Source organism: Lacerta agilis, chromosome 12 (assembly GCF_009819535.1).
Source record: "Lacerta agilis isolate rLacAgi1 chromosome 12, rLacAgi1.pri, whole genome shotgun sequence".
Lineage (NCBI taxonomy): Eukaryota > Metazoa > Chordata > Lepidosauria > Squamata > Lacertidae > Lacerta > Lacerta agilis.
This window is the reverse complement of record NC_046323.1, coordinates 30408943-30553121: the sequence shown is the minus strand read 5'-3', so window position 1 is coordinate 30553121 and position 144179 is coordinate 30408943. Positions and strand designations below refer to the sequence as shown.

Here is a 144179-nt window from a genome sequence, read left to right as displayed (position 1 = left end):
TGCTGTAATTTAAATAGTATCAAAATATGTCTCACTGTAGTGAGAAAGACTGGGACTAAGTGGCCACTGTGTCTGCTTAGTCTCCTGCTGAGGTGTTCAAGGTCCTTATTCTGCCTTCTTAGGGTCACGAAGAGTCGGACACGACTGAACGACTGAACAACAACAAAGGGTGTTTGTGTGTTTGTTTGTTTGTTTGTTCGTTTGTTTGTTTAAATGGGAATTGTACCAGACAGCCCTCCAAACAGAGGAGGCCTTCAAATAAAAAATGTCTTTTGTATACTACATGTCACGAACTGGTAGGACAATGGAGAGGAGGAAGAGGATCCCAGCTAGGGGTGTAGCCAGGACTGGGACACACTGGGGATGGGGAACGAAGTACTTACAGGGTGATGGAGGATGGAGATGGGATGGAGGTCCGTGCACAGGAATCAGAGCAGCAGGACCCATCACCAGAGCAGCCCGTCTCCACGAACACAGTGTGCTTGAGGCATAGGGAGCAGTGGGAGAAATGCTCCAGGAGGCCAAAGCAGGCAAGGGCTCACAGCCCAGCTCCCTTGCTGGCCAGGTGGGGCTCGCAAGCTCTGGGAGGAGGTGTGTGATTCCTCAGCTGGAGTAGGCTCAGAAGAGGTGAGGGTCATATGCCTAGTCAAGCCCAGATGCTGCAATCAGCAGGAGAAGTGATTGACAGCTGGGCAGCCCCAAACTTCTGTCACATGGGGTAGGGAAGATAAGGGCCAAATCCATTGGCCAAATTCAGTTTCCCTTATTCACAGGACACAAAGTTGTGTGCCTTTTCTTAAACAACTTTCCTATGTGTGGTCCTCTAGGCCTACCTGATTCCATATATGAAGCATTACCAGTGCAGCATGCGAACTAATCACATAGCACAGGTGCATGAACCCGGTCAGAGCAGAACTGGTTGCTGTCTCTAGAAGTCCCCAGTAGCAGTCACACACAGTTCCTAAAACAGCTTGTGGTGTGGTTGAAAAAAAGAAAAGTTGTCTCCTGAGGTACTATATCTATTTGGTCTCTCCTCAGGTGTTGTCAAGTTGTTGTTAATTGCTATTTACAGATAAGAGGTGAATTCTAATGAGCTGCGTGTTAAAGGCAGCCAGTTTGACACTGATAACAGACAGCTTCACATCACAGCCAGGAAGTGAAACCTAGAGCAGGACAGGTTCTCTTCAGTTACTAGGCAACCAGACCACAAAGCTTTCATTGAACTGCAAAGGTGGTTTCTGAAAACATCATAAATCAATGTTGTGCTTCCCAGATAGCTTACCACAAGGGACTCCTAGAACCTAATGTTATGTCTGCTACGTGGTGGTACATGTTATTTCTGCTACATTGTTCCCGGCACAAATGCCTCTCTGTGGTTGTGCACCCAAGCACAGGTGCTGCAGATAAAGTATCAGCTTCGTAAGTTCCCAAACGATGTGGCTACCGGTCCTACCAATGGCCAAGACCCCTGTGAAGCTGCTATGCTCATGTGGGAGTGGGATATTGGGTGACCCATTTGATCAGTGCTTTAGACATTATAAAATGGGATATTGGGTGACCCATTTGATCAGTGCTTTAGACATTATAAAATGGGTGCAGGATCCTGACTATAAGGAGTTCTCTTTGTGGTGGTGAACCTATTATGCTATAGACAAGGCATGAGGAAATAGTGATTCTCCAGGTGGTGTTGATCTACAGCTCCCATCATCCCTAACAATTGGGCATACTGGCTGGGGTTGGGGTTCAACAACATCCAGAGGGCCACAGCTTCTCCATCACTGCTATTGAGCAATAAAATACAGCCCCCAAGCCTCTCAGACTCTAAAAGGCCCATTTTAAATGAGACCACCTTGGCTGTGAGCCCTGGAAGACCTACACCCTGCCTTACTGGCCCTTTCCCATCTGGCCTGGGAGAATGAATGCTGACTGACTCCAGCTACAAAAGCTGAGGCTGTTGAACAGATTCTCGGGCTGGAGTATTGTTTATGGGGGGGGTGAGAGAGCTGTTGCTTTTATTGATATTATTGTTGTATCTTTCGTTTTAGATCTTATGATTTATGTGGAAATTGTTTCCATTAGGTTGTGTACTTTTTGATGTGTTTTATTTATTGTTTATGACTTTTGTTATGTTGGTAATTATGTAGATCTTGCCATGTTGTAAGCCGCCTTGAGCATAGTTTCAGCTATGGAAAGGCGGCATGCAAATAAAATGATGATGGTGATGATTTGCATCCTGTTACATACGGTGGGTGTGGGGATAGGTAGCCGGTACCACACGCGGAGAGTCGCTGCAGAGTCGCCTCACACGGGGTACTGGTTGTTGGGGATATAAGCAGTCTGAAGACGGGACGGCCGGTAATTCCAGAGCCAGCTCACACCGCACCATGGACGAAGAGAACCTCTGGCTGCAACCTGAAGGGTTTGAGTTCTGTGAGTTTGTTAAAGAGTGCCTCGTAGATGGTTGCGAGCGTCTGTCAGGTTACAAAACTCTGAAGAGGAAAATAAAGCTAAAGGTGGCCAAAACTGAATGGCCAAATGAAAGGTTTTAGAACAAAAATGAAAATAAACACTAAGACTGCAGTCTGGAGGGTAACGGCTTTAGCTGCCCTGCGTGGATGGTTTCGCTTTTGCTTTTGCCTAGGCTTGCCACGCTATGTTCTTCTCACTGGGCTTTTCCGCGCGTTCTCCACCGTTTTTCCACACACCCACACAGGGAGCGGCAGCTTTTATTGAATGAACAACCAACGTCATCATATAAACATGAACCAATCAGAACACTGTTGTTGCCCTAAAAAGAGCGGGAAGCAGACTAACTGACCGTTGATTACTTTAAAGTTTGGAGCCATAAAGTCCTGCGGATTGATCCAGGCAGCAAAATGCCTGCTGGCTCTTACTTTCACTTTCCCTTCCCGGCGGAAGGATACAACAAACATAATTATAAATAATCTTAAATAAAACATAATCCCAAACATATTCCCACAGGTGGGCTCTTGCACTCGGAAGCATTGCTGCAGCTGCCAAGAAACACCATCCAACCTACTAGTTACCTTTTATAAAATATAATATAGAGGGGAGGGATTGCCTGTTTTCCTCTGCTGTTGGCTTCAGTTCATGGTCGCAGAACTGATCACAGCGTCCCTGGAAATGATGGCTAGAACGGTGCAGCGAGTCTGCCCTAAAGGAAAGACCCCACGGCCTTTTGATGCTTATGAGCTTCATGCTGTCAAGGAGGCATTTGAAATGCCTCTTTGGAGAATGCAGTGCTACATCGGCTCAGAGCAAAGAAAACGTCTTGCCAAACTGGAATTTAAAGAGGATGCGAACTCTCTAGATCCCAAGCCGCAAGCTGCAAATATGATGAGTCAGACGAGATCTCAGGCAAGAAAGTCTCAAAGGATGACAAATACATCACTGATTTGCATGAGAGTCTTCCCACAAAATGCAACAGTTCTGAAAACCCTTATAATGAGATAATGCTTAAAAACTTTGTTTCTAGGTCTGCACATACAGAATACACAGGAGCTGGATAACCAAGGTTTCATTCTAGCTGTTTTCCTGACATTGCCAATTCTTACTAGGCACATAACAGGAAACACCCCCTTCACGTTTTATTTGCAATTCTAGACCTCATGATTACAGACAGACAGAGACACACGCACGTGCAGATAGCTGGAAATGTGTCCTTGACCATCACCAGAAAATATTATTTGGAATCTTTATGCCAAATGCACGTGTGGTTATTTTGACAATTGCATTGCTTGTTCATTGTCATACACCTTCAGTTAGCCAGGGAAACTGGTTTCATTTCTCCTTTGGCTTCTAATTCTTAAACTATTTGTCATTTGATGTTAATTGCATTTCAATGTTACCTATGACTATTTTAGCCTTGTGAGCCATTCAGATAACAGTGTACTGAGCAGCCTACGTAAGTTTCAAAAACAAAACAAAAGCTGAAGATTTAGAGGTGATGTGGTCTGGTATAAGATTTGTTGTTTTAGCTAGGCAGTAGGGTTATGATCCAAACCTATGTGCCATGAAAATCCAGCACCAAGGGCCAAGCTATGTGTTGTGCTAAATGTGTAACCTGCAGCAATGCCTTGTGTTTTCATATTAATTAAGTACAGGTGTGGGTGACAGTTTTTATTAGGACAGCAATGTAAGGGGCTGGTGAGAGCTTTATAATATTTATTCCTTCCCCAGTTGTAACTGGGGTGAATCCCCCCCCCCCCACTGCACCTCTTTGACCTTAAAATAATAGTTCCCATTACAACCACCGGAATTATTTTCTAAGTATCATAGACACAAAGCATGAAGGGAATAAATTTTTATCCCAGTAATGGCTCAGGAGGAGAGGTACAAACTCTCTCTACCTAAGTGCTGTGGTCCTAATAACCGTCCCGTGCCCTGCATCTGCAGTTAATTAAAATAAAAGTATTTAAAGTGTCTAGTATGGCCTTCAAATACAGGACACGTATTAAAAAAATATATTTTTATTCACTGAACCTTAAGAACACCATGTCAGTTTATTTGCTTAGCTCCGGAGACATAACAGTGTGAGGAATTTGCAGTCAGGCTTTCCATTTCCATTTCATAAATGAAAAATAGTGTGACACAGGAGCTTATTTTGACTCTGTCTATAAAAACAACAGTTACTGTTAAGAGGTGGCATTCATAAAACCCAGTGGTGCTTTTGGATTGACAAATTTATGTGCATTGTTTAAGTGATTTAATGCAGCATTTATTAGATCTCAGCCATTCTCTCTCTCTCTCTCTCTCTCTCTCTTTCTCTCTTTCTCTCTCTCTCTCTTTTCGAGATCTGAAAAGAGGCATTGAGACAATTTCATTATAAACAAAAGGGCTTGGGAAAGGTATTTATTAGTATGCAATGCAGCCCCTGGGGATCCTGTCAACACTGAAAAGGAATCCCCCCCCCCCAAAGTAAAACTGGAACAAAACACAACATGGCCCTGCTTTAAAAGAACACGCTTCCTTACAGCCAAACTAGATACAAACCCATACACCCTTACACATGCTCTACTTGCGACTGTTTAAAAGCATGGCACCGGGGGGGGGGGAATACATAATTTAATTCATATCTGGAAACGGTGGGAGAGAGCTGGCAAGTCCTCATGGTTCATGAGGAGAACCTCCCTGGAATCTGAAGAGTATGTCACTGAGGGCAGAGGGAGCCCCGAAGAGAAGGGAAGCTCAGGAGGTCTTTGTTTAGGCCAGAGCTGTCAACTTTCCCTTTTTTTGCAATGGGAAACGGCGCTGGAATAAGGGAATTTCCCGCAAAAGTGGGAAAGTTGATAGCTATGGTTTAGGCTGCTCAGCCTCCCCGCCTAACAGCTGGCGCACAGGGTAGCACAGCCTCTGCCGCTGCTCTCCCGTGCATCCTCCAGCTTTCAGGCAGCCCCAGAGCATCAACTCTAGATATTTTGGCCTGGATTGGAGAGAGAGAGAGAGAGAGAGAGAGCGCAGGAGAGAGAGATCTGAAGAGCAGGAGAAAAATGGGCATTTGGAGGCTTTTAAGAAGTTGTTTAGAGGGCACTATCCATTTTGCACAATTTCACTTATGCGTGGGGTCCGCGTAAGTGGAGGGATGCCTTATAATCAAAGAACAATGATCAACTGTTATTTCCTTAAATACGTTATTTAAGTGGAGACAATGGACCTGCCAATCATGATTGGGACCACAGTATTGATGTTGCCGGTGTTGCTCTTGTGGTATTTTCCTGATGTAAGTTGCTCTGTCTCAATCCTTGCACCTATTACTTTTCCCGAGCAGCTTCCAAAGGATGGGTCAGTTTATGTTAGGAAAATTGTCCAGTATAACCCTTTCCACAATGCTGCCCCTCTGAACCAGTTGTCCCCATCAGCCAGATCTTGTGCGGAAGTGAATGGTGATTTCGCCTGAGGACGCGGAGAGTGAATGATGAAACGATAACTCGATTGATTTGAAGTTCAACTCAAAAAGCATCCTTAACTACATTATTCCACAAAATGAAGGTCATGATAGCATCTCCAATCACTGCTAAATGTTTTATACACAGATGTGGTTTGTTGCGTTGGGCAGAGCTGCTCTGCTAGCGACTAGCATCCCTGTATCACTGTTGCTGACTGGGACCCTCCAGATTTTGGGACTCCAGCTCCCATCATCACTGATCATTGGCCATATTGTTGGGGTTGCTGGGAGTTGGAGTCCAACAACATCCAGGGGACTCCAGGTTTGCCATCCCAAGGCAGCAGGAAGAGTCTTCTGAAGCAGACTCTCTTCACCATGGACAGCTCTGAGGCACCACACAGTAAACTGAGTTGCAGGGATCAGTTAAAGGTCAAGATATATGCAGCAGTCTATAACCAGCTCCTGGTTAATTCATTTCTACAAAAATGCAGCCACAGAAGCAGCAAATTAACATAAAAAACCAGCGTGAGCAAAGGGGTTTCATCACTTTTTTTCCTTTCTGCCATTTATCTATAAAAAGTCTTCCCAACATCCTTTCTGTCCCACAAGTTGAAATATGCAGGTACCTCAGAAGCTGGGACAGGATTATTTTTACAGCATGAGGAGGGAAGGATTTTGTAAAATGGGGGCAGCTAACATTTTTCAAGCCAAGGATAGCATTGGCCCAGTGCCAACCAGGGGGGTCACATGTCAAAGTGGGTTTGGCTGAAACGTAAAAGTGGGTCTAGCCAATTTTGATTATTATTTTTTAAATGATTTTTGAGGGAGGGCTAAAAACCTTTTGGCATCACAGAATCACAGCAGGGAATCCATGAGAGTGATAGCAAACACAATTACTTTAAAACTTTTTTAAAAATTGAGGGCCCCCCCCCTCAAATGACACTATCACAGTGGGATATGAATGGAAGTAGTCAGTGGCCAAAAAACCTTTTGGCATTGTGGCATCACAGTGCGGGAGCTGGGGGAGCAGTTAAAAAAAAACTGCTTAAATTTAATTTTAAAATTTAAGGTCTTAGCTGGAGATCTTTTGTATCACCTGCCTGAGCCATTTTATCTGGTGATACCGGGAATTGAACTTGGAGCCTCCTGCATGCAAACCATATGCTTTACCCCCTGAGCTATGTCCCCTTTCTACCTCCAAGGTGCCCAGCCTCACATAAGTAGCCTTCCATTATTCTCTCAACCACAATCTACATTTTTCTTTCAGATCCTGCCTGCCCCACCATCTTCACATTAGTTGCCATCATTTTTACAAACTGATTAAAGGTTAGACCGAGGCAAGGAATGTGATGCTTGGCATAACCTGCTAGAGTTTCGAGTGGATGTGTGATCTTTGCTGTTAAGAATTACAAGTGGAAGTGTGTGAAGTGCTCTGCACATTCAAAATCAATATATACATGCTAGATATTGGCATTATTAAAAACAGCAGGGAGGCGGATTGCAAAATCCAATTTAAGGCCTTTTACTAAGACTCTTGGTGCAAGAAGACTTTGGATCTTATACGGCTAGCATGCTGCAGTTTCTTTCCTCGCAGTGCACACATTTCTTTCAAGTTTCTCCCCCAGATTCTCACTTCAGCTATCTTATTTTTCGTGATCTGATTAAAGGTAACTAGTGCAGATTGGAGAGGGGGAAGTGATGCTTTCTTAGCCTGTTGTTGTTGTTCTTTGAAGCTATACCATTGTCTGATGGATATGGGTAATGGGATGGATTTTCAATAGAGAAACAAGAAAAATAGCCACTTCAAAAAGAGAGGTCCTAAAAGTCATAGGAAAGGGGGGTGGGGCGGGAATAGGGACCTGGGAGAAAGATTATTTGAGAAGAGAGCTGGCCGGGTAGCTGCAGGTGAGACCCAAAAGTAGTGAGAACACACTGGTTTAATCAGAAGATTCCAAGTTTGCTAGCGGTGAAGGCTGAGGGATTAATCACAGCCTCCACCTGGATCTGTTTAATGGTGTCTCAGCTGAGCTTCCACTCAAGGGAGGCTTGTAAGACATGCAAAGGTTTGTCTCGAAACACCATTGTAATTTTAGGTCATCACATGGGAACCTTTACGTTGTCTTTGCCGCTTGCAAATGTTATATATATGCTCCTGCTGGCATTTTATTGGCTGCAATTCCTCTTTTAGGCTGCAATCCTATGTACATTTACATGGGAATAACACTGATTGAGGGAACCAGGTAGCGCTGTGGGTTAAACCACAGAGCCTAGGGCTTGCTGATCAGAAGTTCAGCAGTTCGAATCCCTGCCAGGGGGTGAGCTCCTGTTGCTCAATCCCTGCTCCTGCCCACCTAGCAGTTCGAAAGCACGTCAAAGTGCAAGTAGATAAATAGGTACTGCTCTAGCGGGAAGGTAAACGGCGTTTCCGCACGCTGCTCTGGTTCGCCAGAAGCGGCTTTGTCATGCTGGCCACATGACCTGGAAGCTGTCTGTGGACAAACGCCGGCTCCCTCGGCCTATAGAGCGAGATGAGAGCTGCAACCCCAGAGTCGGACACGACTGGACCTGACTGGACCTTTACCTTTACCTTTTTAACACTGATTGAATTCATAGTGACTTACCTTTGAATACACAGGTGCAACTTTTCCTATCAGCAAACTCCTGATTGTTGAACTATGGCTCTTGGGTGCAAACTAGTGGGGTTCACGTGTGTAGGGCAAATCATGGTTACAACATGTAGTATGTTTAAATCATGAGCCTGGATCCGGTTGACATACTAAGCCAAACCATGGTTCAGTTCAGGCTGCATCCTGATCAAAAGTGACTTTGTGTGGAAGGGCCATATGTCACTGGCAGGTTATCTGCTTTGTAGGGAGAAGGTCCCAGGTTCAAACCATGGCCTCTCCAGGTAAGGCTGGGAGAGATTCCTGCCTGAAATCCTGGAGAACCACTGCCACTTGGTGTAGACAATGCCAAGCTGGATAGAACAATGGTCTGACTCAGCTTCCTATGTTCCTCACATGGCTTGGTCCATTTTGTTCAAGAATGTGTAAGAATTGCAAATTTTGGCATTAAATCTGGATCATGATGAGCAAAGCCAAAATTCCTTTTTCTAGCTTTATATCAGCAAATAGAGAGAAGTGCTTTGCTATTTTCTTATATGTAGTTGTTATGAAAACATCTTTCCTCTTGCCCATGTAACTATTTCTAAAATAAGATCCCCCCCCCAGAGAGTAAGAAGAAAGGTGTGAGTGATTATCTATTAATCATATGAATCAGGAATGTGATTCACAGCCAAATGACAGCTTTGTTGACCATTGTATGAAATATATCAAAGCTATTCCTGAATACGTAACCTATTACTCATAATTACTCTGTAGAAATTAAATCTACATTCAAACTGAAAGCTAAGTGTGATGGCCTTTGCAGGAGGCTATGATCTGGATAATAATAGCAACGCATTCTACTTGCAACTTGGCACATGAAAACAGCAAAACACTTTCATAAATGAAACTTTCCCCTCCTAGGTTTACCACCCATTTTGGCAATTCTAGAAAAATGAAATGAAGGCCAATTTTTAGATTTCTGTTTCTTCCACACAGTGGGATGCAAGGATCTATAAGGATAAAAAAAAATACTGCTTGGACTCTAGGTGCAGAGCCGTTCTCTAGTGCAGGATAACTTGCCATTTCGGGGACAAAAGGTGGTCCAACAGGTGGCCTGGGGAGCTTGGGGTGAGCTGTGGGGGGATAGGCTAGGGGGTTGGCCAGATGTAGGGGAAGGGCAAGTGCTAGGTGGGGCTGGACAGTACTAGAGAGTCAATGCTAAAAATTAATTACTGGTGGTACTGCATGCCAGTCAAACAAAGTCAAATTTATAAGCATTTGCCTAACACCTGGTAGTCGGGGCATTTTGGCAGAGATTATTCCAAGAAAACTTGTCATTAGTTCATCAGTTAATTCTGATGGACCTGGGTTTTGGTTTATTATTGATACACCCTGCGACTATGGGCCATGTTATATACGAAAGCTTAATAGCTCTGCTGCTGGCAGCGAATGGGCTGCAAATAGCCAAGCTGTGTTGCCAAAACTCCATTTTCTGTACAAGGCTGGTGGGCAAACATAAAGGACAGAGCTTTGGCAGAAAAACTAGCAGAGGTGAACAGAGGGCATAAGGGAGCTAAGGACTTGTTTGTGGGTACATGGTATCCTCTCAACACCTTTGTTTGTCAGTGATGTGGATTTGCTGAAGCGCCGGAGTTAAATAAATCATTCTGGTCTGACTTCTTCCCCAGACCACTTATGGTCCTAACTGTGATCTCAATGATCTCTAGACATTTTACTGACAGCAAACGTGCATCTTTTTCCTGTGCTTGTCTTGACCCCTGATAGATGTGCAGCGCAGTTCCACAGAAGTTTTTGTTTTATGTCTTTTTTATTATTTTATTGTTGTGGTCTCTTCTGGAATCTTGCAGATATGTCAGCAATTCTACAAGCTGTGGAACACCTTTGAAAACCCAATAAAAATGTTTTTTAAAACAACAACAACAACAACAACAACAACAACAACAACATTGTAGCAAAGGGTTTTCAATTCCCTGTACCAAAAGCATAATTATTTCCACCTATTTTATATATCCCAGAGCTGGAACAGTAGAAATACTTTACAAGTCAAATGTCCCGAGAACACACACAAAAAGAGGAAACATCTCACAGATGAAGGTTGAGAGCTATGAAAGAAACAATAGCTTTCCAAAGGCCCAAAATGTCTTTCAGAAGAAGCTTGTGCATAATTTAAACCTTCCTCCTCCTTAGAAATTTTCGGAATGAGCAAATAGTTTCCTTTCTAAGTGTGTCTAAGATAGGGTTGGCCCAAACATTATGCTGCCTGTTACAAAGGGCAGGATGCGCCTCCTCATTCTGTATACCAAAGACAACCAGAAAGGCATTTGGACCATATCCTACACCACACCTGAGAGCAGCAGGCTGCCTTAGGGGGTGCAGGCCAGGCAATGTGGCACACAATGGTCTGTCCACCCACACCTTTCTGCTGCTCTGCCTACTGCCCACCTCCAGCATCCATCACCCGAGACAGACAGCTGTCTCTGTCTAACGGTAGGGTTGGGTCTGAGAAATCATATGTGAGCAGCCTTCCGGTGGGTGAGCAAGGAATGCCTTACTCCAATATATGGAGCACCCCCCCTTCACCATGTTCAACCCCATTGCCAAGTGAGTCATCCTGAGGGCTAGCAGGAATCAGTGAGGGATCAACATAGTGTCAACACAATTGAAGGGGATTGATGTGGATGGACAACTTGTCCCAATAAATCAGAACTTTGATCTTTTTTTAAAAAAAGCAAACCTGTGTGGACTTTCTCCTTCCCAAGCAGCTATTAAAAGGCACCAGGGATCTATCTTTGAGGTAGTTGTTGGCATAAGTGATGAATTCCTTTCGTTATAAATTGTAACTGAAGTTCTGTAATGTTTCATGTCTTTATCCCCTAGTTAATGAATCAAGCTTCGGTGACAGTTTAGGTAAATTACGTCTTCGTAACCGCTTTGGGGAAATGAGATCTTCTGTTCAAAAGTATGATGCCTTGTATAAATATTGCTAGACTTCATATACTTTGCTTTAGCTGTAACTATTTAACTTGTCTCGTTTGTCATAGTTACCTATTTTTAGACAATGAATTCTTGTGGTACTGGAGAAAATGAGAATGGGGTAGATTGTTTTGAGGAGTCAAGTTCCAACCCCCAAGTCTCTCCGGGGAACTCCAAATCTGCTTGCTCTCAAGTCTCCGGAGTAAGTAAAAGAGCAGTGGTGTTTAGAAATTGTGTAGTGAATTGATCTTTGTTTAATTTTGTTTTATTATCTTTAGTGTTTGTGACTTCGTTCTGTATAACATACAGTATGACCAGCAAATGTACAGTATAGATTACTAGTGAAGTGGCCATCAAATGGCATGGCTCAGCTTCTGGTTAGAGCTTGGAGTTTTCTACTGTACCATTGGGGGTGAGGCAGAGAACAAAGCAGGATTGGTCTATTGACAGTTCCTAACTCTGAGATAAAAGGGACGCGGGTGGCGCTGTGGGTTAAACCACAGAGCCTAGGGCTTACTGATCAGAAGGTTGGCGGTTCGAATCCCACGACGGGGTGAGCTCCCGTTGCTCGGTCCCTGCTCCTGCCAACCTAGCAGTTCGAAAGCACGTCGAAGTCCAAGTAGATAAATAGGGACCGCTCCGGCGGGAAGGTGAACGGCGTTTCCGTGCGCTGCCCTGGTTCACCAGAAGTGGCTTAGTCATGCTGGCCACATGACCCGGAAGCTCTACGCTGGCTCCCTCGGCCAGTAACGCGAGATGAGCGCCGCAACCCCAGAGTCAGACACGACTGGACCTAATGGTCAGGGGTCCCTTTACCTTTACCTTTAACTCTGAGATAAAGCTACTGAGGTATGGCTGGCAGGTGGATACATGAGATGCAGACTTCTGGTCACAGTGCCACACCTCTGGAATTCTTTGTCATAAGAGAAGTCTCCCTGCCTTGCCTTTGGGTGGGCCGTAAAAATCTAGTTATGCCAGAGGGCATTACAAAAAAAAAAAATGCAAGCTGGCTAGTTTATACTGCTGGGTGTTTGCTTGTTCCTTGCTGCTCACCTTCCCCTACCCCAGCCTGGCAGGGCTTTCCAGTGTGTTGGGGACACTGCTGCATCTACAGCCATGCCATGCACAGTGGCTGGAGCAGAAGCCTGGAGGGCGGGCAGGCAGATTGCTGTGCCAGCCTGGAGCTGAAGCAACAGTCAGATCCAGATCTGGCCTGATGTTGTCACAGATGGTGCCGTCACCAGCTCTGGATCGAACATGTTCCAGATGAACTCAGATCTACCCCTCACACCAGAAAGCCTTGTTTTTCAGCTTTCCTCTGGCTGGCCGCCAGCAGTGAGAATCCTACTAGGGGCATTTCCAAGAAGTGGGACTTCTACTCCTGCAGAGTGTTGCTGGTGCAACTTCTCAGGTGACAGCTGGCAGAAGACTGGTGGAAGAGGGCTGGGCAGGGGGGCGTCTCTGCTAGCTAAAGGCAGGCTGAGGTTGATGGGGCCAGCATCTGCTCCTGGAGGAAACCACATTGGCTATCCCTGACATGCTGTATTGAAGTGGCAGTGACCCTTGACAACTAAAGCTCCCCACTCCTGCCAAGGGGCTGCCAAAACACCCGCCACGTGAAAGGGGAAGCTAACTGTACAGCTGCCAACGTGCAAAACCTTATCTGGGTGAATGAACGCTTGTGGCCCTCCGGTGATATTTATTTGAGATGATAATTCAGAGGAAGTTCAGAGACAGTGGTGAAAGTTATGGGCTTGATGAAGGAGCCCACTAACTGCAGCCCATTGTGACAGCTGCTTGACAAATCGAGGCTAACCTTCAGTCCTTCGTCATGCATTGTTTAAAAAACAGTGGCTTTCCCTTCTGAAAAGGGAGCACTTTGTTGTTGTTGTTGTTGTCCGGATAAATTCAACATTTGCCTGCAATCCAAATCCCACTTTCCTGAGGGTAAGCGTAGTTGAATTCAGTAGAAGTTACTTCTAAATACAACTGTTGGTGCTTCCAGAGGGTCGGTATCTTCGAACGGGATTGAGTCACGTACCAACAAATTCAAGCTCTGCAATTTTAGTTTGTTAGGAGCTGTTGCACAACATATGCCATTTCCCCAAAGACTGGACTTATTACAGTAATGAAAATGAAGGGGAAATGTATGGGATTATAAAGTGGTACCTCGGGTTAAGAACTTAATTTGTTCTGGAGGTCCATTCTTAACCTGAAACTGTTCTTAACCTGAGGTATCACTTTAGCGAATGGGGCCTCCTGCTGCTGCCGCGCCGCCACCACGCGATTCCTGAAGTAAAGTTCTTAACCCAAGGTACTATTTCTGGGTTAGTGGAGTCTGTAACCTGAAGCGTCTGTAACCTAAAGCATCTGTAACCCGAGGTACCACTGTACTTACTTTGATGCAACACCACCTAACTCCCCTACAGACAAATAAAAATAAACACTACTCTAGTTGACGTGTTAATTCAACTTTTGTCCCTGATTTGCTTGCACAAAGCTGACTCAAAGGTTAGTCTATGCCCAGCCTTTATTGGGCATTTGTTTCATTCTGATTTTATATGCCTTTCTATTAATCATTCATTCATCCTGCACATTTCTGTGTTTTTCCCTTTTGCTTTCCCAACTGCAAGTAGTCTCTCAGGTTTTGAGATTACACGTGACACCTTGGCAGAGATCAGTTGGATAGTTTGGGAGCAACTGCAAAACAGATAAGCACTTGCTGCTTATGAATAGATTACTTTATATCAATGCCAAATTGAATAGTTTATAGTCAGATTGGTGATCTATGTTGCTAAGTGCAACTAAATATGTATTTTGGTTGTTTAAAGCAGGGTAAGGAAACCTGTGGCCTTCTGTATTTTGCTGGGCTATAAATCCCATCACCCCTGACCATAGGCCATGCTGGCTGGGGACTGATAGGAGTCAAAGTCCAACAACATCTGGAGGGCTACAGGTTCTCCACCTTTGATGTAAAGTTATGTCCTACCTTTCCACACATTAGTGGCCATGGCAGCTAACAGCAAACAAAATACAGTGCAGTTGGAAACAATTGTATAAAACGTTTTTGAAAACTCTATATAAAACCAGCCGGTTCAAAAAAGGACAGCAACAAGAACAGGAGCACACCAACCAGATCAACTTGACCTGCAGATTGGATTCCACAAGGGATGTTTGCTGGGTCTATGTCTATGATTGCACATTTGACGTCTGAGGGACTAACTCCACAGCACAAAAGAGTAGGTACCATTACTGAGTAATTGTTATGGCCAAGCTATTGAACCAGCCATCTTTGCCTAGCTAAAATGTCACGCTTCTATCATTCTGCCTCCTGACCCCAACGCCCTAGGCAAACAAGGAAATCCTGGATTGTGGGTAGACCTGGCAAGGAAGTAACTTATTAGAACGCTAAATGCTGTGATGATTTTATAATGAAATATTGATTTTTCCCTTACCTTTGGTCAAGTCATTTTTGTCAGCAGCATGCTGTGATCTAAAAAAAAAAAAGTGATCCGGAATCTAAATAAAGGATGTCTGCGTGTTAGGTGGGCAGCAGCATGTTCCAAGAATTGTTCCTGAGCCCTTTTGTACATTCAGGGCGCAAACGGTTGTCCTGATCAAATGCAGTGCAATGACAATCTGTCTGAATTTCTGTAGACTGTTATTTTATTTTATTTTTTTGTCAGCAGTTCCAACAAGCAAAGACATTTGTGTGCCTGAGTTCTGAGGAAATGGCATTTTCTGATCATTTGTATAGAAAAGCTGTTATCTTAACAGTTTTGACATCTCCTATGACTGGCTTGTCATTTTGTCACGGCTCCGTAACATTCATCGCAAGGAAGACTTCACAGATGGGAAAAAAACAGCAACACAGCTCCTGCAAATGTATCTTCTCTTGTTCATTTAGCTGCCTGTCCTTTCCGGCTGACTGGAATCCGGTTTGTTTCTCTTCCTGGTAGCTTTGAGAGCTTGAATCAAAGCTAAGCAGGCTGTTTTCTGGAGTTCTGGCCTAGGCACGTTTACCTAGAATTCTTAGCCCTAGGACACTGATGTGAAATTTCATTATTACTGTGAAGCCTTCATCTTACACTGTAATCAATTCCCACCCCCACCCCCTCTTATGATAGCTAAATGTTTATATTTCATCATGGTTAACTACAGCTTGCGTGGGTTTATCAACAGGAAGGAAGTCATCTACTCTTCCGCATTCACTTTTATAGGTTCTTTTCTTGTTTCTCAAAGTCTGTCTGCTTCTCTACTTTTGAAAGCAGCCATGGTTTCCTTTACCTCATCCAATAACTCATTATCTCTCAAGTTGTGCACCTCCTCGCTCGGGTCACTAATTTTCCTGGCCTTTCCCCTCTCAGAGGCTAGCAGTTCTTATAATAATCCCCTTAACCTTTAAAAGTAGCATTTAATATTAAAGGGCACAGCTGAGTCTTCTTCATCCTTTGGTAATTTTTCATTCCTTCCCGTTTCTTTCTTTTTCTTCCGTGTTTTGTTAGGAACTTAAAACATTTATCTCAGTCTAAGAAATTAAAGTCGAGTGACAGTCTGTCAGGTGGGTGGGAGGAGAAATCACACATCTGAACTAGCAACAGCCCAAGAAATTTCAATCCCTTAGACTACTGATGGCCAAACTTGGCCCTCCAGCTGTTTTGGGACTACAATTCCCATCATCCCTGACCACTGGTCCGGTTAGCTAGGGATGATGGGAGTTGTAGTCTCCAAACAGCTGGAGGGCCAAGTTTGGCCATCACTGCCTTAGACAGAAATAAGGTCTGAGGTTGCCACCCTATCCTTACCAAGGCCCTATTTGCACTATACATTCAAAGTAATAGGATAACACTTTAAACAGCCATAGCTTCCCCCCGAAGAATCCTGGGAACTGGGGTTTGTTAAGGGTACTGAGACTCCCTATTCCTCTCACAGAGCTACAGAGTGGTTCAACAATCAATCCCGCTTCCCAGGGAATTCTGGGAATTGTAGCTCTTCCCCCCCCCATAATTTTTATTGAGTTTTTCCACACAAATACAACTTTTACAAAACATAAAATATTGTCATCCACTTCTTTATATACATGAGATCTCAAAAACAAACATACTAACAAACAAACCCACACCAACATCCCCCCTCACTTCCCCCCTTCTTCTGTTTTGTTTACACTTCTTTATTGTCTTTGTCATATGCCATATGTTGTTACCCTGATCACAACTATAGTCACTTATTTTCGATTTGTTCTGATTTAAATTACTTTACATTTTTGTAACTTTACTTTCATATATTGAATTACTAAGTGTAGTAATTTTATTGCATTTGTATCTTTACCTCCTTAATATTGTTAATTTACTTCCTTTTGTCTCTCACCTCAGTATATTATTATTTTTCCATTTTGTATTTCCAATAAAGAGTTCTATATTTAACTATGAGTTTAAGTTTTCTTTCATATTCCGTACATCTTGTTCAAATACCGGTATGTCATAAAAATTTTCCATTCCTTTTCAAATTTTTCACAACCTTGTTGCTGAATTCTTGATGTTAATTTTGCTATTTCCATGTACTCTACCATTTTCTGACGCCACTCCTCCATAGTGGAAGTCTGTTGCTGTTTCCAAACTTGAGCTAATAGGATTCTCGCTCCTGTAGTCGCATAGAGAAATATTTTAATGTCATTTTTCTCAATGTCCTCCCCCACCATTCCCAGTAAAAAAGCCTCCGGCAGTTTTTTGAATGAATACCTATAAATCTTTTTAAATTCATTATAGATGTTTTCCCAGTATTGTTTGACTTTGTCACAGTGCCACCACATGTGTATAAAATTTCCTTCTTTCACTCCATATTTCCAACACTTCTTGTCTCCTGATTTATACATTTTAAACAGTTTGGTTGGTGTAAGGTACCACCTGTACATCATCTTGCATATGTTTTCTTTTAGCTGTACACATGCCGTAAACTTGACTGTCAAATTCCATAGTTTATACCACTTTTCATATTTGATGTTATGTCCTAAATCAATTTCCCATTTGATCATTACGCTCTTTATTTCTTCATCTTTGGTGTTCCATTCTAGTAGAAAATCATATATTTTAGATAGATTTTTAGAATTATTACCAATCACAGATTTTTCTAACATTGTTTTTGTTTGTTCAAAGCCTCCTTCTTTTTTGTCTTTCGTAAATAAACTATGAATCTGGCGATATTCCAACCACCCTTGTAGTCTGTCTTTAATTTCTTCATATGGTCTCATTATAAATTCCTTTTTTTTTCTACTAGTATATCCCTGTGGGTAAGCCATTGTTCTTTTGTATTTGATATTTTGACAGAAAGTGCTTCTTGGGGGGACAGCCAACCCGGAGTTCTTCTTTAAAACCATTCTTTATATTTCGACCAAACTAAATATAGGGAATTGTAGCTCTTGTGAGGGAAATTGGAAGTCTCCTAATATAACACTCAGCACACTCAGATTTTTCGGAGGAATCCTTTAAAAAAATTATTACAAATTATTTCACATATTCCTTTTTCTTTCTTTCTTTCAAACTGAGGACAGTACCTGTTTTCTGATCTCCCGCTAAATCATTGTCCCTGCTTTTTTTCTTCTGGAGCGCCAAACTTTGTTGGTGTGAGTTAGTAGATTTCTTCAGACCAATACGCCCAGGTCTATGTAAGTTAAATCTCTACAGTGGGACAGTAGTAAGCCAAGCTATTTTGCTGCCTGAAGCAGAGCCAGCCAAATATGAATGAAATTTAAACAAATCCTATCTGTAAATATAATGCATAGCTAGATAGCAGCATAATGCACAGCTTAAGCAAGTATGGGCCTAAGTAGTTAACAAATTCAGATACATTACCAGATTAAATGAGTGCAAATATAGCAGTCTTGGCAACTCACTAGGCTTCGCAGCTGTGCCAATTTTTCACACATTACATTAAATGTAATAGTTGAGCTGTACAGGTATGGCTGTACAGTCTGTGTTTAGGGGAGTTTTTTAATGTTTAATGCTGTATTGTGTTTTTAATATTTGATTGGGAGCCGCCCAGAGTGGCTGGGGAAACCCAGCCAGATGGGGCGGGGGGGTATAAATAATAAATTGTTGTTGTTGTTGTTGTTGTTTGTTGTTATATTACCTGTGTGCACAACAGCTGAGCTGTATAAATCATAAGTGAACATTAGTAAATCATAAGTAAACATTAGGAAGAACTTCCTGACAGTGAGAGCTGTTCGGCAGTGGAATTTGCTACCAAGGAGTGTGGTAGAGTCTCCTTCTTTGGAGGTCTTTAAGCAGAGGCTTGACAGCCATCTGGCAGGAATGCTTTGATGGTGTTTCCTGCTTGGCAGGGGGTTGGACTGGGTGGCCCTTGTGGTCTCTTCCAACTCTATGATTCTATAATGGTCTGGCTGAGGATAAGGCAGCTTGCTATGTTCCTATAGCAGTAGGGGCTGGTGTGGATAAGGCTTTAAATCAAGAAAGGAAGGGTGATAAATAATGCTGTATTTTTTTGAAAAACAACCCCTTCCATCCTGCTCATCCTTTCATAGTATGTAGAATTAAGGATATTGTTGCAAGTAAAAATAGCAATTTGTCTTTCAAGTTCTCCTTTCATGTGCATGTCAGAGAGATTTCAGATTGTACATCAAATCCCACTAAGAATACTATTGTTTCTTTTCTTTTTTAAAAAAACAAAACAAAACCAATTGCCATTATATAACTTTCTAAAAATCATGTTCTTATTGTCTAGCGGCTAGCCTCTTCGGTTGACATCCTTAGCTCTATGTACATTTGCCTCATTTCCATACGGCATAGCTGTCTGAGCGTGTTTTCTTGGTCTCTAAAAGAACAAACGGATGACTGATGAGGAGTGGGCCGGATATGTCAGTTCTCCCTCAACCCCCTCCAATCCCTCTCCTGAGATTATTAAAAAGAAGCAAATGTACTAATTTCCTTTTTCCCCACCCACCAGGGGGAAATATATCTGCCTCTAATTTCATTTAGCACTGTTGCTGCTGAAAAGCTGATTGTTACATTCAGATGGAAATGATTTCTGTTGCTGAAGACCTGGACTGAACTGGGAACCTAGACATTTGCATGCACACAATTTACTGACAATCCCCTTAACCATCTACTTTCTTATAAAACATACTTTTATAAGCTCACAGCACCAACCAGAATTCATGTTGTGAAGATTGGCCTTTGCCTCATAGTTCATCGTGGACTTTCTTGGTATACTATTTGTGCTCTGTTCAGCCTATTTTGGAATCTTTCCTTAAGGGGAAGGACCATATTTGAGTGGTAGAGCATCTGCTTTGCATCCAAAAGGTTCCAGGTTTGATCTCTGGCATCTCCAGGTAGAGCTGAGAGAGTCTCCCGTCTCAAATCCTGGAGAACTGCTAACAAGTCAATGCAGACAATGCTGAACTAGGCTGACCAAAGGGCTGACTCTGTAAGTTGGCTTGCACTTCTCCCACAACTTGGGCATGGTTGTTTCTCATGAAAGGTATAGCTATTTCTCTGACAGATGTTATTTACCCTTTCTATATTTTGTGCATTTCCTAGATCTTCATATGCAGTCAGACAGTAGGAACTCTTGGCTTGTGCCACACCAAAAGAATCTTTGCTTGCATTCAAATTGGATACAAGATTCTTATGTTGATATGCAAAGCCCTGAAGAACTTGGCTCCATGATACCTTAAAGGACAGCCTGAGCCCTTATATCCCTGCCTGATTGTGGAGATCACAGCTAGTTTCCACCCATGTTACAACTAGAAGTTGGGTATTTAATGTTGCTGGTTGCATGCAATGGAACCCTTCTCCAGCAGAGATGAGGCAGCATCATCACTATTGACTTTCAGGTGTCTCTTGAAGACATTTTATGCCTATGCAGTTTAATTGTTAGTTATTATTTTAGCCAGTCACTTTAATTATCTGTAGTGTTTTGAATGGTGTTTTATGCTTTAATATTGCATGCCACCCTTGTCTGTCTGTCTGTCTGTCTGTCTCTCTGTCTGTTGTGGAGCATGGTTTGTTTGTCTGTACTTCTGTCTGTCTGCCAATTCTCTGTAGGTTCAGCCACTTTTCAGGGTATCTTAGCCAAACTTAGTCCAAGGGTTCCAGAGGTGGGGTTAGCTGGCAGCAGCTATTCCACCAGGCTGCAGCAGGGGGAGAGATGGAAAGCAGGACCACTCCGTCAGCTCCGCTCAGAGACCCACTACTTTTGGTCCCTATCCCTGAAGTGCTTCCACTCCAGAACTACTACTGAACTTTAAGAGCTGATGCCAGAGTTTGCTTTCTCCCTCTTCCCTCTGCCCCTTTCCCCTTTTGTGTTCTGTAAGCCTATGGGTAGCCACTGTCTTGGTTTTTATCTTATATGTAAATGGCGCTGGGAACCCTTTAAGTTGAAGAATGGGGTAGAATATGCTTGCTTTAACTAACATTGGGTCATTTGTGTGCATGGCTTTCCAAAGTGACATAAGCCAAGAATAAAAATAAAAAACAGATCCATAACCTGAAGAGTTTGCAATTGCAGGGAACTTATCGTCTTTGGTCCCTTCCAGTTTGTTCATTTCTATATGCTCTCCCATTCAGCTAATGTGCTAAGCCTGCTCCAACCAAGGCTTTTAGCTCCTCTCTGCTAATGCGGGTTACTGCAAAATGCATTTTATTGGGACAACGAGTGGTGCCTATTTCTCTCAGAGCACAAGCTGAGTCTGTAGGGCTAACATAACAAACAAACAAACAAACAAACAAACACAGCTCTGTTGCTGGAAGGCAAAGCTGGTTTGAAATCTAAATTTGCAAGGCGTAAAGGAATGAAATGTTTTAAATTTGGGAAGGGGGTAATTATATTTTTCAAGTAACTATAAATCCTTGAGAACAGACTCAAGGCAAGATTGAATTGTGGTTGACACAGCCTATTAATCATGTGTGGCTTTGGTTCTGCGTAACTTTAATAATTATGTAACAGTATTTATAATTTGCAATGGGGGGTGGAAGGTTAGTTGGCATTCAGTAAATCTAAGTTAGTCACTAAAACCACCCCCTCTGTGCTGAACCTTTAAATCATCCTCAGTATACATAATGTAGAAATAGCTCTAATGCTGCTGGGATTTATGGCTTTGTCTTGAATATAAAATGACCATTACTTTACTTCCTTAGATGTTTGATGAAAATAAATTGACCATTAGCCTACTGCTGTTTACAGTTAGACCTTCTGGGGGATGATTATTATGAAAACTCAGACCTCAGGAGGCAAGGTCATTATTTGTATATGTTAGTCTGTTTCAATGCAAGCTTCACATTGCAGGCTCAGTAGCTATGTCTATTCCAACTGGCAGGAGTAGGACTGGATTTTTCAGTGTAATTGTTGTGCAACTTTGCACAGCAAATCCTAAATCAAATCCCAGATAATTGCCATAAGGGCATAAGGACAACCTGCTGGGTCAGGCTGGGGGGGGGGGGCATCCAGCACAGCAAACTGTTCTCACTGTGACCAACCACATGCCTACGGAAAGCCCACAAGCAAAGGCTTAAATGCAACAACTCTCTCCACTCCTGCAATTCTCAGCAACTGGTATTCGGAGTCATACTGTTTCTGACAGGAGAGGTAGAACATAGGCATCTTCCACGATTTTGTCTAATCTCCATTTAAAGCCATTCAAATTGTTTGTTTGGCAGTGGGTTATGCTGACTAGGGCCAAATTTCAATTGCAAGGGCAAAGAAACAGATGCCGGCTAAATTTCCGAATGGTAAGAGCTTTTAACACGGTTGAGCAGACTGCTTTGAGAAGTGGTGGGCACTACTTTGCTGGAGGTGTTTAAACAAAGGATGGATGTCTGCCTGAGTCAAATTTCAGTGGGAAGATGGCTGCCTGTCATGGCTGCTGCAGTTGATTTCTGCCTTGGGCTCTATGATCTTCAGATTCCTTGTAGCTCTGTGGATTGCATCCAACTAAGTTCCACTCAAAGTAGATCCGTTAAAATAAATGGACCCAAGTCACGGTCATTCATTTCATCTCACTGAGTATGATTAACAGTGGGCAATCCTGTGACGCTATGGAATCCTCTGTGTAACTGTCCTGCAAAGGAGTAGCAGGGTGACAATCTGAAGAAAATCTGATTGACATCATTGCTCCGATTCAGCAGTAAACAGCAGGTTTTCCCGGGGAAAGTGGTGGGACACAAACAAACACTTGGACCCGAGCCTACAAATCATGGACCTGCTAGAAATTGTGGCACAAATGGAAGTATGGATGAGACCTTGGTTGGGCAATATTTTAGATGGCTGGTTGCCCTGGTTACCTTAGATTCAGAAATAAATGGTTTCCATTGCAATAACCCTGAACCACATTTCACCTTGTCTGATTCAAGGTAAGGCAGTTTCAAACACTGATCCCTGCAGTGTTGGGTTACTAGCATTGCTAGACTTGAGAAGTACAGAACAAGAACATAATAACTGCATTCTCCAGCAACGACAAAAGTACCAGGATCTTCAATCGGAATCAGATCATCAGAAATCTAGGTGGTTACATCCAAACTTTGGAAAAGAATCTCATAAAAGCGCCGCAGTATCAAGGGTTTAAAGTTGCAGGCTTGCCCACATCAGTTGATACCGTGTTCCTTTGTCAGATGAGCTGTGGTCCACTTTGAAATGAAGTCTTAACTGAGCTGCACACATTAAAAAGGACAAATAACAAACATTGGATAGGTTGGGCTTCTTTGAAAAGAAAGGCATGATTGCACATGCAGAGTTTATATCCAAGGCTAACACTACTGTATCAGATAACACACATGATTTGCAGAATAAGTTAACAAAGGGAAAACTGAATAAAACTGAACATAATCCATAAACATAGGCATAAGTCTAGATCTTGTGGATAAAAGTGCAGTGAAAATATGTGTATGCCACATGTACACACATGGGTTGCAAAGGGAAAACAAGACCTATATAAATAATGTGTGAAGTGTAAGGTGGGGAAAAACCACTTTCTGTTGTTTTATTAACACATTTTCCCCACAAGTTCACAGTGAAAATAAGTTACACCTGCACTTAACAAGTTAGGGTGTGATTTTACCAGTTCTCATAAGGGCAAAGTAATAGTTGGTAGATGTACAAAAATACCCAGGAAAAGGGACAACATGAAGTAAAAGCAGATAACTGTTCCTCAGCTTCAAAACAGAAAACATGGTGAATACACATTTATAAAGGCCCCTCAAAATGGGTTTTGTGAAAGAAGATCATGAAGACAACTTCAAAGAAGAAGGAAATACCCCCAATATCTGTCAAGCATTCTCCACTGTTCAGCAGAAATAAATTCATGATGAAAAGTAATTCTATAACTTTTAAATTAGGCTGGTTGACACTGGATGATACAACTACCGGTGGAAACCCCACACCCTTAAACCATCATGCTACCAACTACTTTTGCCTACTTCTTTAGAGATTCCAAGAACCGATGCAGAGCAAGTGTTCTACCATGGAGCTGTCATCCTGCCCTATAAATCTGAGGATGAGAGAGGTCAGGGGAATCTCAATTTAGTGCCAATCTTGTATCCAATACTGGATACAAAGACATACATGGATACAGAAGATTTTGAAGATTGATTGAAACCAGAGCTCTTCCTGGAAGATTATTGGAATATATGATCACAGCGGCAATATTGTTATATGCACAAATATTGTGCGTTACCTCCTGTGAAATAATTATTACTGAAATTAATCAATGTGGCTGAGATTGCAAAGTTGGCTTGTTTAATTAGATCATTGGACAGTTATTAATGATTGGAAAACCCTTATGGAGTTTTTGCACAAAAAGGAAAATGAGCTTATAATATCTGGGTTTGAAGACTGAAAAAAGGTTGGATGGTGGAAAGTACCAGAGTTGGATGTTATTATGGAGCAAGAGCTTGGTTTAAGTTTTTTAATCTGATAGATGGAGAATTGGAAGTCTTTGATTTATCTTTTTTCTTTTCTTTCTCTTAGTTTTTAGGTTAAAAAAATGCTTGATATTTGATGCTGACTTCTGTATATTGCATTTTCTTAGTTTGTTTTCAAGCATTAATTAAAAAATAGTTTATTTTTTAAAAGTGCCAAATATATTCAGCAGCTGGTAGAGAAAGAGCCTGGTTGGTTCAACAGCCACTGCTAAACAAGGATCTTTCTCTACCAGCTCATAAGATCTCTGAATGAGGATCAACAGCAATGGAGAACCTCCCTGAACAGAAGACCCTAGTATGCGCATGGGGCCCAATCCATATATACAGCCAGCCCTCCCTACATCATAGTAACTTTGACGTGCTACATTAAAAAACCAGATCACATAGTAAAATTATTATAGATACACAGAATCAACTACAGTCAAACCTTGGCTCCCGAACACCTCTGTTTTGGAATGAAAACCCGGAAGTATCCGGTTTTTAAACATTTTTTTGGAAGCTGAATGTCTGATGCAGCTTCTGCTTGAGTGCAGGAAGCTCTTGCAGCCAATCGGAAGGTGCGCCTCGGTTGTCAAACATTTCGGAAGCTGAACGGGCTTCTGGAACAGATTATGTTCGACAGCCGAGATCTGACTGTAAAACCAAAACTCACCCATAAATTAAAGTTTCCAGTAAGTTAAAATAATTAGTCTAGTGTAGAGACCTTTTCATTGGAGATATGAAAGGAACATTTCGTACAAAGATTACCACAATTAAGGACAAAAGTGGAAAGGACCTAACAGAAGCAGAAGACATCAAGAAGAGGTGGCAAGAATACACAGAGGAATTATACCAGAAAGATATGGAGGTCTCGTACACCCCAGGTAATGTGGTTGCTGACCTTGAGCCAGACATCCTGGAGAGTGAAGTCAAATGGGCCTTAGAAAGCCTTGCTAACAACAAGGCCAGTGGAAGTGATGATATTCCATCTGAACTATTTAAAATTTTAAAAGAGGATGCTGTTAAGGTGCTACACTCAATATGCCAGCAAGTTTGGAAAACTCAGCAGTGGCCAGAGGATTGGAGAAGATCAGTCTACATCCCAATCCCAAAGAAGGGCAGTGCCAAAGAATGCTCCAACTACCGCACAATTGCACTCATTTCACACGCTAGCAAGGTTATGCTTAAAATTCTACAAGGCAGGCTTAAGCAGTATGTGGACCGAGAACTCCCAGAAGTGCAAGCTGGATTTCGAAGGGGCAGAGGAACCAGAGACCAAATTGCAAACATGCGCTGGATTATGAGGAAAGCCAGAGAGTTCCAGAAAAACATCTACTTCTGCTTCATTGACTATGCAAAAGCATTTGACTGTGTTGACCACAGCAAACTATGGCAAGTTCTTAAAGAAATGGGAGTGCCGGATCACCTCATTTGTCTCCTGAGAAATCTCTATGTGGGACAAGAAGCTACAGTTAGAACTGGATATGGAACAACTGATTGGTTCAAAATTGGGAAAGGAGTACGACAAGGCTGTATATTGTCTCCCTGCTTATTTAACTTATATGCAGAATTCATCATGCGAAAGGCTGGACTGAATGAATCCCCAACCGGAATTAAGATTGCCGGAAAAAATATCAACAACCTCAGATATGCTGATGATACTACCTTGATGGCAGAAAGTGAGGAAGAATTAAATAACCTTTTAATGAGGGTGAAAGAAGAGAGTGCAAAATATGGTCTGAAGCTCAACATCAAAAAAACTAAGATCATGGCCACTGGTCCCATCATCTCCTGGCAAATAGAAGGGGAAGAAATGGAGGCAGTGAGAGATTTCACTTTCTTGGGTTCCATTATCACTGCAGATGGTGACAGCAGTCACGAAATTAGAAGACGCCTGCTTCTTGGGAGAAAAGCAATGACAAACCTAGACAGCATCTTAAAAAGCAAAGACATCACCTTGCCGACAAAGGTCCGTATAGTTAAAGCTATGGTTTTCCCAGTAGTAATGTACGGAAGTGAGAGCTGGACCATAAAGAAGGCTGATCGCCGTAGAATTGATGCTTTTGAACTATGGTGCTGGAGGAGACTCTTGAGAGTCCCATGGACTGCAAGAAGATCAAACCTATCCATTCTCAAATAAATCAGCCCTGAGTACTCACTAGAAGGACAGATCCTGAAGTTGAGGCTCCAGTACTTTGGCCACCTCATGAGAAGAGAAGACTCCCTAGAAAAGACCCTGATGTTGGGAAAGATGGAGGGCACAAGGAGAAGGGGATGACAGAGGATGAGATGGTTGGACAGTGTTCTCGAAGCTACTAACATGAGTTTGGCCAAACTGCGAGAGGCAGTGAAGGATAGGCGTGCCTGGCGTGCTCTGGTCCATGGGGTCACGAAGAGTCGGACACGACTGAACGACTGAACAACAACAACAACAACAAGAGACCTTTTCAGATTTAAGAATGTATGTGGCACTTCTTTGATTGTTTTTTTAAAAGAAATTTTATTGATTTTTCACAATAAACAGCAAAAACACAACAAATACACTATACAGGCACACCTACATTGAAGAGGGAAAAAAGAAACAAACATTAAAAAGAAAAAAGAAAAACTTATACATACCTATCACCTAACACACCAACATTAAATCATAATATGCTTATTAAAATTCGAGTTTTGAATCTTATATGGGGACTTCCCCCATTCTCTTGACTGCGTTCAATACCAATTTACTTTAGTAACTTCATCCCTTCTTAAAACTGTTTCCAATATTTAACTTATCTTCTAGATCTTACTACATATCAAGCTTAAACAAAAACACAATTTATATCTTTTAACATTCAAATGTCAAAATATAACATCTTATTACCAATCTTAACTTCTTATATCATAAAGCTATTGCTTACTTTATACCGTTCTAAAATGTTGCTAAATTTAAAAAATAAGATAAAAAGAAAAAAATCAAGAAACTCAATCCAAATCTATTTCTTACTCTCTGACATCAGGGACCATGGTAGACCTGCCTGTTTTAACATCTATACTCTCTCACCCTACCCCCCTTCTTGCCACTTTCTGTTCCCCTTCCTTAAGCAACCACCAGGCCTCCCCCCAGTTTTTCCCAGCACCATTGTCCGGAATATCATCTTTCACTTGGTATCCAAACGCCAAAGCATTGTCCAAAAGTTCCTTTACCAAACTCTTCAAAAGAAAGAATACACTATCTCCAAACTTCTCCAGTTCAGTCATCAGATCAAATTGTGATTGTAACTCCCAACATTGAAATTCCTGGTATTCTGGGCTCTCACCCCACAAAACCGTTATAACGTCACCATATCCAGCCCTTGACCTCCCACGTCGACCAGGCTGTTCTTCTTCCTGAAGATGTTTCTTTTCCACATCAAATAAAATCTCAGGGGTCTGCTCTTTTGTTTTTTCTTCTTCCCACTCCTTGGCAATATTTTCCAGAAGCCTTCCGATCTCTAACATTTCAATCGCATTCTGTTTCACCAGTTCTAAATTTGAAAGGGTTCTTTCTAAAATCATTCCTGGGTCTTGAGGCATTTTTCAAAACGAAACCAGAGAAGGCAGAAGTAGGCAGGCAATAACACAGTTCAGTACTTTTCCATCATGAAGTGTCAAATTACATCCGCCATTTCCCACAGTCAGAGTGCAAAAAGGTTCTTCTTTATAATCCACAATCTTTAAACAGAGATATACCAAAATCTCAATTGCCCCTAAATAGGGACTTCTTCGCAAAAGATTAAACAAGAGTCTTCAGATACAATTGTATCGGCACAAGTAGCAACAGCCAGATACTGTGTTACTTTAGATCTTTAAACAGTCAAAGAGAACGGGCTTCCTTTTTTACGTTCTCTCTGCAAGACCAAATTTCCAAAATTTAAAGTCAATTGCAAATTGCTACTTACAGAGCTTCAAATTTATAATCCAATCAAGAAAGAGCCGGGCGCTCAAATCCGCCAGAATCGCTGCTTCGTACCTCGGGTGCACTGGTCTCTTCAGCTCCGTGCCGGAGCCCTGTTCACCCAATTTCCCCCCTTACGAGGGTCAATCGGGAACAGGGACAGCACGTCTTGGAGCCTGCAAGAGTAGCCATCCGCGGGACGCTCTTCCCGCGGCTTTAGGGGGCCCGTAGCGCGGGTACGGAAACCCCAAAACCCCGAGGGTACCGGAGCTCTTTAGCTCCCGCCTGGCTGGAATGGCGCCCAAACCGGAAGTCCGGCACTTCTTTGATTGTTTGGTTGTAAACTTCTCCTCCTTATATAGTTTCCGATCCTCTTAAAGATTCTTTTTTTTTTTAATGAAGAAAAGAATAGAAACTGAGGTAGCTTAAATCACTTTACTCACTTGTGGTGGAAGCAACAAGAGAGAGAAGAAAAAAGTATGTAGTGTTCCAGATTTGTAAAATCCCGGACACCAGATAACTGCAGTTTGTAATTTGGGTGTCATGAGCATTAAGTGGCCATCAAAAGTGAAGCAAAGATAGCCTTGCTCGTGAACTCGGCTGAAACCCTGCTGGTGCCACCTTCTCGCATAAGGCACATACACTTACCTTGGAGCAGGGCAGGAGACAAACAGTGGTGGGCACTCACCAGGCCTTGACACCAGAGGCCACAATCCTAGGGGATCAGAGGACACACTGCCAGGGTCTGGGGAGTACCCCCTACCTGAAATTCCTGAGTCTTGGGCAGGTAAAGGAGGAGGCAGGGACAGCAGAGGATGCTTTGCAAGTGCCCTCCAAGCTTTTTGCAGGAAATCACCTCAAGAAACACTTGCAAACCCACAAGTGACTAGTTCAAGTGCCTAATTTGAACATGTGCGCCTGCATGCTTTACTCTTTGTTCTGCCTCATAAATCTTTCCCCTGAAATCAAAGATTTCCAAAGATTTCATGTTTTAAGCAAATAAAACCTATTACCGTACATATAAGTATGCATAGTGTACTGGACATCTGACTAGTTCTGTCCATAGGGAGATTAATTAAAAGGATTTTATTTGCAAGTTATCCTGCTGAACAAGCAGGCCAGGATTTAATTGCCTTCTCGTTCTTCAGGATTGTGTTTTTTCCATAATTTTAAAGTTCATTTCTCTATTCATTGGTATCACCTAGAGCACCATTCATGGGCCATTTTGGAAGGATGGTTGACAAGACTCCCCCCTCATTCCCTCTCCTCTTCCTCAACCCCTGTGAAAAAGTATCTTCTCAAACCACTCACCACCTCCCTCCTAGGGAGCCAATGGGATCGTAGGAAGCTGCCTTGTACCACTGGTCCATCTGGCTCAGGATTATCACTGGACTGACTGGCAGCAGCTCTCCTGGATTTCAAGCAGGGGTCTGTTCCAGCCCAACCATGGACATGCCAGGGATTGAACCTGGGACCTTCTGCCTTCTGAAACCACAACCACCTAGATCAAAACAACCATCTGAGTTAAACAGTTTCTATTAAGAATCTACCCAACTCTCCAGGATTTTGAAATTTTAGAACAATGGCTCTTGATTTTCTAGCATGTTTCTTCAAAGCTCAAAAAGTTGTTGTCATTCCCCAAGCAGCCCCAAATTCCTGGCAGGTTTGGTTGGCTCTGTTGTAGTACCACCTCAGATGTAAAGCCTGGAAGGGTCCTTTAAGTGCTGGCTGTAGACAGATCTCTCTGTTGTCTGTTGTGGAGGCTCCAAGGCGGGGCACGCATTTCCCAGGAGGGCGGCCCAGGAGCAGGAGGGCAAGCCAAACCACGAGGGGGTGGATGGAGTGGCTCTCAGCCAACTGGTATGTTGTGACTGTGGGCTAAGGGGCTAGCTGGATGACCCAGCCCACCTCAGGGGAAAGGGGAGGTTGAGGGGGGCGCCTTGCTGGTCATCACTGTGATGGCGGCAAAAAGGCACGTGGGGAGACAAGGAGCAACTGATGGAGTGAGGGTGAGGGGTGAGCTGCCCCTGAGCAAGTGAGAGAGTCCCTGAAACGGCCAAAAAGTTGCGGTACATTAAACTTTCAAAGAATCCTCTGTTTGCATAACGTGGCCATGGCCCTAATGTTTCAGGGGTTTATGACCTTGCCTTGAAGACAAAATTACCATTCCTCTATTTCCTTGGATGTTTCACTAACAAAGGTTGCTCATTAATCTAGGGCTGGTTACAGGTACCGGTAGATATTGGGAAGGAATATTTTGCACTCAGGCGGGGGGGGGGGATTATTTGTATATATTAATCCTGTTCACTGCAATCTTCATTTTGTAGTCCCAGTCAAAAATGGCCAGGAGTTGAAATGACCTATGTGCCTTTGCATATTAAGGGGCATAGCTAAGTGGTAGAGCACATGCTTTGCATTGGGGAAATCCCAGAGACTGGCATCTCACTGATTTAATATCCTGACCACAGTAAAATACAGCTTCTTATATCCTGCCTTTCTTCATCGTGGAACCCAAAGCAATGGACAAGGTGTTCTCAAGTCACCTTTCCAGGTACTGACCAGATTCTGCCCTGCTTGGTTTCAGCAAGGTGATAAGTGTCATGGATCTTCAGACCAGGACTCACAGGAGGAAGGAAGTCCTTTCATCTTCTTTTGGCATTGTAGATGACATTGTAGGACCATAGGTAAGTGTTATTATTATTTAAATCCCACTATGGTGTATGGGGTGTGAGGGGAGGGGTAGTACCTTTGGTGAGGGACATGTCATACTTCTCCTGGGGTAGTTTGCCCATGTGACAGCATCCACATCGCAGGAAATGGCTTCAACTGCCCAACTAAACCAGGTGAGAGTAGCTGATGGGTCTCAAACCCTTGATGAGTTAAGGACTTCCCCTGCATGAGAAGACAGGATCTGCAGGATTGAGCGGACGAGACCAATAGCGAGTTCAATGGTCAAGAAGGCGGTTTCTGCATGTGCTGTAGAGGGAAGTGAGGGGCAGATGGGGCTCATCAACTTGGGAAGGTAGCCCATCCAAGAGAGTAAACACTTTGACCCCGAACCTCCACTGCCTTGCGGGATATCTTTGGGAGAAGAAAACCCTACACAAATCTGGAGCGGAGTCCTTAAGATGGTTGGATGGTGCCTCATACACCTCCTTCTGGCAACTTATATGTTAGGGCGCCAACAAGTTGGCGTGCTGAAGTGCAGCAGTCAGTCAGATAAACCAAGGTCGAACAGTCCGGGTCAGAAGCCAGCCGAAGTCAGGTATCAGTATGGGGTCAGGAGAAGCCGAAGTCAGAACAGTCCAAGTCAGGAACCAGCCAAGTCAGGGAAAAGCCAGGAACCAGGAACAAGCGAAGGGTCAGGAACAACCCAGGAGTCAGGAACAAGCCGAGGATCAGGAACAAGCCGAGGGTCAGGAACAAGCAGGAGTCAGGAACAAGCCAGGAGTCAGGAACAGAACGAGCAAGAGCAACCACGCACTCAGCATGTCAGTTGCAGGTGCTAGTGAAGGGAGCATTCAGCCTTTGTTAAGTAGCTGGTCTGCAACCACATCTCTTACGAGATGCAGCTGCCTCTAATTGTTCCCTGCGTCTCTCAGCTCTACGCTCTACAGCTGAGAAGGGAGGAGGGGAAGGGCTGTTTCTCTCCTCACAAGGGCCTGATTCTGGCTCGACTTCCTCCTCCTCCTGTTCTGGTCTTTCCCCCTCTCCATCTGACTCTTCCTCTTCCAAGGAGTGCCGCCACGTCTTCTCCAGGTATGAACTCCTCCACTTCCTCAGGTTCTTCCGTGGATGCAGCCTCACCGGGGGGGGGGGGGGGGCTTGCCACCTCTCCTCCTCATCTGGCTCAACCCTGACATTATATGGCCAAGCTGGTGTCAAATATATTGCTCCGCTTTCCTTTGGACCACATCAGCAAGGGTGATGTGTGTGTGTCTTTTCTAGGCAGCCCAGGACTTCCATATACATTGCCCAGGCTTGAGCCCTGGAAAGGGTCACTTTGGTGCTCTGCAAACACAATGGTTTGACCTCACTCCTGGAGGCGTACTCCATTTTCTCTTGAGACAGACATATGTCAACAATGTGGGATGTATTGCTAGAGCAGTCAAGTACAACATTTCATGTTGCCTAGAATGGACACACAGGGGAATGTGGCTCCAGACAGGGAGGACTTCCTGTCATCCCTGCTCTTGAGCCTCCTCCCCTTGTATGTGACCAGGTAGATAGGCATAACCCTAGCTGACCTTGTAAAAGGGCTGGCCACGCAGCCATCTTCCCTTTTCTCTTTTCAGACTTCTCTCTTGGACTTTCTCTTCTGGCTCTCAGCCAGCACATGGCTCATCCTTGCAGAAGATGGAAGCCACAAGTAGAAAGTCTGAGGCGTAGCTCAGACTTCTTTTCTCTACAAATGTAATTGTAACCACAGGATAAAGCCTGCCTTCTGATTACTGCTGTGAACTGAATGTGAGTAAAACTTCCATTGTTATTTTCAAAAAGACTGTGTTGTGTTATTGTTATTTTAAGAGGGAAATAAAGAGGAAATTTACCAGGAACGATCCAGACTGGACAAGCCAGACTGGATTGCATAATTAAAAGACTCTAATGAGTCATCAACTGCTTCACTACAAGCTGCAAGGGAATGTGCTCTGCTGTTTGCTCACTAGCGTGAGTGAGGAGGGATAATATCAAAATAACATATTCTCTCCCGCCTTCCTTTACATTCCCACAAACAACATTTCCCACCCTTCCTCCCGAAGAAGCCCAGGAGGCAGTGTTTTTATTTTGTATTTTTATGTTTTGAACCGCCCTGTAATCTTTGGATGAAGTGTGGTATACAAATTTAATAAATAATAATAATAATAATAATCAAGCAAGTATTCCTTTTCAATTCACTTGGGAGTTCCTGGCAAATACCTTCATAAAATTCCTGAAAAGTTCATAGTGGAAGAATTGATAGCAACAATACCAATTTATTCTTAGTGTTCTTTAAGAAAAATAAATAAAGCAAATAATATGCAGCAGGTGACAGAGAAAGATCCTTGTTCAGTAGTGAGTGTTGAGCCTATTCCTGCACATCAAGAATCTCTGAATGACGGTCAATAAACCACTGTTTATAAATAAATCACTGTGCTTTGAATATGGAGGCCAGTCCACAAGGCTGATCAGCCCTCATCAGATAACAGTAACGTTGACTTATTACATTTCCAGAACTGATCGTGTAGAAGAGCTGTTAAAATTGCTACATATAAACTAAAACAAAATCCACCCATAAATTAATGTTTTCAGTGTTAAAATAATGCTTCTGGTCTGGAGACCTTCAGGTGCAAGAATGTATGTGGCATTTGTTTGATTAGTAGACTTCTCCTCCTTATGAGATGGTATTTCCCAATATTGCAACCGTTGCTTACGTTCTTCCAACTAAGAAAAGAATAGAAACTGAATCACAATCGGAGGTAACTTAATCACTTCATTCACTTTTACTAGAAGAAAAAGAGAGAAGAAGAAAAAAGCATGCAACGTTCCAAGTCCGCAAAACCCAAGGCACCAGATAATTGCAGTTTCTAATATGCATGTCACAGGCATTCAAGCAGGGGCGAAAGTGAGCACTCCTCTCGAGTGCCCACAAGCAGGACTGAGTCAAGCACAGCCCAGTTCACAGAAAGCAGGACCTGTGCTCACCTTAAGCTCTGCAAGTGCCACCTTCTCATAAGGCCCTTGAACTCTCCTTGGGGAGGAACAGAAGGCAGCAGCGGACACTTACCTGGCCTTAACACATGAGATCATAGTTCTAGAGCGTGTGCAGATGGGAGACAGACTTCCAGGGAAAGGGAAGTGCCCCTTGCTTAAAATTCCTGGGCCTTGGGCAGGAAAAAAAAGGAGGGGCAGTGGAGGATGCTTTGTAAGCACACTTCAAACTTTTTGGAGGTGATTACCGGTACCTCAAAAAAAAAAAAAAAAAAAGACATTGCAAAACACTGGCTTTTCCAAGCGGCTGTGTGGAACCATGTAGAGCGTGCTTCACACTGTTGTCCCCCCTAATTTTATCCCCCTCTCCAAGCAAGGATTTCATGTTTTAAGGAAATAATGCGCAAGTGTGCATAATATACTGAACGTTTCAGTATGCCTGCCTTTATGGAAATAAATTGAAAAGGTTTTATTTGCAGGTCATCCTGCTTGGTAAGCAGGCCAGGATTTAACTACCTTCCAGTTCTTTAGGACCGAGTTCCTTATGCTTAGGCAGGCTCCCCCTCATCCCCTCTCTTCTTCTTCAAGCCCTGTGAAAACGTATCTGCTGACACCACTCGCCACTCCCTCCAGGATTGCAGAAAACTGACTTCATGCTGAGTGAGCATGCTGGTCCATCTAGCCCAGCATTTTCACTGACTTGGGTTTCAGGCCGAGGTCTCTCCCAGCCTTACCTGGAGATGCCAGGGATTGAACCTGAAGCCCCCTGCGTACAAGACAGGTGCTTTACCAATAGGCTATGGCCCTTCGCTTTTGTTTGATTGGTTGGGAGGAAGCAGGAGGGAGCCTCTCCAGAGGCCCCAGCTATATGTTGGGCAGCTGGTCCAGAGAGAAGCCATGCCTGGGTTTCTCACAAGCTGCTTTTATTGCTGAGTCTTGGCAATTCCCACCTTTTGCACTGCAGTCCCTTCAAAACAGCACAATTTACTCTGGAGCGTACAGCCATTCCCCATGCCTTGCCCACTTCCGGTCCCTCTCATTTCCTTTGGCAGTCCCACAACCACTCGGGGAAAGGGAGCAAACTGAATGGGTACTATAGTCTACCTGCGGCTGCGGCTGCTGCACTCTGCACCCACAGAAGGTGGTTTAATGCAGGGGTGGGAAACATTTGTCCTTCCATTTTTTTTATTGGACTCCCAACTCCCATCAGCCTCAGATGGTCAGGGATGATGAAAGATGAAAGGTCTTTAAGCAGAGGCTTGACAGCCATCTGTCAGGAATGCTTTGATGGTGTTTCCTGCTTGGCAGGGGGTTGGACTGGATGGCCCTTGTGGTCTCTTCCAACTCTATGATTCTATGGAGTCCAGCAGCATTTAGACGGACAGTTTCCTCACCCCTGATATAACGAAAAGCCACCCTACAAAATTCATGGGACCAAGACAGCATTAGCTCTGCATGCTACTTAAAACCATTTTTTTGATCTTCCCAGACTTACTAGCACAGGTCTTATTTGTGAACCTTCACAATCTGGCTAAAACACTGCTCAAGTCCCTGTAAATCTCTATCACAGCAAGAGAAGAGAAGCCTACCATGCTTGCAGGCGTTCATGCAGTCTTTCTGTGTGCGAAAGTTGTTATTATTCCCACCGCATCCTGTGTAGATGAATGCCTCACAAGTTCTGCTCGATATATTGTAGTAAAAGCGACGTACTGAAGCAAAACAACGTCCCACATCCTTGGGACTAGAGCAAAAGGAGGGACCCCCTTAAAAAAACAAAAACCAAAGGAGTTAATTAAGGGTGTGTGTGTTTTGAAGAGCAGAATATAGTGATGTTTAGAATTCAAAACCAATAATGCCCAGCTTTAAAAAAAAAAAAAAATCAGCAGAGTTTACAGTTTTATATAGATTCGATACAATATCACCTGGTTCACCAAGAACTGCTGTTGTAGAGCTCCTGTTCCCTTGGAGAGTAAGTTTAGGAAATACATGAGAACATTTCATCCCTCCCGCACCTATCAAGCTAAATAGGCCTATGGCTTGTATGAAAAAATAATTACTTTTCCCCAACTTGCAGGTGTCAATGCAGGATCTTTTACTGGAAAATATGTTAGGGTGTTGTGAATGTCTTTTAGGGAAAAATTCCTCGCATTTCGTTGTCTCGAGGTTGAAGAAATATTTCGGCTTCAGGGGGCTCCAGGTCCCTTGCGGAGGTTTCACTCGGCACATTACAGGCACTTCTGAAAATTAAACCACAACTGTTTAGATTAAAAAAAAACTGTCTAAAGGAAACCATTGCTTTTAAAAATCTCCCCCAATTCACTTCAGGATTTGAAATTTTAGAACAATGACTTACTCTTGATTTTCCCGCAAGTTTCTATACAAGCATCAAAGCTCAAAAAGTTGTTTTCGTTCCCCAAGCAGCCCCCATAAGTAAACCTCTGGCAGTCTTGGGCAGCTCGGTTGTAGTACCACCTGTCAAATGAACCTGGGCAGACTCCGGGCACCGGTGACTCTAGGCAGAGCTCTCTGTTGTCTGCATGAAAACAAAACCAGGGGAACGGAGGAAATGAAATGCTTTAAGTCCAAATGATGTAAGGGGGGGGGGAGCCTGGCTAGATCAGGCCAAAGATTCAGGCAGTCCAGCATCCGGTTATCTGTGGTCAATCAGATGGCCTGAACTCAACAGCACCCACCCCACATGCAATTCCCAGCAGCTGGCCTTCAGAGGCATACAACCTCCAACAGGGGAGTCAGAAAAGAGCCTCTGTGGCAAGTCACATTTGAATGCCTAATATCCTTTGTGAATTTGTACACTTTGTCCTCTTTCACGGCTGTTCAAGTTGGTGTCTGTCACTACCTCTTGTGGGAGCAAACGCCAAAGTTTAAATATACACTGTGGTAAGAAGTATTTCCAACATTTAGCTTCAGTGAACAGTATGTTTCCAAGCACAATTCAGGCCCAGTATACCTGAAGAAGTGTCTCCACCCCTATTGTTCAGCCCGGACACTGAGGTCCAGTTCCGAAGGCCTTCTGGCGGTTCCCTCCCTGCGAGAAGTGAGGTTACAGGGAACCAGGCAGAGGGCCTTCTGTGGAACGCCCTTCCATCAGATGTCAAGGAAATAAACAACCAGCTGACTTTTAGATGACATCTGAAGGCAGCCCTGTCTAGGGAAGCTTTTAATGTTTGATGTTTTATCGTGTTTTGGGAGCTGCCCAGAGTGGCTGGGGAAACCCAGCCAGATGGGCTAGGTATAAATAACAGTTGCCCCCAAAGCGGGAGAAATGCCACGCTGCCAAGCAAAAGGGACTGTGTCGTGATCTGCTTAAGACTTCTGCAGTCCATTTCACCCTGCTCCAAAAGATTCCTTCAAGCCCCATTGTTTTCAGTCAATCATTAGCTTTTAAGAGGGTCTATTGGCCACCTCATGAGAAGCGAAGACTCCCTAGAAAAGACCCTGATGTTGGGAAAGATGGAGGGCACAAGGAGAAGGGGACGACAGAGGATGAGATGGTTGGACAGTGTTCTCGAAGCTACTAACATGAGTTTGGCCAAACTGCGAGAGGCAGTGAAGGATAGGCGTGCCTGGCGTGCTCTGGTCCATGGGGTCACGAAGAGTCGGACACGACTGAACGACTGAACAACAACAAATTAAACGACTAAACAACAACAAAAATTCATCCGAACTGTGTGTGTGTTTAATGTGTGTTTTATCATTCCTTGTATTCCTTGTATTACCAATGTTCAGTGTCAAGTGCAGTATTTGAGCGGCTACAACAGCGCCCCCCAGCCCTGGAGGATTTAAAGGAAGGCACAAGTGCTTTAGTAAGCCAAATACTCAAAAACTCCTTCGCTCATATTATTTCTCATAATAAAAACGCTTTGTCGCCAGCGAGTTGGATTGGGGGGGGGGGGGCGGTACACCACGCGAGGCAACGTGGGGATGAACCGGGTAAAAACATTCCTCTTCTCGCAGACCTAATGAAGCAATCTATGGCCTTCTAAACTGTGGGCGGAAATTATTGTTCTCCTTTGTTGATAGGTCATGTATTTTTGTGGTTTTGTTAAAAATACATATATTGCAAACCGCCCTGTGATCTGTGCGAGGGAAGGGCGGCGTAGGAATTTAATTAAGAAAAACAACAAATAATAATAATAGGGTATGAGAACTGTGGTCGCGATCACTGAGAAGGTCAGAAGAAATCCGTTTTACAGCGTCTTGCAAGCGCGCAGCCAAGGAAGCTCCCAAAACAGACCCGCGCCCCACGTTACCTGGCGTCGGGATCTGGAGCCGGACGTGGTCTAGGAGCACCACGAAGGCGGCGGCTCGCAGAAAGGCGCGCGAGTTCCCCGCGGCCTGGCCCATCGCCCGCCGCGGGCGACTCGCTGCGAGGGCCGGGCTCGTCGACGAACGACGGAGACGTTGGGCTCGCGGAGCCGCCGAGGCCTCTTTAAGGAGGAACTGCGCGTCTTCCCAAGGCCTCCTCGTCGCGGCTCGAGGGCTGGGCGCGCGTCTCGCGGGCGCGTTGCAGAAGACATCCCCGGCGGGAGCAGAGTCCCTGGCATCCGCGAGCAGCATTGGAGGCGAGGGCACGGCGAGCGGGGTTGCCGCGGAGGCCTGGCGCGTCTCGGCTCCCCACCTCGACGGCGGCGGCGGCAAAAAGGCGCAGGGGATGAGCTGCCCTCGAGCAAAAAGTCCCCGGGCCCGAAACCATCAGCAACTCGCCGAGCCTTTGGGTTTTAAATAATCCCCAGTGCGCATAATGTGGCCACGCGGCTCTTGATGCTTCCGGGGTTGATGGATTTGTTTAGAACAGTGTGACCATTATTACTTGACTTCCTTTGAAGAACATAATTTGTCCATTAACCTACTGTTGGGGACATTTTGGAGGGTGGTGGTTTATGCGCTGGAGGGGGTGTAATCGGGAGAAATATTTGTATATTTTAGTCCTGTTCTTATCGAAGTGCCCAACTGCAAGGCCCAGTCCAATTTGTAGGATTGGACCTGGCTATTGCAGGGTAAGTCACACTCAGCTCCGAACAGTTAACTCTGTTACTACGTTGGGGGAATGTTGGTTTGTTTCAGTGCTTCAAAGCCCCTGGGTACGTCGGTTATATTGACTAGAGGCACATTTCAATGTCGATTGGAAAATGTTGGGTGGATGTTGCAGTTTATTCCTAGGATGTAGAGCTTGAGGTTTTTAATGTTTGATGTTTTATTGTGTTTTTAATATTCTGTTGGGAGCCACCCAGAGTGGCTGGGAAAACCAGCCAGATGGGCGGGTATAAATAAAAAATTCTTAACAAAAAAAAAAAAATCCTTCCAGTAGCACCTTAGAGACCAACTAGTTTGTTACTGGTATGAGCTTTCGTGTGCATGCACACAAAAGCTCATACCAATAATAGTCTTAGTTGGTCTCTATGGTGCTACTGGAAGGAATTTTTTTTATTTTGTTTCGACTATGGCAAACCAACACAGCTACCTACCTGTAATAAATTCTTGTTATTGATATTTTTATTATTATTATTATTATTATTATTAAGCTAAGTTGGCCCAGATGGCCTTCAAAGTTCCAAAGTAGTCCCATTAAAAAGTCACATCCATTTATTTCTAATCTTCACTGATTCCGCCTTACATAACATACATTCCCTTTATTCTCTGAAATGTGAAGGGATGCTGGTTTGCTGAAGGGAAACAAGATGCTATGTTTAATTTTCCCTTGTATTTTATTTTCGTACATTTTTAATACATGGGGGATGGGGAGTAGCACATGCGTTGCATTCCAAAGATCAGAGGCTTTATCAGTTGCATCTTCAGGCTAGGTTGTTCTGGTATGACACCCATTTAAGGCTGCTTTATACATAATCCCCTCCTTCATGGATCACTGCCTTGTCGTGGCGAAGGGGCTTGAATAACTCAGGGAAGCTATGAGCTATGGCATGCAGGGCCACCCAAGATGGACAGGTCATAGCTGAAAGTTTAGACTAAATGTGATCCACCTGGAGGAGGAACCGGCAAGCCACTCCAGTATCCCTGCCAATAAAACTCCATGGACAAAGACAACAGGCATATAAAAGTTATGTGCCTGGCGTGCTCTGGTCCATGGGGTCACGAAGAGTCGGACACAACTGAATGACTGAACAACAACATACTTAATCCCACCTGTCAATTATGAAACTGAAAATAATGTGACTGCAGTTCTCGAGAAGTCACCCATCCAGGTGCTGACCAGATTCTGCTGCCCTACTTACCTTCAGCAAGGTGATACCCTTCAGACCACAAGGAGTCACTGAACAGGGATTTGAGCATGAATCTCCCCACTACTAGTCCTGTCCATGACCCCTTCAGCTGCAGAAGAGGCAATTCTGCATGTGGACATCTGTCCTCTTCCTTGAAATGAATGGGACGGATATGCTTGGGAGCAGAGGCAGAGTCTAGATCTTAACTGGATAAAGTGGAATGAAAATGTAGCATGTGCGCATGCAGTGTGTACATACATGGGCTGCAAAATAAGTTAGCTAGGGGAAAACTAGACCTACATAAAATGATGTGTAACAAATTAGGAGAAACAAACACTTATGACAATTTATTTTTATTTTTAATTTACAGTGAAGGTCAGATACACTTGCACATAGCAAGATAGGATATAATTTTACCAATTCTCATATAGGCAAAGTAAGGTTTGGCACAGGTGCAAATATCCTTAGGGAAACAGACAGCATGAAGTGAAGGCAGATGACTCTTCCTCAGCTTCAGAACAGAAAACATGCCGAATGCACATTAATAAAGGCACCACAAAATGTGTTCTGTGTAAGAGATCAGGAGGAGGGAAATAACCTCAATATCTGTCTGGTGTTCTCCACTCTTAACTGTCCAGCAGGAATAATCTCATGATGAAAATTAATCCTGTAGCTTTAGAACTGGACCAGATGACAATGGAAGATGCAGCCATCAGTTCACCACATGTAGGTTATGGCTCACCTTTAAAAAAACAAGCAAACCCCACTGCTGGTCTCTTCCCGGTGCCAGCTTTTTAATTAGCAGCATTACAATTAATGTGTATTATGAAGAACAAATTATTTTATTTTTATTATCACCACTTCTATATCCCACCTATTCTCCAAGGTGGCAAACACACTTCTCCCCTCTGTATCCTCACAATGACCCTGTGAGATAGGTTAGGCTGGGAGACAGTGTGTGTACAAAAATCACCCAGACATGGCTGAGTGGTGATTTGAGCCCTAGTCTCCCAAGTCCTAGTCTAGCATTCTTAACCACTAGTCCACATTCATATTTCATAACCTCAAACAAGGGCTTTGAACCAAGGATAGAATTTTAGGGTGTCAGATTGGGTTTTGACTTATTTACATTCTCCTCCCTTCCAATTCACTTGGTAGTTTGTGGTAAGCCTGCCCCTTAAGGATGTTCTTGAAAAGTTCACAGCAAATGAATTGATACCAATTTATTCCAGAGAAAACCAAGAGTTTGGCTAATCTTCAATTAAGGGAACAATGCAAGAAATATCTGACAAAGATCCAATTTACAAAAAAATCAGCTATGGGCCATGTTTCTGGCTTCAACTATTCAACAACAGTTCAGCTCTTCCAATACAGCAGAACCATTTTCATAAACTATACAAAGGAGAAAGTTTAAATATTTATATTAACATTTTACAAAACTTGGGGGAAACTCCATATAAATAAGAGCTAAAGATCTGCAGTTATCCTGCAACGTCTCCTAGTTCTGCCACAAAACCTGTAATCGGCTATATCCTCTCTGCCAGACTTATTCACATATAAACACAGGAATCTCCCTTATTCCAAGCCAGAATATTTGTTCAGCCAGCTCAGTATTGTCTCCAATGTGTGGATGAAGCTTTCCAAGGTTTCAGGCCAAAGCCCTCCCCATTGCCCACTATCTAATTCCAGAAAGTGGTCAGTGAGACTTGCCTGATCTCCTGCCACTGGCATCACTGGCTTAACATGAGCAAGGCAGCATTGAGAGTGGTGTGCTGCAAATGCATTGGCAGAAGCTTTGGATTGGTTCTGCCCATGTGTTTCAACTGCGCCAACCACACCCCGACTGATCAGCCACTGTCATGCAGGTGATGGGAGGTCATGTAACATCAACACGGTAGATCGCTTTAACTAGAGATTCCAAGAACTAAACTTCAGACGTTCTGCATGCAAGGTAATCCCTCTACCACGCATCTGCCACCCCTCCTTATGAAGGTGAGGATAAGAAAGATCAGGAGGAGGTCTTAATTTAGTGTTCCATATAATGAAACCATCAGAAAGGGTCTATCATATTCAGCAGCCAGTAGAGAAGGATCGATGTTCAGAAGGGAGTGTTGAGCTGCCTCTTGTGCGTCCAAGTATCTGAATGAGGGTCAACAGCCCAGGATTTTATCCTTCCAACAGGGCACACTGGCATGTGCATGGGCCCCAATCCATAAGTGAGCTGTAACTAGATCAAAGTAACCTTGCTGTTCTACATTTCAAAACTGTTCATATAGTAAAACTGTTACATATCCACAAAAAACTGAACAAAACCAAAACCCACCCATAAGTTAAAAGTTTCTAGTGAGTGAAATCAGTGCATCTAGTCTGGAGACCTCTCCAGATTTAAGAAGGTATGTGGCGTTTGTTTGATTTGAATGTTGGCTGTAGGCTCCTCATCCTTATGAGACAACATATTTTGATCCCGTAGCAGGTGGTTTCTTTCTCCCTCCTAAGAAAAGAATAGAAACCGAAATATAATCGGAGGTAACTTAAATCACTTTATTCACATGTGGTGAAAGAAGATAAGAGAGAAGAAAAAGGGATGCAACATTCTAGGTCTGCTAATTCTCAACCACCAGGTAATTGCAGTTTCCACTATGGGTGTTTGGGCCATTAAAGCAGGGACAAAAGCGAGCCCCCATCTCAGCAGGACTGAAGCCAGCACAACCCTCCTTGTGGCAAGCAGGGCCTGTGCTCACCTTAATGCCTGCAGGTACTACCTCCTCACAAAAGCGAACGGGCCCTTGACCATGGTGGGTAGAAGATAGTCTGCCAGGGAAAGGTCGAACTCCATGCCTGAAATTCCTTGGCAGAGGATGCTTTCTCACAAGCTGCTTTTGCCACAACCTGGGGCCCATCCCACCTTTGCACTCCTTCACAGCAGCACAAATGACATGCCCACGCCTAGCCTTCATCCGGCAACTATTGCCGCTTTCTGGTCCCTCTCACCTCCTTCTACATCCTCACAAACTTTGGCCAAGGGAGTGAGCTGGAAATACGGGGGGACTGCAATCCACCTGTGGCTACTGCATTCTGCACCTATGGAAGGTGGTTTAATGCAGGAGTGGGACACCTGTGCCTCTCCAGTTGTTCTTGGACTCCATCTCCCATCAGCCTCAGCCAACACGTCACATGGTCAGGACGATGAGAGATATGTACTCCAGTGGCATTTGGACGGACACAGTTTTCTCACCCCGAAATAACGAAAAGCCTCCCTGTTTACTCTTGGAGAGCATCAGCTGTTTGTGCTGCTTAATGTTGTTCTCTTAAATCACTCCAGAATTACTAAAGGTAAAGGTACCCCTGACTGTTAGGTCCAGTCGCAGCGCTCATCTCACTCTATAGGCTGAGGGAGCCGGTGTTTGTCCGCAGACAGCTTCCAGGTCATGTGGCCAGCATGACTAAGCCGCTTCTGGTGAACCAGAGCAGCGCACAGAAATGCCGTTTACCTTCCCACCGGAGCGGTACCTATTTATCTATTTGCACTTTGAGGTCCTTTCGAACTGCTAGGTGGGCAGGAGCTGGGACCGAACAACAGGAGCTCACCCTGTAGCGGGGATTTGAACCACCGACCTTCTGATCGGCAAGCCCTAGGCTAACAGGGCTTATTTGTGAACCTTCACAATCTGGCTATAAGACTGCATACGTCCCTGTAACTCTCGATCTCAGCAAGGAGAGAGCATCCTACCTTTCTTGCAGGCCTTGAGACATGATTTCCGAGTGAGGAAGTTGTTAATATTTCCTCCACATCCTGTATAGGTGAATTCTTCACAATCTCCTGTGTCTATGTTGTAATAAAAGCGAGGAACTGAACTCGAACAAATTCCCACATCTTTGGGGTTAGAGCAAAAGGAGGGGATATCTTTAGAAAGAGAGAGAGAGAGAGAGAGAGTTAATAACACTACTTGTTTTTGTTTTTTGAAGTGTAGACTGCAGTGGTGTTAGGCATTCAACCAACAGTTCCCAGTCAGAAAGTGGACTGAGTTTCTGATCTTTGATTTAATATTTGTACACTGCCTTTCCAGCAAAAATGTTGAGCTCAGAGGGGTTCATAACTACAAAGCATTAAAAATTAGCAAACATTTCCATCTGTGCAATCAAATAGGGGGGGAAAACAACACACCACAATTGTGCATTGGTAAAGCAAAAACGAACAATGCCATAAATAATTGATGCAATTCAATGCAAACTTGTAATAATTCAAAATTAATTCATCAGAAATGGTTGGCGAGCACCAGTCCCATGAGACACAACAGAACGTTTCACCCTCCCCCACCCAAACGAGCTATTAATTAAAAATAACAATTACTTCTTTTCGGCAGGCAGAAGTTCATGCAGGAGTCTTTATCGTCAAATCGGTTCTGGTTTCCTAAACAGCCTCCATAATAAAAATTTTCACAGCTCATCGTCTCAAGGTTGAAATAATATTTTCGGATTAAACCTCTACAGATTCCTTCATCAGATTTCAGTCGGCATATTTTGGGCACCTCTAAAAACGAAAGAGCAACCAACTGGATAAAAACAACAATCTAAGCCAAACCATTGCTTTTATCAAACCAATCCTGTAATTCACTCCAGGATTTGAAATTTTAGAGCCATGACTTACTCTTGATTCTCCCGCAAGTTTTTGAACACTCTTCAAAACTCAAGAAGTTGTTGTCGTTTCCCACGCAGCCCCCGAAACTAAACTCCTGGCAGGTTTGGGTGGCTCTGTCGTAGTACCACCTGACATACAAACCCCGGCAGGGTCCTTTAAGTGGTGGCTGTAGACAGATCTCTCTGTTGTCTGCATGAAAACAGAAGTGGGGTGGGGAAAAGAGAAATGCTTTAGGTACAAATCCCAGAAATAAGAAGAGAAGCGAGTACGGAGGCAGGTAAGAAATTCATGTGTTGAAAGTTTGTCCCAGTGACCTCTCCTGCATCAGGCCCAAGGCCCAAGTAGTCCAGCATCCTTTTCTCACAGTAGTCAGCCAGTTGCCTATGAGTAGCCTGAAAGCAGGACCTGAGTTCAAGAGCACTCTTCCCACCTGTGATTCCCACAACTGGCCTTCAGAGGCATAAAAAAGGGAAAGGATCCCTGGACGGTTAAGTCCAGACAAAGGCGACTATGGGGTTGCAATGCTCATCTCGCTTTCAGGCTGAGGGAGCCGGCGTTTGTCCACAGACAGCTTTCCGGCTCATGTGGCCAGCATGACTAAACCGCTTCTGGCGCAATGGAACACCGTGATGGAAACCACAGCGCACAGAAATGCCATTTACCTTCCCGCCACAGCGGTACCTCTTTTATCTACTTGCACTGGCGTGCTTTCAAACTGCTAGGTTGGCAGGAGCTGGGACAGAGCAACGGGGGCTCACTCTGTTGTGGGGATTCGAACTGCGCATCTTGCAATCGGAAGAGGCTGAGTGGTTTAGACCACAGTGCCACCCGCGTCTCTGTTTCAGAGGCATACCTCCTTCTTGTGGAGGGCGATGGATAGGACTGTGGTGGGGCAGCTGAAATTATTCTAGGTGACATCAATCTGGGTTGAGAATGCTGTGGCAGGATTGCTGACAGGAGTTATATCCTGTCATCTTATAATACATGTTCTCAGAGAGCTGTACTGGTCGCCAATCTGCTACCAGGCCAGGATCAAGATGTTACTCTTAGTATGAAAAGGTCTTAACAGATTGGGGTCAGTTTACTTGCGAGATCCCCCCCCAATATGCCCGCTGAACTACTTTGATCTGTGACCGGTGTCATATAATACTCATTCCACATTTGTAAGAAATATTATAGTGTGGCAGCACTCACACTTTGGAACTCCCTGCCTAGGGAAACCAGGCAGGCAAATGCCATTCTACTCTTTTCCGCACCTGCTAAAAACATTTATCTTTAGGCAAGCCTACTTTGTAAACTGCTTTGAGGGTGGTTGTTTTTAACTATCAAGCAGTGTATAAATTGTATGAAATAAATTAATAATAATAATAATAATAATAATAATAATAATAATAATAATTTATTGAGTTTATATACTGTCCTATACCCGGAGGTCTCAGGGTGGTTCACAGACAAAATTACAACATATATAATCAGAATAAAAACAGCAACCCGATAAACCCCCCCCCCCACCGAAAAGAGTCACGTTTTAAAAGGGTATAGGATGCCAAACAGATCAACCAAAGGCCTGGTTAAAAAGGAACGTTTTTGCCTGGTGCCTAAACTATATAATGAAGGTGCCAGGCGAACTTCACTGGGGTGAGCATTCCACAGATGGAGAGAAAGCCCGTTCTCCAGACATGTAGAATGTTGGCATGTTTTCTAATTTGATTTTTAGCTTATCATTCACTTTAATTTTTTTTAATGTTTTAAATACTTTTTGTGATGGCTGCATTATTTTATTCTTTTCATAAACTGCTTTGAGGTTTTATTACAATGACATGGTATCTAAAACTTGTGAAATGGATTATTATTTTTTTTAAAAAAAACAGTCTCCAACAGCAGAGGTAGAAACATAGCCATTGTGGCTAGTAGTCGTCCACAACCTAATCTTTCATGAATCTGCCCAATCCTCTTTTGAACCCTGAAACCCAAAGAGCAAAGATACTGAGCTAAATGGACCAATGGTCTGATTCAGAATAAGGCAGCTTTCTGTGGTCACAGTACTAAATTGCTTGGAAAATGGCATTTTGCTGCAGATCTGGCTTGTATTTCTGAATCCTGACATTTGGGGGGAAATGTCAACATATCTTGCATTTCTGGACAACGCAAGATCCTTCTTTAATTTATCACATTTAAAGGGAATATAATCTCTACATTACAGCCACAAGCGCCAAACACACCGGCAAACACTCAATGACGTCATCACTATTACCTGACAGCACTGAGTGATAGTCTTTACTTGGACTTTTGTTATTTTAACCCCTGGGCAACCACACTCTTTCTACGTTCCTATTCTAGAGTTTCCTTCTTTGATCTTTAATTTTTCACCTGTTGTTATAATTGTTCTCTCTGTTTTGTAAACATTGTGCAATGAAGTTTTTAAAGAAAAACTTTGCCAAGAAAGAATAAAAACACCAGCACTCATCATATTTTGGCTACCAGCTAGGCAAGGAAAAGCAAAATAAAAATAAAATAAAAACGGTTTTGGCAGACGGGGACAGGTGCAGCATGTGGGGCGAAGCGAGGATTTTGGAAAGATAACATCGGTCGCCGTCCCTGGGAAGAGCAAAAACAACTGGCAATAAGAAAACAGCTGATAACATGCCACCGCTACCAGAAAAGGTCCCGATTACCTCCCGTCATCGACTGGGGCCAGACCTGCTCCAGAAGTGCCACGAACGAGACGACCAACAGAAAGGCCCGCGAGTTTCCAGAAGTCAGATCCATCGCTGCAAGTCGCTGCGTGCGTTTGGCTGGTCTACGACCGATGGAAACGTTGGCCACAGTGGCCCCTTTATAAACGATCCCGGCTTCTCCGCCGCCGCCTCCTGGCCCAAAGCCTGCTGCGGGCGTGTTTCCCAGACGAGGGAGGCCTCGGCGGGGGTGATTCATCCGTTTCTGGAAAGCGATGCAAACCGCGAGGGGGCGGGCGGACCGACGGAGCGGTCCCTTGCGTGGCTGGTGCGCCCCGCGCGTCATTGCGCATCTTCCGAAGAAGCAGCTCCGCGAGGTGGTCGCTGGCCGATCCCGACACGTATCCGGCACGGGACGGGTGGGGCGGGTCTGGCGCCTTGCTGCTCGCGACCCCGACGGCGGCGAAAAGGTGCGGGGGGAGATGGAAGCAGCAAATATTGGAGTAGGCTAAACCCCGCGTTGAGTGCACGGAACAACCAGCCAGACGCGAAAGAGTCCCCAGGCGTCTGTTGAGGACTCGGTCCGCACCAAGATGTTCTGCCCAATATACAGTAGCTAACTTCTGAAGTTAGAAAGCAAAGCTTACGGAGGTTGTGCCACACTGGCACGTTGCAGTTGTTTTGTCTATGTGCTTATCGGACGTAAATCCGAGCTTTCCACAGGAAGTAGCTTTCTACCTGGTTAGATTACTGTATTTATTCGTATAGCCCAGTTGTTATATTTACATCTTTTTATATTTATTTTTTTTAAAAATGATTTCCCCTTTCCTCCAAAAGCTCAAGGCAGCATGCATGCTTCTTCCTCGCCCTTCTCCGTATTCTCCTCACAACAACCCTGCAAGGTAGATAAGGTCACCCAGTGAAATTCATGACTGAGTAGGGATTTGAACTCCGGTCTCTCTGGGCTTAGTTGGTCACCCTGTCCAGGGATGAGGAACTGTTTTCAACCTGTGGGTGGCATTCATACAATAGGCTTAGTTCCAGACACAGGAAAAGGCAGAGGCACCTGCACTGATCTTCTCTCCATCCAGGCAGGCAAGAAGCATCACACATTCTAGCCTAACGAAAGTAATAAAGGGTTCACAGAGCATTAGTAAGGGAAAGAGCCCTGAAGGGGCACATTTGACCTCCAGGCCTGAGGTTTCCCACCCCTGCTGTAACCATTGCACTGCATTGCCTAATCCTGTTGGTAGGTTCTCAAGCCGAGGGAAGTCTTTCACAGCACTGCCTAGTTGGACTTCCTAAATGAAGATGATTAGCACAGCATGTCTCCAGCATTGAGGACGTCATGTCCCACATATTTTTAACTGGAGATGCCAAGGATTGACTCTACTGCTCGTTTCTGTGCTATTTGCTTCCAGAGAAAAACCCATTTCCAAATAACACAGAAATGAGCACTAACCTCGCACGATATTCCACAATATTTCTGGAAGTGGCTTTTATGTCGTGTGGAAGCTCAGACACCATGCAGAAATGAAGAGCTTTACTGAGAGCAGAGGAAATGCTTTTATATATATTAGGAATAGGAAACAAACTATTTGATCTAACCCAGTACTGCCTACTCAAATTAACAGGGATGTTGGAGAATTCAGCTGAAATGAGATATGTTACTGGAAACTGCATCAGTTTGTGTGCCTGTCTTCAAGCAGGACTGGAAATCAGGCCAAAAAAAATATGTGACTGGTATTCACAATCGTCATCCCCCCCCCCCAAGTATGTAATTTGCTTTTGTTATTTTTTCAGTAAGCAAACAATATACTATAGATAGGATTCCCCATGGAAATGAACAGTATGGAATCATAACAATATTGTAATCAATTATGTTATTAAATCTGAACAGCAAGCTGATTGATGTTGGTTATGAGGAACCTGAACTGCAGTGGAACGGAAACAGTGCCGCATATGTTGGATATGGGGCAGAATCCCTATAGGCAGGCAGAGAGGCATTTCCCCTCCTTTTAACAGGAAATGCCAGGAACTGAATGTGGAGCCATTCCAAAGCACGTTCTCTGTCCCTGAAGTATGTTCCTTCTTATGCTCTTTTACTTACTACTCATCAGCATGTAGCAGAACACCCTGAGAGATGCAGCTGTGTTTTCAGAGGTGCTTAATCCTCTCAGTGTAAAAAAAAAAGCAGAAAGTGAGCAACATGGGGGAGATTGATCAGCATCTTTTTTATGGTGCATTTCCAGTACAGTATCCAATTCTGGCCATTTTTTAAAGACAGGCAATGGAAACTAGATGGAGCATTCAGGTGGCCCAATGATAGTGCCTTCCGCTCTTCCAGAAAATCTGGAATTGGTTATTGTTAGCTTTCCAAGAAGAATTTAAAACGGGCATTGCTGTATTCTATGAAAGGAAACAACTACTATTCCCCACCCAGTGCTCCTCAACTTCAACTGAATTAATATGCCAGGCATCGATGATAATAGCAGCATGGAGGGAGGAATATGGACAAAAATGGAATGAGGCACCGACAAGCCTTAATTATAAATTGTTTAATAGCCCCAAGGGCCTAATTCCAGCATAAGCAAAGGGGGGGGGGGAGAGAATCAGGATGTGATAAAGTATGTCTGAGTTGCTGACATTAATTTCCCCAAGATCTGGTGGTGGTCCAAGTTAGAATCAGGGAACAGGAGATCATGCTCATCTTCCAAGCTAGTGAGGACAGATCTTTTATAGGAGGAAACTCTGCCCCATTCTATCTATCCTTTTCACCAAGACCCTGATTTAAGTCCTTCCTTCCTTGCATCTTGGTTATGCTGACAATCAAATGTCTTCAAGATCTCGATTTCTTCTTCGATGTTCATGATTGCTCATCTTGCCTTAAGATCACCTCTTCTGTCTTTCTCTTCATTGTTGTACAACAGCTTTACATGACCTGGTGCCTTCCACATGTTTTGGACTACAACTCCCATCAGCCCTAGCCACCTTGGCCAACAATCAGGGATGGTGGGAGTCATAGTCCCTCAATATCTGGAGGGCACCAGGTTAGGAAAGGTTCTCTGCTCTGTATTTTTATAGAAAAGTCTTCAGGCTTCTCATTACTTTGCTTCTCATTCCCCCCCCCCATTACACCCCAATTTTGCCCTCTATGTTTTGTGGCTTTGATCCAGAATCCATTTGATCCATTACTGCTTGCTTCACTTCCCCACTTTGTTGCTTAGTTTTAGGTTGTGGCTCTACAGGCGAAGAGTGATCTTTTAAAAAACTGTTGCCAAGCACCTGCGCCTAGTAATGCTAGGAAACTTATTATAATAGAAGCAAGAAAGTATATCTCTTTACCCCCCATTGCAGAGGAAGGTCTTGCTAGGGGGTGAAGAAATCTAGGACGTGTGTGGAAAACCCAAATCTCCTTAGCAAATCATTTTAGATTATGAGTTAACTTAGTTGGAATCTATTGATAACCGTTATTGGGGGGGGGGAATATGGGAAGGACATTCTTTTGTATTAGGCTTTTGGGCTTCTTGGAGTTTCTGCTTGGTCATTTTGGGAAAAGGGACCTGCTGGAACTTTGTTCATATCCAGCATGGTTCCTATGTTTATCTTTATGTATGTACAAATGGGACTGCAACGATGTGTTGCAGTATGCTCCTTTTTAGGGTGCTAGCCAGCCATGCTGTCATGCAGGAATCTCTCACCTCTCACCTCCTCCCACATAATACTTCAAAATTTTGTAGCTACTAAGTATGGCCAGTCTTCATTGGGCTGGCTTTGGGGGGGGAGGGGGGATCTCCATAGTTTAATCCATCCCATAATTCTACACAGTGCTTTTTTCTGGGGGGATGCATGGGTATGCATACCCCTAAACATTTTGTGAATCTTTGTACTTCTGTCCATTTACTGTATTTATTTTCTCCAATTTGAACTATAAAATGGTGGTTTTCTTGAGTTAAAATGAGAGTACCCCTAAACCTTAAAAAAAATAAATCAATCACTGATTCTACCAATGTGGATGTTTCCCCAAGCATGATGATACCACCCTCTTTTTTAAAATATATGTGTTTATTAGTTTTTGAGAATAAAGCTGTAAAAAGATGTACAAAACAATCAAATGATTTAAAAACAAAACAAAACCTGTAACTGTGGCAAAAGTTGCTTACGTTATCTTCACCTTCAATATTAAGAAATAAATATGGAGCAATGAGTCTAACCACTATTAAGGTGCTTCCAGATGACCTGTTTATGGGGTATTCATCCTGATTTGTTTACAGGGAAACATTGTGTCAACGTAACTGTTCTCCCACACTTTCCGGTATGTTTTCCCATTTGCTTTCCTTATCAGTAAAAGCCCAATCTTTTCAGAGAGAGGCAGGTTTGTTGTGCAAGAGCTCCCAATCAACTATAATAGTGCAACCTGAATTTGCTGCTATGTGATGGAATCGTACCCGAAAATAGTGACAGTCCAAAGCACACTTCTCATTGGTCCTACTTTGGCTCAGTTTCTATAAGCACTTGTCACCTGAGTTTGCAGTGGTACATACATTTCACTGTCCCTTTGAAAGCTTAGCAGAACTTATGAAGCTCCCATTATTCCTTCCAAGTTCAAATCCCCTTTGGCAGTTATGGTATACAATTGCACCATTTAATAGATTACAAGGCATTGCAGCTACCTACAATATTTTCTAATGATTTGTTATATACTACTGCAGAAGTATTTAAAAGACACCCAATCAGGACAAAAGCTCTTAAGAATCCATAGATATATATTGGAAAAAGATTATACTCCAAACATTACAGTTTCTTGTAAAACAACGAATAAAAATGGACGAGCAAATAAAGATTGAAGATCCCATATATAACAACATTCCACTGCTTTCTTATAGTATTTTTTCAGGTATTTACTGAAGATCAGTACTATTTTGAGGGATTGCCACAGGAGTTATACAGTACAGTGAAACTACATTGTAAACTAGAGTACAAATCTATGTGCTTTACCACTCAAAATGCAAAAAAATAAATAAATGGGGGGGGGGCAACTCTTTAGTTTAATCCACCCCATAATTCTGCAAATGTTGATGTTTCCCGAAGCATGCTGTAAGCTGCAACACGTTTCCATTTTTAATATAAATTTTATTAGCGTTTATAGAGAAAAATCCAAAACTTAATGTCAAATATCTTTTTTATCCAACATTAGTCTAAATAAGAGAAAAATATAGCAAAAAAGAAACAAAAGGGTGATAAGTAGAGATAGAAAAAAGCTTAAAAGAGAAAATTGAAAAGATAAAAGTTCAAAAACTAAAAAACTTTCATAGCCGAGTAAGATTGACTTCCATGAACACAGTTTTAGCAGTGATTCTGTAAGTGACTGTGGAGGCCAATTCTGGATCCACATGTCCTTCCACAGTAGGGACATTGGTTTCCAGGTGGGAGTTGATCACGGTGAGGGTTTGCCAAGCGTGCCTTCCTCTTAGCAAGTTTCTCTCTTTTGGCCTGAGTTTGAGCGTCTTCAAAGCCCACGACACCTTTGGTAAAGGCTGTTCTCCAATTGGAGCGCTCGCAGGCCAGGGTTTCCCGGTTGTCAGTGCTTATACGCCCCCCCCCCCTTTTTTAGATTTGCCTTGAGAGTCTTTAAACCTCTTTTGTTGACCACCAGCAGTAGCAATACTGTGCTTCAAAAGAAGTTTGTGACCTTTTGAAACAGATTAATCTGCAAAGCTAATGCTGGTGGTCACCATAATATATATGAACAGCAGAAAATAAGTCATTTTAAAATAAGAGAGACTTTAGGCCCAGGGAGAGGAGCTTGTGGCGCTCCAAAGGTTAATGGACTCCAGCTCCCATCAACCCCAGCTTGTTGATGTTCTTATAGTCAATTGCTTCAAGATACAATAAGATACACGTGGGTGGCGCTGTGGGTTAAACCACAGAGCCTAGGGCTTGCTGATCAGAAGGTTGGCAGTTCGAATCCCTGCGATGGGGTAAGCTCCCGTTGCTCAGTCCCTGCCCCTGCCCACCTAGCAGTTCAAAACCATGTCAAAGTGCAAGTAGATAAATAGGTACCACTCCGGAAGGTAAATGGCGTTTCCGTGCGCTGCTCTGGTTCAACAAAAGCGGCTTTGTCATGCTGGCCACATGACCCAGAAGCTGAACATCGGCTCCCTCGGCCATTAACACGAGATGAGCGCCGCAACCCCAGAGTCGGACATGACTGGACCTAATGGTCAGGGGTCCCTTTACCTTTACCTTACAATAAGGGAATGAAATAAAGAATACCCAGAAGTAATTACACCCCACTGCATATAGGTATGCACAGCCAAAATAGGTTTGCAGCCTAATATATGTAAACAAACAAGCTGTTGCAAGGGTGTTCCCCTGCTTCCCTTGGGTGGGGAGAAGGACAACTCTAATAGTGTTTCCCCCCTCTATAAGTTTGCCTTTTCTATTTTCCCATGCTGCTTTCCAAGTCACCCTATTGTTTCAGGCAGGCAGAAAGGGCCAGACATTTCCTTAGCAAACCTGTTTCCTCTGGAGCGCTCAGCATGGCTGGAGTTTTCCATTGTAGAGAAAGCCGAAGCACACATCCTGTCTCTCAGAGTTTCCCTCCTCCCATCCTCTTCTCTCCCCGCCCCCCCCCCAGCTCCGCAGTCTCTCTTCCTGCACACTTGAGAGCTTACAGCCTCCAGGTGTGTTAATAATCCCAAATAAAAAAATTGTCCAAGGGGATTTCTCTGAAATCCCCCGACCTCCATTTCCCCCCTCTCCTGGGGTCCGAGATTCTTTCTAGGTAGCGAGAGAGCTGGGTTTCCCCCCTCTTCTCTGCCTTGTGTGATGTTAGGGAAATGTTAGGGAAATTTGGGGATGGCCTGGAGACGGAGAAGCGAAGGATGGTTCCCCATGTATGTGTAATGCTTCTTTTTGGTTTGAAGCAGTGAAAACTAGAGAGAGAGAGAGACAGACAGACAGACAGAGAGAGAGGTCAAACGGCGCAGTTTAATCAGATTAGGACGGATTCTGCTGATGAATTAAAATCCTGAAAGTAGTTACTAGGAGCTCAAAGAGCCTGGCAAGAAAGTTGGCTGAACAGGAAGTTGCCGCTGCTGCTACAGAGAAACCAGGACAAACTCACAAAGAGGAGGTAAGGATTTTCTGGGGAGAAAAGGAGAGGGCAGTGACATAATTAGGTAACTTTAGACGCCGGACTTAATGATCTTGTGCCCCTGCTTTTTAATCCGCCCATTCCTGCTGTGTTTCGGGGCCCTCCTGCTCATTTTGGTGAGTGGGGCCATGGACCTCTGCCCTAAAGTCCAACCCCGGTGGCACCACCGGGGTGGGGAGGGCGTCTTACGCACTCAGCTGCACCTCTCAACCCCATTTAACTCTCTTTCTCCCTCTGCCTCTCTCCCTGCTTTAAGCCAGCGATGCCAGCAATCAATATAGAGGATCTGAGCGAGAAGGATAAACTGAAAATGGAAGTGGAACAGCTCCGGAAAGAAGTCAAGCTGGAACGGCAGCCGGTGAGTGCTGCGTGGTTTCTTTTTTTTATTATTATATCTGGGGAGCCTAGCTGTTGGTTGGAACAGCTCCTGTTTTCAGTGACAGGCGGATCAAAGCCCCGGCCTGTTTGTTTGGAAGAGGCCTTGTGTGCGTGTGTTTGCAGCTTGCTGGTTACAAAGCAGTTTGACAATTTGACTGCCTAGGATCATTAACGGGGCCTCGAAAGGAGGCCCAGATTGAAGGGAGGGGTGTGTGAAAGGGAGGAAGGGATTGACTGATTTTTCTAGACTCGGGTAAAATCAAAACTAAACAAAACACAACCATCTCTCCCCGATACATAAGGGACACAGGTAGGGATAAAAGATCTGAATTGCATTCCATTGTGTGGGGAAATTACTCTGGCCAGATTGCGCTCAAAAGGTACACATGTGAAATCCATATGAACATGGGAAGCTGGCTTATACAGAGTCAGAACAATGGATTATTTAGATCTGATATTCCTGCATTGCAGGGGTTTGGGTTAGATGAGCATTGGGGTCCCTTCCAACTCTGTAATTTCATGATTCTGTATGACTGGCAGAAGCCACCCAGGGTTTCAGATAAGTGCCTCTCTCTAGCCCCAACAGGGTATGCCAGGGATCCCCAGCAATTATTGCCAGGCAAGGGCGTGTGATCGAACCAAGTGATTAAAAATGTGATTGGATAACAGCAGGTCTCAGGGTGGGGGAGAAATTCAATACAGTTCACATGTGCAGGTGACCCCTACCTAATCCACACTTTACAAAACAGTAAGAGAACTGAAACAAACCATCCTTTTAAAGGTGCAGTTTGCTGAATTTTGCAATGCATCTCTCGCCAGAGATAGCTTCCTCATTTTGCCTAATGATAGGGCCGTATCTCCAGATTACACACAGGGGACTAGCATGTGAGGTAGAAAGCTAGTCTAGAACCTGTCCTATCATGCATTGCAGGGGATTGGGCTAGATGACCCTTGGGTTCCCTTTCAACTCTACAATTCTAATTATTCAGCCAAGTAACATACAAAAATGCATGCATTGAGGTAAAGTGTGCATATAAATGCACATACAAGTGAAAATAACGTACAAAAATCCACTATACTAAGGGAAAGCGCTCTGTAAAAACGTGCTGATTGCCTACAAACATGTGTATATTAGAAGTTGACACTAAAATGCTGGTGAATTTTCATGAGCACTTTTCTTAAGTCTAGATCAGAACTTCTTAGTACTTCTGCTTTTATTTCTGTTCTACCCCATTCCCGATTTAATCTATCATATGTACAGCTGTGAAAGGAGTATAGGAGTACGTGGATTTTCTGTCTCTCGGACACAAAATGTCTTGGGCTGCTTCTGCCTGGCCCAGCCCCCTCTTCCCCAAAACAACCACAATTTGGGATTCACTGACACACTAGGGAATGCCTATTGACATCAGCTGCAGAACTGATGACACAGCCTGAATTCAAGTGGAAGCTGCAATTACAAGGAAAGGGGAGAAGCGTGAAGAGGCTAATTATGGGGTAGGCAAGCAGAGGGCTAAATTTGGGGCTTTTTACTGCTTTAGTACAAGACTTCAGGCAGCTGAGGTGTGCGATATAGTAAGGAAGAAATGGCCAGATGACTTGGGGGGGGGGGAACAAATTGGGCATGAAGTATTTCCATGATTATTTCCAGAAATCTGGACAGATTTGCCTCTCCTGGCAAATATTGTAGCGAAGTGGAGATACTCAAAAGAATTGCAAGAAACTATGTTTTCACAAAGTTCATCCAGTGGCAGGGTAGGTGGTAGGAGGTACTGTTATTTTTCACTAATATCCATCCATAGCCCAGTGGATGAGGGATGGGGAACCTGTGCCCTCCCGGAGGATACTATTTTCTTATTTTTATTTATAATATACTCAATTCATATCCTGTCCTTCCTCTCCAGGCGGGTGGGAGGTTTGTTTTTTTTTAACATAGCAAATATAAAACAAATTGATGGTACAGAATACAGGCAATCCTCATTTTGCATGAGGGTTCCATCCCGGACCCCCCACATGCATTTTCGGAGTGCGCATATGTCTGCTCCGCCCCTTTTTGTGCTGTTTTGGAGCTACTTCTGGGTTTGGCGCTATGTGCATGTTATTCAGACACACCTAAACCAGGAGTTGCCTGTATTCCTTCTACTCAACACATTTTCACATGCAATGTATATTTTCATATGCAATATCATAATGTATACTTTAAACTGCTGTTATATTCATTTTCTTTCTTTATACACTTGCTTTTATTTAAAAAAAACAGATTTAATGTATATGTCATGTTCTTTGTAAACTGCCTAGAGGTTTCACTTACAGTTATACAAATTTTGTTAAATAAAACAAGTTGCAAGAAAAAATATTTATACATAGCAACTTGCAAATTTTGCTTCTGGTGTTTATCATTAATATGTGTAGTGTTTGTGTATCACTGTGATTTGTGTATCACTGTGTTTGTGTATCACTTGCCTTCCGAAACATCCCCTGTATTTAGATTTCTTTCGCTCTCTCTTTTTGAAGGTTTCCAAATGTTCTGAAGAAATTAAAAATTACATTGAAGAAAGATCTGGAGAAGACCCTCTGGTTAAAGGCATTCCTGAAGACAGGAACCCTTTCAAAGAAAAAGGAGGATGTGTTATTGCTTAGAAGAACATGGTTAAGCAATATTGAAAGTGGAATAAAAAGCATTCTAGCATAACTAGCTAGATTTAAGTTCCAGGAGTCCTTATTGAACAAATAGACAGTGATAATATTTTTTTTTAAAGAAAACAGAAAATGCCTGCTTATAATTTTATTCCATGAAGCAGATTCTTGCTTACTGTATCCCTAAATAATTTTCTAGAGGCTACTTCCTGTTCTTTTAATTTCCTGAACATGCCGATTTGAGTAATAAAAGAAATCTATTTGAACAATCAACTACAGTGTTATTTTGGTTAAGAGAATGCTAAGATGCATGGTGAAAGGCAGGCGCGGAGGAAGCCTCTTCGCTACCCTGGGCGGCGAACGGAGGCACCCCCTGAGGGCGGGGCGTTGTGATGTTGTGTCGTGACGTCACAACGCAACGTAAGGACGGAGTGCGCATGCATGAAATCCAGTGCATGCTCACTCCGTCCACGGTGACCTTGCGAGCCGCTGAGTGATCGGCGGCTCGTGGGGCTGCCGAGTGCAAGCGGCGGGCGTAAGTCTGTGCTGCTTTCCGCATGCGGCAGCCCCACGAGCCGCCAATCGCTCAGTGGCTCGCAAGGTCGCCGTGGGAGCAGCGGCGGCCCACGAGCTGCCGATCGCGCACAACAGCCCCATAGCGGTGCTGCCGGGCAGGTCGCAGGGTGGAGCGGCCTCGCTCTGTGGCTGGCTCGGGGCCCACCAGTGGGGCGGGGATGGCCCAAGTGTCACCCCCCTCCCCTGGAACCCGGGCCAACCTGCCCCCTACGCCCCGCCCTCGCTACGCCACTGGTGAAAGGCTTCTTTTTCTCTCTGCAGAAAATAGAACCGTAACCGTGAGAACACCATGATAGCACTGTTATAATAAAAATAGGAGTTCATTTACATCTGGTGAAGTACAATGATTATGTGAGGGTTTTAGGTTTTTTGGTCAGCAGTGTGGTGGCAAATTCAGAAGTGCAGGGGCTCCTCATCAGTGCTGTCAAGTATCCCGTTTTCCCCGGGAATCTCCCTTATTTCAAGCAGTTTCCCGCTGCTATCCCTTATTTTTTATATCCCTTTAATTTCCCATTTTTTTCAAAGGAAGCAGCTCCTCTCCCTCCCCTTGCTGGCCAGGGACTGGGAAGACCTCGCCTCCTTGCAGCCTCAAAGCAAGCGGGAGCCATTTCCTGCGCTTACAGGCGTTGTAGCCCACAGGCAGCGTTTCCAAAATACAGTAAGCCTACTGCGCGCGTTCATACCAGTGCCGCCCACTTTTGCTTCTGGCTCCACCCACCACTGCCATGTGACTGTCCCTGGGATAGGTGATGCTGCTGATCCCTTATTTTCAAATCCGAAACTTGACAGCTATGCTCCTCATGGTAGTCACAGCCATGCCGCACCTCACTACCACGCTTCTAAGATTATACAACCTTTAAATGTTTTTATATTGTAAACTGCCCTGTGAACTTCAGGGGAAGGGCAGTAAAGAAATTTAATAAATAGTAACAATAAAACGAGAACATTCTAAGATTATATTTATATAATAATAATAATAATAATAATAATAATAATAATAATAATAATGGATGCATTGCTATAATCAGTGCAGATCTCCACATGTTGCTTTCAACTAGATCCTATTTTCTATGCACATACATGGGCAAATGATTCGGATTGCTCCAATATCTTCTTCAGAGTGACTTAAGTTACATTCCCCTTGAAGTTCCATTGTATATAACAGAACCTGCACACTATTGCCTTGAAACTGAGGAACCTGGTTTCATTGTTCCTAAACGCTTAAGCTTTGGAGCAGCAGAACAGCAGCTCCTCAATGTTCTTCCCATGCGCTTTCTCCAAAGTGACCTTAGAAGCAATCCTCAATGGCTAACTGACCACCTTTCACTCTGATTGGCTCCAATCAGCACAAAGGGTGAGAAGGCTTTTTCTCAGTGGCTAAAAAAAGCTTGCCTTCTATACTAATAGAGTAGCTCTAGGACACAGGAGTCAGGAACCCTGCTGTAGAAACTATCGCAGGTCTTCAAGCCTCCACCACCCTGGACTGCTGCAAACAATTTACTGTACTTCAGATTAAATCGGCTTTATTCATTTATTTAAAAAAACCCTTATCTACTGCTTTTTGTTTAGAAAAAATATATTAAAGCAGTTCACAACAGGTGACCCAAAATCCGATTAAAACCAAACCAACAAAAAGCAATTGTAAACAGGTAAATAAACTATACAATAGCATGGTTGCAATAACCACAGTAATCAAACCAGCAAAAACTGTTCTGAAGAGTTAGGAAATGTCAGTGTAGGAAATATCACACCATTACTGCATGCCTGATCTCCACTGGGAGTTAATTCTACATAGTGCAGGGTTGGGGAGCCTTTGGCCCTCTGTGTGTTGTTGGAACAGAGGAAGCTGCTTCACACAAAGACAGGCCACTGGTCCATCTAGCTCAGTATTGTATACATTGACTGGAAGAGACTCTTCAGGATTTCAGGCAGGAGACTCTTCCAATCCTACCTGGGAGATGCCAGGAATTGAACCTGGGAACTTCTGCTTACAAGGTAGCTGCTCTACCACTGAACCATGGCCTTTCCCTACAACTATCAGCCTAGACAATTGGCCATGCTGTCTGCGGTTGATGGGAGATGAAGTTCCACAGCACCTGGAGGGCCAAAAGTCCCCCACCCCTGACACATTGGTTCCACAGTGGAGAAGACCCTTCCCAGGACCCAAAACACGCACACCTCAACGTAGGACAGCATTCTTCATTCAACGTTGGGAACCCAGATGTTTTTGAACCACAACTTCCATTATCTCCAGTCACCCACCTCGCTCCCTGCACCTAGTGCCTCTCCCTCTCAGAAGCCAGCCATGATGTTGTGTTTGGAATGCAGGTCAGCCACTCTGCCATGCCTGTGCCACCCCCACCAACTGCTACTGGAGCCATTTAAGGCAGTGGGGCTTTTATTGAACTTGAATAGGCTTTACTTCTGAGTAAAACAGAAGGCTTGCACTGCTAATTAATAGGTTCAATGAGGTATGTGGAAGCTTTTACCAGCAGGAAGGCTACATTTTCCTTGGTTATGCACTGCCTATCCACATGCAGACTCAATTCTCCCCAGACCACGATTGAAAATTTAGTTAATTTAAAAATTAAACAGAAATTAAACAAGATTAACGGCAAAGTCCCACAGGATCATAGGAAACTGTTGTATTGAACCAGATTACCAGTGCATCTAGCTCAGTATTGTCTATACCAGGCACGTCCAACTCCCAAGAGATTGGGATCTACTCCCAGTATAAAAAAACTGGCAGTGATCCACCCATTGTCATTGGAGGGAGGAGGAGCATGCATGGGATGGGTGGATTGCCCGGAGTTGTTGAGCTTTTTGGGGGGTAGGATTGCCCAGATTTCTTCAGCTTTTATTTGTTAACTTTTGGTAAGCTTCATTTAATCCCACAATTGATAAGGATCCCGTGATCTACCAGGATCAGCCAGGGATCTACTAGTAGATCACGATCTACTGGTTGGACATGCCTGGTCTATACAGACAGGCAGCGGTTCTAGGATTTCAGACAGGGAGCTTTTCCTGGCCAGTAGGGACTGAATGTGGGACCTTCTGCTTGCAAGGTAGGTTCTCTGCCACTGAGCCACCGTCCTTCCCAATAAGCCCCATTGAATTCAATGGAATTCTCCCAGGTGAGTAAGGGATTACTCACTCCCAGGTGAGTAAGGGATTACAGCCTAAAGATGTAAAAGTATGGAATTGGAGATTTCTAAAGAAAATAAGTACTTTTAATAGACTTATACAAACTTGATATACTGACTGACTATCTTAATGTAGTACTTTAAGCAAGCACAACACAGGGATCCTCTCTGTTCCCTTTCTTACGCAAGAGAGAATACCTCTTCCAAGATGCCTCCAGGTCACATAAGAAGCTGCTGAGACACACCATTGCTAGTCCATGTTGTTGTTGTTGTTATATTATTATTATTAATTGAATTTATATACTGCCCAATACCGGTTCATAGAACAAAATCAAAATATAAAACCACAAAATCTATAATCAAAATAAAAACAACAACCCAATATCACTCCCCCCCCATGCCTGCATTACAAGACAGGGGAAACAGGCTTTTCTGCTTCAGAAATGCTGCCCACCCCTCCCCATACAAATCTGCTAAGCGACTCAAGCGCTTGTGAATAATTAAATACAGTGTTTGCAGCTTTCGCTGTTGTTTATTTGCAGGGACCTGCAAAGGGAAGGCTCCACCTTAAGGATGCGACGACGGTCCCTGAAGCTGACACAGCTCCTTTTCCCAAGCGACGGAAAGCGCCCTCGCGGCAGCCGAGGCGAAGGTGGGAGGGGGTTTCGAGAGGCGGGCCAGCTTCGAGAGGCGGTCCTTCCCCGCGGAAGAGCCCGCGCATGGTCTTTAGCGGCCCTGCCGGACATGGCCTCTCGCTGGGTTTTTGCGCTAAGGCGCAAAGAGGGAGCCAAGTCGCTGCTCCTCTTGCGCGGGGCGCAAGGAAGCTCTCCTCGCAGCCGGAGCAGCAGCAGCGCTGCCGCCGTGGCCGGGTCCCCCCCCGGAGACCACCTAATATACACGCAGGAGCATTTCGCCTTGAGGGCGTCTCTGAGAAAGGTATTGCGGGACGGGGCGGCTCGGACTCACCTTCCGCCTCGCCTCTTGTTGTTTTTTTGTGTGCAGTGAATTGGGCGCTGGAATCCGCAGCCGCGGTGCCTTTTGAGTTCAAGGTCGCATCCAGACCACACATTGAAAACAACACGGTACCGCTTTAAGCCAGTCACGGCTTCCCCACCCACCCAAAGGTGTAGTTTGTGAAGGGTCCCGACTCCCGAGAGTTCTTAGGCGACCCCCTGTTCTCAGAGAGCTACAATTCGCAGAGTGGTTTAACAGTCATTCTCTCTTCCCGGGGAACCCTGGGTGTTGTAGATCTGGGATAGGATCAGGAGACTCGAGTCCTACGCTCTATTAACAGACTACATTTCACAGGATTCCTTGGGGGGGGTACATGACTGTTTAAAGTGGGATCATGGTGCTTTCAATGTATGGTGCAGATGTGGTTCTACTGTCACCGGCTGCAGACTCCCATTTGGTGCCGTAAAGGCAGTGGGGCTTTTTCCTTGTCCTGGCAGCCTCCGCTCTTAGCTTCCATCAGGCCCAGCCAGCATGGTCAAGAACCAGGGATGATGGGAATTGTAGTCCAGCAACTTCTGGAGGTCCCCACATTGGCCAGAACAATCTCCATAGGCCATAGCGCAGGATAGTAGCATAGCAGGCTATCTACACCTAGGGAAATTGCACGGGTGTTTCATTGAGTTTTTAAGTTGGGCTTTGAGTTCTGAAAAAAGAAAAAAAAAGTCCTGAAGCTGAACAGGGATAACATGAGGTGGCAATGCTTTGTTCACAGTGCCATGCAGACACCCTTTAAAAACCAAGCAGCCGTGCTCTGGTGCAGGGTCCAGAACTATGAGACAAAGGGGTATAGTCCGGTCAATCTACAGGAAAAAAAGCTGGAACCTGGGCAAAATTGCAACATAAACGCTTTTAGTGGCATTTTTATGAGAATTGGGTGTAGAATAACATATTAAAAATTAGACAAAATTAAATGTCAGGAACACTGAAATCGTGATTTCAAAATGGCCGACCTGCTGTATCAATTGTATTGTATTTCGATTAGTTTTCTAAACTTAATTGTGTGTATCCTATGTTTTTTAATTGTTGATATATTAGAAAATGTTGAAAACAGTCACGTTCTTCTAGCTGCCGACAATATTGATCACAATATTCTTACACTGTTGGTGAGAACACATTCCATGGTATGGGGATGATAGCAGCAATAACCCCAGCAAAAACCTTTTCTTGTTGTATTCCAAGAAAGAATATATTGAGCTGTGACTTAAAAGCTGCTGCATCTATCAACATTCATGAATATCAATTTGCATCCAGTACTCTCAGAGGCATTAAGTTTAAAATATTGCCTGATATCTATCCCACAAATGTCAAAGTAGATCTGCTGTGGAAACTGTCAAGGAACTTTGAACAACCAATGCCTGGCTGGTCTGGAATGATGCACTTAATACATAATAACCAAAACAACCAGAAAGTTGAGAAATCATCAGTACTTTTCCTACCTATCATTGATATGAAGCCCACTGAAATGACTTGCATCCTGTCTACCTTAACATACCTACAAGATTTAGCTCTTAAGCACAATATACCAACTATCATAACATTTGATCAGCCACTCTTTTGGAAAGCATCACAAATAGTTCATTCATCATGTGATGGTAGTGCTCTCAAGGACATCATTCTATTGCTTGGTTCCTTTCATACTCTCCTGAATCTTCTTGGGGCCATTGGTACACTCATGGCAGGATCGGGCCTTAAAGAAATCCTCGAAGAGATTTATGGGGAAAATACAGTAGTGCATATGTTAAATGGGAAATCAGTATCAAGAGCTTTTCGTGGACATTTGATTCTCGATTCATGCTTAAGTGCTGAAATAATGTTGCAGATAATTGAAGAACATTCAGAATTCCCCCAGGTCTTAAAAGAAGCTTCTGCACTGTATGATTCACTAGTGTCCTGTAACAAAACTATAGAAGAAGAGATTCTTCACAGACTATGATACACATAAGCTGTGCATTGGATGCAAAGAAGAGTGAACTGAAAGCAAACTCAGCAACAAGTAAACTATGGCTTAAGTATCAAAATATGGTTGATCTTGCTAGAAAACTCATCACAGCAGATAGAACTGGTTCATGGAAAATGCTTATTGATGCCATACATCAGTGTCTACCCATTTTCGCAGCTGCGGGTCACCATAATTACTTGAAATCAGCATACCTATATTTGCAGAATATAATTCTGTTGCCAACAACAAATGCCACTGTTTCTGCAACGTTTGAAAAAGGATTTCATGTGATACGCAGAAGTGAATGGTACTGGGCAGGATTGGGTTCTGACTTAGTAATCGAACAATGTCTGATGCGCTCTCTTAAAACTACAGGGGGTTTGACCAGAGGAAGTGGATTGACTGGCATTCAGAGAGCAGTTTGGTCTTTATCATTGCCTGTATCGTCAGGGTATAATCTAGCTATGCAGGAGTTTACCAATGTGTCATATTCATTAAGTGAACAACACAAGGAACTATCTAGTGCAAGGCTGATTAGAGACAAAAGTGATTCACAACTGGTATTGAGCAAGTTGCAAGCATTCTCGCCATTAACACCCGAGTCAAGTGATTTGGCAAGTGTTAATGTGCATGAATTGCAAGAAGTTGGTATGGTCATTGTAGCTAAACTTATTGACCAAGAAGTTTTTGCATATAAATGTAAGCGTTCTGACAAAGTTAAAACATTAGCGTTCTCTGCTGCACTGAAAATTCCTGGAGATGATGAAAGTGTTGTAATTCCCATTCCACCTTAATAACAGACTGAGGATGGGAGCTTGTCACATGTCTGTATAGTGTTCCAGTGTGCTGCTGGGAACTTCCGTTCCTCAGTCTGTACTTTCTCTTTCGTTTTTCCGAACATGGAGGTGACTGCACGTGTGCTTTCTTTTGTCCTCATGTTCGCCTAATAAATGCTTAACTATAATGCTCATGCCAGCCTCTGTGGTGCATCTTCTGCTGCTAAATGGACAGAAAGAGTGCCTGGCTTTCTGAAGCAAGGTCTCTGGTTTCTGCTGCTGTTCCAGGGCTTTGAAGTTTGACCGGCAGTTCGGCTGGGGGTGTTTGGGCCAGCAGGGAGCATGCCCGTTGTTCCCGTTTCCCTGGACAAATTACAACAGAAAGAACGATTGACCCAGCATTGCTGTTTCAAAGGCTATTGGACATTGTTAACACAGGTGAACTAAATTTTGAAGAAGTGCTGCAGTATGAATTGTGCTCATACCCACCTTGATTGTTCAAATCATGCTCTATACCTAGGAAGGCTGACAAGCCACAGATAGTACATGTTATCAAAAAATATGTGATGCAGAAACAGAATAGTTGTAGTACCGAATACGTTCCAAGAAGTGATCAATTCGTGTTAGATGGTGGTCCGCTGCTGCATTGCCTTAAATGGAAGAAGCATGAAACGTAGGGTGACATTTGTTGTTGTTCAGTCGTTCAGTCATGTCCGACTCTTCATGACCCCATGGACCAGAGCACGCCAGGCACCCCTATCCTCCACTGCCTCCCGCAGTTTGGTCAGACTCATGTTGGTAGCTTCAAGAACACTGTCCAACCATCTCATCCTCTGTCGTCCCCTTCTCCTTGTGCCCTCCATCTTTTCCAACATCAGGGTCTTTTCCAGGGAGTCTTCTCTTCTCATGAGGTGGCCAAAGTACTGGAGCCTCAGCTTCAGGATCTGTCCTTCTAGTGGAACATTATGACATCGCATACTAGTGGACAAAGTAACATCAGCAAACTCTTTCATTGCACCAGAACGTCTACCACCAACTACATCTGCAACAAAATTCCATAGTTTTCGATCATATTACCAGATAATGGAATGGTCATGCCACAAAGAGGGTTTACGACCTAATGACTGGGGTTGGATGATAAAGGAGGACAACCAGCTTCACCCTGTGGTGTCAGACATGGCCCCTGCACCTGAAAGTCTTTTGAAAGTTATCCACTGTAACTGCACCACTGGTTGTTGTACATTCCGTTGCACGTGCAAAAAAAAAAAAATAGTTTTCCATGTTCAACAGCTTGTGGTCAGTGCCAGACCATTGGTTGTGAAAATGTGTTGTTGATTGAACATTGTTCTGATATAGAAGATGATATGGATGACTGATGTCTGCTTTCGTTATTTGTAATACATAATAAAAGTTCTGGTTCAAGCGCCTTATTGTGACCTTGTTTCAATGTACCATTGCTTTCACTTTGTTGTTTTTAGCAAACATTTAAATACAGAAATTATGTAGCCTAATAACTAGATCAATGACAACTTTGTATTATTTTCCCTGACTTTGGTAACAACAGTTAAAAAACATAGGATATACACAATCAAGTTTAGAAAACTAATCGAAATACAGTACAATTGATACAGCAGGTCGGCCATTTTGAAATCACGATTTCACAGTGTTCCTGTCATTTAATTTTGTCTAATTTTTAATATGTTATTCTACACCCAATTCTCATAAAAATGCCATTAATAGCGTTTATGTTGCAATTTTGCCCAGGTCATTTTGTATATTGACCGGACTAGTAGCTGAAAATGCAATGCTGGTGAAATATGTTCCTGCTGGCAGCATTATGAGTAGCTGCTCCAGTACTGGCATAATTTGTAGGTGGGATTAGAAACAAGTGGGATGACAATTATGGCTCAAAGGAGAAACTGCACCAACCTGATTACTGAGCCCTGGGCGTGCTTTGGGAGTTGGTTTCATTAAAATCTACAAGAACATTACACTATTTCATCAAATAGTATTAACCAATATGTTAAGCATTTCCAGTTATTAATTTTTTTTGTTTCCTAATACTTTCAAAAGGTTGGGAAACAGTATTTTAACTCAGTAATGTGTTCCTGTATGACTGGACGTACACTGTGCAGTATTTTTAGCATTGTAAGGCTGCAATCCTATACTAACTTTGGGAGGAAGTTCCCTTGAAGTCATTGGGACTTACTCCTGAGTTGACATGTATATGATTGGTCTGTGAGGAGGCAGCCACAGGTCTCCTATCTTTCTGCTTCAGCACCCAGCATTGCTTGTTTTAAAATAAAAGGTGAGGGAGGTAAGACTTATGGACTGAGGATATTTGCTTATGATTAAACATTCTGGTGCTCTAATTATTCTGAGTAGGAACTGTAGGGATCCTGCCTGGGAACACTGGATTATACCAGCACATGCATTACTGCTCCCTGTGAACATGCAAATATTGCTGATGCTTATCTGGATATGATGGAATCTTGGTCTCTTTCGCTGAGTGGAAAAACTAGGTTTACAGGAATAGTTCTGTTTCATGTTGTCTTTCCTCAGATATACTTTTAACCAGTGCACGAGACTGGGTAATCATTTTGCTTCCTTCACTTCTTGCAAGCCTTTAAGCAAGCAAGCAAGACTAGAGATTTCTCAGGATATCTAGGGCAGCAGATCTCAGACTTCTTCTGCAGCTATTGAGGTGCAAGAGAGAGGTGTTGCCATGCGCCAGAAACCTTAGCTATAGTGTGTGGTTAGGGATCTTAAGCACAAGCTCAGGTTTGGACAGCATAATGAGCCAAACCTTGGCTTAGCTCAGTGCAATGCAGAAGTTAAAAAGAAAAAGAAAGACCAGGTAGGAGAAGAGCAGTTTTTGAACTTCTCTCTGGGAACCTGCACAGTCCCAGTGAGCCATGGTTTGGCTTACCATGATATGTGAAACAGGCCACTGTACTCTTATCTGACTAAACTACAATACTTTAGCATCTCCATGGAGGGAAAGAAACTCACAATTGTGCCAGAGGCAGGTCACGGAACACATGCCTGAACTCCGAATAAGCCTTTCTGCTTCAATAATACTTCGGCCACAATAATACTTTTTTTGGCTTGCCTCTTAGAACCTTCCTGTGGACATTAGTGAAACACAAGGGATGTTTATTACTACTATTGGCCGAAACCATTGTCCTCTTGTCTTATCTTCCCTGCCCTTGCAAACTGAGAGAGAAGGTGCTCTGCAATCTTATTATGATTGTACTTCTCTGCTAAATGAAAATGTTGAAAAGTATTTTAGATTCCAGAAGAAGAAGAAAGAGAAGATGATATGCTAGCATTATTATCTTTGAGAAGATAAGATTTATTTATTGTCATTGTCCGTATATACACAGTATACACAACAACGAAAATCAAACACCCAAAGACCGGGTTTACCATACACATTTGCACATATCTCCAACACTCTCATCCTTATTAAAACATAATCTATTAAAACATAACATAATCCAGAGTATAACATAACCTATTAAAAGCATAGCATAACCTAAGAGCCTGTCTCATTCCTTACTACTCACTGCTTACTATTACTTACTACTGACCCTGAGATCATTATTAAGTGCAATCAAAGCTCTTGGATAGAAACTATTCAGAAGGCGTGTGGTTCGAGTTTTCATTATCCTGTATCTTCTGCCCGAAGGCAACAGTTCAAAAAGGTTGTGAGCAGGATGGGTGGGATCTCTCAGGATGTTGTGTGACTTCTTCAAACAGCGAAGCCACAGTCAACGATATTAATCTTTGAGAAGGCCAGTGAAGTTGGACATTGGTGTGTCCAATTAGAGCTTGTATTCTGGTTAAGCAAAGGAATGCAGAATTTGAGATTCCCATAGAAAGGGATAAAGCAAGACTGGACATGGTAGGAGTTGCTTTAGTTCACTTTGTTTCTGGTGATTCCATAAATGTGTGGCATGATTCACATAGATGGGACTGAGCTAAAAATGGCTGGGGAAGGAATGGTTTCCCCGTTTCCCCCTTCCCCGTCATCTCAATCTGTCAACACAACAAAAGGCACGATACATGCAAGTACATTTTACGTCCTTCCTAGACCAATCACACTGTGTGGAAAAGGTTTAGATACATGAGCTTGTGGTATTTGAAGGAATTGCTGTGATATGTTTGACGATACTAGGCTCATAAGCCTGTGATTGACTGTGGCATGAGAAGGGGCCTTTTTGATGGGTAGTGGCTGTGGAACTGAGGGGATGGAACTCTCTGACCTGGGAGACTTTTATATACATATATATATATATATATATATATATGTGTGTGTGTGTGTGTGTGTGTGTGTGTGTGTGTACCAAATTTATACCCTGCCTTTCCTTGTAAGAGCTCAAAGTAGCATACACACTTCTCCCCCTCTTCACTTTATCCTCAATACAATCCCGTGAGGTAGGTTTGACTGACAGACAGTGATTGGCTCAAGTCACCCAGTGGGCTTCATAGGCTGAGTGGGAATTTGAACCCTTTTCTCCCAGGTGCTAGTCCAGCACCCTAACCACTAAGCCACACTGGCTTTTCTTATGTGCCCACATTATAGACATACTGTCTTGCAGTCAAGACCGTGCTATCTTCTATTCCCGGCTTGCTGTAGTATTTCGACAGATTATTCAGCTGCATCATGATAATTATCTGATTGTGTTTCATTATATATTGTGATTATATTTTGTTAGCTCTTTCGAAGGATCATGCAAATGGAAAGCAGCACATAACTTTTAATATAAATAAATAGTTGTATGGGGAAAGGCCCAAGTAACCTGTCCTGGAGAGTAAAAAGTTATGAGAGAATACCTAAGACCTCAGAGCAATTCCCAAAAAGTGGGGAGGTTTTATGGCAGGTGAAATCTGCAGGCTTTTGTGGTTATCCAAGGCACACTCTGGGTCAGATTCACAACAGAGTACTCATTCTCTATACAGCATAGTATGGAAATGCTGTGTTTTTGAAGAGTCTAAACACAATGGCCCAACAGCCCTGTTGCTTTTTCCATTCAATAAATTAGGATTAGGACTGCAGTTGCAAGTAGAACTGCACAGTCCCTGTTGTTTAAGCTTGGACTTCAAAGAGATTCTCATCATGGTGTTTGGATTTACGGAGGTGATTGGTACATTCTTTGTTTTCTTCTCAATATCTACAATTGTTTTTCTACGCCAAGCCTCATTAAGGAACCCATTTTTTTTTAAAAGAGTAAAGATGGACTTCTATTTATAATTAAGTATTTAATTGCGCAGCTTTGCTTAGACTTGAAAGACTTGATAAGGATAAAAGAAGAAACAAAATGGCGCTTGTAAATATGACGCAGCACGGAAAAATGAAAATTCATCCCTTCTTCGAGGGAAGTGGGAAATACTTGCTAGCTGACTTTATAATGACTTAAGACAATAATTTGGGATAACATATAGTGCATCTGTTTGCATAATTTCTTCATTATGAGTGAGAGAGAAGGCTTAATGGATGTCTAGCAGCCCCCCCTCTAGAGCCTGGAGGGGGGGACTGTGTGGTCTCCAGAAAAGCTGATCAATCGCCTAATGACTTATATCGGTGGAATACAGTTCATTTATATTCCAATATCGCAATCAGTATGCTCAACAAACAATGTGGAAACTATTGTGTCAATAAATTTTAATTTATAGGTTTGGACAACATTCTGGATTGAAATAACTTGGCATTTGCTGCGTCATTAAACTTCAAAGGATAGATTAGGACAACAGCCCGGTTTGGAAGATTGGAATGAAGTCAGGAAAAGCTGCGCTGGCAAATAGATAGTGGAAAAAATATACCGTATATATACAAATAAAGCTGTACTTGATGGATGAAAGGATTTATGATTTCTGACATGATTGAGAATTGCATAGCCAGGGACGGAGAACTCTAAAGTGTTAAGATCGGAATGTGGAAAGTATTAGAACGACAGAACAAAGCAGGATGAAGATATTGGAGATATACTTCAAGGTCCAGACTATGGGGAAGCCCGGGAAAAATAATAATTAATAATTTGATTGTAATTTGGTTGTTTTTTATTTTATTGTTTTTTATTGGATTACTATGATTTGATGGATATGTTAATTGGCTGTTTTTATTGGAAAATTAATAGAAATGATTTTTTTTAAAAGGACTGCAGTTGCAGGTGATTCACTCTAATTTATATGTATGCTGGGCAACAGTAAGATATTTTTGTTTGTTTAGTCGTTCAGTCGTGTCCGACTCTTTGTGACCCCATGGACCAGAGCATGCCAGGCACTCCTGTCTTCCACTGCCTCCCACAGTTTGGTCAGACTCATGTTGGTAGCTTTGAGAACACTGTCCAACCATCTCGTCCTCTGTCGTCCTCTTCTCCTTGTGCCCTCCATCTTTCCCAACATCAGGGTCTTTTCCAGGGAGTCTTCTCTTCTCATGAGGTGGCCAAAGTATTGGAGCCTCAGCTTCAGGATCTAATATGCAGCACCTGCATATTTAGGTGGAAATCCTATGCCCACTTAACCTGGAAGTAAGCCCTGTTGAAGTTAATGGGACTTACTTCCATGTAGGATTATACTCTTGGTTGACAAGTGCAGATACTATCCCAGTAAAGTTGTTTTTAGCTATCTCCCATTCAGGGGTGTAGATTACCCATATTTGGAACTCCAGGTTCTCAAAGGAAAACATCATTTTCTTGGCATTGTAAGAGGGTGCCTCTTACCATTCCGCTTTTGTGTTATCTAAAGCCAGGGCCTTGGGTATCACTCAGCTGGAGTAGAGTTAACCCTAGACTTTCAAAATGGGAAGCTTAAGGGGTTTGGTTTCCATTGTTCTGCACGTGACTAGGGATGGTACTGTAAAGCAGTTTTTAGTGCCTTCTATTAGAATCATTCCCAGACTTTATAATAAATGAAAACATGCTGTATTGTGAAGTGAATTCAAGAAATTACTTTTAAAAGATCCTTTTAAAGTGCTTATCCTCTTTATTATCGCTATAAGTAGCAAAAGTAACTATTGTCTCTGGCAGTCATTGATCTTAATATTAGCTTTTAAAATGGCTCTGTTATCATTAAAGAACTATGTCTGGCTCTTTGCTCATTCTTTGCTCCTACTATCTTTCTCCTCATTAATTAAAGAGCAGTCTTCATGAATTATTTTGTCATGAGGCTTTGAGGTAGTCTTTTCCTTGCTGTCTCCCGCTGGCATTATAGGTACTGTTAATATAATAACTCAAATGTGCTCAATTTATTAGGTCCCAAAATGTAGTTAAGCACCATACCAGTCATATTAATATATACAGGAGCTATATATACAGTTACGGATAATACTTAAGGGATTAATTAATTAGGCTACATCTGCATCTTAGAGCTAAAGCACTCTTATTCTACTTTAACAGTCACAGTTTCCCCAAAGAATTCTGGGAAATGTAGCTTTTTAAGGGTGCTGAGAGTTGTTAAGCGATTTCTATTCCTTTCACAGACCTACAATTCCCAGAGATTGCTGGGAAGGAGGGTTGTTTGTTAAACCACTCTGGAACATAAATTCTGTCTACAGTTAGTAGCACCTGATTTTGGACAAGAGGCTGGAATTGTAAAAAAGAAAAGAAAAAGGTTGTTGCTTTTATTTTCCATTGCAACCTAAAAATTGACCTTTAATCGATTACGGTACTAAGGTCACCAGACTGTATTTTAAAATCTTTCTCAGGTGATTTTAAATGTATTTTAAAGTCCTGCATAGATGACCCCATGCTTGGCTTATGATCAAGGGAAGATTTCATTAAGGCCCACTAAGTAACTTTAACAGAGTTGTAGGGGAATTAGTATCCAGCTGCCTTTACTATTTTATCTTAACCATTATCAGAAACGTTGGACAGAAATGAAATATAAAAACCATGCATGTCCATGTCTTGTTCCTCCTACAACTAATGGAAGCCGATCCAGTAGGCATGATTTTTTTTTCAGATTGAGAACACCACCTTTGCTGTAGGAATTGTATATAATTCTGTATTGTGGCAAATAACTAATCATGAACAACTGCACTTTCTTGTGCACGCATGTGAATGAGCACAGAATTTCATTAAGGTGGGGTTGTTAATTTCTCTTCAGTATTGGTTAATGCTCCAAGTGTGTAGAGTATATCTTGAGATGAAAGAGGGTGGAGATCCTTTGCCTTCATGGACCTTTGTGGGCAGCAGCAAAGAGCATAAGACAGAGTTTGTGATCCAGCTACCCTAGTACAGTTGTACCTTGGAAGTTGAATGGAATCCGTTCCGGAAGTCCGTTCAACTTCCAAAATGTTCCAAAACCAAATCAAGGCTTCTGATTGGCTGGAGGAAGCTCCTGCAGCCAATCAGAAGCCCCGTCGGATGTTCAGCTTCCAAAAGAACAGTCACTTCCGGGTTTCAATCGGGAGCCAAAACATTTGAGAACTAGGCTGTTCAACTTCCAAGGTACAACCGTACTAGAATCTACAGTGCTTTATGGTAAGATAATGCTATCAAGTTGCAATAGTTTGCATTTCATCCCAGATACTGTATAGCCTAGGTTCACAAATTCTACTCTGTATTTGTTTGTGCTTGATGACCATTTGGAGGCCGTGACTGGTGCAGAATGTGGGACAACTGCTGACGGGGCCTATGTTTTCATATACAGTCACACCTCGGGTTATGGTCGCTTCAGGTTGTGTGTTTTCGGGTTGCGCACCGTGCTGAACCCGGAAGCACCGGAACGGGTTACATCCGGATTTCGGTGCATGCGCAGAAGCACTAAATAACGCTTTGCACATGCGCAGAAGCACCAAATCACAACGCGCATGTACGCAGATGCAGCACTGCGGGTTATGGACGCTGCGGGTTGCAAACATGCATCCCGCACAGATCGCGTTCACAACCCAAGCGTCCACTGTAATATGAAGAGTCAAGATACTCATCCATGGTGAAGTCACAAGGTCACCAATTCTGGGCTTCTTGTTTTTGTTTTTCATTGGTTTTCCGGTATGGAATCTTCCACTTTTGCCCCAGATGGAACTTTTCACAGACCTATTTTCCAGACATGGCCAAATGTGATCTCATGGTAATTTTTACCGTATTAAAAAATTGTTTTGTATCTTGACTCATTCTGGGCAGAACTAGATGGGACAGTAGTAAACATGGATCTGGCCTAAGAAACAACCAGTTGACACCTTACAACTGAGGTTAGTAACACCCAGCCAGAGGCTACCTCATAAACCAAAAAGACCCCACTGATTTTGGCAATGGTGGCAGCAAAAAAAAAAAAAAAAAATAGCCACAGCACTCTGGCGGCGATGTGCGTTGCTCCTCCCCAGTCACCAGATTGTTCATTTAATGAGAAGGAAGGAGCAATAATTCTCTTCCTCATTTGATTTGCATGGGGGGGGCAGTGTGTTCAAGAATGTTTGTGGCCATACCTTCTGCAGGTGTGTAGCCCCTTGGCAGGGTGAATGCAGCCCTTAGGCCCAAACCTATGAGCTATCCTGGCTTACAAACATGATGTAGAAAACTGCTCAGACTGCTAACTGCTCTCTTGGCTTTTATATACTTCAGAGAGCAGCTGTTTTATACCTGGTGGCTGTTTCCCCCCCTCCCCCCTTAGTCCCAGATACAGACGTATGTAGAAAGCAACTTTATACTGTGTTCCATTTAGCTGATCACTGATTGTGGAGGCAGGTTCACTAGGATGAACAGGGCACTCTGACCAACCTCAGCCAGCCGCCACCAGCCTGTATCCTTCCTTACAACTAGTTCAAGGGATGGCACTGACTGTCAGCTTCCTCCATATGTTCAGTGTTGTCCCTTGTAGAACTCAATAGGGCAGGGAGAAAACCAGAATTAGTTGGATTTGCCTGTCACTTTCTCTGGCGCCACCTACTGTTCGTCTCCCTGCCTCCCACCCTACCAGTCCATCAGCCACCAGCCGGCAGTGAGTCTTTACTAAAACTCCTTTACTAAGCTACTTTTAATCTGCAGTTCATTGCGCGTGTACACATAAATAACGATCTATCTGGAATGTGTATATTTATATATATCCATAGTGGAAGCCTGCAAGGAGTTGATACCATCACTGGAAAAGGAAGCCCAGGACTCCTTTTGTTTGTGCTGATTACAAGGCAAACACTTCGCACAGATGTCTGTTTAATCCATTTGAAGAATGTTGTGATAAAGGAGTGGTATAGGGAGTATCTACAAGAAAACACTATACAGTATTCTTCTGAGCATCTCCAGAGAAGCTCTACATAGATTTGTCAACACATGACAGTTTAGAAAGTAGATGTGTTTACTTCAAGCTTTATATGGTTGCCTATTTTTGCACCATGAGATTTGCTTATTTTCCTAGTAAGGGGAAAAAGATTAAAAACAGCAAACACACTTATTTTGTGATAATGATTTTGCATTCATGTCTCATGTCTTGCTTCAGCACATAGCCAGTTTTCATGACAAAACTGAACATAAAAGGATTACCGGTAACTTTCTGATAAAAAGACTTACATTTCTATCTATTAGATGTCAGAGGAAGAAAATTCTAAGGGTTTATGAACTGATTGTAGTGAGGATAAAATGAGATGTGGTGGTAGAACTACAAATGTCATCTTGAGCTCCATGGAGGAAAGGCAGGATATAAATAAAGGTAAAGGTAAAGGGACCCCTGACCATTAGGTCCAGTCATGGACAACTCTGGGGTTGCGGCGCTCATCTCACTTTACTGGCCAAGGGAGCTGGCGTACAGCTTCCGGGTCTTGTGGCCAGCATGACAAAGCTGCTTCTGGTGAACCAGAGCAGCACACCTTCCCACCAGAGCGGTACCTATTTATCTACTTGCACTTTGACGTGCTTTCGAACTGCTAGGTTGGCAGGAGCTGGGACCGAGCAATGGGAGCTCACCCCGTCCTTCTGATCGGCAAGCCCTAGGCTCTGTGGTTTAACCCACAGCGCCACCTGCGTTCCATCTATAAAGGTGCTGGTCAGCAATTAGGCTTGTTCAATCTTACTGAAAATCAAGTTGCTGCTATAAGCAGATTTCACGAAACCTGTTGCAGTGTGGAGTGTTCAGATTTCCAGCCATGCCATTCCTGTCTCACTTTCCAGTTTTCTGTCTCTTTGGCCCTGTCAATCTGCATTCTGTGACCACTCAGCCCAGTGTTCATTTGGCTGATGGGGGTTTTGTGCCTCCTTAGGATTCTTTCCCCCCAAATATTTTTTGTAACCTTGGAGTTTTACAAGCCTGCTGAGAACTCTTCCATGTGTGAAGGTGTTACAGTCTTGGCTATATAAGCAATGACACCTAGCCTCAGAAACAGAGGAAATGATTCAAGTTCACTGACAAAATATACTCTACTGCACATGAGTCAGTAACTCATTTCCTGCAAACTTTGGTGTGTCATTTGAATATGTAACCTGAATGCTGACTTGCGTACTTCTGTGATAGTTTTAGCTGTTTGTAATAAATTGTTTTTTTTCCAGACAAAAAAAAAAGAGTTTTCCTTCTCATGTTAATAGAACCATAGAATGGTAGAGTTGGAAGGGACCCCGAGGGTCATCCAGCCCAGCCCCCTGCAATGCAGGAATCTCATCTAGATCATACATTATCTCAACTAGATCATTCAACCTCTGCTTTAAAACCTCAAAGGAAAGAGAGTCCACCACCTCTTGTGGGAGTCTGAGCCACTGTGAACAGTCCCTCAACCATTCATCGTAAGGCTTGGTTTCCAGAACCTTTCAAGATTCATGAGGAAAATAATTCTTACCTCATATGTTTTTCTGCCTCCATTTTTCCATTTACTTCCAAGCAGCTTCAATACACCTGCAGGGCAGAAAGGATTCACAAAGGAGTGTGTGAATTTCCGTGGTTCCCCAAAGGGGACTTAGTCAGAAGTGGGGAAAGAGCTGCCATTTGTCAGGCCCTCCAGCAACCTTCACCAATCAGTTGTCCTACAGATGCTTTGGACTACAACTCCCATCAGCCCCAGCCAACACATGAAGGCTAGTCCATTATGGCAAATGGAGCCTGTTAACTTTCCCCCTGCTTAGTTTCCACATTGCCCTTGTAGAACTCGGGGGGGGGAACTTAAAATAAGTTGGCTTTATCTTTCATTGGCTCTGGGACCATCTATTGTGGGGCTCCCTGCCTTTTGCCCTACCAGCCCCAGTGGGTACCAGCCTGCATTGCCTATAGGATGCTGTTGATTTGAATTGAAAGCCTGATTAAGATGAGGGAAATCTCCCAAGAATTGGAAAAGTCAGCTGCCCTTGGGAGTTAACAAAGTGGTTTGCTTCAGTTTAAGAGCTTGACATACACACCCTGCCACAGTCTCATTTAAGCTGTAGCACCTGGTGTTAAGCCTATTTAGGCCCACTGAAGCTAATCGGACTCAGCCAGGCTAAATAGCACAAGTTTAACTTTCCAAACTCTTTTCTCTCCCTCTCCCCCCACTTTTCAAAATACAGATTATTGACAAAGAAATCAACCCATTTGTGGACAAATGGGAAGAAGAAGGACAGTTTCCAGCACACCAAGTTTTTAAGACTCTGGGGAAAGCTGGATTCCTTGGAGTGAATAAGCCAACTGGTAAGAAATAGTCTTAAGTCTCTACTTTTGATGTAAAAGGCATGTTCTGGCCTTTAAAGATATTTACCAAAAGCTGTTTCTAAATTAATAGTTATTTGTAAATTCATCTCATTTAGAACATTTTAATGCCCGGGGGAGGGGGGATTTCACCAAGATACATAGCAGTTTCCCCTACCCTCCCAATCACGGGTATATTTTGCTCTAGGTATATTCCGGGACATATTTAATTTATTCTTGCAGAGCCTCCTTAAACATTCGAAGGAAGAGTCTGACCTTATGAACCACTATACCAGCAAACAAGTGTGCAGAATGGGAATCAAAGTTCATTGTGCTCAATCTTAACATACCGGTAATTGCCTTGTGTGAACTGACTGCATTGTAGAATTCAATGCAACAACTGGGAACGGCAACAGAAGGTTGTAGTGCTTTTCAAGGAGCCAGCCAAGCTTGCTCTATCAGTACCATTTCTTTTTCCTCTCGTGTTTTTCCCCCCTCTCCCTCCCCCAACAGTCAGTCAGTATTTTATGGTTACTGAACATGCCTAGGTTTGGTTTTTTTTTATTTAAGGGGTTTTGTACTTCTGAAAAACTTGGGGTTTCCCTGAGACTTGCTTATGCTTTCCGTGTGTTTGGCGCTGTTTTGTCTACATAGGGATTGGAGAATGTGATCACCGTGTCAACCCCATAAATCTGAGGATGGTTTCATAATAGGATTTACGGTTGCTGCACAGATCCATTACACAACACAGCATAGAAAAGGACAAGGACTGTGTAATGCACCATACCTATAAAACACATTCAAAGCCTACCCTCAAATAATTATGGGAATTGTAGTTCATGCATACCCCACAGACCTACAATTCCCAGTACCCTTAACAAACTACAGTTCCCAGGGTTCTTTGGGAGAAGAAACGTATTTTGAATGTGCTTTAAAGGTCTGGTGTATATACAGCCAAAGGTAGTTTCATTAGGGATAGGTCCAGGAGAACATGGGTTGTTGCCAAGTTACAGTACATTTTTTCACCTTAAGGTCAGGAGGACTGCTAACTTTGAAAAAGAGCCATTGGTTTGCTCTGCCTCAGATTTTAGTTTAGTTTTGTTTTGTTAAAAACAGACCTTTAAATTTGTGGCAGGACACCTTGTAAAATTTGGACTGAAGTGGACTATGCCAAGAATTCAAATCACTTGCCAGTTTTGTCCTAGGGTCTGCTGTCATATCTCTGTTAAAACACTCAAGTAGAAATTGAGAGAGAAATAACCTCTCGCTCTTACCTTGGGAAGATTTTTTAATCCTTAGTAGCTTCTGAAAGAGAACTAGAACTAGTCTAGTTGCTAATTTTTTTAGTAAACATACTTTGAATCATAGTCAGGGTTGAAAAGATACAGAATCCACGAAAAGCAAATGAAGCATAATTGCATGGTTCAGATGCAGTTCTGAGTAAGTTATATGTGAGCATTTGGGCATTCCTGTTTAAGAAATGCGCTTTTTCAAACCAAATTGCAGAGTTAAATGGAACAAAAGCTTGGTAATGTATCACTTATCTTGTTTTCTTTTTTCGTCTGCTGCTGCTTTTTTTGTTTTTTAATGCTCAGCTTTTAGCATAAATTGAACACGGGCTTCAAAATGCACTGCATATTTAAATTGCACAAGATTGGACTTCTTTTATTATCCTACAGTTTGGGTCACATCTCTAGCTGTGTGCTGGATGACATTTCACCACAAGAGAACTAGCAAGATGTGCAAGGCAAACGTTTTGAACATATTGCCAGATCTTGTTGTTGAGTTATGTCCCACTCAAGTGTGGGGTTTTCCTTGCAGAGTGGTGTGTTTGCATGTTTTAATATTGGCTGGAGGTAATGAGGACTTGGATTATTGCCTCCTAAATGCTCTAGAATTCAGCCTCCTTGATTTTGCTTCCCTATAAGAATGCATCTACCGTATTTTCCGGCGTATAAGACGACTGGGCGTATAAGACGACCCCCAACTTTTCCAGTTAAAATATAGAGTTTGATAAAAACCCGACCGCAGATTCTCCACCCGGCGTATAAGATGACCCCCGACTTTTGAGAAGATTTTCCTGGATTAAAAAGTAGTCTTATACGCCAGAATATACAGTATTTAAAAATAGCTCCCTTTGCAAATGTTTCGTAAGTCTCCAATGTGAATGTGTTCCTCAAGGTATAATATTGTCACCGTCTCATTGTGGAAACTTTGCTTCAACCGGGCTGGCTGGGAGGATGATTCTTTGATTTTATAAGAGAGAGAGACTATGGTAATTAACTATTTAATAGAGGGTAAGATAGTAAAGAAAATAAATACCAAACAATGCTATCCTTGAAGGCATTCTTTTCTTTATTGTTTATCTTGGATAGTTACAGCTTCAGGAAAGGCCCAGGAACCCAGACAAAGGAAAGAGTGTGTTTATGCATGCACACATATGCGTGTTCTCTCTCTCTCTCTCTCTCCCTGACGTTTGATCGTATCTCCATGATATATAACTAAAGCCAAAATTCTGTCGAAACAATGCCATTATTTTAATAGGGTTTGGCCCAGAATGAGGGAACGGTAGCCATAAACAGTTGCTCTGCTTCAGAAAACTGCTACACTGTGATGGGTTTGTTTGACAAATCCAATTAGTCCTGAGCTTCCACTTTATAAAAATGCTGACGGTGCAAGGAGAACATTAAAGATTAAGTTTAAAGGACAAATGAGATTACTGGTTAAAGAGAACTTGAAACCAGAAACTGGATCAAAGCAGTTCTCTAGACCGGCATACTTAGAGCAGTCTTGCATTCCCAATTTGGTCGATGATTTGACTTCTGTGAACATAGCCTTAGATATGAAAAGAGAACTGTTTGCTTCCCATCCGGTGCGCTACCACTGCTAATCTTTGAAGCCAAATTTACATGCCGCTAGCTGCAATCCGTATTGATCCTGGAGTTTCTTGACAAATACTACCGTTCGATGTGGTGTTTCCCTGCCACAAACCAGTTTCAATCCATTTTTAAAAAAACCAAAAAAACAAAAACAAATGCAGAATAATGTGAACATACCTTAACTGCTGTCGCACAGACGCAGATGACAGTTTGATGAATAGGAGTTCGAGGAGAGTTTCAGAGGCGGGGAGACCGAAAAGGTCATGGGGGTCGAGTGAAGACGTCCCTGTGCCCTTTCTAATGGGAACATCTCATTGCAAATGCAGCTTGAAAAGCAGCTTGGGGGGGGGGGAGATGACCTTGCTGTGTTTCTAACCACTAATGTGAACGTGCTCTTAACATGGCTGGTCTGAAGGTATTTAGGCTGCAGTCAGTTGGTATTGTGCTAGTTCTGATGTTGGAGCAGCTGCCTTTGAAAATAATTTCACTAGTTTTTGTATATGATTAAATGAAGTATTTTGAAATCCTGCATCACAAAGTGTCTAGATTTGGTGTGCCTCCTTCCATCTTAGTGTTCAATCGCCACATCTCCTTTCTTTTCTTTTCTTTGCTGGATTGGATTGTAAAACTTTGGGCAAGGCTTTTTGTTTTATGTTGTATAGCACTTTGTAGGTGTTTATGCAATTAAAAAAGGTAAAGGTAAAGGACCCCTGACAGTTAAGTCCAGTCGCAGACGACTCTGGGGTTGCAGCGCTCATCACGCTTTCTTGGCCAAGGGAGCTGGCTTTTGTCTGCAGACAGTTTTTCTGGGTCATGTGGCCAGCATGACTAGTAAGCAGCTTCTGGCAAAACCAGAGCAGCGCACGGAAACGCCATTTACCTTCCTGCCGGAGTGGTACCTATTTATCTACTTGAACTTTTTGACATGCTTTCAAACTGCTAGGTTGACAGGAGCTGGGACCGAGCAACGGGAGCTCACCCCGTCACAGGGATTTGAACCGCCAACCTTCTGATCGGCACGCCCAAGAGGCTCAGTGGTTTAGTATATAAATAATTATTATATTTAATTATAAATAATTTTAAAATGTTCAGGAAGGTGGTGTGCATGCTCCCCCCGCCCCCAGCTCCTCAGTTTAATCCCTACAATAACCACTTGAGGTATGTTAGGCTGGTAGGCAGTCACCGACCCAAGGTCACCCAGTGATCTTCATGACCAAGTAGGATTTGAACCCTGGTCTCCCAAGTCCCAGTCTGACACTCTAACATTTACACCCCATTCACACACTATTTCTGTCTAGCCACCTGTTCTACTTCAAAAGTAGGAAACATCTGCTTGATTGTTCCATTGTGAAGAATGAAATGTGTAATAGGAATAGAATGTTTCAACAGAAGTGGACAGCCGTGTTTGACTGTGATCAACTGAATTGTATTGGGTTTTTATTGTGAAGGTGTCATCAGCTTTTGTCTACATACGTAGTTGTAGCTTATTAGTTTGTCATTCCAGTACATTCCTTTATTAATAGTAAACTCTGGTACAAGTTTGGGGAAGTTAGTAAGCAGTTTTCATTATTGCCAGAGGAAAAGGGAAACCATAAATAATCAGCGAATCCTAAAAATGAATGACAGAAATGCTGTTTGAGAACATCTTCTGAATCATACTGCTAGGATTTGACTTTTATGCCTTTTATTTTAAGACCTCAACCACATATTTATACACTAATTACCTGGTACTAACCTGGAATGTATTTTACCTTTTTTAAGTTGATCATTTGTGTAGATTTATAAGCTGGTAAGTAATGCACAATGCAAGTGCCAGCATTCTGTTAAATAATCACTTCTTGTTTACAAAATTAAGTGTCAGAAAGTATTCCCCACCCCCACCAGTTTTTTGTTTTTTTTTAAGGAAACCAACCTTATGTTTACAAAAGCCATGCTTAAAGTTTGGAGCATGTGTTTTCAAAAACTTGCTCCAGAAATGTTTCCTCTTACCTTTGACTAATCAATTTGTAGGAAATCAACTACAACATATACAGTACTTAATGGCTCAATCTGGCAAAACATTCTTCATTTTAAGGATTGGATAGACCAAGGACACACAATTTCTTAAGATCAAGCAGTAATCTACTGAATCAGACATACCTTCCATCTTTCCAAATAAGACCCAGAAGAGAATAACTTTTAACAAAATATGGAATTCCTTGTCTTAAAATTCCATTCAAAAATCTCTTGTTACAGAATGCTCAGAGAAAGTTGGTTTTAAAAATGTATACAATTATATCTAAATTTAAAAGAACAATGGCAAGCAAAATGCAGAAAAAATGGGATTTTTTTGGAAAAAAGTTTATTGCAAATTTGTAAAGAAAAAAGGGGGGAAATAGGGGAGAGGGAGGGGTAATTCTGTTACCTTGTGTTAATAGTATAATAAATATCACCAAATCCATCTTAATTTACACATACAAATCCATATATGCCATCCAAATGTTTGAAAATGGGGGGAAAGTTCTTATGAAACAAAATCTGATAATGCAACGGAGTGATTGGAATGGCTGTTCAAAAATACACGTGCTCCATTAATCCATGCTAACTTAAAGGAAAATTTATTTGGAACAATTTATCCATGTTAGCTTGTTTCATATTGACTGAGCAAAATATATAATCAAAACATGTTCTCTTTGAGGTGAAAGAGAAGCGGAGTCAATTTCAAACTTATTTGTACAGTACTAAATAAAAACCTTTTGGATTAAAGAACTAAATGTAGTACAAGAAATGACAGGATATGTGTTATCTAGAAACTGAAAACATTTCTCTTCTGTATGATACAACCAGAAGCACAAATCTCCAACTGAAGGCAATTTTTCTATACTTTGTAATGGAAGGGTAAAGATCCCAACAAACGACACTTGCATTATTTACTTGTATGGCACTAATTTTTTTTTTTTTTTGCAAGTATTTTTTATTTTCCATCAGCAAACAAAATACATATACATTCATCAAATAAAGTTTCACAATTGTTACACAAACTCCGCCGAGCTTTCCTGACTTCCCTCCTTCTCTTCTCTGGTTTTTTTATTGTTATAGCTATTCCCTCGCTTTCTCTTCATTCCCACATGTTTTGTTGTCATATTGTTATCATTTTTTGTTATACATTTCTGTCCTGTTACAAGAAGTTCGTCAATCCTGTAAGTGTTTACATATCTTTACAATCTTTTACATAATCCAGAAATTTACCCCATTCCAATTGAAACCTTTGGTCACTTTGCTCTCTTATTTTCCCCGTCAATTTTGCCAATTCAGAATATTCCATTAATTTCCTTTTCCATTCATTTACCGTTGGTACCTCTTTTAATTTCCAATTTTGCGCTATTAATATCCTCGCTGCTGTGGTGGCATATAAGAAGAATCTTTGATCTTTTTTTTCGATTTCTTCTCCAACTAAACCAATCAGGAAGGCTTCTGGTTTTTTCGTAAACGTATATTTAAAAATTTTTTTTAATTCATTATAAATTGCTTCCCAATAAGGTTTTATTTTTTCACATGTCCACCACATATGGAAAAACTCACCATCTTTCACTTCGCATCTCCAACATTTCTTATCATATTTCTTATATATTTTTGCTAATTTTACTGGGGTTAAGTACCATCGGTACATCATTTTCATAATGTTTTCCTTTAAGATTATACAGGCAGTAAATTTCATATGATCTTTCCATAGTTTTTCCCACATTTCGATTTGGATATTGTGCCCGACATCTATCGCCCATTTTATCATAACATCTTTAATCTCTTCGTCTTTCGTATGCCATTCTAATAAATAATTATACATCTTGGATAATATTTTCTCATCACTTTCTAAAATTTCCACTTGAAATTTCGATTTCTTATTATCAAAATTACGTTTTCTTTTGTCTTCATTAAATAGACCACACACCTGGTGATATTGGATCCACCCAGTCAATTTATCTGCCACCTGATCATAAGTTTTAATTTTCCAATCTTTCTCTGATTCAATCAACAAATCCTCATATGTTAGCCAATTTTCTTCCTCTGTATTAATTTTCTTTATTGTTAATATCTCCGTGGGTGATAACCACCTAGGTGTCCTTCTTTCTACCAGTTCTTTATGTCTTTGCCACACCTCGTACAGGGGCTTTCTAAATACATGTGTCAAAAATTCCCTATGTACTTTCACCTTGTCCTGCCAAAGGTATGCATGCCATCCGTACCTGTTGTTAAAGCCTTCCAAGTCCAATATCTCTCTATCCTTTAAAGTTATCCACTCTTTCAACCACGTCATACATGCTGCTTCGTAATAAATTTTTAAATCTGGCAATCCAAATCCTCCTCTCTCTTTTTTGTCTATTAATAATTTATGTTTGATTCTTGGACGTTTGCCTTGCCAGATGAATTTTGACAGATTTCTCTGCCATTCCTTTAGCTGACTTGTACCTTTTATCACAGGTAACATTTGAAAAAGAAATAGGACTTTCGGCAGGACACTCATTTTCACACTTGCAATCCTTCCCCACAGAGATAAATTTAGTTTATTCCAAATTTCTAAATCTTTTTTGATTTCTTTCCATGTCGGATCATAATTATCACTAAACAGATTAATATTTTTAGGTGACAGCCAAATTCCTAAATATTTAACCTTTTTTACCACCATAATGCCATACTTTTCCTGTAATTCCTCAATTTCGTTCTTATTTAAATTTTTTTTTTTTTATAAGAATTTATTGACATTTTTACTTATAACAACATACAACCTTCACCACACCTACATTTATACACAAACAAAACAAATACAATTACACATACAAAGATTGCCATGATTTTTCTTCTTAATTGAACATCTGCAAAAAAAAAATTTCTTTTTCCAATCTTGACAGTTGACTTCCCCTGCCTTTTCACCTTCGAGTTTATATCCATAATCTACTTCATAACCTCTTCATTTTTAAAAAAAATTAAACTTAACTATATATATAAAGTAACGCATTCATCTTAATCTTCATCTTAGTCTTAATCATCTTAATCTATAAACTTAAACCACTTAAAATGACTTCATTTATACTACATCCTCATAAATCCTCACAAATCATCCTCATCAGATCTATCTCTTCTATCCTTTGAACTGCTGCTAATAACATGGAAACTTGAAATATCTCTTTTCATATTCAACCAAATAATAAAACAAACTATTGTTGACAGTGTTCACCCTCCGATTTCAAAATACCATAACAGATTGCTTTAGCTTTTACTTAGTGCTTCACCCCACACCCCCTCTGTCCATTCTTCTTCTCCTGATGGCATCAGCACTGAACTTCCATGCAACTTCCCTCTCCCAACGTCCACAAATCCAGGCACAGTCCAACACTCTCCTTGCCACGAGCTCCGAGGTATCCAACTCTCCCTCTCTCAGCTTCTCCGGTTCTTTGTAACATTCCTTTTCTTCTTGTAAATACCTTAATTCTCTGTCCCTGGCCCCCGAGCTCACACCTCGGGGACTGGATATAGCAGATCTTGACATCGCCTTGGGGCTGCCACCCCCAACAAGCGAATTTCTTCTCCGAAGTAGCTCATTCATTTCTTCCCATCTTTCCATCCATCCTCTCAGCTCTTTGACAAGATTTCCTTCCAAAGTGTCAAAAGTTTTGTTAGCCTCCTCTGTGGGCAGTTGGTTCCATTTCAGACCCCCACACAAGACTTTAACTTTTCTGTAAATTAGTTCCACCTTCAATGCAGTGAGCCTTTGTTCATCTGTTAGTCCAGAGTTCAATACCAGTTCAAGGACAAAACCCAGCATACTGGCAGAGGAGGAGGAAGTGGGTGTCATATTTCTTCTCCTGTCTCTTTGTTCGTCGCCATTTTCCTGAGCTGGAGCGCAAACACCGCAACTTTAAATAGAGATATTTTCCGCTAGTTAGCTTCCCAAGGAAAAAGTTTGCCAGTCTCATGTGTCGATTTTAAATACTTTATAACCAGTTCTTTGGCAGCAATCCCTGATATTGGTTAGTTCTTAGGCTCGAAGGGAGGGAGGCAGGCTGCCATTCTCCTTCCCCCCGGATCGTTCCAAAAACACGATTTCTGCCAAGATTATTTACTCACGACCACCGGGTTCCTTTAGCTCCGTTCTTCACAGGTAGAACTTGGACGCTCACCGCGGGCTTTGCCGCCGCATTTGCATCCCGGTTGGGGCATATCCCCGTAAGCCCGGCTCCGTTGTCCCTTCACCCCCACTCCCCCTTTACAGGGGGGTAGGGGAAGGGTTCGGAGCCTCCACGGGCACAGCCGGGGAGCCCAGGGTGCGGGACGCTCTTCCCGCACCCCAACCGGAGCCGCGCGCTGCGGTAGCGCGGCTCCTAACCCCCGGGATGGATCGGGCGCCTCGCAGCCGAAGCAGCCCCGACCACCCGCTATGGCGTCGCCAGCCGGAAGTCTCCTTATTTAAATTTTTGACCAGTATTTTTGTTTTTTCTTTATTTAGCCTAAAACCTGCTAGTTTCCCAAACTCCTCTATTACTTTCAACATTTCTCCCAGACTCTGCATCGGTTCCTCCAACGTCATAACTAAATCATCCGCGAAGGCCTTTATTTTGAATTCTTTTTTGCCAATCTTAATTCCTTTAATGTCTTTTGTGTCTCTTAGTTTATTTGCTAAGACTTCTAGCACAACAATAAAAAGAAGCGGCGATATTGGGCATCCCTGCCTTGTTCCTTTTGTAATTGTAAATTCATCTGTTAATGTAGTATTGACCACTAATTTTGCCACTTGTTCCTTGTAAATAGCCATAATCCCATTTAAGAATTTTGTTCCCACCTCCAACTTTTCTAGAACCTTCATCATGAATTGCCACGATACATTGTCGAAAGCCTTTTCGGCATCTATAAAGATTAAGGCTGCTTTTTTCTGTATTTTCAAATCCAAATACTCAATTAGATCTACAATTGTTCTGATATTGTTTTTCATCTGCCTACCTGGAAGGAACCCTGCTTGGTCTTTATGAATTATTTTATTTAAAACTTTTTTCAATCTGTCCGCCAATATATTTGTAAACAATTTATAATCTAAATTCAATAATGAAATCGGCCGATAATTTTTGACATTTAATGGGTCTGTGCCTTGTTTAGGGATTAACGAGATAAAGGCCTCTTTCCATGAGTTTGGGACTTTCCCATTGGTCAAGATCCCATTCATCACCTCCAACAACCTTGGTACTAACTGAAATGCCAATTCCTTATAATATCTCGTCGATAAGCCATCGGGGCCTGGGGCTTTCCCTCCTTTCAATTTTTGTATTGCGCATTTGAGTTCTTCTTCTGTTATCAATGCATTTAATTGTTCTTGATCCTCTTTTGATATTTTTTTTGGTTTATTCTTTTCTAAATAGTAATCCATCTCTTCTTCCTTCTCTTGTTCTTTCTGATAAAGATTTTTGTAAAATTCCTGAAATATATTTTTAATTTCTTTTGGGTTCTCAATTATTTCCTCATTCCTTTTGATTTTATTTATTATACTCTGTTCTTGTCTTTTTTTCAATTGCCACGCCAATACTTTCCCCGTTTTGTTGGCATGCTCAAAATTCTTTTGTCTTAACCATTTTAATTTCCACTCAATTTCCTGATTGATTAATATTTCAAATTGGTTTTTCAGCCCCTTAATATTTTGCTTCAGATCTTGATTTCCTGGTTTTAGAGTTAATTGCCTTTCTTTATCTTCCAATTCTTTTAAGATTTCTTCTTTCTTCTTCTCTCTTTCTTTCCTTTTACCAATGTCTTGGGAGATCATGAAGCCTCTTATCACCGCCTTGCTGGCATCCCACACCATGTTCAGGTCTGTTCCTTTATTCATATTCAATTCAAAATAATCATTTAATACCTTCTTTGCTTTTTCTACTTTGCTATCATTAAATAAACTCTCATTCATTCTCCACCTGGTTTTAGTGCTTTCTCCCTTTAATTCCATATATACCGCATTGTGGTCAGATAATATTCTCGGCTGGATCTCTATTTTGTTCACCTTAAAATACAATCCTTTAGTAACCCAGATGTGGTCTATTCTCCCTGAACTTTTGTTGGGCTCCGAAAAATAGGTATATTGTCTTGTTATAGGGTGCTTGGCTCTCCATGCATCTATCAAATTTAGGTTCTCTGTTAGCGTAAAGAAAGTCTTTGGCAATTTACCTTCTGAGCCTGAGCTTCTTGAGGATCTGTCCAATGCCGGGTTTACAACCCCATTCATATCACCCATTAGGATTTGTTTTTGATCCGCAAATTCAAGCAATGTTTCCTCCAACTTTTTATAAAATTTAGCTTTTTTATTATTCGGGGCATATATCCCCACCAATTGTATTTTCTCACCTTGCCATGTTATTTGTACAATTACCACTCTCCCTTCTTCATCTTTATACACCAGCTTAGGTTCTAACTTTTGTTTTATATAAAAAACCACCCCTCGCTTTTTCTTTTTATCTGCCGACACAAAATCCAAACCCAACCTTTTATTTATTAATATTCTTCTGTGTTTTTTGGCAATGTGGGTTTCTTGTAAACATATGACATCTAGTTTTTGTTTGTTCAAAACATGTTCAACTTTATTTCTCTTACATTTATTGTTTAAACCATTTATATTGCAGGATTGGAGTTTTAAAATCATATTTCGTTTCCGATTCTGATGTCTTATAAATTCTTTCTATTAAATCTTTCTACAAATTGGTGCTCTCGCTGTCTTCTTTCTCCCGTTCCTCTTCCTCTTCTCCCTCTTCACTTTCCTGGTCACTTCTTTCTCTCCCTTCTTCTTCTTCGTCCTCTTCTTCCTCTTCCTCTGCCCCTCCTACTGCTCCTTCCTCCTTCTTCCTTTCTGCTATTTCTCTTACTTTCTTTCCCTTCTTCTCCTCCTCCAGTCCTAGCTCCTTCGGGTATCTCCTGGTGAACTTCTTTAATTCTTGTACATTCTTAATCTTATATCTTTTGCCTTTAAAGTAGAACGTCAATCCCTCGGGGAATTCCCATCGAAAGCTTATCCCTTTCTTCCTTAGGGTTTCTGCCAACGCATGATAAGGCCCTCTCTTCTGTAAAAATCTCACAGGAATTTCTTTATATATGCTAATTTCTCTGCCTCCTATTATCAATTTTCGAGAGTGGCTTAATCTCAGAATCTCATTTCTGATATCTAATGAATTAAACATTACCAAGCAATCTCCTGGTAATTTTTTCGCTCTGGCCTTTATAGATTTTACCCCTATTCTGAAAGCGTTCAGAATAGAATATTCCACCACTTCTTGTTTCGTGTCCAGCCATCTAGCTAATTCAGCCACTAATTTTTGTCTTATATTCTCGTTGGCTTCCACCGGAATCCCGCGGAATTTGAGATTTAATTGTTTTTGCCTGAGTTCTAACATAGCTAAATTGTCCAGCATTTCTTCTTGGACCCTGTTTAGATCTCCAATTTCTTCTTTTATCTTCTCCGTGTCCTTCTTCGTTTGATTAACTTCCTTCTGAACTTTCTTTACTGAGTTTTCTATTGTTTTAGATTTGGTAGTCAAATCTTTTAATTGTTCTGTCAGCTCTCCTACTACTTTCTCAAATTTCTCATCCATTGACTCCTTCAGGTCTGTAATTTTTTTTTCAATATTCTGCTCGCTTTGTCTTATTTCTTTCTTTATTTCTGATAATAGACCTTCCCATTCTTTCCCTTCCTCTTGCTTTGAGGGCCTTCTATCCCCTGGTGTTGCACTCCCTTTATTCCCCTTCATTTCTACTTCAGAATTTACCTTCTATTATATTTTTCCAACCACTAGGGGACCCAGGTCTCTCCTAAATTACAATCTTTTACCCTACAGACCAATTCCTGCCTATAGGTGGCGCCTAATAGTCTGTGGAGAGCGTCTATTTTTTACTCAGTTCAATAATCCTGTCTTCCTACTTTCGCTTTCTTTGTTCACCGGAGTCCCGGAGTTGCTTTCACTTTCTTTGTAGCGGCTCCATTTCTTCTCTTGTTATTTTGTAGACTGAATATAGGCAACAGTTACTCTTTCAGTCAGCGATCAGTATCGGAAAAAGTCTAGAAAAAGTCTGGAAAGTGAAACGACTAAAAGTCACACCTGAAAAGCAAGCCCCTTCCCTCCCCTTCCCTCCCTTCCAAAACACCCCCGAAACCCAAAAGCTCAGTCCGGCGGCTGTAATAATTGTCTGGTTTCCCGCGACGAGCGTTTTGACTCTCAGTCTCTGCTCAATCGATGTTTGTAATCCAAGGGATCGTTACCCCTTAAGCCAGGAAACCAAAAGATAATTTGTAATCCACGGGGGTCGATACCCCTTACTTCAATCCGCCGCCTGCCGATCTGATCCTCTTGCGCTCGGAGGGAGGGGGGCTTCAAGGGTTTCAATGTAACAGCTTTACGGATCTCTCCAAACCCCAGTGCTTTTCAGCTTCTCAAAACAACCCTTTTCCCCACCGTGTCATGCAAAACCCCCTTCTCCTTTCTCCTTTCTCCTCTCCTTTCACTTCTCTCTGTTCTGGGTCTGCCGACACGATGGTGAGCCGATCTAAAAGTCTCTTAAAGGATTTTCAAAAGTCACTTTTCCTTCTATTCTGCCCCCGCAAGATCCCTTGGGTTTCAGATACACTCTAGTTCTTCTTCTTCTTTATGTTAATAAAGTCCTTTAAACCACCCGTAGGTTTTACTTCCCGGGTAGTCAGTCAAAACGGGTTTTACTCACTTTACAGGAACGCTGTTTTTTTGTTCGTCTTGCACAGTCATGCCCAGCGCCATCTTTTCGCCAGAGTAGAGACGGACTCCCTTTTTGCGTCTCTTACTCCCGTCCAAATCTGTACAGTTGCCAATTCTTAAATTATAGGCAGCTCGATCTTTCCTGCTGCTCCCGTTTTTTATCTTCTTTCCCTTTTGTCTTGGAAGCGGGCTGCTTTTATCCGGATCTCGAGGCTTTGCGCCGCTGGGGGGGTGCGATGTCCCCTACTTGCGTCCGCTTTTCACCCCTTATTCCTGAAGTTCATGCTCAAACCTCAGGTCAGGAGTGCAGCAAATGACGCTGCCGGGTACACTGAGCTTCAAGGTAACCCCCCTTGAAGCGACGGGTCCGCTTAGCCTTTGCGCGACCCCTTTTTCCCCCAGGTACGCCTGGAACTCCCAAGAGGGATATTCCACGATCCTGCGATGGCTGCAGCTCCACCGGAAGTCCTGTATGGCACTAATTTTATTATCAGTGTCGGATACTGTTTCCTGTTTGTTTTATATACGGGCTTTCATTGTTTTATTTTTGTTACTGTTATCTTTGGATTTTTTGTGGGGGGGGGAAGGATGTAAAAAAGTTTGTACAAACAAGAAGTTAAAATACAAAAGTGTATGATTTAAAGTAGAGTCCTTGGGAAGTTGGTACTCTCTCTATAACCTCTTTTATAATACGTTTTGAAGAGTGAAATTATTTTGTTTACAGCAGTTTTCTACCAAGTGTACTGTAAATCACTTTGAGATGCCCCATATAGGAAACATTTCATAAATGAAATAAATAATAATGTGCGTATCAGATACATGCATTAACACCTAACCTTTTTCCTAAAGAGAAGAAAACCTAGCTATCATTCCATCCTGTCCATTAAAGAGTTCTGTGCAACTCTGAGGTTAAAATCTTGCAGCTCAAGCAAGGGCTGTTCATGATTACTTAAATGCCTTCAAGTGTTCATTTTCAAACAATTGAATGCAACAAACAAGAAGTCAGGGCTAGACCTGGATGAGTTGCTGATGGCTGGTGCCAGACCAGCTTTCTCCCCCTTAATTTTCTTCTTCTCTTTTTCTGTTTTGGGTCCCCTATACCTCTTTCTTCTCTTACTCTGTTTTTTGACGTTGCTGGTGGTGTTGCCAAGGATCCCAACCAGCTGTGTTAGCATAAGGTCTGGCACAGCTACTGCCATTTGCACTGGGCTGTAGGATTGCTGTGCAAGACGAGAATATTGCCAACCTGTTGGCGTCCAATATCTAGGCCTCCATTTATTAATGTTTGTCTCCTGAATATTTTAAACGAAGTGCAGATTCGTTAGGAAGGAATGCATAAATAAACGTTGAGGCAAATTAAATCAAGTGTCCGTGCAATCTCCAGAGTACACAGCAATGCTAGAAAAGGCTGTTCTCATTAACATTTTTTAATGGCAGCATGGCATGAAGCGACACAAGCTTCTAATTAGGGGAATGATGTAGGCAACACTCTAGGTTGGTAGAGGTATGGCTAAAAAAAGAGTTCCCACGGTAATTGTGCTTACTGGTAACCTGAATATTCAGAAGTGGGGGGGGGGGAATGGCACAACCCCAGTGAGTCTGTAGCTCAGAGCATGGGCTTTGCAAGCCAAAGGTCCCAGGTGAAATCTTGGGGTCTGCAAGCAGCGTTGGAAAGACCCGTGTCTGAAGCCTTGGAGACCTGCTGCCAGCCATTGTAGAACAGTGCAGACGTAGGTCGTGTGACTTGGTATAAGGCTGCAATCTCATATGCCCTTAAAGATAAAGGAACCCCTGACCATTAGGTCCAGTCATGTCTGACTCTGGGGTTGCGGCGCTCATCTCGCGTTACTGGCCGAGGGAGCCGGCGTACAGCTTCTGGGTCATCTGGCCAGCATGACTAAGCCGCTTCTGGTGAACCAGAGCAGCTCATGGAAACGCTGTTTACCTTCCCGCTGGAGTGGTACCTATTTATCTACTTGCACTTTGACATGCTTTTGAACTGCTAGGTGGGCAGGAGCTGGGACTGAGCAACGGGAGCTCACCCCGTCGCAGGGATTCGAACCGCCGACCTTCTGATCAGCAAGCCCTAGGCTCTGTGGTTTAACCCACAGCGCCACCTGCGTCCCTTACCTGGGAGTATATGCCCTTACCTGGGAGTAAATTGTCTTAATCTCAGTGCAACTGACTCCTGAGTAGGCAGGCACAGAATTGTTTACATGCTGCTTTTTTGGGGGTGAGGGGAGCATTTTAAAAATGCAACTGCAGAGGATGGGAAGACATCCCATGGGCAAAATGTAAACATGGCAGATTGGCTAGCGTGTTAAAAGGAGCATCCAGCCTCTGTTAACAGAGCTTCAGTATATGCACTCCTAGGATTGCTCTGCCCTTTTCCTGGTGGCACATTTACCTTGGGGAGCCATTTCACCTTGCTTGTCAACGTAGCAGCGACTTCAGATTGGCAGATTCATTGCCTGCTGTTTTGCAGGTGCCCCTTTCCAAAGGGGAAGCTCCGGCAAGCTCTGAATTCTAAGTGCGAGTTTCAAAGACCTTTCTTGTGACCCAAGCAGAGACAATCATATAAAAGTGTCTAATGGCAGGGACTGTGAAGATCCCTGTGGAAATCAGGGGCAATCGTATCGTTCCCATACCTGCAGAATCTTAATAGCCGATCTCAGGCGGTGCTGCGCTGAATACTTTCCATGTGTGTGAAAGGTGAATCCTTAACCTCAATAGATATACAAGGAAACTTTTTAAAAAATGCTATGTCCAGCCTTGGGTTTTTTTTTTTTTTTTGCCCCTTGATGCAGGAAATTGACCTCTGCTATTCAAAAAGCTAATTGCTGTCCTTGGGAAGGGATAAGGTATGTCAGTATCTCTGTGGATACTTGCAGAAAATCCTTTCGCCCTGGGGAGGAAACGGCACAGCTGGAGCATGAAATGTACATTTTCTAATCGTTCTGGGAAGATCGCTTTGTTGTTTTCCCAGCTCAAACTCAGCTAAGGCTGAGGATGGATGGAGATGGAGGAATTGTTAGCAAGAGTGAGAGATGGGCACTGCGGTCGCTTAGGAGAATGGGGCAGTGAGGCCTTCCAGCAGGGATGGGCAACCCGTGGCCCTGTACATGTTGGTGGACTCCCACCTGTCACACTGCTTGGGGATCATGGGCAGTGCTTTAAAAAAGAGAGAGAGAGAAGACCTTGGAAGCTGAATTGTTGGAAGATTGTGGACAAAAGAGCGTACTTCACACAACGCATAGCTGAACTGTGGAATTGGCCCCTACAAGAGGCAGCGGTGGCTACCAACTTGGAGAGCTTTAATAGAGTATTAGACAAATTCATGGAGTAAAAGTATGGTTTTGAATGCCAGTTTCTGGAAACTGCAGGAGGGACGAGTGCTGTCGTGCTAGCCTGCTTCCCATAGGCATCTGGGGGACCACTGTGAGAACAAGATGCTGGACTAGATGGGCTACTGCAACTGAACCAGCAGTCCCTTCTTACGTTCTTTAGATGCTTCCACTTGCTTTCTCTCAAACTTCACGGGATACGTCTGTCCATAAAAATTCATAGTTCCAAGATGGTGGGTGGTAGGGAGAAACCATATAACCTTTGTGTGGTGCTTAGGATGTCATAACGGTCTGCATAGTTCTTAGGAAATGCAGTTCCCCCTTCCCCACTATTCACTCTCTATCAGCTATTTAAGGCAAAAGATGCAAAGTTCAGCTGTCGTGTTCATTGGACATTGATTATTTAAAAGGTCAAAATGATGCTCTTGATGGTAATTAATCTGTGTTAAGGCCAGGGTTCTTTTTTGTCATCTAGGAGCAGAAAAACACCTTTCTCGATAGTGGCAGGTTGAATTTTTAATGAACATGGCCTTTGTGCCACGATCGTTAGTCATTTGTGATATAATTTGATTTGCAATTAATTACAATAATGTGTTTTCCATTAATCAGCCATGCCTCCTTAGGCAAGCAACAGCAAGTTTAGTCTAGGAATGTTTCTCGGAGCATTTAATCTGTGAGCAAGTGCAGCTCCTGGAACGTAGGGAAAGATGACACTCACTTTTGGTTGTGTAAGTTTCTCATTTCTTCACATTTCCACAGCAAATTTTGATTTATTTAAGTCCTCATGAAACTTCATCAGCATTTTAGTGTGATTTTTCTCCCAATACAAAACATTTGGGTACGCCGTTTTGACTGATAATATGCATTTTTGCTAGGAAATGCCCCTAAAATAATGCATTTTTGTATGTTCTGTTCAATAATATAAGCATTTTTGTTCATAGTTCCCCTTATATGTGCATTTTTGGTTGGAGAACTGCATTGCAAAATTTGGAGAAGTGCAAATTTTGAGGAGTACCTGTGTTTCAGTGGTTGAGGCAGTTTCTCATTAAATGCAAGCAAAATTGAATTGCTCCTTAAAACCAAAGGGCAAAGACGCACAAGGTATAACACTATGGACTCTCCTCGGGGCATCTCGTGAGCCTGGAAATGGGAAGAGCGAAAAATTTAATCAAAGAAAGAATCATCGACACTGAATACCAAAACGACCTCAACCAACTTTCAGCAATCTGCAGGCCTCTTTATGATCATCAAAGGCTCCACTTAGCAAATTACCTCAAGTCATTAGATAACCCTAAACATCGCTGGGCATTTTCCAGGGCCTGTCTTAACGCTGTTTCCTCAGCTCTTTTAGTGGGCAGATACAACAAGACCCCGATTGACCAAAGACTATGCCCTTGTGATGGCAATGAGATCGAATCCACTGGGCACGTCCTTTTATATTGCCCACTGTATCGCGACTCAAGGAAAGAACTGATCATACCGCTTTTGGTGAAACAGCCCGGTTGATCAGAGAAAGCCTACACCAGATACCTTTTAGCTGACAAAGACATAGAGACCACTAGGATTGTTGCAAAATTTTGCTACATAGCGACAAGAATAAGACGCACTGTGATGACAGCAAATACCAGTGACTGATACCCTAGTAGTCAAACTACCGTAGGACTATTGCAGGAATGTCGACAGGTGGTTAAGATCCATCTATAAAAATTCTATAAAACTTTTAAAAATCTGCAAAATTTTAATTGTAATTTTATTAAGTAGATACCAATTCTGTGAATTGGACTGTACAATTTTCTTGCTGGTCTCTGACCATATTAGAGATTTATTTATTTATTTAAGGTATAACACTTGTGATGACTTCAGCGTAGAGTCCCAAGTGACAGCCCCACAGCCACAAAGGCTGACTAAACTGAAGCCAATTGTACTGCATCACCAACTGTACACAGTATTCCATGCGTAGTTGCATCATAGATTTGTATAAAGGTGTTGTGATACCATATATACTTGAGTATAAGCCTAGTTTTTCAGCACATTTTTTGTGCTGAAAAAGCTGCCCTCGGCTTATACTCGAGTGAGGCATGTGGTGGGGGTGGCGAGAAAGAAGCCCTTTCTCTCCGCTCGTGCCGCCACCCGCTCTCCCCAGTCAACCACTCCTTAAGTGTACAAGAACGGCGGTTCTTTACTCTCCCCAGGCAGTTTGTTCCATTCCTGAACTGCTTGCATAAATGCAAACTTGGCAAAGGAAGAAGAGGAAGGAGCAGCCCAAAGGGCTGCTTTCGGGCTGCTCGTTCCTCCTCCTCCTCCACAGCGGCAAAGGTGAACCGGCTTATACTCGAGTCAATAAGCTTTCCCAGGTTTTTGTAGGAAAATTAGGTGCCTCGGTTTATATTCGGGTCGGCTTATACTCGGGTATATACGGTATTTGTGGTCTTATTTTCTTTTCTTTTCTCTTCTCAATGTTCCTCAAGATGGAAGTAGCCTTTTTCACAGCACCAGTACAGAGACATCTCATTCAATGCCCAGATCCCATTCCTGGCCTGCTGCTGCCAACACAAACACCATCAGCATTACAAGTGAAGCTAGGAATTTTTTTTTTATCCCACTTCACACTTGCTTTGGTTGAACTGTTTCCCCCTTTTTTGATCCCCATTCTGCCGTTTTGGAGAGATACCTCTGGGGCTCTTTGCTGTCCCTCTTTTGTTTTTACCACCCTAAATTAATTGGAGTCATCAGCAAACGTGGCCTGCTCAGTGCTCATCGCTGTCTTGTCACAATACATAACTTTGCGGGACCCCACTTTTTACATGCCTCCATTATGGGAACTATTCATTTATTATGTTCTCTGTTTCATATTCTTTAACCATAAACTTTTAACTTTCATATTCTATATCCATAAGAGCATCTTGCTTCTTATCCTATGATTACTAAGTTAGCTTAGGAGTCTTCGGTGAGGGACTGTAGCATGAATCTGCTGCAGCTTGGTAAGTTTGGTTTGCTTGTTTATTTAGGTTATTAGTTTGCTGCTCTCAGTTTTTAAAATTGTTCATCTCATAATAAGGCATGGATTAAGGCACAAATGTCAAAGTCTACTTTTTGAGGGCAGAGCTGCATTTTAGGTCACGCGTTTCATCTTCCACGACCTTGTTAAAATTTTGTTTTGCAGAGGAAGCAGTTTTCCACACGTTGAGAAAAGGAGAGAATCAGAACACTAATCTCTGCTGCATATTAAGGAAAACAGAGCCTTGGAAACACTGATTAAAAATCAAGGCACGTTGCCAAAAAACCTGGCTGTTCTTTTTCTCAACAAGCTCAGTTCTTAAAAAAAATTAAATAGTTATACATTAATTCTGGTTTCCAAGGTTTTTTAAAAAGCATTATATTTTGGTTCTGTCCCCCACCTTTTCTTTCTCTACCTTCTTTCCTCTGCCCTCACCACAAAACTAATGGCCTGCCATCCTTTTCTACCCTCCCCCTTTTCCTGCTGTAGGGAGGAATAGAGTCGTAGGTTGGGAAAAAGAATCCTGGGAACTGTAGTTTACCCTTCAAAGAGCTACAATTCCCAGCACCCTTGACAAAATAGAGATCCCCGAATTCTTTTTCCCAGGGTTGGCTTCAAATGTATGGCACAAATGCAGCTTACCTTTGGATGGAAAAGCTGGTGCTGATTGTAAATGTATCTCAGCTCCACGGTCAAGGGAACAGGTTGCTATATCTTCTCCCTCTTTTATTTTGCCCACATATCCACTTGACTGCTTATGCTGGCAAACATCTATAGCTGTTATTTATAAACAGAATTTGAAACTGTTTTTAAGTGGATGTCAGAGCCCAGGGTGACAAACATTAAAAATTAAAACAGTACAATTTAAAATAAAATAAAAGCGTATATAAAACATTTAAAAAACAATTTTAAAACCAACTAATTTTTTTTTTTTTTTGCAAAACAATTTAAAAAACCCAATCTAAAAGCATTTTAGGACATTTGAAAGCAATCACATACCCCCACAGCTGGCACAGCCATTACCTTTTAACCATCAGATGCCTGGGTAAACAGGAATGCTTTTACATTTCTCCTCAAACCCAGTAACACACTTTACCAGGAAGGGCATTCCACAAATGGGGACCACCACCAAGAAGGCCCCGTCACAGGCCAACACCAAATGGACTGCAGCCAGAGACAGCATCTCCAACAAGGCCTTCCTTGTTGATCGTGGACCCGTGGTAGTTTACATTGGATGAGTCACTCCTTTAGGTACTTGAGTCCCAGGTCATTTAGGACTTTGGGTGCTAGTACTACCACTTAACCACCTCGGTGTTTAATCTAGGGATGGGGAATCGCTGGTTCTCTAGATATTCCCGGACTACAGCTCCCATCATACATGACTATTGGGCGTGCTGGCTGAGGCTGATGGGAGTTGTATTCCAACAACACCTGGAGGGCCACAGGCTCCCTATCCCTGGTATAAACTTTTGTTTAGTCAAACTTCGTTTAATAAGAGGTTCCATAGTAGCAAGAATAGCAATGTGGAATCTGTGCCCCCATTCCATCCCTGCAGATGTTGTTGGATGCAGCTGTTATCATCACTGACCATTGATCATGCTGCTTGGGGCTGATACTAGTTGATGCCTGACAACATCTGGAGGGCCACAGGCTCTCTTTAAATTCCAACTCAGCCATGAAGCTCGTGTGACCTTGGACCAATCTGTTTCTCTCTCTCTTTTTCTCTCTCATATATATACCCCCTGATAGGAGGATAAACTGCATGTTTGTGATGTTCGGAGAAATCCATGTCCCCATGATGGAAGGGTGCAACATAAATGTAACATGCCTAACCCTCATGGTGTGTTTATTTGAGAAAACCAGATGCCTTTGAAATAACTATTGGGGAAGGGGCCTTATGAAATAGATGGATTTAAATTAGCCTGAGAAGAGGTTTGTTTGTACATTTCAAAATGAAATAAGGTTAATTAAAATCAGCAGCAGGGTCCTGAATAGGTGCCAACTAGGATTTTGTATGATCTTGTTTGGTATTTTATGCATTAGTTAATACAGAACAGGGCATTTGTTTTTAAAACTGCTCTTGGCTTGACGGACCATTAAATGCATATTCAGTGTATCCATGTGTGTTACTTTATTGGCTTTGAACCTCTTAATAAAGCGATTATGCATTCCACCGCATTGCTGTGTGATCCGTGATAAATTGCATTGCAATTAGCATTGACAGGTACTATTATAGTCAAATGCCTGTATTGCTATTGCAGAATCTTTTTTCTTTTTTTCTGGTTTTTTCTTTTGCAGCTAAATTTGCTTCAGGTTGTGTATCATCTATATAGCGCCATCAAAGTTCTGGACTGCAGTTCCCATCGCCCATGACTAATGGGCATGCAGATGGGAGTTGGGGGTCCCCTACTCCTGCTCCAAAATTTTGCACAAGGGAGGCAACTGCAGAAAGGGAGAGGAATGGATGCAGGGGTAAATCGTAGAAAAACGTGTCGGGCTAGGAAGCAGGTGGGCATTAAGGTCACGTTTGCCAAGTTGTCCTGGAAATAGCCTGATAATGGAAGTGTTAGAATAGATTAGCTTTCTCATTGTGCTTCATCTCATGTATGGAATATGATGATGATGATGATGATGATGATGATGATGATGATCCCTCAAGGCAAGTCTGTATGATTATATCCTCACTCACTGCAGAAAGGGATATTGAAGCTGAGGGAGAAGAGTGTGCTTAAGTCTATCGGGTGAGGTCATGGCCGAGGTGACATTTGAATCAGGAGGTTACAGATGTATAGCTCCCTCAGCCCGTACTGCAGGGAAACTGCTAATGCCCATTGTGGAATTATCATTTTCTAGGATGTCCAGCTAGGCAAAGTGCTGATTACACTTACAAATTCTGTGTTCTGACATGTCCGACTGGGTTGCTGTTGTTGTTTCTGTTGGTCTTTGTATCTTAGTTTTGAATCTTGTGATTTATGTAGAAATTGTTCGGTTTGGCTATGTACAGTATTTTTTATTGTTTTATTTATTGTTTATGACTACTTTTGTTATGTTGTAGTTGTGCATCTTCATGTTGCAAGCTGCCTTGAGCATAGTTTGAGCTGCGGAAAGGAGGCATACGCATAAAACTTATGTGTGCATGTAATAAGGGAGAAGAGTTTTTTTCTCAGTTTTTTATGGTTTCTAGTGGGGTAGCTATGTCTCGTCCAGCAAAAAACGACGAAAGCCTTATAGAACCTTAACGACCAACAGATTTATTATGGTTTAAGCTTTCGTGAACAGCAAAAACCACTGAATCACAATACACCAGTATGTTTAATGCTCATATTTGTGAGAGGACAGCAATCTCCTCTGCCCCCTTGAATGTTTGTCTATAGCTGGTAAAATGTGGGAGATCAAATCTTTTCACAAAAGTGCCTTTCCTCATTGTTCTGGACTCTGAGAGATGATTGTCAGGTTTCGAGTAATGTTGGCATTTGCATATGAAAAGCAGCTTGAAGCCAGCTTATTATGCATTTAAATGGTTGCTTCTAAATTTTACATTTTATTAACTAAAAAACTACCCCCCCTGCAGCCCCCTCCCTTGTTGCAATAAGTCCCCAAGTTCTCCAGAGCAGATTTTGGCAGGGTACAAGAATAGCAAATTGACAAAAGTCACTCCTTCCACCTCTATTAGCAGGAGTGCCCCTTGAGTGGAAGTCTTCTGAATCTGAATCTAAGCCAATTAATACCACACTCTGTGGAGCCCAGTGGGTATCCATTGATAGTCATACTCGGAGTAGACCCCTTGAAATTAATGGACATAGCTAAGTTAGGCTGATGGATTTCAATGGGCCAATTCTGAGCAGAACTTCCTTAGATGCAACCCTAGGTTTCCTTCTTTTCAAGAGGGCTGCATCATTACCAATTGCAGGCACCAGGTTTGGTGTAACTTTTGAGGTCCTTTTCTAGAGTTTGAGCTTTGAAGCAACAAACTTATGTCCAAGCTTGGTCAGTGCTGTGTAATGGTCCCCCTGCACCGTACATGTGTGGGAAAATAGAGCTAGTATGTACTCTGTAGTTTGCCCTGGTGGAGATTTAATTTCTTTTCCGACAGATGTCGGAGAGGAGCAAACTCTGACCCAGTGGAGCAAGTCAAGAACCAGCCCAGACTAATGAAATAAGTCCCATTTAGAGAAGCATTAACAGCAACTTAAAGCCATGCTATCAGCTCTTCAGCAAAACAACCCTGGATAAATCTTAGCCTATAATTTGTGGTATATTTCCGTAATTGAATAAATGCCATTTGCTTCAAAATATGAGGGCTTTATGAGTTTTTCTTAATGTCAGTTGCTAAAAATCCTTTTAGGTTGTACATATAGAACTTCAGACAAAGAAGCATGAATTAGGAGGTTTATTCCCGGTGTTGGAAATGGGAGGAATAACCTTTAAGAAGAGAATTTAGAAGACGTTTCCTACCAATGTATGCATTCATGATTTTAAATCAGGTATTAAGCGAGCAGTGCAAACAAGCATTCCTTGAGTAGATCACCACTTAGAGGAGCTGTGAGCTCCTCTCCAGGAGCCTGCATGTTTCTGCAGTCACAGTAAACTATAGTTTGGCTTTACAAGATGTACAAACAGTATAACACTTGATTCCTCACATACTTCAGATATTTTGGACTACACTCCATGACAATTTTTCATGCTGGCTGGGGCTGAAGGTCGTTGGAATGCAAAATATCAGGTCAGAGAAGGCTGCATTATAGGATACTGGTAGCCTTGCCAGCATTGATTGGGAATTCTTAGAAAGCAAAAAAATCAGATCAAATTCAGTTCACAATCTTGATTTAAAATGGCATCCAGTTGTATCCAAGCATAGATGACAACCTACTCTTTTTTGTGATGGACCATCCTTCAAAAATTAGGTTATGATAGCTTAAGAGGTATCCAAATGCATAATGAACAACAAATTTTCCATAATATAGAGTAAGTGATGATGATGATGATGATGATGATGATGATGATAATTGATTGAATACAATTTTATAATTCTAAAAAAGAAAATTTCCTTTCTTATGAACAGAATATGGCGGTCTTGGCCTGGACTTCTCATACAGCATTGCAGTGGCTGAAGAACTGGGAAATATTCGCTGTGGAGGGGTTCCCATGGCGATTGGAGTACAAGCTGACATGGCAACACCTGCCCTTGCAAGGTAGATTTCCCAAGAAAACTCATTGGCTCTTTCTCTTGATTTTAAAGGGTTTGTTCTTCAGGGGGGGGCAGTGAGGTTTTTTTTTATAAAAAAGCAGAAAGAGAGCTACAGCTTTCAATCTAGCTCTGCATAATGAAGGAAGGGCAAAATGGAAGATTTTAAATGTGACATATGTTTCACCCAAAGACAAAAAATACCACAAAGGAACAAGAGTAGCTCACACAGATTTTAATGAAAAGCTATATTTTTGTTGGAGGATTTGTTTAAATGCTTCATTTGGTTGTTTCAATTATTGTGAATCGCCCTGGGATCAATTAACAAAAGGCAATATAGGAAATCCCACAAATAAATAAATAGGGTAACTATTAACTCGCCTGGTATGTGTTTACTTTTATGTATTCACCACAATTCAGCAAAGATATGAAATAAATGGTAAGGTCCTGATTTAATTTGTTTGCTACTAATTCCAAGAAAGCTGCTGCTATTTATTTTGGTGTAAGGGCAAAATGAGGTTCTAGCAAGACGTTTTTTCAGATAGTTTGTGTGATGCTCATAAGCACATTTTCAACACTAAACAAAATAGAAGCGCTAATCCCAAAACATTATTGATATCATCAACTTCATCATCACAAGACATCCAATTTGGCCTCTAGCTGCAGTGCATAGCTTGGGAATGGGAAAGTGCCTTCCTATCCATCTTGTGGTGTAACCGTATCTAAGGAGGCTGTTGACTCTTAGTACCTGGGTAACGGATAAGCATCTCACTGTCAAGTTTCCCAGATGTGTTCACAATGTCAAGCCGGCTCACCGCCTGACTGATGGTCCCTCCAGCTGCCTCTGTGAACATCGTATGGGGCAAGCTGTGCACTCTCCCCCAATTTCCCATCTGTAATATGAGAACTACCATATGACCTACTTAGCAGTTGTTTTGAAGGCAAATGCTATGAAGATCAAAGACCACTCTGCAAATTAGAAGGAAAGGTAACATAGAAAAATCCATTAGTAGAAATGGTTCTGTACACCTGAGCCTGCATATTATCTCAGCTCACCAACACCCACCACTTCGGCAGGTCGATAATCGCTCTAGTTTATCAAAGCTGCTGGTTATCTTGTTTGGAAGTTCAGGAAATAGAAGCCGTGTTACATGTTTTTTTCCCCCCACTGCAGTGCCATTACTATTGCCAATGAGATCAGCCTCAAGGTAATAATAATACAAAAAAGTAAATAAACTCTCAGCAGGTAATATTGCCACCCAACTCAATAGAGACAAGAACAAGATTGGACAGTTAATTTGCAAGAAGATGGATGGAAGTAATTCGGGATGAGAGAATCATAGGAGCATCAACAATTTAACATGTAGACACCAGAGTTGAAAATACCATAAAAGAAAATCTCAAAGGGATTTTTATCACCTGTCTTAGAAACTTCTGTATGTAGACGCTGTTGAAAAGTTCTCTCTGTCCACACCATTCATAATTTTTATGCCTGTCATGTCTCCATCACCATTGCTCAGTTCCCCCCCCCCCAACTAATAAGTCAAAAATGTTGGTTGCTCCAGCTACGGGATCATTTTAGTTGCCCTTTTGTGCAGCTCTTCCAGCGAAACAGTATCCTTCTGAAATAGAACAGCTTTAACCCGACATCTGAAACCTACCAGAGATGGTGCCTGCTTGATTTCTAATGGAAGGGAGTTCCATGGAGTTGGGCCCACAACACTCAAGGCATGGCTCCTTGTTGACACAAGTCATGTTTCTGGACCACAGAGGACCCACTAATAATGTTCTCCCAAATGATCTCAGTAATTTACTTGGGACATAAGGGGTAAGGTGGTCATTAAAAGCATCACAGAGCAAAACTTCTGGAGCAAAGCTAAGGGTAGCCTGACATACAGCGTGTTGTCGTAATCCATTCTTGAGGTTACCAATGCATGGGCTACATCAGTGGCTGCAGCTGAAGCAGATCAATGGCATCCCTAGCCTCTGTTTATGCTTTCTTGGTGGGGCAGAGATTGCCTTCTGTTGTGTTGTCAACTATCAAGGAAGCCTGTGGATTTAGATTTAAGCACATGTAGGCTCATTATCATTATTACTGTTGAGATATTCATGTCCTTGCACACAATCATCTTAAGGCAGTGTACAATTAAAACAGCAAACGGTATTACAAAACAACAACAACCAGCTGATATATTTAAAACAAAAGTAAAACAATACAGGATAGATACTTGTGGCGAAGACCCATTCAACCAGCTGGGAAAGCCTGTCGGGACAAGAAATGTATTCAGCTGCTTCCAGAAATTGGAGATAATGGGTGCCTGTCATATTTTGACAGAAACGTTATTCTACAGTACAGGGGCAGTCATACTGAAAGTCCTGCTCTGAGTTACTGGAGCACAGGCTTCTGAGATTTGTGAAACTTGCCAAAGAAGCTTTCCTGCAGACCATTGGGTTTAAGGTAGTGTCTCAAGTCACCTGGTCCTGAGCTGTAGATTTTAGTACCAACACCTTGGACTTGACCCAGTAGCAAATTGGCAGCCAGTGAAAATCCTGCAATCAATACGTTATATGCTGGTGGTAGTTTGTCCCCACAAGCAACCTAGCTTCCATGTTCTGCACCACCAATAGCCTCAGGACCAACCCCAAGGGTGGCCCCACAAAAAGTCCTTTGCCGTAATCCAACCGTATGGTTAAAGTTGAATTTGGAATTGGTCAAGTCCAGGTGTAAAATGCATTTTGCTTGTCTTCCCACAGCTACTCCTTTTCTGAATTAACACCCCTGTTCTCGAATTTATCCAGACAAGTTAGAAATGTGAACATTCTTTGTTCGATATGAAGGCTTCCCCCAGAGAGATCTTTCCAAATAGCATTTTCTCTTTCCTTTTAAACATGTGTGGTATAAACCCCCTGGCAACGTGCGGGTTGCCATAATTTCACATATCGATTGCTTCCTCCCAAACTCTGGCCCATTTATTGCACTGCAGAGGATAAAAATGGCAGCTTGATGCAATAAGACTGTGGAAAGAATTCCCCAGAACGGGCTTTTATTATATTTAATCCTTCCCTGTGGTTTTTAAACAAATCAATAAATAGCTGACACATGGCTTCATTCCCCCTTCCCCCCCCCCCCAAGTTTTTTGGCTTACATTTGCAGTGTTTTTTCAACACCATGTGGCAATGACAGCCTCTGGGATACTAATCACATCCATTTACAAGCTACACAAATGTCTCACGGAAATGGCAAGAATATGCTGCGCTAACAGAGATGGGAGGAGGCAGGGAAGGGACACACTGGTTGAGAACTGAATACAACAGGCACGTCCAACTTCCAAGAGACTGCTATCTACTCCCACTATAAATAAACTGGCAGTGATCTACCAATTGGATTGACCAGAGGTAGTTGCTGAGCTTTTTTGGAGGGGAGGAATGACCAGAGTTGATGAGCTTATTTGGGGAGGAATGACCAACGTTGTTGAACTTTTTGGGGGGAGGCTTCACCAAAGTTCGACCATGATCGACCACAGACACCCCGCGATCGACCGGTAGGTAGATTGCAATCGACCTGTTGGACATGCCTGGAATACAATAATCTTTGCAGCAGAAATTGCAGGCACTGTTGGCAGAAGAGCAACATGAGAAATTCTGATTATATTGGGTCTTCAACAAAAGGGTGGCATCGCCATGCTTAAGGAAAAACTGAGGTTTGAGGAAGTAATTTTTGAGTGGAGGAGTGGAGAGTCTGCAGCCCATAAGCCAGCTTTGGCCCGTCACAGGTCCCAGCTCGGCCAACAAGGTTGTTTTCTCCAAACCATGGCCACTTTCCCCATACCTGATGGCAGGTGGGGCAGGTGGAGATGCAGCTGAATCAGCTGCTTATCAGAGTTCACTGCAGGGAACTTGATCGCAGAGTCAATCCCTGCAGAAAGTCATCACCCATCCTTCAAAACTCACACTTCTCCCGATGTTGCAGTGCATTTCTCCAACTACGTAATGCATACATGTGTGAAGATTCATATAGTGTACACGCATATATTTGTGAACAACAACATACAAAAAAATCTGTTATATTGAGGAAATTTGCTTAGCAATAGAGCAAAAATTGGTTCCAGAAATGTGTCTTATTAGGAGACTTTTTCATGAGGACTCACTATTTATTTATTTATTTATTTATTTATTTATTTATTTATTTGTTGCAAACTGATGTGGAGAACCAAACTTAAGAATGGAAAAATGAGAAACGGAGAGAAACAGAAATGGATATATTCAACCCTTCCTAAGCATGTGACTGTTAGGATTGACTTTTTTCAGTATTGCTGCTGCTCAGTCTTGGGTTATCAGCTGTTTGATGCCCTTCTGTGTAGATCCGCTGCGCCACTTGTGTGTGCCAAGTGCCGCACTCATCGTGGAAGACCTGCCATCTCCTTTGAAGTGGGTCATTTGACGTGGCGGTTAGAAAGACGCGAGCGTAGGGTGGTTTAGTGAAATGTGGAATGTGAAAGAACTCACCTGCAGCTGTTCCTACTTGAAGCTACAATTCCCCCCCCCCACTGATGGTATGTCATAAAGTGTCAGTCCTAATTAGAAACTTTACTCACTTTAGATTTAATTAATTCAGTTGCACGGCGCTCCGCGCGGCTCCTTTTCCTCCCCTGTGGGATGTGAAAGAAGAAAGAATACCATCTCATCTCATCTCCCTCCCTCCCTCCTTCATGTTAAGAGAAGGGAATAAATGCACACACACACACACACCCGGTTAAATCAGAATGAAGTGCAGGCATTTAAGACATGTTTTTGTTCAGCGTGGCAAGAATCCCATCTGCCAGAAAGCATATTGATTGCTCTTTAAGGGGAAATTGGGAAGCATTTTCCTGGGATACACAGGCATCTGTGTGGAAGAAGTGAGTGTGGTAAACATAATAGTGTTCGGATGCACTTATAAATCTCTTCTTTGTAACTCCATTCAACAGAATCGCATTCGCATTTTGTTCCGGAGTTGAAACATCAGTCCCGCTCTTGGATTGTTTGCATGCAGGGAAGGAGCAGGGATGTGCCGAAGTCTGCACATTTATGCAATTATCTTTATTTGTCTGAGCAATTTATGTATCGCTTCGTTATAATAAATCTCTAATCGGTTTACAAAAACACAATACAGAAAAATCAGTTAAATCTATAAAATCAACTCTAGTTAAAATGCTTGCTTGCTTGCAAAAAAAAGAAGAAGTAGACTGCTTGCAAAAAAAAGAAGTAGTAGACTCTGGAGGTTCAGGAAGGAGGGAAGCCTCTTGACCCCCAACTGGAAGGGCAATGTGTAAAATTGGGCCCACAATACTAAACACACAGCTCCTGTTGGATTTGAGCTGTGCATCCAAGCACCGGGGGGGGGGGGGCATCTCTAATAGTGACTCCCCCAAAGAACTCAGTGAATGAACAGGGATATATGGCCGTTGAGGTATTCGGGACCCAAATTGTTAAGGGCCTTGTAAATTAATACATGAATGTAGAAGCATTGAGTGTGGTCATCGGCAAAAGAACCCCTTTGTATGAGCAGGTGCTTCTGTATAAGGCAGCTTCCCATGTTCCTATATGTTTGGAGTTTTTTGTTTTTTGTTTTTGGCTGCTTGCCAAGGACTGCAAAGAGGGAGGGTATTTTAATAACAGGACATTTGTCAATCGACCCAGCAAGCCACCAGTCCATTTGGATTGGTTATCATTCCTTAGAAGAAGAAGCAGCTGCCTCTTGGTGCCCTTGCCTTACTTGCTTGATAGCCATATTGCAAATCTTATTTTTCTGTGGTTTCTTGTTGTTTCTCCCCTTCTGCAGACATACAAGTTATTTTCATGGCTCCTGTCTCTTTTGAATATGTATTTTGAAAAGACATAAATGAAAGTATTACTCTCCCGTTTAAAAAGGGGGGGGGAATATTGTAATGCCACTTGCATTCAGAAATCTTCAGAATTGTAGCAGATACGATGTTCTGGATATTTCACATTGCAGATTTGGATCTGAGGAGCTGAAAAGAGAATTCCTTGCCCCAAGTATAGCTGGAGATGTTGTGGCTTGCTTGGGAGTCAGTGAACCTGGCGCAGGCTCAGATGTTGCAAGTAAGTAAATAGACTATGCTTAGGAATTTTATAAGATGTGTAAGCCTAGTGTTCATTTCATCATGTTTTTGGATCTTGCTTCTCCTCAAAGTTCCTCAGGGTGTCGCACACACAACCCCCGCCCCACCCCGCACGGACAACACAGAAACTTTAATTTTGCGAGATGGTGATTGGCCCCATTCTCAGTTTCACGGATGTGCAGGAGACTAAGCTGCTAGTTGCTATGCTATCTGCCACGGACGAGTAACCTTTTTCCTGTCACATTCTCTCCAAGGCAATCTGTCAAGGGCTGCATGCCACTGATAGGTGGAGCCATACTTAAAGTGGGTGGGACCACTGGTTTCCCCTCCTTCCTCCATGTCTAGCGGCTGCAGTGGGGAGAGCAGATCACCCTTGCCGGAGCTGCGATTTACCGGCTTTATTTAATTTATTTAATTTATATACTGCCCTATACCCAGAGGTCTCAGGGGCGGTTCACAGAATAAAATCAAAATATAAAACCACAAAATACAAAATAAAACAAAAACAAAAACAACCCAATAGCCCCCCCTCTCGATATATCATATTTTTCCGTGTATAAGATGCCCCCATGTATATTTTGGGGACTCCAAATTAAGAAAAACCCCTCAGCACTACCCGTGTATAAGCTTGCAGAGGGCTATTGAAATTACATGAAATTGGGTCCCTGGGTATGGAAAGGATTTTTTGCAGGTGGGCTTCCTGAGCTGGTGGCGACAAGGGCTCCTCATCAGGGTTGTGGATCATAATCTTACAGCATCTGGGACATTGCGTGCTGTTACGAAAAAGCTTTGCGGAATGGGCTCTTGCAGGGAGAAAGGGCCTGGTGTTTTGCACGGTATCGCAATGCAAATGGCAACATGTGGGGCTGCCTCTGAGGTTGGTTCAGAAGCTGCAGCTAGTGTAGAATGCAGTGGCTCAACTCAGCTCACTAGGGCAGACTATAACCATCGTGTTACACCACTGCTGGAAGAATTGCACTGGCTGCCAGTTAGTTCCAGTATACTGGTAAAGGTAAAGGTAAAGGGACCCCTGACCATCAGGTCCAGTCGTGTCCAACTCTGGGGTTGCGGCGCTCATCTCGCTCTATAGGCCAAGGGAGCTGGCGTTTGTCCGCAGACAGCTTCCGGGTCATGTGGCCAGCATGACAAAGCCGCTTCTGGTGAACCAGAGCAGTGCACGGAAACACCATTTACCTTCCCGCTGGAGCGGTCCCTATTTATCTACTTGCATTCTGACGTGCTTTCGAACTGCTAGGTTGGCAGGAGCTGGGACCAAGTAATGGGAGCTCACCGCATGGCAGGGATTCGAACCGCCGACCTTCTGATCAGCAAGCCCTAGACTCTGCGGTTTAACCCACAGCGCCACCTGGGTCCCAGTATACTGGTGCTGTTCCACAAGGCCCTGTACAGCCTGAAAAGATTTTTAAGACCCCTTATTTCTGGAACAGGTATGCCTAACAACTAATTTACTTTTGAATAGGCATCAAGACGAAGGCTGTAAGAAAAGGAGATGACTATGTTGTAAATGGTGGCAAAATGTGGATTACATCTGGATGTCAGGCAGATTGGATGTGCTTGCTGGCAAACACGAGCGACGGACCACCTCACAGAAACAAATCTCTTCTGTGTCTGCCGATGAAGCTACCTGGTAATAAAACTGGTGTCCTTGTGAATGTCTGTGAAGGCACATGAAGCCACCCAACTTGCTGAAGCTAAGCAGGTCTGGGTCTGGCCTGTGCCTGGATGGGTGACTGCCTGGGAACTGCAAGTCTGCTGCCTTCAGTTCCATGATGCAACAAAGGCAGGATGTAAATGTAATAAATTAAATTATATGGGGAAATGGCAGTAGTACCAAAAATTGGAGGGCTGGAACATCTTCTGCTCTGACCTCCCTAACCTGTTCTTCCATCCTCAAATGAAAACAGTGTTGCCTGGAAATGAGATACTATTTTAAAGTAATCAATCACATTTGAGAGAGGCTAAATGATATGTCATGGTTTGAAAGTCGCAGGGGGGAAAGAATGAGAAATGGGAGCAAAAGTAAAGTAAATATTTTATGCATAGTCTCTACCCATTCCCTCACCCCAAGCAGCGGAAATGTAAAACCATCTTTCTGTTAGATATGTGTTTGATGTACTAATTTGTAACCTATTGTAGGAATAGATAAGGAACCCACAGATTTTTATTTTTTATTTTTTTAAAACACACAATACTTGTAAAAACACTGCTTGAAACATCTGAACAATAGTGCTATCAATCTAGTATGTCTTGGAGAACGGTCACCAATGTACAGCCAGGAGATAGATAGATATATTGCTTTGCTGTATACTGTATAAACTGTTTTTGTTGCTTAACGTCATTAGGAAACCTGATGGCTAGAATCCCAGCTTTCTACCCATGAACTTAAAACAGTTCATGAAATAGGCTTTACTGCCCCACCTTTTCCCTTTCTGCAGCCCCTTCACCTCCCTTCCTACAAATCTGCTCCTGGAAGTTGGAGGCGGCTTGGGAGTGTTGTGGGATATGGTGGTGGTCGGGGCTTCAGGTGGAAAGGCTGTTTGTAGAAATTGCTTCCCCCCGAAACTTTACAGTCGATGAAGGAGCAATTCGGGGTCCAAACCAATGAAAACCCAGAACCATCACCATCTTTCTTTACAAATTAGGGTTGAAGCTGGGGTTACTTTAATATGTCCAAAGACATATATGTAGAGTTGATATTGGCAATGACAATTGAAAAGCACACAGAACTGAAACTTCCATCTTCAGCTCTGCGTACTTTTCATGGGAGAAAGAGGCAACCACTCTCAGCATCTCATGATGCTGTGAGGCTGTGAGGGGGGGGGGGATCTCAGAGACTTTGTGGACAACTGGTGAAGGCCTCCAGGTCAACCTAAGGATAAGTAGATAGTTATGGCCGATTTCGATGTGAACAGACCATAGTAGGGTTTCCTGCATCAGAGTCACTATGCTTTCTGCATGGGAAAAATACTGTTCTCCCCCCAGATAAGACTGGAATTTCCATTGTCGGCACTGCCCACAATCTCAGATGAAAATATTTCCATTTATTATTAAAGGACTTTTGTTCCATTAACTGCTCCTTTTCCGTTGAAAGAACAAACCAACAAACTTATCATGCATCTTCAGGGATGATCCCTCCCCTCTTCTGCACTGGAGGTCACGTGGGAACCGCAATGAAATGTTGCAGCGTGCAGTGCCTCTGTTCAGGGTTCCATTAACGCTACCACCATCCCATAATAGTCTGTTAGCATTCTTGTGACCATTGAGCACCCCCAGTTCTTGTTAGACTGGCTTTGGGGTTTTCTCCTTCCTCCTTAGGGGTTTCCCCCTACCCTCAATATTTTTTGTACTTCTGTGAAGCTTGGGTTTTGCCCTGCTCCTCAAGCCTGCTGATATCTTCCCTTGCGTGGGTGCTGCTGTTTTGGCTACACAAGTAAACAACACCCACTTCCTGAACATGCAAATGGAAGGAATGATAATACCGTGACTGAGATCAATTACAATTTATGTGAACTGAGTTTTATGGACTTCACCAAAACTAAGTCGGGTCATAACAGAGCTAAACTTGCAGCCCGTTTCTTTTCTTCTTTTAAAAATGGCCAGTAATCCTGAATTATTTCTTCTTTGTTTTGTTCCTAACCAGGGTGAAAAACCTCTCTTAGTTTTTGAACTTTACTGAGTCCAGCTGCTTTGATTATCATTCTGTGGGCTTTTGATTCCTTTAGAATTACAAATGTGCGTGCAGTTCTAACCAAGCGGTCTTAGAAACATAACAAATGAGGACTTTGCTACGCAGCCAAGATTCAGAAACTCACTTGAATTTGGAATCTGGAGGATGTTTTCAATCATGCTTTCGTTTTTCCATGCGTCACTGTCAACTCCGCTCTGCTAATGGGCTTAATTACACACGCAAGATTGAAACATTAAGTGGAAGAGCCCTCAAGGCTCATGGAATTAAATGGGGAGGGGGAACCATGTACACTGCCTCCAGCTCCTTGGGGGGAACCCTGGGAGGCTGTTAGCAGGCAGAGTGAATGATGCTGAGCTAGGCTTACCAATGGCTTCACTTGGTCTAAGGCAGCTAGCTTCCTATGATACTGTATATATATATTCTGACACAGAGCTGCTTATCCCTGGCACACCAACACATGGTTAAAAAGAGAAGAAATCCCAGGATGATTACGCAGCCTTGTTTTGCTGGCTGTCTCAGGTCATGTGACCTTAAAGAAAATAGCATTTATCTGTTTCATTCTGACCTCCACCCAGCAAAGAGAACAAAGATGAAATTTTCCCTTCTCTCAACCCCACTCCTTCCCATTTTCTTCAAATGCTTTTCTTTTTTAAAAAAGCTCACTTATCCTGGAATGACCTGAGGTTAATTGTTGCGGGTGTTTTGCTCTCGGAACCATATTCTGGATGGGAATGGAGGGTACATTCTCAAGGGTTTAGATACTTGAATGACGCTCTGAAAGACTGAATAAATCTCACACTAATTCTCTGTATTTTTTTACATGTTTTGTTTCCTTTATTAATCAATATTCTAACGTTTTACCATAATAAGCAACCTGGACAGTTTTGACATTTTTCAGTTTTAAAATTCAGCTTACTCTCATTAGGAAGCTGTTCCTGTTTTTCAGGATTATGAAAAGCAAGACCTTTTCTAAATCTTGAGAATTCTGATTTGCTGATTAGAAAACAGCACCACCGTTTTACGGATGAGGTAGAAATGGAAGTATTTACCTTATCTTGGTTTAAAACACACACACACACACACTTACTTGCATGTGTTCTTAAATTTTAAAATCTTACGTGCTTAAAACAGAAGACTCTTGGTTATACCTTTTAAAAAGAAAATACCATGGTTGCGTTTGGGACTAATTGTTTCCTGTCGCTTTTTCCACGAACACTTATTTTTAGGTGTTCACATTGCTAAGAAAATCGACAAGATGGGCATGCGGTCATCCGACACGGCACAAATCTTTTTTGAAGATGTCAGAGTTCCCAGAAAATACCTCATTGGGGAGGAAGGAATGGGCTTTACGTACCAGATGTTGCAATTCCAAGAGGAGCGAATGTGGGGAGTAGCCAACAGTAAGTCCGTTGGGCAGTGATAAAGCCTGTCCCTTACATAACAACTTACAAAATGCATTTTAGTGGTAGAACACAGCCATATCTTCATAGGCATTTTGAAAGCCCTTATTTTTGCTGAACACCAAATCCTTTGGTATGCGCTGGCAAAGTAATTTTTCCCCTCCCTTCTGCATCCTTGACATTCTGTGTGCAGAAAAATACATAAATGAAAGTTCAACAAGCAGGAGTCCACAAGTGGAACAAAAAGTTCCATTTCTGACTCAGTACAAGGCAGCTCCCTATGTTCTTATAAGTTAGCAGTTGTAATTTTTCCAGGGGGCCTTTCAGAACTTGGCTGTACATGCTTATTACGAAAAGGTCCTCCTAGAAAATGTGTAGAATTTTCTTGCACTTAATCTTACCCTCTGCTTTGCTCAGCACCCAAAATAATAAGAAATTAACATTTCCCCCCCTTTCCTTAACTAGGGTTTTTAGTGCATTTGTTATAACACACAAAGCACTGCCATCTGCTTCACAATGCCGTTACGATGGATTTAAAAAAACAAAAACAAAACTCCCTGTTGCAAATGCCATTTTCTTAATTTTATTATAGAGATCACTTTTATATGTTCTTATAAGTGCAACAAATTAATGCTTGAATTCTGCTATTGGGTTGCTGCCAACCAGCTTCTACGCAGAGCAAACCTATTGAAATTAATAGACCTACTTTAGCCATGCCAAATAATTTCAGTGGGTCTGTTCTGACTATGCCCAGCATTGCATACAACCCATTTTATTTATTTATATATACTGCCTAATGTCAAGGTGTCGTCCAAGCGGTTTGCAAAACATGAAAACCAACTACACAACATTGTTTAAATACAAAACAATTAGAAATACACCAGGCTGTTAAAACAGCATGGCAATTAAAGGAGACTTTCATGAAGAGACCAAAGGAATGCCTGCTTCCCAATCTCTGCTAATGTCCCCTTATTTTATTTATATTGTAAGGCACCCAAGGCAGTTTGCAAATTGAAAGAAACCTATGGTGTGAAATACAGATTAACACTTGTAAAAGTGTGTGGTAGGTGGCGCTGTGGTCTAAACCACTGAGCCTCTTGGGCTTGCCGATCAGGTGGTTGGTGGTTCGAATCCCCGCAACGGAGTGAGCTCGCATTGCTCTGTCCCAGCTCTTGTCAACCTAGCAGTTCGAAAGCACACCAGTGCAAGTAGATAAATAGGTACCGCTACAGCAGAAAGGTAAACAGCGTTTCCGTGCACTCTGGTTTCCATCACAGTGTTCCGTTGTGCCAGAAGCAGTTTAGACATGCTGGCCACATGACCCTGAAAGCTGCCTGCGGACAAACACTGGCTCCCTTGGCCTGAAGCGAGATGAGCGCCGCATCCCCATAGTCGCCTTTGACTGGACTTAACCATCCGGGTCCTTTACCTTTTACCACTTGTGCAACTCCCTCCCCACAGAGGTGCGTCTGGCACCTTCATGATGCTGAATATACATACCTCTTTAGCCTGGCTTTTGACACTTTAGTTCCATATTTTTAGGGCACACCTTCTTATTTTCAGGTAGGTAGACATGTTGGTCTGACGCAGTCAAAATAAATAAAAAAATTGTCCAGTAGCACCTTAGAAACCATCTGAAGAAGTGTGCATGCACACAAAAGCTTACTGTATATCCGGAACAAACTTAGTTGGTCTCTAAGGTGCTACTGGACAATTTTTTTATTTATTTCAACCTTTTAATGTTGTTTTAAACCATTTTTTAATACTCATGCAATCATAGAATTGTAGAGTTGAAAAGGGATCCTTCCTTAGCGTCATCTAGTCCAACCCTCTGCAATGCAGGAATCTCAACACATGGTCCCTCATCCAATGTGAAACCATACCAGACCCTGCTTAGCTTTGCAAATGTGCCAGCAATTGTTATGCTGCACCGCTAGGAGGACTACTGTGTTACAACATTGTAACCCGCCCTGGGATCTTGACAGCAAAGAGCAGGTAATTAATAATAAGACCTGTGTGCCCCGACAGTATTATTAAGTATTTTATTCATTTTGAAAATTTATAAACCACTTGATAAAGAATAAGATAAAATTATCCAAGCGGTATACAAGTGCAGTTATATATAGAAGAGGTACCTCATTAGAGCATGAGACTTAATCTCAGGGTCATGGGTTCGAGTCCCACACTGGGCAAGAGATTCCTGTGTTGCAGGGGGGTTGAACTCCATGACCCTCATGGTCCCTTCCAATTCTACAATTCTATGATTAACATGACAAAAATACACAAACCAATTAAAAGCAAATATAATATCAGCCAGACATTTAAGTTGCTTGGCAGGGGGTTGGACTGGATGGCCCTTGTGGTCTCTTCCAACTCTACGATTCTAAGTATAATGTCTGGAGTTGTTCTGAGACAGAAGTTTTTTCAGCCACTGCCTAGACCAGAAGAGTGAAGGTGCCTGTTTGATGTCAGGGGGTGACCCAGGGGACATGGCGCTGCCACAACATCTTGACAAAGGGAAGCCTGAGTTTGCTAAGTGAGCTGTAAAATAGCAACAAAGCAACTTCAGCTTGAGAAGCTGAATATGTTTTCACATGAATGCTGGGAATAACTATTTTTGGCTACACATTTGTTGCGCGGAAGCAGCAGGGGGAATGGAAAATGGCAGGCAGTGTCAAATGTTCAGAGGCACAGTAACACTCAAGAGTCATTTTCCTTCACTGTTACGCTGAGAACGCGTCTGGGACATAAAAACGTCTTAACAAAAAGGAAGGTTTCCAGTTGCTTTGCAACTAATGGATTCTTAAGCACTAACGCTGAAGATTAAGCGGATTTCTCTCCCTTCTCAACCCTTGAAAATGGTTTTGCCACTGTGATGGTTTATAAAGTGGTGTTTGCCGTGGCTCAGTGGGAATAGGATTTGGCTGAGATTCATGGGGTGAATTCCTAGTGAACAAAGTATTGTAAGCTCTATTTTGCCGCAATCCAGAGTCCCGCAGAAGCTCTAAAACACATGCAAAGCTCCCCACAAGCTTCCCTTCTGTGTCTGAAAACACCCCACACATGTCATCTTCTTGTGTGAAAGGTGGAGCATTCTGCAAGACTTAAGTGTGAGGAGCAGTTCTCATGGAGTGATGGACCCATTCACTTTTTACTTTGGGGGGAGAAGGGGGAATCTCAAGCCAGTTAAGAGTCTTGGATATGGGTCTTGCACCTCGCCATGGGAAAGAAGTTAAAACCAAACCAGAAGGTAACCACATTTTATTTGAGTATGAAATGTAACTCACGCAATGAAAGAAAAAGGGAGTTTTTTGGTCTGTGTGTGTGAGGAAGAGTGACAGTGAGAGAGAAAGAGAGGTGGGAAGAGAGGAAAAGAAAGAAATAACAATGTTCAAATAGACACAGTATATCCTGATTCACTTTTCCCACATTAAGGGGGTTGCTTGAGAGAAAGTATTGGACTCTTCCCAGGTTGAGATTTCTCCTTAGAACTGTTAAAAGGTGAACAAGCCTGTATGCAGGTGTGCATTGGATTCCCCCATCCCCTCAGGTCTCTCTGAGCTGCTAACATGAGCCATGGGGTGTTAAGTGCCATTTCCAGGCAGTAAATACCATAGAGGACGGTAGGACTTATTTTCAAGGAAACGTGCTGTTAGTAAATTAATACTTTAGTGATCCGTTCAAAGACATATGAAATATAATGTCCTTTAAATCTGTTTCCAAACACTAACTTGTTTGGAGGTCGCATGTTACCCTACCCTGAATTGGGGAATCAGGCCCTCTGTGAATGAACATTATTGTTTGTTGCTTGAGGACTTGCACGAGTGAAAGAGTTGTCACAGGTGAAACTTTAATTTTTGCCTCTCATCATCTCGCCCACAATGCTTTTCAGTGGTCCATTCACAGAAACACCTGTGATGAAGAGCAATGGAACGATGCACATGGGTGTGTGAACCAAGTCTGAACGAAGCAGTCATTGTTTAACCACAGGCTCTAGGGCCACACACACACACAACCATATTTACCCTTATCATTATGGGCCACTTCTCCGGTAAAATACAAAGGGTGAGGGTTCATAACCTTTGCGGAAAACAACAACAAACTTTATTTATTTGCATAGCCCACAGGCCGTTGCATAAAAAAACAACCACATATTACAAACAAAATAGGAAATTCTTTCCAGTAGCACCTTAGAGACCAACTGAGTTTGTTCTTGGTATGAGCTTTCGTGTGCATGCACACTTCTTCAGATACACGAAAGCTCATACCAAGAACAAACTCAGTTGGTCTCTAAGGTGCTACTGGAAAGAATTTCCTATTTTGTTTCGACTATGGCAGACCAACACGGCTACCCACCTGTAACTCCACATATTACAGATACTGATAAAAACCATATATAACCAATAAAATGAGCTGAATCGGGATTCGGCACAATTAAAACAAGAATAAATGAGATCTTAATTATGAGGGGGCACTGTTATTCAGCTGGCAGCCCTCAATTTCATGGCCCTCTCAACAAATCTGGCTACCTTCTCCGTTGTCTGGGTATTCTGGTCTGCCAGGAGGAAAAACAGTCATTCATTAAACTTACTTCCTCTTTCATTCTCCAATTCCTATAGTTTTGATGCCACTGGAAAATGTGATACAAGAGACGGTTGATTATACTCGCCAGCGTAAGGCATTCAACCAGCCAATACTTCATAACCAAACAGTGCACTTTCGTCTGGCAGAATTAGCGACGGAGGTGGAACTCCTTCGATCTTTACTCTATCGGGCTATTGGTAAGTGGATTGAAGTTTTGCTTTAGGTATCTGCTTGACCGGGTGTGTGTGTGAGAGGGGGGGGAATAGGGTGTGTTCCCATCCTCAACTTTCCAGAGCAGATTTTGGGGGTGATCGGGAGCCTGCTGGCTGGAGAAGGTAAACTCCTGTTGTGCAAGCCGGAGTCTGTTACATTCATACACAGACAGTATTGGGGGGGGGGGAACCCCCACACTATTTTGTTCTGCTTGTTGGATCAGATCAAAGGCCCAGCTCATGCAACATCCAGCCAGATGCCTCTGGGAAGCCCACAAGCAGGACATGAGCTCAGTACCACTCTCCCCACCTGTGAATCCCAGCAAGCGGTATTCAGACATACCACCTTTGACTCTGGAGGTAATGCATAGCCATTATGGCTAGCAGCCATCGATAGCCTTGTCATCCATGGAGACACATTAAGCCACCAGCTTGCTGAAGCTAAGCAGGTCTGGCTGTGGTCTCTGCTTGGATGGCCTTGGGTTCCATGATGGAAGAAAGACAGAATTAACTATAAAACCTAGCAAACAAAATATCCATATAGGCATTCTTAAAATGTATTCTTTATGTTTTTTATTATAGCTCTTTATATCTGTGGCAATGATGTGACCAAATTTGCATCCATGGCTAAATTGAAGGCAGGGCGTCTGGCTCGGGAGTTAACAGATAGTTGTCTCCAGTTCTGGGGAGGAATGGGGTTCACTAATGAGGTGCTGGTGAGCAGACTCTACAGGTGAGTGAATACCCTGTGATCAATATATAGATAGAAGAAATAACCTTTGATTTAAATGTTTTGTTTCTTTAAAAAATTACCAGTGGTATGCTTTCTAATTGCTAAATGAGGTTTAATGGTTTGCGGTAAGGTGTTGTAAGCTTAATATAAATATGGGGAAGGTATCTTTATGTTATTAAATCCATGCATCCAACATATTTCTTCACAACCCTGCTTTAAGCAGTACATCACAATTTGATATTTTAAGCTCAATTGATGGAATTCAGCAAAGTGTACACAAACACAGGAGAATCCTCCTAAACAGGCAAGCCACTGTTTAGTTCAAATGTTTATTATTACAGTCAATGGCCAGCATTAAGAAACCAGGGTAAGGAGTACATTATCCATATGTATATAATAAGGGTGGAAATGAAATAAAACAAAGTAATAAAAGTAGCATAAAATGAATTAAAATGGTCATCAGCATTAAACAAATGATAGTCATAGCACAAACTCCAAAGGGGAAAGTTACACAATGACTTAACAACAGTTCCTGGCATGTGTTGCTTTCTGCAACACAGTACTTTGCCACCCTAAGAGTGACAGATGCATTTTGGTCTGAGAGGACATAAAATGCATCTGATGGACCTGGCAAATAAGAGGAGTTCAGTGAAGTTTCTAGCAGATCTCCTTAAACGGAGCAGTGTGCGAGGACATGGGTTGCAAACTCAACCTCTCTAGAAGCACATGGGCACTTGTAGTCTTGGTACCTTGGCTCCAGCATTGCTGAGGGAATAACATTTAGGTGTGCCAGAATGAAAGCTCTGCAATGCTTTTTGACCTAGAGTAGAGAGATAGTTAGTTGACTTATTGAGTGGCTGGAGTGCTCTGTCATTCAGTGTGGTTGGAGGTTGAACCTAAATTGTGCTGGCATTCAACATCTTACAGTAGGCCGTTTGAGAGCCACTCCAGCTTTTTCATGTCTCAGAGGGATGAGGGAGCCCAGGGATAATCCATATAGCTGGCGTTTGTGGGTTGGCTTAACCCATACAGACTGAAAGCCATCCTGAAGGGTGAGTGGGGCCGAGTCAGTTGGATGGAAGGTGAGCTTCAGGCAAAGTTGTAAATGGCAAGCCAAGCCCCTGCTTTGGCCTTCTGAAGGCTGACCTCGACACAGGCCAGCATTTGGCATGCAATGGGGTCTTTGAAAAATAGCCCTCATAAATTTAGATTGAATTGCTCCCAGAAGTGTAAAACTAGAGTCAGGGCCATCGTACAAGAGCTGGGTTAGTGATCTGGCCTGAAACCTCATTACATAAGTTATTAACTCCTCTGGTACCTTTTTTTTAAAAAAAAAATATGGCCGAAGTATTCTTTTGGGCTGTCAGATAAGCAAATTCTGCTTGTGCCTTCCAGCTGCAATTGGCTTGAAAGACAATGCCCAGGTATCTGAAGGACCTTCTTTACCTGTTCTTTCTTATGTCCATTTATGAACCAGCTGCGTAGTGTCGGTCTTTCAGCAAAGATCATGACCTTTGTTCGCTGTTTAGTTTAAAATGCAAATTGTACTTTTGGGAATTGAAACTCGTCAGCCAAAAGCAATTTATAAAGTTCCAGTTGTATGTGCAAGTATCCGTCTTTGAATCCTGGCCAGGCTAAAGGGGCGGTAGCAGGAATGCTACAGGCAGCCCCCTCCCTGACTTTCTATTCTTCCTTGCTGCAAGAATATTTGTTAAATTCCTTAGAAAAACTGTTCTTTGCTTTCCCAAATGAAAGTCAGGGATTGACTTCATTCCTCACCCCCCCTTGCCCCCCCCCAGATATTCAGTATTACGTAGTCAAGCAAGGAACTACATTTTATTTTTCTGGGGACGTGGAAAACTTTTTGATAAATGCTGCTACTTTTGCTCAGACTTCATTACTGTTGTCATCGACGTTGTCACAGTAGGGAGGCTTCTCTCATAACTGAGCAGCATGTACCCTTAACCTCACTCCCTGGTGATGTTTCTGCTGCACAGCCTTTAGTAAGCGTCTGACGCATAGGTCAGTTTGCGTTACTACAGCCATCATATCCCATAGCATCTGGCTGCTGCGTTTGGGATGCAAGTTGCCTCATAGAGGAATACTTTAGTCAGGCACCATGCAAGTCCGTCAGCTGTCTTGTTCTTGGATCAACCTTTCCAAAATTGCTCTCGGCTGTGGAAACATTTTCCCCCCTAGTGCTGTGGAAGAAAGAAAAAAAAGTCTGCTTACCTCAATTGCCACGCTCTGGGATTTCTCTTTATCAACTTCCCTCTCTGTGTCACTCTTTTTACTTATGCAAGAGTTTTCATGGAATGACTTGGCTATATGATTGTACAAATGGACACATCGTTTGTGGGTATGTGTCCCTTACCACAAGTACACTTTTTTTTTTTTAATGTGTTTCTCATTAAAGTAGTTTAGAAACCCCACTTGCTTGGACAAATTAATTTGACCAGCTACTGTAGTTATTTCAACCCAGCAGTTCTTTCATATGGGGGGAGGCACACATATATTGTCCCATTGGGTGAATATATTCAGTTGGTAAGTTTCCCCATTCACTTCAAAGACTGGGCTGCCTCCATGGGCACAGAGGGTTAAATATTCAGAGCTTTCCCCTGAGGAACATAGGAACCTGCCTTATACCAAGTCAGACTATAGGTTCATCCTGCTCAACATTGTCTACACTGACGGGGCAGAGGCTCTCCAGGATTTCAGATAGGAAATTGCTATCTCTACCTGGAGATACTCGGGGATCTTCTGCATGCAGAGCATACCACTGAGGCACAGTCCTTCCCCATGCTTGTAAGAAATTAAAGCAAGAGGAGGGATCTGCAAGAAAGCATTGCAGAATGCTCTTGTTAAGTGTTCCAGCCAGCCATGCCCTTTCCCTGGAAAAATGAGGGCTGACTGTGTGTAGTTGTTTTTGACTACATGATACTGAATATCGGCTGAAGAGTTTCCATTTCCAAAGATTCAATTTGCATTTTAAACTAAACAGTGACTTAGTGGTTCATTCGTGTAATTGGGCAGAAGGTAACTTCTTTCAGAACCTGAAATTCCATGCAGTGATAAGAACACCTAACTGCAGTTGTGTTTAAAAGTTGCCAGATGGGACAATCTTCATTTTGCCAATGTTATTTTTGCTTTGTTTTTCCTTCGCAGAGACTCTAGATTGCTCTCCATAGGAGCTGGTGCTGATGAGGTCATGCTTTCTATTATATGCAAGTACATGGACATCTTACCAAAGAAGTAACTCCCAGGACTCCTGCTGATCTCTGCTTACATTTCAGTAAGCTAAATTGGGTAGATTTTGTGAGGAAAAAATACCCAAAAGATCTATTCTAAGAGTTACTTACCTTGAATGTTCTTAACTTTCATGTTGCTGGGATTGTGCCTTATATGTTAATACCATACCTAATCATTGCCAGAAACAAACATGCAACCTTATTTTACCTCAAATATTATATGGCATGACCTATGCTCACTCTCTGGTTGGGCAGAGAGATGGGACTACTTCTCTGGCTATTCTTACAAAGCTAAAACATTTTAAATACGTCACAAAAACCAGAGCTTTTAGCAGAAGCTTCTGGTGAAAGATTGCTTGAGCCACACAGCTTCTGCACCTTTGCCAGAACAATGAAAATTTATTTACTTTTTTCTGGGCCTGCTTTTAATTGCTGTAGAAGTGCAATTGTTTCTTATTTGCTTTTAAATTCCATATAATAGAAGAACCTCATCGTGTGTCAAGAACTTCAGATACCAATAAAGTTTCTTAAATGCTTGTTGAATCCTCTCTGCTCCAAGGGAGGCTTCCGGCAATTCGTCAATTGGAATAGCAAAGTATTGATTGCAAACCTTTGTGTGCACAGCACATATCTAGGCTGCTTCAGAGTAATTGTTTAGGTTTATTGTTAGTGTAGCCGTTTTCAGCAAGGAGATAATTAAAATGGGTAATTCACAGAACATGTTAAAAAGCAAACCCCCTAAAATTCCATCTGGTTGGCTAAATTAGTGTAATTTGTTAACACATCTGACAATCAAGAAGTGGTAATTGACTTTGCAATAAGTTGCAAACACTGGCTGTGTACTAAACTGAATAAAAAATATTTTTAAATTTTTTGAAGAACTGGCTCGTACTATTTATTTTGTCTAAAGCAAAAACAAAGCCTTACCCATCTGGACAGTGCAAGAGTGAGACATGCAGTTTACATTTATGACAGACAATTCAGATCCTGAAACAGTTCACAAATGATGGGCTTTCATAAGAATAACTTGCACTGCTCACAATACGCATTGCTATCTTAAAGCTTACCTGCTTTAAAATGACTTGTTTTGATCTCTTGCCCCTTTTGTGCCCACGTGACTGGCCTTCATCAGGCTAGACGGACGGGGGTAGTAGCCATGGTGGGAAATATCCCTTTGCCCCCCTCAGTTTGCTACTGTACTTAGTTGCCCTGCTCTCAGCCTACTAAATCTGGAACTCCTGGGCAAAAGGGACTGAAGCAGCCACACACAGTCTGTCTCACCTGCTCGGCTTGTCAGAATCGGAAGGACTGGCTAGAGAAGAGAAAAAAGGGGCAAGAACTACAGTCACAACAGAACGAGTGCCCAGGTACCCCAATATTCTAATGATCAAACAAACACTCAGTCAAGAAGTCGGAGATCTCTGGACTTGCCCACCCAGCTCCAAGTCTTACTGTTGTGACAGCTCGATACCAAGAGTTTTAAATTCATGTTATTTTCTCTACCACAGAACTGTTTTTAAAAATATATTTATTGAGTTTTATGATTGCAAAACAAGAACGATGCATCAATTCATTCATTCATTTTAAAAAATTAGTGATGAAATAACGATGTTGGAAGAAAGAGTAAGATCAAATTTTGTGTTCTTATAAACTCTAGGTGAGGCAGGAGTTCTAGGATTTTAAAAAATATTTAACAAACAGTTCAACATGAGTGTCAAATTCTAGATTTATGTATGTTTTTTCTTCAGTAGTTGGCTTTCTCCAACCCCAAAGTGGGTATTAAGCCAGCATAGTTTAATATTAAGCACTTTGGTGATTTTTTAACATCTTCTAAGTGCCATACAGATATTAAAAAACGAGACCTTCTCTGCCCACAGGCTCACAATGTAATAGAGGGATGCAAAAGAAATATAGATTGGTGAGGGGAAGAGGAATAGAAGCATTGCAGCAGCTGCTGCTTCGCCAGCTTCTGAATGGGATCTGAATTGGTCTGAGCATGATCTACCCAGAAAGCTGTAGGCACTGTTGCCCCAAAGGCCTTTGGGCTGGTAAACTCTGCTCTCCCTTTCTTCTAGCTGTCAAGTTACCGGTACCTGACAAGATTGGGAAGCTTCAAATTCACCCAGACACAGAGCTCACTAGGTAAACTTGGGCCAGTCAATAACCTACTTCAGCAGAGTCACTGTGGAAGGTAACAAGCAAAATGAATATATGAATTTTGGGTAGGATTTCCCCCACCATTTCTAAGAATTACAACAATGGAAGTGGTATTTTCAGTAAATTGCAGCCATTTTTAAATTTTATAACTATAACTCATGACACAATTCATTTGAATATTTTTTTAAAAATACAAATATTAAAAGTTATCTGCAGAAAGGACTTCTAAAGCACATGAACGCATCAATATATCCTTGCTGCTGCCAATACGGTGCCATGCAGCGCTCTTTTCCATGATGCTCACCATGAAGTTGCTACAGTAAGTGCTGCACGTTTTAACAACAGCAAAAAAGAAGTGCCAGTACTGCATACCCTTGACTACCCCCTGAAAAAAGCCCTGGTGCCATGTATTTATAGAGCTGGTGGAATGGTAAATCTTGATGACCTGAACCCTCCCCTCAACCCTTGTTAATGGGATCGTGCAACTATTCTTATCAAAGATCAGATGCAGTACAACTGAGTTGGCCATCACAAGATCCCTCAGTTTATACACTCTACCATTTCTGCAATCTATAGATTTATTTATTTTTTTAAAAAACACCATTCACCTCTAGTGCATACAATTCCACAATACATTGCTCCAGGTCATTTAATAAAGGCAGCCTAGATTGGCTGAGGTTCTAGATAGTTGGGTTATCATCTAACTGGCAAGCAGAAGTTGGGATAGCTTATTTAAAATATTTATAGGCTGCCTTTCTGGACAAAGCCCTCTCAAAAGATAAATTCCAAGACTGCATGCTCTTTTACCATTTCCGAAAACAGTGGAACTGTGTCAAGATGAGCCCCTCTTAACTTCTGCAGAAATGGCAGCCTGCCAAGGTGAAAGCCCCATATCTCCTAAGAGCTCCCACAAAATCTGGATACAGTGAGACCATCAGCTGGAAAACTACTTCACTGCTGCAGCCTCACTTGTCCTGCAGCTGTCCCAGGAAACTGGCTGATAAAGTTGGGAATTTCCATATTCAGGAAGTATTTTCTACTGAATTAATCAATTTGGCATTACTTCTCAGAAAGAATGTCTGTAGCCATCACAGCAGCTCCAAATATTTTTGTGCTCTGTCTCCCCCCTGAAGCTTGCAAATATGCTTGTACAATATTTCAACAACCTGGCTAAGTCTTAACTTTTGATCAGAGCTTCCTAGTCTAGTATACTGCTCTACATAATGGTGGGTTGGGCCTAATCCAAGGTGGATTGCAACAGCAGCCCTAGCACTATATAAATATACCTTAATAAGAAAATGGTTCTGAAGTGCATTAAGTTAAAGGTGGGGCCCAGGTCTGAAAAGGTTGAAGACTACAGCTCTAGAAAACAGTTTAATCTGCCAGAAAAAAGCAAATGACACAGTCTATATCACAGCTAGCAATTTATAACACTCCTATGCATATCTACTCAGAAGTAAATCCAAGTAAGTTCAATGAGACTGACACCCAGGAAAGTGTAAGAAGCTTTTGTTGTTATATTAACCAGTAAGTCTATGTAATAAGCTATCAGAGTTTAACTAATGACAACATAAACAATGTAGCATTATTTTGATTTGCAACCATTTTGCATAACCCAGAGAGGGGGACAGAACTATAAGCCTACAGGAACCAACTGCAGGAACTGCTAATGCAGGCAGAAGATTTGGATAGTCTCCTAGATCAGATTAGGCAGCTTTCAAAGAGGACAGACATAGTAATGAGAGACATAAAACAACTGAATATCTGTTGCAAGTCAAACTCTGCCAAGAGCATCTCACCCAATGGGCAGAGTTGCGGCAATAGTCTCCCAGCTCCAGCATCACTGTCACTTACTAGGAGGTAAGGCAGCTGAGTGCTGGATTGGCTGCACCAGTACACCATATGGTGCCATCCTCAACACTGCCTTACTCCTCCCAGTAAGCGGAAGCAATGTTGCTCTGCTAAGAATGAAAGGTCTAATAAATTCCCTTCTTGCTGACAATTTCATCTTTTAGTAGATGAAAGAAAAAGGCAAGGAGAACCAGCTACCCTAGACCCGAGTCTCACCAATAAGGAAGAATTGTTTGAGGAGATGGAAGCAGTGGGAGCTTGGGAGAAGAGGCAATGCTATGTTGAGATTCATGACACTAAAAGAGAAAGTGGAATTAGCCAGATGTGCACTCTGGACTGGTTTCAACACATTAAAAGAAATAAACATGAGTTGGCAGTGAGGCAATTAAAAAGGCAACTGTTATTGCAAGAACTAATGATACTACTTTGCTTTGGTCAGTCCTTATCTAGAATACTGGGTCCAGTTCTGGGCACCGCCATTTACAAAGGATCCTGATGAACTAGAATGCGTTCCAAGGAAGGCAATGAAGGGGGGGAGGGACTTGGAGCCCATGTGCTAAGTGGAAAGTTAGGTTGAAGTTTACCCTGGAGAAGAGACAAGCAAGATACATTATGATAGCTATTTTCAAATATCTGAAGAGTTGTCACAAAGATTATGGAGCAAATCTAGTCTAAATTGGTCCAGAATTAAAACTAGTGGATTAGAACAACCCAAAAAAAAAAGGTGGGGGGGATTTAGACTAAGCAGGAAGAACTTACTGGCGATACTAGCTGATTGACAATGGAACAGGCTACCTAAGAAGGTGGTAGCCTCTCCTTCATTGGAGGCTTTTAAGTAGAAGCAGGGTGCCAACCTATGAAGGATGCTGTAGAAGAGGATTACTTGCATTGGAAGGACCTCTCAGCTCCATGATTCTATGAACAGGACACAAGAACCATAGAGATTCAGACACAGAATCCCACTTTCACCCTCACTCTTTGTGGGTTGGACCACTTGCCTATTTTGTTGAAACCCTAACAACACCAAAAAAAGCACAGTCACAAGGCAGCTTAAGAAACAGAGAAAATTAGCAACTCCACACCTCAGCCATTCTTTTTAACAGTTCTGGTTAATGTAAATTCTAACTGCAGGAATGAACAAACTGCCGTGGACACAATCCAGCCAAAGTTAAGCACATGCTGACCCTTCCCATTGAAACAACGAGGCTTAACGGCACTTTGATTTGCCACGATCATGTACTTCATTAAAAAAACAAAACAAAAACTGAGTATAACTTTACAGCAGCATCAAATGCAATTCATTCATTTTATTGTTGATGGTATTTAGAAAGTAGAACTGGTGCTTTTAGACATTAAAAAAAATCCTTTTCACGTCATTCTTAATATATACACTTCACAATGTAACTTCTCTTTTGGGGGGGCTCTACAAAGTGCTCAGCCTTGAGCAGAATTCAATTTAAGAACCCTACAAAATAAGGGTTTTTAAAATAGTAGTAGTAGTTCTGGCCTGATAATGATTGAGAAACCACACGCATTAATACTTAATGCAGTTTACAAAAAATAGTAGATCATTTTTCACAGATACCTTTCTTGACGTGGCGCAAATCATCTCGTATTGGAGAATATGCATCACCTCAATTTAATAATCCAGTAAATTACAAAAAAAACGAACAGTGAAAACAGCATCATGTAGCATAAGAGTTTTGTTTGGCTTCCTCTGGAGAGTGTTTTCAGTCTACCCATCGTGGCACCAAGAAATCCACTTGTTGTATCAAATTCATTGTCCTGCAGCAACATAAAGTAGGAAATTAATCTGTGCTTTATACGATTTGCAACACTAAACCTGCAAAGAATGGCACCTCAGAGTTGCTGTGAGAAATTGGGGGGGGGGGCAGAAAGACAACCATGCAAACAGTCTTGAGCTCCGAAAGGTGGGATATAAATGTGGTAAATAAACACTTTGCCATGATCCAAAGCGTCATGTGTGTAAAGTGACTTTTAGAGACTGCTTGCAGAGCCACTTTCCAAAGTTAAACGCCTTCCAATCATTTGTTTAGGGGGGGGGGAGCCTGACTCTAGCTCTTCCTCCCAAACAGATGAGCAATGAATTTTTACCTTTTTAGAAAGGGTTCCACAAGCTCAGCTTTACCTATGGAATTGGAAAGGGAAGGGCACTAATTGACAACATGGTTCACGATCCAGGTGGGGAAAGCCAGGTTCTGCATGTGTAGTTCTGACCAGAAAAGAGCGCTTTTTCTTTTTTAATTAAGAAAACTATGGCCAGGCACACCACAACATTTATAAGCATATTTTGACGTTGATACAAATTCTATAAAGAAATCTCAAAATAATTTAAGTAAACATATGAAAATGTTTGAAAAATTGATACCTAGAAATTTTATTTCTGGAAATAAAAAGCACATCTACTACTAGAATTCAAAATTACAGGTTTAAAAAATAAATAAATAAACCCAACAAATTATATATTGACACATTTCAGAAAAGAATGTGCAACTAAATTTATCAGTCAGTGAGTTAAACAAATTCTAAATTCATCTAAAGGAACTGAAGACCTTAGTCATATACGTACCATTTCAGCTAGCATTTTATTTTGCTGTTTAACTTCTGATCCAATTTCAATGGAAAGCTATGGGGAAAAAGAAGATTGTGATCCCATACTGCTAACTGGATTACATCATGCAAAACCAAGTTTATTTGGGAAACATCAAACTAACTAATATGCTTTCTGGAATCATCTTAAAGATCCAAGATACAGGCAACTCTGAAAATATTCTAAAAGATAATAGTAAATTCTAGTCTACGATTTTCAGATACTGTATAAAACTTCTCTCAAACTAACAGCAACTAAAGCCAAGTATTGCCATTTTGTAGTGTCATGTTACAAATCTCTTGTTCAAATTCCTTTAATTCTTGATATGAGATGCTTCAAGTTATTTAACATACCCCAGTTTTCATTTTCAATCTAATTGAGTATTTTAAACCACCTCCATATTTATGCTATAAGCCTTCTTCTACAGCCTGTTTCCCTGATGGGTGTGGTAGTCCAACAACATATGGAGGGCACCAGGTTGGGGAAGCCTGCAGTAGAGCACAGTTTCCTTCCCTACAGTGTACAATGCCCAATCAAATTAGATTTACTGTATTTTATCTGCAGCACCCTTGCTCTTACATGACACTGTGGTTCAAATAACATAGGCTGATGGAGGGTGCTTTGACACAGCCCATTTAGCTATGCTTATTCCATTGGCATAGGAATAATTTAGCCTGATGGTTTACTGGTAGGTTGGTTAACTGACCTTGCTGACTTATAAGTCCTTTGGGAGTGCAACCCTTAGTCACGGTGTGTGCCAAATAAGCAGAGCTTCTGCTTTCCCAACCTGTAACTAAAATCTTGATTAACAAGAAAGGTCAGCAGGAGCTCAAATCCAATTAGACGGAAAATTTGTTCCACGAATGAGTCCACTATGCCTTCTGATGGGCAATATTTTGCCCAAATTCAATTAAGCTGTCTCAGTTTTTGTGACTATATTGCTATTACTGTATTACTGATTGAGCAAGCATTACGTACTGCCATCAATTTTAATGCTTCTATAATAATACTTACTGATTTTATGGTAGTGACTTTTGAACGCAAACTTTCAGTTAACTTCTCATTTTCTTCCTCAAATACACTGTACCCACTGTTGCTGTAGCCATAATTGCCGCCAGCAGCTCCTTCACCTGAGAAGGACATCAGTTCAGACCCCAGAAATAGAGCAAAAAACAAAACAAACAGGATTTCTAGAGGGAGAAGAGCAATTTCCTTTTATTACACCTGTCCAAAGAGATTGAGGCAGGCATTGGTATTACACAAGATGAAGACCCAAAGTGTATGAAGAAAGGAGATGAGGGGAACACAAACAAATGTACCTACTCCACCAAATGCCTCCCACAAAACTTTTTTGCACACAATTCCAAACCAAAGGGAACCTTTGGATCCAGAAGTGCATATCATTCAAAAATGATTGAACAATCCAAAACCACCTCCCATTCCCACAACTTTCATCCTGACAAACATCCAGGTCCATCACTGTTCTTTCCTTCAACTTCCAAAATGCTAATGCCTTGCTGCATCATCTCCTGTTAGATGAATGCACTATCTTGATTATACTTGAACACAGACTTGTATCTGAATGAATTCCTCATGTACATTCAAATGTTACCAGATGGCTCAAAAGATAATTTACTGCACTACAAAAATTAGTGGACAGCCATAGATACAGCATGGATACATGCAACAATATCCATTTTTACAGCATAGATTTTAAGTGTTAAAAGAAACCCCAAATCCATGCTGTAAATATTTCATATATGCACACACACACGAGAGAGCAGTTGCTTCATGCTGTGTCACAAAAATACAAAAACAAGGCCATTAATGGCATATCTTGCTGGACTGCAACTCCCATCATTCTTGACCACTGGCCATGCTGGCTGGATGCTCAGAACTGAAGTCCAACAATGTGTTGGCCCCAGGTTCCTCACCCCAGCTGTCACAATTTAAGGAAGTACTGTTTGTAACTCTCTCTTCAGTGCCTGCAATATGGCATGGCAGAGCTACTTAGAAACAAAATTGGAAGCTTGCTGCAAACATTCAAGTCTCCGAACATGCAAGTCATAGGCATCACCAGACTAGAATGAGCAAGGAAGTCCTTTTCAACACAATGAAAGTACAAGTTGCCCTAGTCAACACACAAGCTGTTATGTGCACATCTGAAAGAAAATCCATGGTGTAGCCAAATAAACTGAAAATACAACATGTACTGTTTAGAATAATTATTGGCCATTTTAACTGGCCTTAATTTATTTCCAATTTCAATTTTAATCAGTGCTTCAATCTGTAGTCCTCTACTTTAAAGAGACTTTTGGAAGCGGACATTACCACAACTTTCAACAGACTGGTTAATGAGATTCTGTCTTTTCCAAAAACAAAGACACCACAAAAAGACAAAACTGTCAGGCAAAAAGATAGCAAGTACTTTTGACTTTTTTCTGCATTAAAGAGCAATGACTGTGCAACAAAGATCACAAGTGATGTAACTGCAAGTGTTACATGAGTCCACCTAATGTAAACATTCCAGAAGACTGCATTTTGTCGCCAACACGATCCTTAGCTCAAACATTCCTTTTGGTTGATCTGCATTATTCTTCCCACGTAAAAACAAACAAATCAGTCAGAACAATGAATAAATACAAAATCAAATGTTTAGAATTGTAAAGTTTGTAACTGCAAAGTTTATAAGGCTATAAGCCTATCCCACTCCAAGTGGGAGTGCCAAAATTCATTACAGATGCTTTACACTCTGCCAGTTTACTGAAAACTTAATGGCCTGGAAGACTATTTGACACCCAACAACAAAAGTGAAATAATGAGTTTTGTTTTATTTGTGTGTGTGTATTAATTTTCCTGTGAGATTTCCATGCTCAGAGTTTAGCTGGAACAATATTTACAAGTGGCTAGAACGAAAGATATCAGAGATACTCTATTATGCAACTTATAGACCAGCTCACTGACTTTTCTTAGGAAGCTGCATATCAAATACTATACTCAGTCAAAGTTCAGTTACGCATCACACTCTAGGGATGTCTTAACCCAGATGTTGTCTGTTTTATGATTGACGCAACATACAAACCACAGTCAGATTCTTCCAGAATCTCAGCTGTCACTTTCAGACAATGACTCAAAACAGCATCTCTCCCACAAGAATGTTTCTTGAATCCACTGATGACACTTCTATTGCACACTTAGAAATTTCATAATTGCAATATTCAAACATCCACACACCTGATCACCAGAAGCAAGTGTCCCTGCCCCACACTCCTACCACAAAGTTCCCAGGAGAAGACAACATGAAAGCAAAGAAAATATCCTCACACCTGAGTTCTGTGTGATTAAAAAAGCAGCAGTATCAGTGAGGTGCTACTAATGCCTCATAAGACAGTCTAGCAAAGAGGAGAGAAACCACCCCCTCCTTTGTTTCTTGGAGAACTCAATGAGATTTGGAATGAGGTCATCAGTACACTGATGAAACTCAGCATGACTTATCTTTCTCATCAGTCAGGTGAGGCAGTGGAAGTGCTGAATCAGTGCTTGGAAGCTGTAATGGACTGGGTGAAGGCTAATAAGCAGGTAAGATTCCTCAGTTTTCATCCATGGGTGGTTCATTTGAGAATGGAGGTGAGACTGAACCTGCTCTTGATGAGGCTGCATTCTTCACATGGAGCAAGTTTGTAGCCTGGTGGTCCTGATAGACCTTGCACAGTCGGTGGAAGCTAGTTGCAACTGCTCCTAGACAGACAGCCTGGCCACAGTTATCCATGTCCTGATAGCATGTTTATTAGACTACTGCAATATGCTGTATGGGGAGCTGCCTTTGAAGACTTGCCAGAAACTTCAATGGGTTACGCTGCTGGTAGTCTGAGACAGCTCAGAGGGATCATATTTTGCCAGGTCTGCACAGACTACCAGTCCATCTCTGGGGATACTTAAAAGTGCTGGAGATCACATCTGAAACAGATTGGGACCTGCGTAGCTTAAGGACCATCTTCTCCCATATGACTATTTTGGGAGCAGAAACCCTCCTCAGAGTTCTTCTACCTTCCTCTACCTAGATACAAGGGGTCTGGCTCAGTTGGGGGTCTACGCAGCTGTGATACATGTGGAATGTTCTCTCAGAATCCCTAGCTTAGCATTACACTCAAACAAGGAACCATACTGGTAAACCAAGAAGACAGCTGTTTAACTTTGTGATGCCCAGATGTGGGAATGTTGGACTAGGACCTGAGTAAGGTTACCAGATTCCCCCCCCCCCAATGAATCCAGGGACACTTTTCAACTTCCTACTAAATAGATGGATTTTGTCAGGGGACTGATTTGTAAATCCGGGGACTGTCCCTGGGAAACGGGGACGTCTGGTAACCTTACCTGAGAGCACAGGGTTCAAATCCCCACTCAGTCATGAAGCTCATTCGTGACCATGGGCCAGTCTTTGTCTCTTGAGCTCCTTAGAGGCAAGGTGGAATATAAATATAATAATAAATAAATAAGGGATGGGGAACCATTTTCATTGGCCTAAGGGCTGCACTCTCTTCTGGACAACCTTTGGACATCACACATCAGTGGTAGGCAGGATCACACACACACCACTATCTCTCCTCTTCTCCAGGCAAGCAAGAGGCATTATCAGAGTTCAAAGATACATTTCAACCAAGTCAAAACACTTAATGAAGGTGCAAAGTAGGGATGGTGAGGGATGTAATTAACAAGGAGGTGTAACCTGGAGAGATAGGCCTAGAGAACTGCAACTGGGCCCCTGAGCCACAGGTTCCTCACACCTGAAACAAATTGTTTCTGCACTGCAGAGAGAGAGAAAATTTTGACAAATCAATCCAAATATGGAAGAAAGATGCAAAGAGGAGACAAGAGAGGGAAGAAAACACCTCATTGTGCAGAATTTGTTATAGCCAAATTACTGTGTGGGCAACTCTGTGCAAGTCCCTAATTATTCCACAGGGACTAAGAGTTTGCCAAATACCCTAGCTATCCATTAGTCTGCTGTTCAAATTAGGCGGGTTCACTCCCCATTACGTGACATTACCATTGTAACAGTAAATGATATTTTCTGTCTTATCCATGAAAATTAGCATTCACCCACCAAAGAGCTGCTGATAAACGGAAAATATCACAAAGGTTCACAGGTCAAAGAGTGGGAGTTTGTTTCATAGAACTCACTGCTAGGGAGAAAATTTCACAACACTCAGTGAGACATGAGGAGACAAGAGAGGGAAGAAAACACCTCGTTGTGCAGAATGTGTTATAACCAAATTACTGTGCAGGCAACTCTGTGTAAGTCCCTTATTATTCCACAGGGACTAAGAGTTTGCTGAATACCCTAGCTATCCACTAGTCTGCTGCCCAAATTAGGCTGGTTCACTGCCCATTAAATGACATTACCATTGTAACAGTAAATGGTATTTTCTGTCTTATCCATGAAAATTAGCATTCACCCACCAAAGAGCTGCTGATAAACGGAAAAATATCACAAAGGGTCGCAGGTGAAAGAGTGGGAGTTTGTTTCACAGAACTCACTGCTGGAGAGAAAATTTCACAACACTCAGCGGGACATGATTAACCTGATGAAGACCAGGTTGCATGTGGAGCATCCGTATGGGAAACGCTGCTGTTTCCATAGTACTGCTACCAGACCTGGAAACAATGAAAGGGGTCTTATCCAGAGTCAGTCCATTGGTCCTTTTAGTTCAGTAAATTACAGAGCAGTGACTGGCTGTGGCCTTCCAGGGTTTCAGACAGAAGTCTTTTCCAGTTCCACCTGGAGATGCCAGGGACTGAATCTGTGATTTTGTGTGCTCTGCCACTGAGCTATGACACATATAGAGTGATCACCTCTAAAAAAAACTATCGTTTCTGCATTGAAACTACTAGTTGAAAGGCTTTCTGTGACAAAGATTTGGACACTGCCAGTTCCTATTGAAACCAGTGCCCAATGTAAGAGAGAAAAGGAAGAGGAATGGCCAAGACAGACACTATTAAATCTGTGTCAAAGGAAGTAGGATGGCATCTCACCCCACTGGCTAGAAAGAGAACAGTTGTATTGCTGGAAGCAATCACACCTAAAAGTTTTGGGGAAAATAGCATTGGAAGATCAGTACAAAATATGGCTTCACCCACCCAAGGGATAGTTGAATAAAACTCCTTGTTCAAAGGCATCCTTCTCCATACTTTCTTATTGATTACAAAGGAAAACCTCTGCTGTGGTCTATGTACTAATGCAATAAATGCTATTTTGTTCTACACTGGTGAAGGCCTGTCCAGTTCGGTATCCTGTTTCTCCTGGAAACCAGTGTGTAGTGATTAGTGTCAAACTAGGACACTCAAATTGCCAGTCAGTTGTGAAGCTCACTGGATCACCCTGGACCAGTCATGGAATCTGTCTAACCTACTTCACAAGGTTGTTGTGAGGATAAAATGGAGTGTGAGGGGAACCATGTGCACCACCTTGTGCTCCTTGCAGTAAAGGTAGAATATATGTGTTACTATTAACAACCAACCATATGCCTATGGGAAGTCCAGCAAATGGTATTCAGAGGCATTAAGCTTCTGATGGGGGGGGGGGGTATTTATATTTAAATTTCACTAAACAGGGACATTTCCCATTCACAAAGCATTAGATTATTTATCACTACCTGTGAAACAGAATCTCGGTTCAAAAAGTGAAACTGAAATACAAATTCTCACATCACAGCTGTAATTCAATGAAAGCACACCAGCCAGCACAACATGAATCACAGGAAACAGGTGGCACTCAAGTTGACAAGGCCCCAGTGCCTAAGCAAAAACTCGCAGCGGGTTCTGATAACAACTGCAGAGATGTTGAGCTTACAGGCCCAACCCCAGACGGGAGCAGACAACACCAAGGGGTAAGTAAGGAGTAAGTTACAACACGTCTCCTCTCGTCCAGGCTGCCCATCCCATGCACGCACACTTTACTCGGGAGTAAGCCCTGCTGGGCTCAGTAGCTACGTGCAAAGAGCAGGGGACGCTTTACAGGGAGAGGGAACCGCCGCCCCCCCGCGCCAGGTGTTGATGGGACCCCCACCTCCCTCCTGTACCCCAAGCCCACCCCCGAGAGGAAAACACTGCCCTCGCAGCAAAAGGAAGATTTAGCCTGAAGACCCTTCTGGAGAACGGGATGCTGGTCCCTAGCAACCAGCCGGGGCCCTGGCAACCCAGAGGCCGCCTAGGCCCGGCTCCCCAACTGCGCCCCACTTACCCAGCCCGGCCCTCCTCATCCTTGCTCGGCTTGGGGGTAGCGGGAGACGCGGTGAAGCCTCGCTCCTGCGACCCACGGGCCCCTCTCGAAGCCGCCCTTCTTCAGACACTCAGCCGGGCAAAAGTGGGGGAGCTTTACAAAACTCTTTCGCCAGATACAGATCACCCCACAAACGCCACGACAGCGCTTAAGTCCCGCAAAGCGTTCCGGGTAATGTAGTTCTCGTTGGTTCCCCCCCCCGCAAGCTCCTCTGGGTAACGTAGTCCCCGTGAGCGAATGGGAAGAGGCAAAGAGGAAAGGCGGCAGGGCCTGGAGGTTTCTGGGTAATGTAGTTCCAGGAGACCCAATTCGGCGATGCCTACACTGGGAAATTAAGTTACACGGGCGAGTAATACGCGTGGATGATGATGAGATATGGGTTGGAGGGCTCTCGCCTATTCCTAAATAATTAAAAATGAAAAAAGCAAAATAAAAAGTACAAAAGCACGCCGTCGAGGAAAAGAAAAGAAAGTGAAAGTGGTTCATATATACCTGCTCATCGTTCCAAACCCCCCCCCCCCACCTTTGCTTCATGGGCTTCTACGGCTGTAATCCATTTATCCCGGGGGAGCAAACCTGTTGAACTTGATGCCTGCTCAGAAGTAATTCAAGGGGTCTTACTCCTCGGTAAGGGGTTAGGATTGTTGCACTCTTACTTCTAAATACAGTAGGCACCTACAGGATCACACTTAATGAATTGCAGTCTGAGGCTGCTTGTTAGTTTTTGGTTGTTTATTAGGATTAGAAAACGTGGGGCTGTGGGTTGATTTGTAGAGCACAGCCTATGATGCACCCTGGCCTCAGTTTAATATATTTCTTCTCAGAATACTCCCTTATATCTTGTGTGTGTGTGTGCTCCTCGCCTTTATGACACCTTTTGCCTATTGGTGAAGGGGGTGTTATTTGTTTATTTATATCATATTATATTTATTAATCGCTTTTACCCCAAAGGTAAATTTAAAGTGATTTACAGAAAGAAGGTTTTAAAACAAGTATGAAAGCAAGAGTAAAAACAACCCGAAAGGCTCACCAATAGTGTGTATAGAAGAGCAGGGCTAACTCATAGAATTGTAGAGTTGGAAGGGACACTGGTGATCATCCAGCCCAACCCCCTGCAATGCAGGAATCTCAACTAGATCAATACATGACAGATGATCATCCAACCTCTGCTTAAAAACCTCCACGGAAGGAGAGTCCACCACCTCTTGTGGGAGTCTGTTCCACTGTTGAACAGCTCTTACTGTCAAAAAGTAATGAGCAGAAAAGTAATGTCCCAAAGCCTGGGTGAATAAAACTGTTTTTGCTTGCTGCCTAAAAACAGATAATGAGAATGCTGGGGAGAGCATTCCAAGAAGGCTTGTTCTCACATCGCCACATTCTGCACCTCCCTCAGAAAGGGCACAGAAGGGACTCGGATGATGATCATGAGGTCCCAGTTGGTTCATGTGCAGAGAGGCAGCCAGGGCCGGCGTGTCCATTAAGGCGAACTAGGCAATTGCCTAGGGCGCCAAAATGGAGGGGGCGCTGGCCAGGCTTGGGCGGGGGGGGGCGGGATGGACTAGCAGCAGCTTCTCCGCTGTAGCGGAGAGGTGCTGCTTGCCCCCTACACCACCCCCCGGCTCCCGCTAAAGCAGGCTTTGGCGGGGTGGGGGGCGGGGCGGGCAAGCAGCAGCTTCTCCGCTACAGTGGAGAAACTGCTGCTTGCCTCTCCACCACCTCCACCTCCCGCTAAAGCAGGCTTTGGCGGGGGGCGGGCAGCGGGGGGCGCCAGAAGGTGGTCTCGCCTAGGGCGGAAGAAACCCTAGCACCGGTCCTGGAGGCAGTCCTTGAGATATTGGGGTCATGAGCCACATAAGGCTCCCCTTTGAGTCAGCACATGCGATCACACTGTAAAGCACCATATAAATGCCAAGTACTTACATGTTTAAAATAAATAAATATCACTGTCAACATTACTGAATCCACATCAGGAAATAGTAAAGGTGGCATTACTGCAGCATCTAGTATAATGCTTCAGATTCCTCTGTACTTCTGAGCTCAAAAATGCCCAAGAATTAATTTGCAAAGCTAATTCATCTTCTCCTACAACTTGCCTCCATTCAAAATGTTTCATGAGAATTCAGCATTATCTTCTTATATTATTGATGTGACTCACGCCATACGCTGCAGGATTATAGATTTATTTCCCAGGATGATAACCTTAACGGGGGGGGGGGGGGAAGGAATGCGGCATTTGGAAGCAGTGAATCACTTGAGTACAACTTTCTTTCTTTTTCTTTGCCTAAAGCTGTTACAAAACTGTTTTCTCGGTTTCAATATCTTCCTTTGCCTGCGTACTGCTAAGTCTCCCTACAGGGGAAAAGAAGGATAGCAATGGAATGTGACAGCAATAAGAATAAAGTCAAGATAAGTGGAATCTTGGCTGAAGTACCGGTAAATACAGTACAGGGGTGAGCAGCTGTTGCCTATTGCGTTCCTAAAGGTGTTGACACATTACAGTCAACAAGTGTATGCTCTGTGTACACAGAAACTGTACACTCCTTCACACAAATACTTGTACTTCTGTAGAGACAGCTTGTATCTGTATTGAGGTACAGTAGTATACCATGTGAACAAACCTCTTGTTGTTCTGTTCTGTTCTCTTTACGCTCCTGATTAACTGAGTTTAAAAAAATAATAATTATGGAACAGGAGCATACACGATTTCCCAATGCTTTCCAGCTCATTTGCATCTCCTTTCCCCCCCCCCCACCCCATATATAATCATAGCCCAAAACACTGTTCACAGTTTTAGTAAAAGAAAGTGGCACTACAGGAAGATGCAAAGGGACAAATGCTTTGAATGGAAATCAGGCTTTCTGAATCTTGCTATTTGCAGTCTGTTCCTTCCCTGTACTTTACAGATGTTGCCTGACACCATTAGCTGTTATCTTGGGCTTTTGCGCATCTGAAACATAATGTTCGGTTGGTTTGCGTTTTGAGAAAGAAATTGCTTCTCTCACCACTACCACAACCTTCTTCGAAAGAAGGCTTGCCTGTTAATGGGTGATCCATCACTGTAATTAGATAATGGCTGCCTGAGATTTTTATAAGCACAATCCGCTACATCAGCTGCATAAAAGCAAGCGTATATCCCTTTTAAAGGAGCACTTTTTGTTTCCTGCAGGGAATATAGTGCAAGTTCTGCTGCTCCCCTATTCATTTAACACCCTGTAGAAACTGGTAATTGCTAGAGCATAAATCACTTGGGCTGCTGGGCAGAACAAAATCAATCAGTATTTGAAAAGGCCTGCTCTGGTTTGCTCTTTACTCAAGCAAAGTATCCATTGACCTTGTGGCAGTCAGAATCATTCAGTGGACTTGGGATTGATGCAGCAATCCTGACACCATCTGTTTGGGGGAAATTTTACAGCTTCATGTAGGGTTTCCCTACTAAATAGCAGTGTAACTGCTCACAGCAGGGTTGGAGGATCCCTGTCCCTCCAGATATTGTTGGACTCCTGCTCCCATCAACCCCAGGCAGCATTGTCAATGGTGAGGGATGATGGAAGTTGTAGGTGAGCAACTTCTATGGGTTCCTTACTCCTGTTGGACAGGAATTCTGGTAATCCTTTTGAACTAGCAAAATCCTTATCAGATGATGGAAAGCATTCTCTTATGGCTTACTGCATTTCGCAGCATCCTCTTAAATCAATTTACTGTATTGTCATGTGTTTGTTTTAAATATCTTGCAGCATCCACAGGGAGCCTCTCGCTCCTTTGTTTCTTTAACTTGCTGAGTGTCACCTTTGTTGATAAGGATGAGCTAAAAAAAGACTGCCCTGGTACCCAGAACACTAAAGCAACGCAGGATGGAAGAGGTCAGCAGGTGTGCAAATGGACAAACCTTTGACTTTATATCTTTGAAGTGATGCTGTTGATCTTCACTTGTATAGTTCATTACAGGTTGGTTTCGAGGGTTCCTCCTCCCCAAATTAGAGCCTCTATAGTTTTGTGCATATGGATTGCATTATTTCAGAAGCACCTTATGGTTGATTTACTGTAGGCTAGGAGTTCATCTTTGGTTCCAGTCGTACATACAGAGGTTGAGCTGATGTGGTGGGGGGAGTTCCACAAATCCTTAAATTGTTTTGAAGTGCTATGTCTACATATTGTAATGGGTTGCCTGCTTGCGGGAGGAGGAAGAAAAGTAGAAACTACATCATATAACCAGCAATCCTCCCCAAAGTGAGAAAGTAGTAGTTCTTCTTCTTCTTCTTCTTCTTCTTCTTCTTCTTCTTCTTCTCCTCCTCCTCCTCCTCCTCCTCCTCCTCCTCCTCCTCCTCATCCTCCTCCTCCTCCTCCTCCTCCCTTGGTCTGAGGTGTGGCAATTGTTTCAACCCTTGTCAGTTAATCTTAAAAGCAATTAATGCTTGCATTTCATCCTATGGTGTTAGGCTGCTGGCAAACTGGACTGATCATATGAAGCCATTGTAATGATGAATGGATTGTACTGAGTATCTGTAATACAATATAGACACTAACATGTCCCTAGATTAAACCAGGGGTTCCCATTATTCATGAAGATGTGTAGTTCGCATTCACAAATTACTGTGAAAAATGAAAAGAAAATTGTGTGCAGCTTTATGTGAAAAATTGGTCCTGTGTATCCCAGTGTGGCTCAGATACTTCTATGATCCTGGGAATCCCTAGAATTCAGCTTAGGTCCTTTTCATAACAGCACCCTTCACTACTGCTGAGGCATTGATATTCTGCAATCAACAGGGAGTGCACTTATAACTTTGGTTCCACATAGCACAAAAAAGCAAACTCAGCAGATAGCATGGGCTATAGTCAAAACAGGGCTACAGAGAGACAAGCAGGGGGTAGCAGCATGCTAGGGGGAATCCCAAGGTTTTCCCTTAAGGAAAAACAGTTACACACACACACAAAAAGAGCCTGATGATGACAACGACATATTGCATTTCTATCCTACCCTTCCTCTGTAAGGAGTCCAAGGTGACAAACAACAAAAGCAGCAAAACAATAAAATTAAAAATCAAATAAGCATTTAAAACCATGGAAAACAGCTAGCAACATTTAAAGTACAGGCTTGGTTTCTGGTGGGGTGGCGGGGAATGGAACCTCCTGGAAGAAGGGCATGGCTGACTGGCACACTGGCTCCATGCTGCAACATTTTGTTGCAAGCTCCACTTGTAGTGCTATCTTCCTGATTGCACTCTTGCAATCTCTCTCCCCCTCCCCCGCAAGTCTGTAATGATGTTTTCACTTGGTTGAATGGGACTTACAATGCATAGGATTGCTGCCTTCAATCAGCAAAAATCTCCCCAGCTCCTGAAAAGTCTTAACGCAGCTCCTGAGATTCATGTCATTATCAAAACTGTCTTTTAATAATTTCCTGAACTCACTTCCACCCATTCAGTCACTTAATTACTCCCAAGCCCTATCAGTTTCTCATTCTTCTTATGTTGCAGATGTGCATTTCAGAGCACTGGAGGCCACGGACCTTGTCATAGCAGAGATCCGCAGGTTCCTGACACGTTTCACACTGCAAATGTTAATAAAGATAGCAAGAGGATTCTCATTCTTGCGAAAAACTCTTTGTTTGAATATCTGAACCATATACTGTACCTAATTTATTTTATAAGGGCATCTGTTGTTGTTGTGGCAACAATACCACCAACCTCCCAGAGGTTTTCGACCTTTTTGAGTCCACGGCTCCCTTGACCAACTACATTCTGTCTGTGGCACCCCTGTGGGACTCAGGAGCCTAGTTATATCACCCTTTGCCTGCAGAGCTGGCAGCCTCTCACCCTTTTACGAACACCCTCCCTTGTGTAGTGTTCTCTCAGTCTCCTCTCCTCCCGTCTCCCCTCTCCTTGGGAAACCAGTATGGTGTAGTGGTTAAGAGCAATTGACTTGTAATCTGGTGAACCGGGTTCGATTCCCTGCTCCTCCACATGCAGCTGCTGGGTGACCTTGGGCTAGTCACACTTCTATGAAGTCTCTCAGCCTCACTCACCTCACAGAGTGATTGTCGTGGGGGAGGAAGGGAAAGGAGATTGTTAGCTGCTTTGAGACTCCTTAGGGTAGTGATAAAGTGGGATATCAAATCCAAACTCCTCCTCCTCCTCCTCCTCTGAGCAGCCATTGCTGCCACACCTGGTCTCTGAGCTGCCCACCCTGGTCCCAAGTAGAGGTTCCTCCTCATAGGGGCTTGGGAAGAGGATGCCCCCAGCCCTAGGGGCTCAACGGCAGCAGTGGTAGCAGCAGGTACTGCCAGGCCTGCATGGTGGAAAGTCTCCCCTTCAGCAATGGACACTTGGCTCCCAGGCAAGCACAAGAAAGGGCAGCACAGTGCCTACCTGCCCACTCAGCTTCCCACTAATTTGTCCTCTCCCAACAGCAAGGACTGGCAGACCGGCTGCCTGGGCTCCCTCGCCCACTTGCTTGCTTACTCTGAGGCTGCTTCAGCTCCTGGCAACCAGCACCCCCTGGCCAGCCCCTGAATCACCATTTACCTGCGGAGCTTGTAGCCACGGCTGCTGCAACAAACAGCCAAACAAGCCTTGGGGAGGCAGAGGCATCAGAGGAGGAAGGGAAGGAAAGAGGGACAGAGGGTAGTGTTGCCCGCGGCACCCCTGACCATCATTCAAGGCACCCCAGGGTGCTACAGCACACTGGTTGAAAACCACTGCATCGTGTTCCTTCTACATTGATGGAATCTTAATGTCACCATTTCCAAACAGCATCCAGCAACTTCTGTGTGGGCTTCCCATCAATATTCATTCACTTTGCAAGGGCTCAGGAAACAGCAACCTTTTAACTGTTTTAATGGGCTTCAGGTTTGGATGTTTTCTTTAAAAATCTACCAGAAGCTGGGTCCTGATTGCTACCTACTCTATTCATAATGCTAGTCATGTTTTCCTTTGGCAACCTTAAGGTAGCACTTGGGTTGTCAGCTTTGACTGATGAATAATCAGCTGAGTGGGTGAGACAAATTCAGCAGAAACTCTTGAAGCTGGTTAAGATTTCCAGAGTCAAAAGAGGAGAACTTGGGTAGGAAAATGACTGCTAGCCTGTGTAAAAGCCAGAGGCTCTATTCAGAGGTGCTTAATAATATCAAGAAAATGGAAATCTGTAATAATGATCTAAGGAACACACAATTCTTACTTTTCCTGAAAATGGTCATTAAATAATGACTTACTACTTTGATGTTTATGTCTGTTGGCCTTTTATGACTGAACTTTAAAAACAACAACACACAACCACATTTATTTTCGCCACAGAGATAGCATTAAACGTGTATTTTTATGTTAATATAACACAGGAGTCTCTTTACAGGTAGGTAACCCTAGGCCCTAGA

General features: G+C 42.7%; 5 protein-coding genes across 7 annotated transcripts; 2 read left to right on the top strand and 3 right to left on the bottom strand.

Annotated features, from left to right (window-relative positions):
• Positions 1 to 33457: 33457 nt before the first annotated feature.
• On the bottom strand, positions 33458 to 40329 carry LOC117055975 (tissue factor pathway inhibitor 2-like). The gene is made up of 6 exons (XM_033165946.1): positions 40272 to 40329; positions 38292 to 38702; positions 36374 to 36553; positions 36078 to 36257; positions 35610 to 35783; positions 33458 to 33815 (listed from the first exon to the last, which is right to left on the bottom strand). Exons 1-6 carry the CDS (start codon positions 40327 to 40329, stop codon positions 33754 to 33756), a joined length of 1065 nt encoding a protein of 354 aa, XP_033021837.1. The 3' UTR covers positions 33458 to 33753.
• A 1235-nt stretch (positions 40330 to 41564) lies between these two features.
• On the bottom strand, positions 41565 to 47989 carry TFPI2 (tissue factor pathway inhibitor 2). 2 transcript variants are annotated; one of them, XM_033165780.1, is made up of 5 exons: positions 47574 to 47989; positions 44908 to 45087; positions 44611 to 44790; positions 43990 to 44163; positions 41565 to 42747 (listed from the first exon to the last, which is right to left on the bottom strand). In XM_033165780.1, exons 1-5 carry the CDS (start codon positions 47917 to 47919, stop codon positions 42701 to 42703), a joined length of 927 nt encoding a protein of 308 aa, XP_033021671.1. In that variant the 5' UTR covers positions 47920 to 47989; the 3' UTR covers positions 41565 to 42700. The 2 variants fall into 2 exon arrangements, with proteins under 2 accessions (XP_033021671.1, XP_033021670.1); XM_033165779.1 differs by having other exon boundaries at positions 41565 to 42750; positions 47574 to 47987.
• A 6537-nt stretch (positions 47990 to 54526) lies between these two features.
• On the top strand, positions 54527 to 58017 carry LOC117055940 (guanine nucleotide-binding protein G(I)/G(S)/G(O) subunit gamma-11). 2 transcript variants are annotated; one of them, XM_033165902.1, is made up of 3 exons: positions 54527 to 54711; positions 54989 to 55090; positions 57622 to 58017. In XM_033165902.1, exons 2-3 carry the CDS (start codon positions 54995 to 54997, stop codon positions 57745 to 57747), a joined length of 222 nt encoding a protein of 73 aa, XP_033021793.1. In that variant the 5' UTR covers positions 54527 to 54711; positions 54989 to 54994; the 3' UTR covers positions 57748 to 58017. The 2 variants fall into 2 exon arrangements, with proteins under 2 accessions (XP_033021793.1, XP_033021792.1); XM_033165901.1 differs by lacking the exon at positions 54527 to 54711 and adding an exon at positions 54729 to 54848.
• Positions 58018 to 62036: 4019 nt separating this feature from the next.
• On the top strand, positions 62037 to 123316 carry LOC117055974 (probable acyl-CoA dehydrogenase 6). Its single transcript, XM_033165945.1, has 9 exons — positions 62037 to 62399; positions 77657 to 77777; positions 102785 to 102914; positions 108903 to 109009; positions 110510 to 110677; positions 113965 to 114138; positions 118758 to 118919; positions 119517 to 119667; positions 122833 to 123316. The coding sequence occupies exons 1-9, from the start codon at positions 62037 to 62039 to the stop codon at positions 122921 to 122923; spliced, it is 1467 nt and encodes a 488-aa protein (XP_033021836.1). The 3' UTR covers positions 122924 to 123316.
• A 4964-nt stretch (positions 123317 to 128280) lies between these two features.
• On the bottom strand, positions 128281 to 136881 carry BET1 (Bet1 golgi vesicular membrane trafficking protein). The gene is made up of 4 exons (XM_033165461.1): positions 136775 to 136881; positions 130549 to 130664; positions 129514 to 129570; positions 128281 to 128708 (listed from the first exon to the last, which is right to left on the bottom strand). The coding sequence occupies exons 1-4, from the start codon at positions 136791 to 136793 to the stop codon at positions 128553 to 128555; spliced, it is 348 nt and encodes a 115-aa protein (XP_033021352.1). The 5' UTR covers positions 136794 to 136881; the 3' UTR covers positions 128281 to 128552.
• Positions 136882 to 144179: the final 7298 nt, after the last annotated feature.

Coding starts and splice junctions, on each gene's coding strand:
- LOC117055975 (XM_033165946.1), bottom strand. CDS start 40,329: ATGCTCAAATCCCTGTTCAGTGACTCCTTGTGGTCTGAAGGGTATCAC. Junction 36,258..36,373: donor AACTTGCGGGAAAATCAAGA/GTAAGTCATTGT, acceptor TTTAATTTTCAG/AAGTGCCTGTAATGTGCCGA. Junction 35,784..36,077: donor CACCTGCAAGTTGGGGAAAA/GTAATTATTTTT, acceptor TGTTTTTTTAAG/GGGGTCCCTCCTTTTGCTCT.
- TFPI2 (XM_033165779.1), bottom strand. CDS start 47,919: ATGACGCGCGGGGCGCACCAGCCACGCAAGGGACCGCTCCGTCGGTCC. Junction 44,791..44,907: donor AACTTGCGGGAGAATCAAGA/GTAAGTCATGGC, acceptor TTTCGTTTTTAG/AGGTGCCCAAAATATGCCGA. Junction 44,164..44,610: donor CTTCTGCCTGCCGAAAAGAA/GTAATTGTTATT, acceptor CTCTTTCTAAAG/ATATCCCCTCCTTTTGCTCT.
- LOC117055940 (XM_033165901.1), top strand. CDS start 54,780: ATGATCTTGTGCCCCTGCTTTTTAATCCGCCCATTCCTGCTGTGTTTC. Junction 54,849..54,988: donor GGGCCCTCCTGCTCATTTTG/GTGAGTGGGGCC, acceptor CCCTGCTTTAAG/CCAGCGATGCCAGCAATCAA. Junction 55,091..57,621: donor TCAAGCTGGAACGGCAGCCG/GTGAGTGCTGCG, acceptor CTCTTTTTGAAG/GTTTCCAAATGTTCTGAAGA.
- LOC117055974 (XM_033165945.1), top strand. CDS start 62,037: ATGCGACGACGGTCCCTGAAGCTGACACAGCTCCTTTTCCCAAGCGAC. Junction 62,400..77,656: donor TGAGGGCGTCTCTGAGAAAG/GTATTGCGGGAC, acceptor TTCAAAATACAG/ATTATTGACAAAGAAATCAA. Junction 77,778..102,784: donor TGGAGTGAATAAGCCAACTG/GTAAGAAATAGT, acceptor TCTTATGAACAG/AATATGGCGGTCTTGGCCTG.
- BET1 (XM_033165461.1), bottom strand. Junction 129,571..130,548: donor AAGTCACTACCATAAAATCA/GTAAGTATTATT, acceptor TTTTCCCCATAG/CTTTCCATTGAAATTGGATC. Junction 128,709..129,513: donor ATAAAATGCTAGCTGAAATG/GTACGTATATGA, acceptor ATGTTGCTGCAG/GACAATGAATTTGATACAAC.